The sequence below is a fragment of the Heterodontus francisci genome, chromosome 1, assembly GCF_036365525.1.
Source record: "Heterodontus francisci isolate sHetFra1 chromosome 1, sHetFra1.hap1, whole genome shotgun sequence".
Classification (NCBI taxonomy): domain Eukaryota; kingdom Metazoa; phylum Chordata; class Chondrichthyes; order Heterodontiformes; family Heterodontidae; genus Heterodontus; species Heterodontus francisci.
The window spans coordinates 42,956,320-43,100,498 of record NC_090371.1 but is presented as its reverse complement, the minus strand read 5'-3'; the positions used below and the strand labels follow the sequence as shown (position 1 = coordinate 43,100,498).

The 144,179-nt window shown below is 45.4% G+C and overlaps 1 protein-coding gene across 1 annotated transcript; it reads left to right on the top strand.

Moving 5' to 3' along the window:
* Nucleotides 1-88,138: 88,138 nt before the first annotated feature.
* On the top strand, nucleotides 88,139-88,750 carry LOC137379242 (uncharacterized). Its single transcript, XM_068050328.1, has one exon. The coding sequence runs from the start codon at nucleotides 88,139-88,141 to the stop codon at nucleotides 88,748-88,750; it is 612 nt and encodes a 203-aa protein (XP_067906429.1).
* Nucleotides 88,751-144,179: the final 55,429 nt, after the last annotated feature.

Here is a 144,179-nt window from a genome sequence, read left to right as displayed (position 1 = left end):
ACAAGCCCCAGCCACCCAGTGCTGGGCTCTTTCTGGTATGTGCAGCCAATGATTAGCACAGTTAGTGCTGCCTGCATGCAGAAATCATTTTAGTGGACAGGTAGTACCAAGTTGGCATGGTGCCTGCATTACATTGAATGGGTGTGGGGTAATTGTCCTTTGCAATCCGCTTGCCTGTTTTCACAGGCCATCCAATTTAGCCTCAGTTCTCTTCCAAGCCCTATGATCTTAATGGTTTCTAAAGCATCCCTCCGAAACAAACCAACTTTGCACTTCCTGCGCCCACCGACGTTCATCCCGATATCAGCGATCGGATGGCATCAGTCACCTGAAACCCCCTCTTGTTCCCCCTTTCTTGCAGATTAGAAAGGACACCCGGATGATACTTGCAATTTCAATGCGGAATTGGGGCCAAATGGCAGTTTTCTAATGTCAACACTACAAGTACAGTTCCCCTCTTTTTTTAACAAAATTTCTATTCTTCCAGCCTGTTCCTCCCCTACCCTCTCAACCAGCCCCACAACAGAGTAGCAAGGAGCTACTTCAAAGTTCCTAGTGTTCCATGGGGAGTATCCCCAGGGAGTGCTACAAACGTTGCAGGAATCTTAACCGCTTTATGTAAATGACCCTGGGTTTTAGAATGGAGCTAATGCAGGACAGCTCAGCCAGGAGTCTTACATTTCCAGCTGTGCAGCAAGGTTCAAGGAATTTCAGGGCCTAGATTTCCAAGCTAATTTTAAAGTACAGGTACAATATAACTTTAAACCTCTTTCTACCACTTTCAACATATCAAGGTTTTCAGGCCACAATCCTAAATGTCAATTTATGTCAAGACTCCCCTGCATGGGTAGGCGGTGGCGTAGTGGTATTATCACTGGACTAGTAACCCAGAGACATGGGTTCGAATCCCACCACAGCAGAAGGTGGAATCTGAATTTAATAAAAATCTGGAATTAAAACTGGTCTAATGATGGCCATGAAACCATTGTCAATTGTTCTAAAAACCAATCTGGTTCACTAATGTCCTTTAGGAGAGGAAATCTGCTGTCCTTACCTGGTCTGGCCTACATGTGACTCCAGAGCCACAGCAAGGTGGTTAACTCTTACATGCCCTTTGAAATGGCCTAGCAAGCCACTCAGTTGTAACTAAACGCTACAAAGTCTATAAAAAGGAATGAAACCGGACGGACCACCCGGCATCGACCTAGGCACCGGAAACGACTACGGCAAACCCAGCCCTGTCGACCCTGCAAAGTCCTCCTTACTAACATCTGGGGGCTTGTGCCAAAGTTGGGAGAGCTTTCCCACAGATTAGTCAAGCCTGACATAGTCATACTCACAGAATCATACCTTAGAGACAATGTCCCAGACACTGCCATCACCATCCCCGGGTACGTCCTGACCCACCGGCAGGATAGACCCAGCAGAGGTGGTGGCACAGTGGTATACAGTAGGGAGGGAGTTGCCCTGGGAGCCCTCAACATCGACTCCGGACCTCATGAAGTCTCATGGCATCAGGTCAAATATGGGCAAGGTAACCTCCTGCTGATTACCACCTACCACCCTCCCTCAGCTGATGACTCAGTACTCCATGTTGAACAGCACTTGGAGGAAGCACTGAGGGTGGCAAGGGCACAAAATGTACTCTGGGTGGGGGACTTCAATGTCCATCACCATGAGTGGCTCGGTAGCACCACTACTGACCGAGCCCTAAAGGACATGGCTGCTACACTGGGTCTGTGCCGAGTGGTGGGGCAACCAACACGAGGGAACAACATACTCGACCTTGTCCTCACCAATCTGCCTGCCGCAGATGCATCTGTCCATAACAGTATTGATAGGAGTGACCACTGTACAGTCCTTGTGAAGACGAAGACCCGCCTTCACATTGAGGATACCGCCCATCGTGTTGTGTAGCACTATCACCGTGCTGAATGGGATAGATTTCGAACAGATCTAGCAATGCAAAACTGGGCATCCATGAGGCGCTGTGGGCCATCAGCAGCATCAGAATTGTACTCAACCACAATCTGTAACCTCATGGCCCGGCATATCCCCCACTCTACCATTACCATCAAGCCAGGAGACCAACCCTGGTTCAAAGAAGAGTGCAGGAGGGCATGCCAGGAGCAGCACCAGGCACACCTCAAGATGAGGTGTCAACCTGGTGAAGCTACAACCCAGGACTACTTGCATGCCAAACTGCATAAGCAGCATGCGACAGACAGAGCTAAGCAATCCCATAACCAACGGATCAGATCTAAGCTCTGCAGTCCTGCCACATCCAGCCATGAATGGTGGTGGACAATTAAACAACTAACTGGAGGAGGTGGCTCCACAAATATCCCCATCCTCAATGATGGAGGAGCCCAGCACATCAGTGCGAAAGATAAGGCTGAAGCATTTGTAACAATCTTCAGCCAGAAGTGCCGGGTTGATGATCCATCTCGGCCTCCTCCTGAAGTCCCCAGCATCACAGATGCCAAACTTCAGCCAATTCGATTCACTCCACGTGATATCAAGAAACGACTGAAGGCACTGGATACCGTAAAAGCTATGGGGCCTGACAACATTCCGTCAATAGTACTGAAGACCTGTGCTCCAGAACTTGCCACGCCCCTAGCCAAGCTGTTCCAGTACAGCTACAGCACTGGCATCTACCCGGCAATGTGGAAAATTGCCCAGGTATGTCCTGTACACAAAAAGCAGGACAAATCCAACCCGGCCAACTACCGCCCCATTAGCCTACTCTCAATCAGTAGTAAAGTGATGGAGGGTGTCATCAACAGTGCCATCAAGCAGCACTTGCTTAGCAACAACCTGCTCAGTGATGCTCAGTTTGGGTTCCGCCATGCCACTCAGCTCCTGACCTCATTACAGCCTTGGTTCAAACATGGAGAAAAGAGCTGAACTCAAGAGGTGAGGTGAGAGTGACTGCCCTTGACATCAAGCAGCATTTGATCGAGTATGGCATCAAGGAGCCCCAGCAAAACTGAGGTCAATGGGAATCAGGGGGAAAACCCTCGACTGGCTGGAGTCATACCTAGCGCAAAGGAAGATAGTTGTGGTCGTTGGAGGTCAATCATCTGAGCTCCAGGACATCACTGCAGGAGTACCTCAGGGTAGTGTCCTAGGCCCAACCATCTTCAGCTGCTTCATCAATGACCTTCCTTCAATCATAAGGTCAGAAGTGGGGATGTTCGCTGATGATTGCACAATGTTCAGCACCATTCGCGACTGCTCAGATACTGAAGCAGTCTGTGTAGAAATGCAGCAAGACCTGGACAATATCCAGGCTTGGGCTGATAAGTGGCAAGGAACATTCGCGCCACACAAGTGCCAGGCAATGACCATCTCCAACAAGAGAGAATTTAACCATCTCCCCTTGACATTCAACGGCATTACCATCGCTGAATCCCCCACCATCAACATCCTAGGGGCTACCATTGACCGAAAACTGAACTGGAGTAGCCATATAAATACTGTGGCTACAAGAGCAGGTCAGAGGCTAGGAATCCTGAGGCGAGTAACTCACCTCCTGACTCCCCAAAGCCTGTCCACCATCTACAAGGCACAAGTCAGGAGTGTGATGGAATACTCTCCACTTGCCTGGATGGGTGCAGCTCCAACACTACTCAAGGTCGACACCATCCAGGACAAAGCAGCCCGCTTGATTGGCACCCCATCTACAAACATTCACTCCCTCCACCACCGACGCACAGTGGCAGCAGTATGTACCATCTACAAGATGTATTGCAGCAATGCACCAAGGCTCCTTCGACAGCAACTTCCAAACCTGCGACCTCTACCAACTACAAGGACAAGGGCAGCAAATACATGGGACCACCACCATCTGCAAGTTCCCCTCCAAGTCACACACCATCCTGACTTGGAACTATATTGCCATTCCTTCACTGTCACTGGGTCAAAATCCTAGAACTCCCTTCCTAACAGCACTGTGGGTGTACCTACCCCACATGGACTGCAGTGGTTCAAGAAGGCAGCTCACCAACACCTTCTCATGGGCAATTAGGGATGGGCAATAAATGCTGGCCTGGCCAGTGATGCCCACATCCCGTGAATGAATAATAAAAAAAGTATAATTTACAGCTACAGTTCTCCCTCAGCTCCTGCACTGCTCCCTCTCCCCAGTGTTCTGGCTGATATTTATTCCTTAACTAAAAACAGAGTATCTGGTCATTAGCACATTGTTGTTTGTGGGACCTTGCAATGCACGAATTGGCCGCCATGTTTCCGGCATTGCAATAGTGACTACACTTCAAAACGTGCTTCACTGTCTCGAAAGGACTTTGGGACATCCTAAAGTCATGAAAGGTGCTATATAAATGCAAATCTTTCTTTTAATAGGACAATTTACATCTTACCTCTGACGAGCATGAACTTTCCTCCAGACTTCTTGCCAGGTCTCCCAAGCGACAAAGACATCATCAATGCTGAAGTGTATTGCAATGATTTTCACCTTCCCTGTCTACTGAGGTTTGACCACCCTAACCAAGAATGTGCAGCGTTGCTCCAACTGTGCCCATGAGCACTTGTAGGGTTCCAGAACTCAATCTGCCTTTCTGGTTGCTACAGAAGGATGTGCACTTCCCAGCGAGATGTCTGGACCATTTCGAACTTTATAGGGTTCAAGGGCCCAGGTGCCTCCTTCAGACGGGTGAAAAGACCATTGTTGCAGGTGGGTTGCCTGGTATTCTTGCCTTGCCACAAATAAAATCCCATTTTCACATTCAGCGCTCCAGAACGCCATGCGCTCTACCAATTTCATTAGTCTTTTCTTAAAATATGTTCTTGCCCTTTTTTTCCCAGACAGAGGAATGCCGGCCCCTGTAGAAGGTTAAAATTTGCCAGTTTTACAATAAAAAAATCCATCTTAAATTACACTTGAAAGACATGTGTTACTTGTTTAGTGTGTAATCCTAAACTCACAGTCAATAATCTTTCCATAAAAGGGCTTTAACTTTTTAATTAAGATAATAGATATTGTCTGAAAAGCTGGTGTTAACATAAAATCACTTTCATATGCTGGGGACTAATGACTTCCTTAAGATCTTGCCAGCCAGTTATTATTCCTGTTACATATTCTGCTATAATATTTGTATTAACCTTAATCTTCCTTTCGTCATATGTTTTGTTCCTTCTTTCACTTTCACTGTTCACTTCAGTTTCGATAATGATTTTGTTGTTTTATACTTACAATGGAGGAAATTAAAAAATGTTCATGAGAAAATGTTGCATTCACTTGAACTCTACCTCTGTGCAGTGCAGTAACACAGAACACTAAGGACCTGATATTTACAGGGAGGATGTGGGTGAGAGTGAAGACAGCTAAACGACCAGGTCAGGCTGGGGGCGCAGAGATCCTGTTGATCTTCATGGAAGGAGCACATTAACATTTTGTATGGCCGTCTCCTGCTCGGCAACTGACCAAAATGGACAGCCTGCCTGCAGGGCAGGAGAGAACACCAGCAGCAGCAGCAGGAGACCACAGCCGGGGGTGGGGTTGGCCCTTGGGGATGGTGAATGGCAATCAGGAGGAGGGAGAGGTCCAGGATTGGGAGCGCTGGGGGATGGTCAGACATCAGGGCTGTGGGGTGGGTGGGGGTCAGACTGGTGATTGGGTCTGGGGGAGCTTGGAGACTTTATTGAGAGATCTGAGGAAAACACCCCTTGTGATAATCATGGGTGATTTTTATCTACCTATAAACTGGAAAAATCAGATTGGCAATAGTAGCCTGGATGGAGGAGTTCATAGAATGCTTTCAAGATAGTTTCTTAGAGCAGCACGTTCTGGAACCAACCAGACAGCAGGTTATATTAAACTTGGTATTGTGTAATGTGACAAGATTAATTAATGGCCTCAGAGTAAAGGCACCTCTAGGTCGCAGTGACCACAATATGATTGAATTTTACATCCAGTTTGAAAGAGAGAAGAGTGGATCTAAGACTAATGTTTTAAAAACTTAAATAAGGGCAACTATGTGGGCATGAAAGCTGAGCTAGCTGAAGTGAATTGGGTTACTGGGCTAGGAGATAGATCAATAAAGAAGAAGTGGCAGACATTTAATAGGACATTTCAGAACACTCAGGATATGTATATACCTCCTATAAAGAAAAACTCTAAGGGGAGTTCCCACCATCCATGACTAATTAAGGAAGTTAAGGAAAGCATCAAACTTAAGGAAAAAGCATATAAATGTGCAAAGATGAGTGGCAGGTCAGAATATAAAGAACGGTAGAAAATGACTAGAAAGTTAATCAGGAGAAAGAAATTAGAGTATTAGAGGAAGCTAGCTAGAAAGGTAAAAACAGATAGCAAGAGTTTCTACAGGTATTTAAAAAGGAAAAGAGTAAGTAAAGTGAGTGTTGGTCCTCTAGAGAGTGAAAGTGGGGAGTTAATAGCAGATAGGGAAATGGCAGATGAAATGTACAAATATTTTGCTTCTGTCTTTACTATAGAGGATACAAAAAACATTCCAGTAATAGCTGTAAATCAGGAGGTGGAAAGAAGAGAGGAACTTGCTGAAATTACAATCACTGGGGAAGTGGTCCTGACCAAACTGATGGAGCTGCGGGCTGACAAGTTCCCGGGTCATAGAGTCAGAGTTGTACAGCATAGAAACAGGCCCTTTGGCCCACCGCATCCATGCCGACCATAATGCTTATCTATACTAATCCCACCTGCCTGCATTAATTCCATATCCCTCTATGCCTTGCTCATTCAAGTACCTGTCCAGATGCCTCTTAAATGTTGCTACTGTTCCTGCCTCCACTACCTCCTCAGGCAGCTCAGTCCAGATATCCACTATTCTTTGTGTGAAAAGTTTACCCCTTTGATCCCCTTTAAACCTCCTCCCTCTCACCTTAAATCTATGCCCTCTAGTTTTAGTCACCCCTGCCATGGGAAACAGACTCTGGCTATCTACCCTATCTATGCCTCATAATTTTATATACCTCTATCATGTCCCCTCTCAGCCTCCTTCGCTCCAGGGAAAACAGACCCAGCCTATCCAATCTCTCTTTATAACTCAAGCCCTCCAAACCAGGCAACATCCTTGTCAAGCTTTTCTGCACTCTCTCTAGCTTAATCACATCTTTCCTGTAGTGCGGCGACCAAAACTGCACACAGTACTCCAAGTGCGGCCTAACCAACGTTATGTACTAATGGGCTTCATTCTAGGGTCTTAAAAGAGGTGGATAATGAAGTATTAGGTGTGTTGGTGTCAATTTTTCAAAATTCGCTAAATTCTGGAAAGGTTCCATCAGACTGGAAAGTAGCAAATATAACCCCTCTATTCAAGAAGTTGGGGGGGTGCGGGGGAGGGGGGAAGACAGAAAACAGGTACCTATAGGCCAGTTAGCTGGAGGGCTGTTGTGGGGAAGATGTTAGAATCGATCATTAAGGAGGCTCCAACCAACATGCACTGTGGATAAAGGAGAGCCCATTGACGTACTTTTCTTTTATTCGTTTGTGGGATGTGGGCATCGCTAGCTAGGCCAGCATTTATTGCCTATCACTAATTGCCCTTGAACTGAGTAGCTTGCTAGGCCATTTCAGAGGGCAGTTAAAAGTCAACCACATTGCTGTGGGTCTGGAATCACATGTATGCCAAACCAGGTAAGGACAGCAGGTTTCCTTCCCTAAAGGACATTAGTGAACGAGATGGATTTTTACAATAATCGAAAATGGTTTCGTGGCCACCATTGGATTAGCTTTTTAATTCCATATTTTATTAATTGAATTCAAATTTCACCATCTGCTGTGGTGAGATTCAAACCCATGTCCCCAGAACATTACATTTTTTACAATCTTTTTTTGCATTTATTTCATTTCATCTTGGTTTGTTCAGTTTGCTTACCCACTGTTTTTTTCAGGTTGTTTTTCTTCAGGTTTGCACTTGCTGCTGTTCAATATTCAGTATATTCACACCTAATCTGTACTAATGCTTTGTCTTTCAACACACCATTAACATATTGTTTGCCTTTTCTCCGTGACCTTTTGGTCAGCTATGTGGCCTGGTCCAATCTGCACCTTCTCCTTTGTTATCTCTTGCCCAACCCCCACCTCACTTGTTTATAATCTGTGACTTTTCTAATATTTGTCAGTTCCGAAGAAGGGTCACTGACCCGAAACGTTAACTCTGCTTCTCTTTCCACAGATGCTGCCAGACCTGCTGAGTGATTCCAGCATTTCTTGTTTTTGTCCCCAGAACATTAGCCTGGGCTCTATTACTAGTCCAGTGACATAGTCCAGTACTGTACTTGGATTTTCAGAAGGCATTTGACAAGGTGCCACATAAAAGGTTATTGCGCAAAGTAGGAGCTCATGGTGTAGGAGGTAACATATTAGCATGGATAGATGATTGGCTGGCTGGCAGAAAACAGAGTATTGCATAAATTGGATCCTTTTCGGATTGGCAGGATGTGACGAGTGGAGTCCCACAGGGGTCTATGCTGGGGCCTCAACTTTTTACAATTTATATCAATAACCTAGATGAGGGAAGCAATGGCATGGTAGCTAAATTTGCAGATGACACAAAGATAAGTAGGAAAGTACGTTGTGAAGAGGACATAAGGAGGTTGCAGACTGATATAGATAAGTTAAGTGAGTGGGCAAAAATCTGGCAGATGGAGTATAATGTGGGAAAATGTGAAGTTGTTCACTTTGGCAGGAAGAATAAAAAAGCAGAGTATTTCTTAAACGGAGAACGACTACAGAATTCCGAGGTACAGAGGGATCTAGGTGTTCTAGTGCAGGATTCACAAAAAGTCAGTATGCAGTGCAGCAAGTAATAAAGAAAGCTAATGGAATGCTATCCTTTATTACAAGAGGAATTGAAAATAAATGCAAGGATGTTATGCTTCAGTTATACAGGGCATTGGTGAGACCACATCTCGAATAGTGTGCAGTTTTGGTCTCCTTATTTAGGGAAGCATGTAAATGTGTTGGAAGCAATTCACAGGAGGTTTACTAGATTGAAACCAGGAATGAGTGGGTTGACTTATGAGGAAAGGTTGGACAAACTGGGCTTGTTTTCACTGGAGTTTAGAAGAGTGAGGGGAGACGTGATTGAAGTTTATAAGATCCTGAATGGTCTTGACAAGGTGGATGTGGAAAGGATGTTTCCTCTTGTGGGTGAGTCCAGAACTAGGGGGCACTGTTTTAAAATTAGGGGTCGCCACTTTAGGACAGAGATGAGGAGAAATTTTTTCTCACTGGGTTGTGCGACTTTGGAATTCTCTGCCTCAGAAGGTGGTGGAGGCGGGGCCAATGAATATTTTTAAGGTGGAGGTAGATAGATTCTTGTTAGGCAAGGGAATCACAGATTATCAGGGGTAGATGGGAGTGTGGAAATTGAGACACAAACAGATCAGCCATGATCTATTGAATGGCAGAGCAGGCTAGAGGGCCGAATGGCCTACTTTTGCTCCTAATCGGTATGTTCGTATAAACCAATGTAGGTCAGTGAACACAGGGGTGCTTGGTGAATGGGACTTGGTGCAATTAAGGACACAGGCAGCAAAGTTTTGGATGAACTTAACTTTATCAAGGCTGCAAGATGGGAGGCTAGCCAGGAGTGCTTTGGAATAGTCAAGTCTAGAGCCAACAAAAGCATGAATATGAGTTTCAAAAGCAGATGAGCTGAGGCAAGGCCAGAGTCAGGCAATGTTACAGTGGTGGAAATAGGCGGTCTTGGTGCTGGCGCTAATATCTGCTCGGAAACGTATATCGCGGACAAACATAACACCAAGGTTGCGAGTGGTCTGGTTCAGCCTCAGACAGTTGCCAGGGGGAGGGATGGGGTCATAAAGTCAGAGAGTCATAGGTGGGAATTTTATGCTGTCCACCGCAGCAGGTTTGGAGGCAGGGAGAGCGTAAAATCTTGTGGGATGGTGACGGGTGGGGGGTTCCCACCACCATCCCTCCTCCGCCAAAATTTTGTCCAGCGTGGGAAGGCCTGTGAACAGTCTTCCCATACCTCCACCAATTGAGGCCCTTAACCAGACAATTAACCCCCAATTAAGGGCCTCTTCTTGCCTCTGCCGCAATTAGCCATGCTGCAGACGGTCCTGTCGCCGCACAGGATACACGGCACGATAAACTGTGCTGGCAGCTTCTTGGCTCTTGGGGGGTCGGGGGAGGTGGGGAGATGGGGTCCCTCATGAAAAGCCACATATTACCTGAAGGAGACACCTGGCATCGGAAAGGGAGGGGTCCTGCTGAGAGCCACTCCTCTGCCCTAGCTGCCAACCCTCCACCCCCCATGACCCCACCCCGCAAGACCCCTCCTGCCCTGGCCTACCTATGGCCTGGGTTCTGCAACGCTCGTCAGCTTCTGGTAGGTGCTCCTCCAGCAGCTGCCACCGCCTCCGCAGTGGGCTGCTGCTGCCGGCCTCTGATTGGCTGGCAGCTCTCCAAGGGCGGGACTTCTGGTAAAGGGGTCCTTAATCCTGTGGAAGGCCCACTGCTGTCCATTAAGTGTTTGATTGGCAAGTAGGTACAATGGGCCTTACGGAGAAGAGGCGACGCGAGGATCACAGCATTGCTTTTTCTGAATATTGAGATGCCTGCTGCCAGAATAAAATCCCGTCCATAGAGTCACTTATGGCACAGAAGGAGGCCATTTGGCCCATCAAGTCCATGCCGGTTCTCTACATAGCTATGCAATCAGTCCCACTCCCTGGATCTATCCCTTAAGTTCTGCAAGTCTATTTCTCTCAGGTAGCCATCCAACTTCCTCGAAGTCATTGATTGTCTCCACTTCCACCGCCCTTGAGAGCAGTGAGTTCCAGGTCATTACCACCTGCTGTGTAAAAAAAATGCACCCTCATTCTCCTTGCACCTTTTGCCCAAAACATTCAATCTTTGTCCCCTATTCTTTATACCATTTGTTAATGGGAACAGTCTTTTCCTTGTCTAATTTATCTAAGCCGGTCATAATCTTGTGCACTTCTATTAAATCTCCCCTCAATCTCCTTTATTCTAAGGAGAACAAACCCAACTTTCCAACCTAATCTTGTAACTAAAATCCTCCATTCTGGCAAATCTCCTCTGAACTCTCTCAAGAGCCTTCACATCCTTCCTAAAGTGTGGTGACCAGAACTGGATGCAATACTCCAGTTGGGGCCTAACCAGAGCTTTATAAAGGCTCAACATAACTTCCCTACTTCTGTACTCAATACCTCTATTTATGAAGCCCAAGATCCCATATGCTTTACTAACCACCCTCAATATGTCCTGCCACCTTCAAAGATTGACACACATGCACCCCCAGGTCCCTCTGTTCCTGCACACTCTTTAGAACTGTGCCATTGTATATACATTGCCTCTCCCTATTCTTTTTGCCAAAATGCATCACCTCACTTGTCAGTATTAAATTCCTTCTGCCACCTATCTGCCCATCCTGCTAACCTATCTATGTCCTGTTGCAGGTAGTTCATATCATCCTCATTGTTCGCCACACCTCCAAATTTGGTGTCATGAACTAATTTTTACATTCTACTCTGTATTCCAAGATCCAAGTTATTTATATATAGCAAAAAAAGCAGCACTGACCCTTGGGGAATACCACTGTCTACCATCCTCCAGTTTGAAAAGCAACCATTTACTACAACTTGCTGTTTTCTGTCCTTAAGCCAATTTTTAATCCAATTGGACACTAACCCTCCTGTTCCATGAGCCTCAATTTTGTTAACCAGCCTTTTATGTGGTATCTTATCAAATGCTTTCCTAAAATCCATATAAATATCATCCACTGCATTCCCTTCATCAACATTCTCTATTACTTCACCAAAATATTCAATTAGATTAGTCAAGCATGATCTGCCTTTTACAAATCCATGCGGCTATCCTTAATTAACTCAAACCTCATTATGTGTCCATTGTAATTTTCCGTGATTATGGTTTCTGGAAACAATAATCACGGAAAATATCCATGGAGTCAGTAACTAGCTGATAAAGTTTGTGGTGGGGACCAAAGACAGTTGCTTTGGTCTTCCTAATATTTAGTTGGAGAAAGTTTCTGCTTATCCAGTACCGGATGTTGGACAAGCAATCTAGCAATTTAGAGACAGTGGAAGGATTGAGAGAGGTGGAGGAGAGGTAGAGCTGGGTGTCGTCAGCATATGTATGGAAACGGACATGTTTTTGGATAATGTTGCCAGCATGTAGAGGAAAAATAAGGAGGGCAGGCCAAGGATCCTTGCGGAACTCCAGAGATCAGGGTGTGGGAGTAGAAAGAGAAGCCATTGCAAGTAATTCTGCAGCTATGGCTGGATAGGTAAGAATGGAATCAGGTGAATGCAATTCCACCCAGCTGGACAACAAAGGAGAGGCGTTCGAGGAGGTGGTCAACAGTGTCAGAGATTTACGAACTTGGAAATCAGATGGGGAGGTCAATATGCCTCACACAATTTTCTATTCATTACAGTTAGTGGACAGACATCGCCCAAGACCTGCTAATTAATAAAAACTGTGCTGCTACGTCATTCTGAACTAAAAGTGTGCTCTGGATATGCCACCATCCCCACTCCCCACCCCACCACACCTGCTATGTTCTCGGAAATAAAACTTGATTTGTGTCATTTTGTACAAAAACACTGAAGCACGGCAAATGCAAAAGAAGCTGACGGATGTTATATAATTGCCTTTAAGAATGATGTCCCTTTAAGATCTTAGTATGCTCATGAGCTAAGTACCAGCATGGAGTCATGTGACTCGAAGCCAGATTCACTCTGCAACTATAACACCTAGAGTAAGGATCTGTAAATAGTTAGCTCTGTACTGTATAATAGTTTAGCTGTAATAAACCTGTTAGAGATCTTCAACCAACTGGACCCCACACATCTACATTGTCTGATGCAACATAAATGAAAGAACTCATTATATGGTGGCAGCGGTGCTCATTACATGGTGGCAGCTGTGGTGAGAAGACAAAGTCTGAGGTTAAAGACCATGGTTAAAATAGCTTTGAAAACAACCTTTCCTACAATCAGTAGCAAGAAAGTTCAAGAAAAATACTGGCTTAAACAGTCAAAAAAGAACTTACCTCAGCTGTAGAAGACAGAGCACAGAACGACAGGCTGCAAGTAAATCAGGTGAGTCGGTGTTGACAAGCGAGGGATACTGCTTTAAAAAAAATTTTCAAGTCCTTCAAAAGATTGTATTTTTTCAAAAGCTCCATGTAGAAAAAAAATGGAGAAGACCCGACTCTTTTCCCGAGCTGATCAAGGTCGATGCTATTACAGGAGGTGTCCATTAGAAAAAAAGTGTGGGAAAACCCAGATCACTGCAGAGCCTTCATCCACACAGCCAAAATTTAAAAAAAATATTGAACTACTCGAGCATGAATAAGAGCTTCCATTCACAAAGCCCACAGTAAAAAAACATTAAAACCACTCAAGCATGAGGAACATAAACAAACTCTAGCAGCTAGTGAGCAGTTGTGTAAACAGAACAGGCTTAAGTGCTGGAAACAAGATAAACACATAGCACTAGCAAACACCTGCTCCTATCAATCAAAGCAGCTAGCCTAAATGACACACTGTTTCTTAAAATAGAAACAGCACGGAGTCATATAACAAGTTTTAAAGCAGGTTTTAAAGCAAAAGAACAGAAGGAAAATGGATGCCAAATTTCCCAGCATAAACTGGAAGGCCATGGATATCCTATACTTTTCAAACAAAGAATGCAATTATGCTTTACAGACCAAGTAATTGTAGAACCAGAAAAATAGGTTGTAAAAATACTAATAGCAGTTGAAAATGAGGGATTACACAGAATCAATACCTCAGGCTTATCTAATGAGGACCAGAAAGATCCCGCAAAGATATGGGAAGTGCTAGAAGATCAGCTCTGACTACGAGTGAATTTTAGAATTCACCACCTGGAACTGATGTCCTATAGGCAACAGCCACAGGAATCAATAGACCAGTTCATCAGTAGATGCTGTAGTAAGAGCAATGAATGCGACTTCTCCGAAACTTAGCTGTCGGACCAAGTAATGAAGCTAGTGATTGTATCGACACCAATTGAAGCGTTTCAGAAAGACCTCTTGAGGAAAAAGAAAGGTCACAGCATTGATGCACTGCTGGAAGATGGCATGAAATACAAAGCCATTGTAGCTGGACAACAGTTTGTGCAAGCACTAGGTACAGCCAACAGTATCGACACCATAACCAGGTTGAAAAGAGCAAGCAAGCTGCTTGGTAAGTGCAATCTGTCCCACTCACGATGAAATTGCCCTGCATTTCGTGACCTGTGCAAGTCATGTGGTGCAAAAGAACACTGAGCCCGCCTATGCAAGAAATCTGGCTCCAAAGATGCAGCCAGAAGTTGCAGCAGGACACAGACAAACAGAAGACAGGCGTAGCAACAGGACAACAGCAGCAAGGAGAGTGCCAGAGACCTGCATAAATGCAAGCTGATACACAAAGTCCACAGAGAAACAGACTTGAGACAAGACTCAACGAGAAATAATTCTCAGCCAGAAGATGAACAGAACATTGCGAACCTGACACATCATGTTGATGAAGTCAAACAATTGGAAACTTTTGCTACCATTAAAATCACGTGCCCAAAGAAAGCTGGCAAACATACAATAAGGGTCAAGATTGACTAGTGCAAATATCCTACCAGTCCGTATCCTCAAATATGTACCAGAGTTGTTGGAAATCAATGATACAATCGAGAACTGCCAAGTTATCTGCATAAAATGGGTCACCCATCCCTTGCATACTAACAATGCATTGCAGCGATGGCAAATCAGCATGGAAACCACAAGTATTCTACGTAGTAGACACGAGCGGACCAGCAATGGCAGGACTACCAGCGTGTAAGGATCACAACATCATAACTATCCACAAGAGCATTGCCAAGGGAAAATCTCCAAGGACTGGAACCCCTGCTCGCAGACTCTGACCAGCATCAAACAGTGTATTCTGAAAACCCAGCAACAGCACAACAATGGCACGCCTTAACTTCTGCTATCCAGAGAACCAGCACCACACAACACAAGAAATAGGAGCAGAAGTCGACTATATAGCCCATCGAGCCTGCTCTGCCATTCAATACGATCATGGCTGATTTGACCTTCAATTTCACTTTCCTGCCTGCTCCCCATATCCCTTGTTTCCCTGCGAGACCAAAAATCTATCTATCCCAGCCTTAAATGGATTCAATGAGGCAGAACAAACAGTTACCTCCATGAGACAAAATGCTCTTTTCCCAAACAAGTCCTCAACCTTGAGCCCAAGATCTTCAGACATGGAGGCTGAGGAGAGGCGAAGGACACTCATTGTCCTGATGAGGCAGAGGAGGAATGAGTTGAAGCATTGTCGATTGGTTCTTCGAGATGAGGTGCTGGAACTCTGCAAGAATGACAAGGCCTCAAAAGTGGTCATCTTGAGAAAAGCAACAGAATATGTTAGCAGGCTAAAAGGCAGAGAAACAGAAACTAAAATGCAGAGAGGGAGAAACCTCAGAAAGAACAGCAACAGATGAGACTCTAATTCCCCAAACAAGAGTTGTCAAACCACCAAGATGACATATGGGATTTTGAACCTCTATCCACGTGTATATAATTTTGATGCTATCTAATTTTATGTGTTTTACTGTTACGTCCGAGGTTAGCATCACAGATGCCAGTCTTCAGCCAATCCGATTCACCCCACATGATATCAAGAAAAGGCTGAAGGCGCTGGATACTGCAAAGGCTATGGGTCCTGACACCATTCTGGCAATAGTACTGAAGACTCATGCGCCAGCACTAGCTGCGCCCCTAGTCAAACTGTTCCAGTAGAGCTACAACACTGGCATCTACCCTGCAATGTGGAAAATTGCCCAGGTATGTCCTTTACACAAAAATCAGGACAAATCCAACCTGGCCAGTTACCGCCCTGTCTACTCCTAATCATCAGCAAAGTGATGGAAGGCGTCATCGACAGGGCAATCAAGCAGCACTTGCTCAGCAATAACCTGCTCACTGATGCTCAGTTTGGGTTCCGCCAGGGCCACTCAGCTCCTGACCTCATTACAGCCTTGGTCTAAACATTGACAAAAGAGCTGAACACGAGATGAGGTAAGAGTGACTGCCCTTGACATCAAGACAGCATTTGACAGAGTATGGCATCAGGGAGCCCTAGCAAAACTGGAGTCAAAGGGCATCAGGGAAAACTCACTGTTGGTTGGAGTGATACCTAGCACAAAGGAAGATGGTTGTGGTTGTTGGAGGTCAATCATCTCAGTCCCAGGACATCACTGCACAAGTTCCTCAGGGTAGTGTCCTAGGCCCAACCATCTTCAGCTGCTTCACCAATTACATTTCCACCATCAAAAGGTCAGAAGTGGGGATGTTCGCTGATGATTGCACAATGTTCAGCACCATTCATGACTCCACAGATACTGAAGTAGCCGATGTCCATAGACAACAACCAGGCTTGGGCTGATATGTGGCAAGTAACATTTGTGCAACACAAGTGTCAGGCAACGACCATCTCAAACAAGAGAGAATCTAACCATCTCCCTTGACGTTCAATGGCATTACCATCACTGAATCCCCCACTATCAGCATTCTGGGGGTCACCATTGACCAGAAGCTGAACTGGACCAGCCATATAAATGCTGTGGCTACAAGAGCAGGTCAGAGGCTGGGAATTTTGTGGCGAGTAACTCACCTCCTGCCTCCTCAATGCCTGTCCAACATCTACATGGCACATGTCAGGAGTGTGATGGAAGACTCCACTTGCCTAGATGAGAGCAACTCCAACAGTCAAGAAGCTCGACACCATGCAGACAAAGCAGACAGCTTGATTGGCACCCCATCCACCACCTTCAACATTCACTGCCTTCACCACCAACACAGTGGCAGCAGTGTGTATCATCGTCAAGATGCACTGCAGTAAGTCACCAAGGTTCTTTCCACAGCACCTTCCAAACCCACGACCTTTGCCATCTAGAAGGACAAGGGCAGCAGATGCACGGGAACACCACCACCCGCAAGGTCCCCTCCAAGCCTCACACCATCCTCATTTGGAACTATACCGCCGTTCCTTCACTGTCGCGGGGTTAAAATCCTGGAACTCCCTTCCTAACAGCACTGTGGGTGTACCTACACCCCAAGGACTGCAGCGGTTCAAGAAGGGAGCTCACCACTACCTTCTCAAGGGCAACTAGGCATGGGCAATAAATGCAGGCCTAGCCAGTGACGCTCACATCCCATTAACAGATAAAATTTTTAATTGTCTACCCAGTTACCGATACGATCAATCATAGACTCTACTCTTTATTCCAGAATAAAATACACCAACCAGGTTTTTTTAATAAGCAACAGAATTATCAGTTTATTATGAAACAATACTTAACCAGTAACAAAGCAAAGCATTATGATAGATTAAAATATGAAAGCTCCCTTTTACCTGAGCCCCTCACACACATACACACGGGTTAACCGAAAAAAGAGATTTTCTCTACAGAGCTCTGTTACAAAAAAAAAGACAAAGAAGAATATCTTGGCCAAATACTTGCTAATTCTTGAATAAGAAAGAGAAGATATGGAAAGATTTTCATTGTCCCTTTTTGGTTTGGCATCCCAAATATGCAGAGATGGCTGTCACTGGGATCTCTCTAGAACAGTTCTTTTCAGGCAACGTTGAGGATCAGTTTGGCAGGCTTTCCAGGAGAAATGCAACAACGGGTGTTTCTGGCAGGCTTTTCAGGAGAAATGCAACATCAGTTTCTCCATTTCTTACATTTGATTCTCAGGAAGTTCTCAAAGAGATGGAGGAGGGTGAGCTGATGGTGACTGCTCTCTGCTGGTTTCCTCCAAATGCATTCAAAACAGTTCACACCCAAACACACTTTCCAAAATGAAACCAAGAACAATATCTCAAGAGTTAAGCCTCCTGATCCCTATAAATATTGACCTGTCACTTCTCTGTAAACAACTCGCGCAAGTCAAAAAGCCCCGAGTGGGTATTTATCTGAAGACAAGTGATTTCCAGTAAATGTTGTTTCCAAACAAGACCTCTCCGTGTTCCTTCAAAGACCCCAGTGAAAAAAATTTGTGCACTCCTTTTCACTTTTCCCAAATAAAACAATGTCCATAATTCTAAAATACATGAGTCCTCAAAAAAAAACAAATATAGAAGCACCGTCATAACACTACTTTCAGCATACAAGACTTATCTTTGGAAAGAAGGGTATGATTGCCTTTAAGAGTGATATCCCTTTAAGATCTTAGTATGCTCATGAGTATTACTATTAGGGTTAGTTATTACGTGACTTAGTATGCTCATGAGCATACTAAGTCATGTAATAACTAACCCTAATAATAATACTATCCCTCCTCCAGTCTCATTAAGTGTCTGCCTAGAAATGCTCAAGTAAGACCCCAATTAACAACCTCCACCTGCATATAATCAAACAAGTGATACACAATTAATAGATTAACAGATTCCCTTCTTTCTTTTTGAGTCATGTGACTCAAAACCAAATTCACTCTGCAACTATAACACCTAGAGGAAGGTTCTGTAAATAGTTAGCTCTGCACTGCATAATAGTTTAACTGTAATAAACTTGTTAGAGATATTCAACCACTGGACCCCACCCATCTCATTTATGTTGCATCAGACAACATAAAGAACTCATTACAGCAGATAACTGTATAGGCAGATCATCACACGGCTCCAGGATCACAAGAAAATTTGAGGATATGTGTCAGCAGGAGGGAAGTGCTCCTACCCAAATTTCCACTTCACAATGTTAAACTTCAGAAAGCTTGTTATTGAAGGATAATACTGGAGCCTATCTTTACCCAGTTTCAGATTTATTGTATAGAGTAAAAGGATTACAAACATGTAGCCCCTCAATCAAACCCTCCACCAGTCTCATTAAGTGTCTGCTTAGAAGTGCTCAAGTAAGACCCCAATTAACAACCGCCACCTGCATATAATCAAACAATTGATACACAGTTAACAGATTAACAGATTCCCTTCTTTCTTTTATAATACAACATGGATTACAATGCTCAAACATTTCATAATAATTTGTACATAATTTGGAATTTATTAACATGCTCAAAGAACATTTGAAAATAAATCAAAATAAATTCCATATTAGGTAGAATGTATTACACTGTGAGATGCCCCTCCTCTAGCATCCCTTACAATTTCTTTGTACTAGCATTTCTTTTTGTGAAACAATCGAAAAGCTGATGACTTGCACCTACCCATTTAAGTTTGGAGATTTCCTTTCTCTCCAGCATTTGTTTCAATCCAGCAAGGTCAATATGTAGTCTTTTCTCACTCACACTTTTTGTAGAGTGTACATTACTCCACAAAGAATAATTATCCATATATCATTCAATGGGTATCCTATCTTCAGTATGTCCCTTGTTCAGAATTTCACCCAAAATGTTTGACAAATAGAATCCCATATCCACTGTCTCCACAAGACCCAGTGTTTACACAGCTAAAGTGCTTTTAACGACCCATTTATTTTCTTAGCTTCCCAAGCTAAAAGGATAACATTTCCCATTTTCACCTATCAGAAATGTTATGAAACCAGCGGCACTTGAATACCCATCAGCAAGATTAGCATGTGAAGCATCACTAAAAATTATTAGCTTCATGTTCTTTGGGTCACCTAAGGGTGAGAACTTCAGTACGCATTGAGATTTTGTTTTTTTAATGTTTTATTTGCCCTTAAACTTGCTCAACTTCCGGATGTTTCACAATCGTGCTCAACTCCAGAACATCAAAACTATCAGCAGGCCTAGTCTGAGAGCACAAGCAGTTTACTTGACCAACCAAGCTTTGTAATTGCTCAGTCTCTGCTTCAGATATATCATCGTCTTTCTGTGATGACCTAACACGATTAACCGGGATGGGAGTAACACTCTGTAAATAGGATTGTTGATTTCATCTTATTCCAGACTTAGTCTGCTTAATATCTGAACCAATATATTTAAAGGCCCCACAAGCCTGACTCTCAATCTTAAATTTTGCCCGAATTTTATACATAACATAGTTCTCAAAATCCACAGTACCACCCCAAAAGAAATCAACATGGATCATGAAGATGCCTGAAAGTTTCCCTTTATGATAGCAATAAAACATTGCAGGATCTGTTTTCCGTTGAACACAACCAATTTTCAACAAAACAGATCTCACTGAGAAATACCACATCCTTGGAAGCATCATTAAGGCCGTAGATGTATTTGTTCAGTTTCCATAATTTTCCTTCTGTGACAAGGCTGGCTGTCCCCTATCTGGTACCTCAGAATAAACTCCAAACTCTCTCCAACTGTCTAATTACTTGTGTTTTTCTCCTTTTATTAATTTATCATCAGGTTTATTGGTGGACACTAAAACTTCATGGTTGAGGACTTCTGCTTCTAGTTCTATTCTGAGACTGCTCTCTAGTCTTCATTTCATTGTAGAATCTGCTCAAACTATGGCCTCTGTTAGCACTTTGATGTCTTTCATGAGTACTGCTAGAAGATCTCCCGCGCAATTGTTGGAGGCTCTTTCTCCAGTACATGATTGTTTTCTTATGCAAGAGTAACTTCCAGACCCACTCTTAGAACTTGCATTGCGCTTTCTGACCCTCCACTCTTTCACCCCATTCTGCCAGTCCATGGACCTTGCTTCTTGGCTATCATCTTGAACATTTAACCAATATTTAAACTTGCCTGTAGATTTTCCTGCACAGCCCACAATTGTTGCATCCCTCCAGTTATTAGATCCCTCTGGAATATATGTTACTCGAGTACCTACTCGGACCAATTGGCCTTTGGATGCGATAACTCTTGAGCATCATAATCATCCCTCACATTACTATCCAACCCATGATCTGCCTCATTCTGTTCCTCAGGTGCATTGTTTCCCTCTATCAACTGCTCAGATTCTGAGATTTTGTAATCAGCCCTGATCAATCATGAGGAATGAACCTTAACAGCTTGATTTCCATGCTTGATAACTCATGTCTTATCACCACAACCAATTACCATACCAGGGCCCTTCTATTTCTTCTGACCCTCTCTTTTATAACACACCAAATCTCCTGAATTATATTCCACCTCAGATGGCCTTATACGATGTTGCAGAGATCTCCGAATTTTCTCAGAGACCACAGCCAAGATGAAAGCCCATCTCTGCATGTAAAGCATTCAAATTGTGCAGAAAAATGGAAATAGTTGTAGTATCTTCTTAAGCAGGAGGACTGTCGCACAGTACAGAAGGCAATTTGGGATTCCGGCCATAGACCAATTGATAGGGACTATATCCTCCAATCATCTGGAGTGAATTCTTCGTATGAACCGCCCATGTCAGAGCAGTTGTCAACTTGTGGTTTGGCTGGTCGGCTAACATTTTATGCAATATTTCATTAATCACTGTGTAATTCCTTTCACAGAGCCCATTGCTGAAAGGACTATCAGCTGCAGTATCCATAACCATAATGTTCATGTTTTCACACATGTCTGAAATCGTCATTGGCAAATTCCCCTCCATTATCAGTCAGAAACTTAGCTGGTGCCCCAAGTCCAGTCTCTATCCATTTCTCTATAATCTTGTCTATAATCATCCTTTTGTCCTTGCTATTTATTATTGTAGAAAGACTCAGGGCTAGATTTTAACAAGCCCTTGACATCAGGATCCGTGGTGGGGTGGGGAGGGGCATGAAGGTGGCCCCAGATGTGGCCCACCATGGACCTCATCGCCAACAGGGCCCGGCCCAATCCTCCTGGCGGCGGTGTGGCACCATGGTGGCCCACCCCCCCCCCCACCCCCACCCCCAGCTCAGTGCCAGGACCACAAACACCATATGCAAAATAATAAAATTAATAGATTTGCATGTACTTACCCTTAATCTTGATGGCCCGCCATGATCTTCGGCCTAGCGGCCAGCACGCCCCTACCTTCGAATCCCCATCCGGTGGGGGGGGGGGGGGGGGGGGTGGGGGAGGAAGGTAAGTTTATCAGTGCAGTTGCGGGGGAATGGAATCAAATAAATATCATGGATGTAGGGGATGGTGGGAAGGGTTGTACTTTAAACTTTATGCAGTCTTTGGGGCGAGGGGGAAGGTCAGATGTTTTGTGGGGGAAGGGCAAATAATTAATTTAATTGTTATTGGGGGAATGGGAGAGGGGCAAAAGAAATGTATTTATTTAATTTTATTCAATTTTTTAAAAATATTTAAATAAGACGGTAGGGCTGACAGCCCTTTAAAAATGGCATCAGCGCCTGCACACATGCAGCTGACGCCATTGCTGGGGACAGGCAGCCTGCCCCCTCCACGCGACTAGGGGTGGCCCACCCTGGCTAGTTAAATATGCCGCCGCGCTCTAGATTGCTGCAGCCCTTTGGCTTGCGATTCGCCGCCGAGATCGGGGGCGAGCTCATAAAATCCAGCCCTAAATCTAGTTGCTAGGTCTATAAAATGTAGAATGAAAATATTCTTGTCTTTGTCCCACACCTTTAACTCCACGGCAATTACGTTGTTAAAGTCACATGTCAATGGAAGGCTGACAATAGGACGTGATGGTGTCCTCCGATACTTTTACAGATTTCACATATTTCACTAATCTCTTATCTTCATATACCCTTCACCAATTATACATGCATCCTTTAGAAGGGTTTTTAATTTCTGACAAGGGTGAGCAAATTGTCTGTGTAACTTTAAGACAATTTGCTTTTTATCTGATTCTTAACACATGATGTCATTAATACTTCCCTAACACTGACTAGAAATATCAGGTTTTGTTAAGGGTATACAATAATGCCCTGACAGGGTAAACTGTAAATTCACTGATTTTCCAAAAACAATTGCCTTATCATGCTCCATATCTTGTTTAATTTGTGCCTTTTTCATTGAAGGTTTACTCAATAGTAAAGGTATCTCACTAGAGACTACATCAGTGCTGATAAAGTGCTTATTCCAGCTCTTTTACATGGAATTACTACTCTCTTCAGTGACGTCGATGTGTTGTCATCACCAAACCTAAAGCTGATAGTACTTTTACACTCCTTAACCTTGCATCGATCCTCCCTAAGTGAATCCAGATAACATTGTAACCAATCAGTTCCACATACTGTCAATGTGCAAGCACTATCCAATACAGCACAGTTGAATAAATTCGCAACTAACACATTCATCACAGGACTAAAATTCCTTGTGACTAGTATAATTCTTTCAGATTCATTAGTATCTTCCTTTTATGCCACAGAATTCTCTGCATCGTGTGTTATTTTGAAGACTCTGCCTCTCCTCTTAGGGCAGTTCATTGCATAATGATATTTGAGTCACACCTGAAGCACCTCTTAACTGCTCCTTGGGCATTCCTGGGATTCATTCACCTATGATTGCTATTCCAATTCTGTCTTCCAATTTAATAGTCAGACCTGCTAATGATGCTTTCATCCTCATTCCTCCTGTCTTTAACTCTTCCTTTGTACTTATGCCTGCTTCCAGTATCTGGACCATTTTGAAATCTAGTAAACATTGAGTCCGCCATTTTTTGTGTCATCGCAGAATGCCCTGTTTGTTCTACCAGGGCTGCATAAAATGACTGTTTCCCAGGAATTTCTTTAAGGCAGCAGACATTTGATCCAACAGGAAGTCTTTCTCCAAGAACCGAACCCCAGTTACAAACAGGAGCCTCTCCATATGTGACACCCTAGCACAATCTAGCAATTTAAATGTTAGTACTGAACCAGAGATCTACAAATTGAATTTCCTCAATCTTATATACAGTCTGTTAAAGTTCATGATATATTCCTCCACGAAATAACCATCTGTTTTCTGATATCTATCAAAGTCTGACCATGCCTCATACGCATTTAATAGGCCATCTTTTTGTAAATTTCATCCAAGAATTCTAACAGAAGAGCCAAATCTTAACCAGTATCCAACTGACAAGCATCCAGTTCACAAAACACTTTACTTTTGGTTGGAAGTGACAAAGCCAAGGCCATACCTTGTTTTCTCTTTGGTAGAGATGTAACCTGTGTCCATACATCCACTTCATTCTTCCACTGGTCATATGGTTCAAACTCAGGGAACAGTGGAGGGTAATCATACCTGAAAATTTACACTTGCTTTTCACCATATCTTCCACAATAGCCCTTGAGATTTTAGATTTCTATGTAAAAAAAATCCTAGTTTCCAACCTTCAGCTTTAGGCAACCATCCTCTGCTACCATGTTAAATTCCAGCAAACTTGTTACAGAAACATAATACTGGAGCCCATATTTACTCAGTTTCACATTTATTGTGCAGAGTAAAAGGATTACAAACATGTAGCTGCTCACTCAAATCCTCCACTAATCTCAGTAAGTGTCTGCTTATAAGTACTCAAATAAATTAACACCCTCCACCTGCATATAATCAAACAATCGATATACAATTAACAGATTAACACACAACCCCTAGTAATATCATTCCAATGCTGCTAAAGGGCTGGAAACAATTAGGAAATTCCCCCTATGTGTCATACTGTGTCTAATCCTTCAAATTCGAGTTCCAATATGTGTTTTCAATTGACTCAGTGAGCTGTATTTCAGAAAAAAATCCCAGTGCATATTCAGTGTTCTGCTTTTTAAGTCGGGCTCCCATACAGCTATTATATAACTATGTTGATAATATATCTCATAAGTACAGAAACCACAATCTAAGATATAAATATATACATATGCAAGTGGAGCCCAGTGGGACTCACAGGATGCTCGTGATCCTCGGTGCACAGATTGCCAGATCCTCATAACACGTACAGTACTAACTCCACGAGCTCATACAAAATGCCCCAGGCTTTTATTGAATTACCAGATTTACAATCAGAGGTGCTCCATCAATGCCTTTGATCAGCAACCATCACTTGAGGTATACTTAAAATAAAAACAAGCTCAAACTACATATTTGTGACACTATTAAACATGGGTGTCACTTAATATTAGTGGTTCTTCTCAGCAATGGATAAATATTGGCGGCACAGTGGCACAGTGGTTAGCACCGCAACCTCACAGCTCCAGCGACCCGGCTTCGATTCTGGGTACTGCCTGTGCGGACTTTGCAAGTTCTCCTTGTGACCGCGTTGGTTTTCGCTGGGTGCTCCGGTTTCCTCCCACAGCCAAAGACTGGCAGGTTGATATGTAAATTGGCCATTGTAAATTGCCCCCAGTATAGGTAGGTGGTAGGGAAATTGAGGGAAGGTGGGGATGTGAGAGGATTAATGTCGGATTAGTATAAATGGGTGGTTGATGGTCGGCACAGACTCGGTGGGCCGAAGGGCCTGTTTCAGTGCTGTATCTCTAAATAAAATAAAAATTAGAAATCATAAAAATTACCTGACAGGATTCTTCTTTGGCCTCCTTATCTCGAGAGACAATGGGTAAGCGCCTGGAGGTGGTCAGTGGTGTGTGGAGCAGCGCCTGGAGTGGCTATAAAGGCCAATTCTAGAGTGACAGGCTCTTCCACAGGTGCTGCAGAAAAATTTGTTTGTCGGGGCTGTTACACAGTTGGCTCTCCCCTTGCGCTTCTGTCTTTTTTCCTGCCAACTGCTAAGTCTCTTCGACTTGCCACACTTTAGTCCTGATAGGATTATTACCCTTATAATTGTGGAAACTGGATGCATTGAAGATTAATGTTAAATAATATACTTAAATTTTTTTTCAGTAACTGACTAATTGTATAATTTTCACATGTTTACTACTATGTGACATGCCCTTTTGAAGCAGCTTTTAGCAAATCAATTGGATTTGAGTCAGCTCTCAAATGATGTACGTGCGCTCTATCGTGTTGGAGAATCAGAAAGCGTGTAGAAGGTTTTTGAATGCTAAGGCATTTTCTGGTAGGTGCCTAAACAGCTCTACAGTGTTCAAAAGGCTCAAGGAAAACCCATCTGCAACCTCTTTTATTTTCTGTGCAACGAGCCTGACAGTTGTTTTCTTTTAAATTATGCTGTCACTAATAGTTTTTTTTTACGACTTCTTTTCAGTTCTTTGTCCAAAAAAAATAATGTGAGTAGTTGAATGGTTGTTATCAAAGAGCTCGGTTCTACTGCATGATATTGCAACTTTAATGCCTGTGCAATAATACGCTTAAAACAGAGTCTCATTGTTGTGTGCCTGTCTAAACGCAAGACAAACTGCGCATTAGAAATGAAAAGCAATTAATCGCAACTGACTGCTGTACAGTAATTTCCCTCCCTCTGATAAGTCGCACTCTGCCATGCTGACAGGCCACTATGAAGCCATTCAGACTGACAGCAAAGGCCTAGTGCCTTGTGGCAATTCATGGCCTCCTCGAATAATAGCTGTTTGGTATCAGAACCACAGGAGCCAACTGGTGTTTACATTTTTTGTTTTATGGGAAGAATGGAGCCCATAGAGATATGATCTTTCATTTCACCACCCTCCCCCCATCCACCCCCCGAGGTTGAAATTACAGCACAGGAGCTGCAGCTGTCAGTCTTGGCAAACTGATGACCCAGCTTTTGACTCTGACAGCCAGAGGGGCCTGTCAAATCAAGCCAGTTACAACCCTGGACCACATCCAAACCCTGAATTTCTTGGCTCGGCCATGTAGCTTACAGCTAGATACGCTCTCCAGAGCACATGTCCAAATAACAATCAGGCACATTATTGTGCATTGAAAATAAAACCAATCTTTTAATTGACAACAGAAATTGCAGACACCTTCTAGATAACAGCTTCCTTAAAATTGGTAGGTAAAGATTATTGTAATGCATATCAATCTTTAGTATGCTGTGCATGGATCAAAAGCCTCATAAACACTGGCAGGAATTCATTTTCTTACCATAACAACTGATCAAATCATAAGTGGGAGCTTCTTTTCTCAAAACGGTCGTACCATTTTTGTTAGCTCACTCAATTAACATTTTATTATAAAAGTCAAATGAAGAACTGGCTGAAGAATAATTACAGCTCTGGAAAATGATGGTATTCCTAATCCTTTAAAATAATCTTCATGAAAATAGGAAAGTACAAATAGCCATGTGGGAATATGATATACTGACATGGATTGAGAATTGGTTGACAGACAGGAAACAGAAAGTAGGAATAAACGGTTTTTTTTCCGGGTGGCAGGCAGTAACCAGTGGGGTACCGCAGGTATCAGTGCTTGGGCCCCAGCTATTCGCAATATATATTAATGACTTGGGTGAGGGAACTAAATGTAACATTTCCAAGTTTGCAGACGATACAAAGCTGGGGGGAATGTGAGCTGTGAGGAGGATGCAAAGAGGCTCCAATGTGATTTGGACAAGTTGGGTGAGTGGGCAAATGCATGGCAGATGCAGTATAACATGGATAAATGTGAGGTTATTGACGTATGAGGAGAGATTGGATCGACTAGGCATATATTCACTAGAGTTTAGAAGAATGAAAGGGGATCTCATAGAAACCTACAAAATTCTAAAGGACGAGACAGGCTAGATGCAGGGAGGATGTTCCCGATGGCTGGAGAGTCCAGAACCAGGAGTCACAGTCTCAGGATACAGGGTATGCCGTTTAGAACCGAGATGAGGAGAAATTTCTTCACTCAGAGGGTGGTGAACCTGTGGAATTCTCTCCCGCAGAAGGCAGTGGAGGCCAAGTCATTAAATATATTCAAGGAGATAGACATATTTCTTAATGCCAAAGGGATCAAGGAATATGGGGAGAAAGCGGGAACAGGGTACTGAATTAGATGATCAGCCATGATCTTTTTTGAATGGTGGAGCAGGCCCAAAGGGCCGAGTGGCCTACTCCTGCTCCTATTTTCTATGTTTCTATGATGTAGTGGCAATAAAGGACTCATGGATTAAAAATGGCGAGGAATGGGTGCTTAATGTTCAAAGATGCAAAGTGGTCAGAAAAGATAGGGAAGGAAAAAAGGGAGATGGGGTGGCAGAACTGATTAGGGAAGACATTGCCATGTTGGAAAAGGAGGATGTCCTTAAAGGGACAAAGACAGAATCCATTTGGTTAGAGTTCAGAAGCTCAGAAGCACAAAGGGGATGATCATGTTCCTGGGGGTATTTTATAGGCTTCAAAATAGTGAGAGAGAGATAGAGGAGTCAGTCTGCAGGGAAATCACGGAAATGTCTAAGAACTATAGATGGTGATATTGGGGGACTTTAATTACCCAAATATCGATTGGGATAATGTTAGAGTAAAGGGTAAGGAGGGGGAGGAACTTCTAAAATGTGTTCAGGACAACTTCCTTGACCAGTATGTTCTTGGTCCAACTAGGAAACCAGCATTGCTAGATCTGGTGCTGGGGAATGAAGTGGGCTAAGTGGACAAAGTGGGGGAACACTGGTGTAAGAATGATCATCATATCATAAAGTTTAGATTAACAATAGAGAACAGCAAAGAACAATCTAAAGTCGAACTTCGAATTTGGAAGAGGGCTAACTTCAATGGGATGAGAGAGGATCCAGCCAGGGTAAAATGGAACAAAAGATTGACAGGAAAAACTGTAATGGAACAATGGGTGATCTTTGAGGAGGAGATGTTTCAAGTACAGGCCAGGTACATTCCAACAAGAGGAAAGGGCAGGGGAACCAAAGCTAGGGCTCCTTGGATGACAAGAGAGATAGAGAATATGATGAAACAAAAAAGAGGGTGTGTGATGTGAGGTCAATTCTTCAAGTCGATAATTGACAAAGTCAATAAAAAGGAATGAAACCAGACAGACCAAGGCATCGACCTAGGCACCGGAAACGACAACGGCAAGCCCAGCCCTGTCGACCCTGCAAAGTCCTCCTTACTAACATCTGGGGGCTTGTGCCAAAGTTGGGAGAGCTGTCCCACAGACTAGTCAAGTAACAGCCGGACATAGACATACTCACGGAATCATACCTGACAGACAATGTCCCAGATGCTGCCATCACCATCCCCGGGTATGTCCTGTCCCTCTGGCAGGACAGACCCAGCAGAGGTGGCTGCACAGTGGTATACAGTAGGGAGGAAGTTGCCCTGGGAGTCCTCAACATCGACTCTGGACCCCATGAAGTCTCATGGCATCAGGTCAAACATAGCAAGGAAACCTCCTGCTGATTACCACCTACAGCCCTCCCTCAGCTGATGAGTCAATACTGCTCCATGTTGAACAGCACTTAGAGGCAGCACTGAGGGTGGCAAGGGCACAGAATGTACTCTGGGTGGGGGACTTCAATGTCCATCACCAAGAGTGGCTCGATAGCACCACTACTGACCGAGCTGGCCGAGTCCTTAAGGACATATCTGCTAGACTGGGTATGCGGCAGGTGGTGAGGGAACCAACAAGAAGGGAAAACATACTTGATCTCGTCCTCACCAATCTGCCGGCCGCAGATGCTTCTGTCCATGACAGTATTGGTAGGAGTGACCACCGCACAGTCGTTGTGGAGACGAAGTCCCGCCTTCACTTGAGGATACCCTCCTTTGTGCTGTGTGGCACTACCACCGTGCTAAATGGGATAGATTTTGAACAGATCTAGCAATGCAAAACTGGGCATCCATGAAGCGCTGTGGGCCATTAGCAGCAGCAGAATTGTACTCAACCACAATCTGTAACCTCATGGCCCAGCATATCCCCCACTCTACCATTACCATCAAGGCAGGAGACCAACCCTGGTTCAATGAAGAGTGCAGGAGGGCATGCCTGGAGCAGCACCAGGCATACCTCAAAATGAGGTGTCAACCTGGTGAAGCTACAACACAGGACTATCTGCATGCCAAAATGTGTAAGCAGCATGCGATAGACAGAGCTAAGCGATCCCATAACCAACAGATCAGATGTAAGCTCTGCAGTCCTGCCACATCCAGCCGTGAATGGTGGTGGACAATTAAACAACTAACTGGAGGAGGTGGCTCACAAATATCCCCATCCTCAATGATGGGGGAACCTAGCACATCAGTGCGAAAGATAAGGCTGAAGCATTGGCAACAGTCTTCAGCCAGAAGTGCCAAGTTGATGATTCATCTCGGCCCCCTCCTGAAGTCCCCAGCATCACAGATTCCAGACTTCAGCCAATTCGATTCACTCCGCGTGATATTAAGAAATGACTGAAGGCACTGGATACTGCAAAAGCTATGGGCCCTGACAATATTCCGGCAATAGTACTGAAGACCTGTGCTCCAGAACTTGCCGCGCCCCTAGCCAAGCTGTTCCAGTACAGCTACAGCACTGGCATCTACCCGGCAATGTGGAAAATTGCCCAGGTATGTCCTGTACAGAAAAAGCAGGACAAATCCAACCCGGCCAATTACCGCCCCATCAGCCTACTCTCAATCATCAGTAAAGTGATGGAAGGTGTCATCAACAGTGCCATCAAGCGGCACTTGCTCAGCAATAACCTGCTCAGCGCCGCTCAGTTTGGGTTCCGTCAGGGCCACTCAGCTCCTTACCTCATTACAGCCTTGGTTCAAACATGGAGAAAAGAGCTGAACTCAAGAGGTGAGGTGAGAGTGACTGCCCTTGACATCAAGGCAGCATTTGACCGAGTATGGCATCAAGGAGCCCTAGCAAAACTGAGGTCAATGGGAATCAGGGGGAAAACCCTCTGCTGGCTGGAGTCATACCTAGCACAAAGGAAGATGGTTGTGGTTGTTGGAGGTCAATCATCTGAGCTCCAGGACATCACTGCAGGAGTTCCTCAGGGTAGTGTCCTAGGTCCAACCATCTTCAGCTGCTTCATCAATGACCTTCCTTCAATCATAAGGTCAGAAGTGGGGACGTTCGCTGATGAATGCACAATGTTCAGCACCATTCGTGAGTCCTCAGATACTGAAGCAGTCTGTGTAGGCAAGACCTGGACAATATCCAGGCTTGGGCTGATAAGTGGCAAGTAACATTCGCACCACACAAGTGACAGGCAATGACCACCTCAAATAAGAGAGAAAGTCTAACTATTTCCCCTTGACATTCAATGGCACTACCATCGCTGACTTCCCTACCATCAACATCCTGGGGTTACCATTGACCAGAAACTGAACTGGAGTAGCCATATAGATACCGTGGCTACAAAAGCAGGTCAGAGGCTGGAATCCTGCGGCGAGTAACTCACCTCCTGACTCCCCAAAGCCTGTCCACCATCTACAAGGCACAAGTCAGGAGTGTGATAGAATACTTTCCACTTGCCTGGATGGGTGCAGCTCCAACACCATCCAGGACAAAGCAGCCCACTTGATTATCACCCCATCCACAAACATTCACTCCCTCCACCACCAACGCACAGTGGCAGCAGTGTGCACCATCGACAAGATGCACTGCAGCAACGCACCAAAGCTCCTTCGACAGCACTTTCCAAACCCGCGACCTCTACCAACTAGAAGGACAAGGGCAGAAAATGCATGGGAACACCACCACCTGCAAGTTCCCCTCCAAGTCACACACCATGCTGATTTGGAACTATATCGCCGTTCCTTCACTCTCGCTTGGTCAAAATCCTGGAACACCCTTCCTAACAGCACTGTGGGTATACCTACCCCAAATGGACTGCAGCAGTTCAAGAAGGCAGCTCACCACCACCTTCTCAAGGGCAATTAGGGATGGGCAATAAATGCTGGCCTGGCCAGCAATGCCCACATCCCATGAATGAATAAAAAAAAAGTGAGAATCAGACCAAATGCAATAGGTTGAGAGGGAAAGTGAACAGGAAAATATGACTGGCAAAGAGAGAATATGAGAATAGACTGACAATTAACATAAAAGGGAGACCAAAAATCATTCTCCAGCATGTAAATAGTAAGCGGGTTGTAATAGGTGGGTGGGGCCTATTAGGGACAAAGAGGGTGTCATTTGCTTTGAGCCACAGGGCATGGCTAGAATATTTAATGAGTATTTTGTATCGGTGTTTACTAAGGAAGAGGATGCTGACAAAATATTTGTAGAAGCGGAGATGGTAGAGGTAATGAATGGGGTGAAAATTGATAGGAAGGATGTACCGGAAATGCAGACTCTGCTCACAGTGTGTAAGTCTCCTGGTCTGGATAGCTTGCATCCCAAATTACTCAGGGAAGTCAGGGTGGAGATAGCGGAAGGCCTTGCCATAATCTTCCAATCTTCCCTGGATACAGGGGAGTTACCAGAGGATTGGAGAGTGGCAAATGCAACACCCTTGTTCAAGAAAGGGTGTAAGGACATTCTTGGTAACTACAGGCCAGTCAGTTATCATCAGTGGTGGGTAAGGTTTTAGAAACTATAATCAGGGAAAAACGTAGCAGGGACTTGGAGAGGTTTGAGTTAATTAAGGACAGTCAGCATGGATTTGTAAAAGGCAGATCATGTTTGACTAATTTAATTGAGTTATTTGATGAAGTAACAGAAAAGGTTGATGAAGGGCATGAAGTGGATATTGGTTTAAGAAAGCGTCTGACAAAATACCACATAAAAGGCTGATTAACAAAACTGAGGCTCATGGAATAGGGAAGTTAGTGTCAGCTTGGATAAAAAAATGGCTTAAGGACAGAAAACAGCAAGTCGTGGTAAATGGTTGTTTTCCAGATTGAGGATGAGAGACAGTGGTGTTCCCCAAAGGTCAGTGCTAGGACCACTGCTTTTTTAATATATGGAGTAAAATTAAAAAATTTGCCAATCCAACCAAACTTCGAGGTGTAGCAAACAGTGAGGATGATCCAATTGACTGCAAAAGGACATAGATGGGTTAGCAGAAAGTACAGACAAGTGGCAGATGGAATTTAACGCAGAGAAGTGTGAGCTATTACATTTTTGCAGAAGGGATAGGGAGAGGAAATATAGACTTAATGGTGCAGTTCTAAAGAGTGTACAGGGACAGAGGGACCTTGGGATTCATATACATAGAGCGTTGAAGATAGCAAGCCATATTGAGAGAGTAGTTAGATCTTGAGGATCTTGAGCTTCATAAATGGAGGGATTGAGTCCAAAAGCAGGGATGTTTGCTGAACCTTTATGTCACTTGTTAGGCCACAACTAGAGTATTGCATCCAGTTCTGCTCACCACACCTTAGGAATGATGTGAGGGTGCTTGTGAAGTTGAAGAGAAGATTTACCAGAATGGTTCCAGGAATGAGGGATTTTGGCTACAAGGTTAGGTTGGAGAAGCTGAGGTTGTTCTCCTTGGAGCAAAGGAGATTGAGGGGAGATTTGATACAGGTCTACAAGATATGACAGGTTTAAATAAGCAGGACAAATAAAAGCTGCTCCCGTTAGCTGATGCTACAAGGACTAGGGGACACAGATTTAACGTTTTGGCAGGAGATACAGGCGGGCTTGTGAGGAATAGCATCCAAACATATAATTTAGAAGCAGGAGTAGGCCACTCGGCCCCCCGAGTCTGATCCGCCATTCAAAAAGATCATGGCTGATCTGATTGTCACCTCAACTCTGCATTCCTGCTTATCCCCAATAACCTTTCATCCCCTTGCTTATCAAGAATCTATCTACTTTTGCCTTAAAAATATTCAAAGACTCTGCTTCCACCACCTTTTGAGGAAGAGAGTTCCAAAGACTCACGACCCTCTGACAGAAAAAAATTCTCCTCATCTCTGACTTAAATGGGCACTCCCTTATTTTTAAACAGTGACCCCTAGTTCTATATTCTCCCACAAGAGGAAACATCTTTTCCACATCCAACCTGTCAAGATCCCTTAGAATCTTATATGTTTCAATCAAGTCACCTCTTACTCTTCTAAACTCCAGTGGACACAAGCCTAGCCTGTCCAACCTTTCCTCATAAGACAACCCGCCCATTCCAGGTAGTAGTCTAGTAAACCTTCTCTGAACTGCTTCCAAAGCATTTACATCCTTCCTTAAATAAGGCGACCAATACTGTACACAGTACTCCAGATGTGGTCCCACCAATGCCTTGAATAACTGAAGCATAACTTCCCTACTTTTGTATTCAATTCCCCTCGCGATAAATGATAACATTCTATTAGCTTTCCTAATTACTTGCTGTACCTGCATACTAATCTTTAGTGATTCATGCACTAGGACACCAAGATCCTTCTGCATCTCAGAGTGCTGCAATCTCTCACCATTTAGATAATATACTTCTTTTTTATTCTTCCTGTCAAAATGGATAATTTCACATTTTTCCACATTATACTCCATTTGCCACATCTTTGCCACTCACTTAACCTATCTATATCCCTTTGTAGCCTCCTTATGTCCTCTTCATGACTTACATTTCTACCTATCTTTGTATCATCAGCAAATTTAGCAACCATACCTTCAGTCCTTTCATACAAGACATTTATATAAATTGTAAAAAGTTGAGGCCCCAACACAAATCCCTGTGGTACACCACTTGTTACATCTTACCAACCAGAAAATAACCCATTTTTGCCCACTCTCTATTTCCTGTTAGCTAGCCAATCTTCCATCCATGCCAAAATGTTACCCCTTACACCATGAGCTTTTATTTCTGCAATTACCTGTGATGTGACACCTTATCAAATGCCTTCTCTCGAGACATTTCTTCCTCTACATAAAATGCTGGGATTCAAATAACAATCATACAAAATGATGGACAGGAAATGACCAGCTGATCCATCATGTACTTCCCACTCTGATGATAGCTGGAGCATCATGACTAATGACAAAACACTTCCTACCCCTGCCTTCCAACACAGCTCCAGCTGGAGCAGCAAAGGAACAGATGAAAACCCAGGACAAATAAAGGAAAAATCCTCTGGAATATTACTCTCCGACCCTGCTTAGGCAAACAAAACTAGTCCAAGAGATCATATGGACCATCTGTAAAGCCATACCTGATGCGATCTCTGCCCAGTCAAAAACTGGTCCAGCTCACGTTTGAAGTCTTGCGAAGAGTCAGCTCTCACTGCACCAGCTGGCATTGCATTCCCAAAAGCTCACTATTCTCCGGGAAAAGATGAACCACCTCACATGCTGTCCATTCCTACACTTGCGTAGTTTAAATGCATGTACCCTGGTTTCCCCCAATCAGTTAAACTGGAATAAATTACCATTGGGCATGCTATCCTGCCCTTTAATTATTTTATAGACCTCAATCAGGTTGCCTCTAAGTCTACGCTGCTCTAATGTGAATAGACCCAGTTCCTTAATCCTATCTGAGTAATTAAGGTTCTTTAAGCTGGGAATCATTCTTGTAGCATTCCTCTGAATCTTTTCCAAGGCCACTAATTTACATACCATGTGCGGGGACCAAAACTGGGTGTAGTATTCCAGATGGTCTAACCAGCAACATGACAGAATGATGGCTTTGATTTATACTGAATGGTTCTATTTATACAACCAACACCCCATTAGCTTTAGTTGCAGTAGCTATACATTGGTCATGAGTCTTCAGTGATCTGTTCATAATAACATCTAGATCTTTTTCTCTCTCGACCTCTTTAGTAATGTTCCCTGTCAATGATAAGTGTGAAAACTGCATTGGTCCTACTAACACGCATGGCACTGCAGTTACATCGGTTAAATGTCATTTGCAATTGTGTGGTCCATTTCCTGAGCTCATCTAAATCTCTCTGCATTTGATTGAAGTGCTCTACTGTCTTAACTCTTGCACAGATTTTCGTGTCGTCTGTAAATTTATACTCCTGACAACTATTCAGGCCATTAATAAAGACAGTGATAAGCAGTTAGCAGAGGGCTGATCCCTGAGAGTCAGCATTAGTAATGTGCCTCCCTACTGATCCAGATCCATTAATTACAACTTTTTGACTGTGGGATTGGACCCAATTCCTAAACCAGTGCTTCAAATTCCTACTGATGCAACAAAATCAACCTTGAGTAAGGTAAGTGGAGAGGAAAAAATGTTGTGTTTAATAACAATCCAGCATTCGTATTTTGCTGCATTTCTTTCAGAGGCCTGATATTAAATGTCAGAAAATGTTTCTTCTTTAACTACACAAATGCAAATCACATCCAGAGTCAGTCTTCAAACTTTAATATAAATGATAAATGTATATTAGCATGATGTTCTTGGGGTTTGAGTGAGGTTTAGCTGGGTTTGGTGTAAGATATGAGGCAAAGACAGAGACAAAGACTGCAGTAGCTGAACATAAAGGCTTCTACTTTTATTCTATCATAGTTTTGCTTTCATTTTGCTAACATGTGTGTTCTACAGCAGCCTCCAGAACATATGAACATACGAATTAGGAGCAGGAGTAGGCCATTCAGCCCCTCGAGCCTGCTCCGCCATTCAATACGTTCATGACTGAAGTTATTACTCCACATTTCCACCTACCCCCGATAACCTTTCACCTTTTGCTTATCAAGAATCTATCTACCTCTGCCTTAAAAATATTCAAAGACTCTGCTTCCATCGCCTTTTGAGGAAGAGAATGCCAAAGACTCATGACTCTCTGAGAGAAAAAATTTCTCCTCATCTCAGTCACAAATGGGCGACCCCTTATTTTTAAACTGTGACCCCGAGTTCTATATTCTGCCACAAGGGGAAACATCCTTTCCACATCCACCCTGTCAAGGCCCCTCAGGATCTTATGTTTCAATCAAGTCACCTCTTACTCTTCTAAATTCCAGCAGATACAAGCCTAGCCTGTCCAACCTTTCCTCAAAAGACAGCCCGCCCATTCCAGATATTAGTCTAGTAAACCTTCTCTGTACTGCCTCCAACGCATTTAGAGCCTTCCTCAATTAAGGAGACCAATACTGTACACAGTACTCCAGATGTGGTCCCACCAATGCCCTGTATAGCTGAAACATAGCTTCCCTACTTTTGTATTTAATTCCCCTCGCATTAAACGATAACATTCTATTAACTTTCCTAATTACATGCTGTATCTGCAAACTAACCTTTTGCGATTCATACACTAGGACACCCAGATCCCTCTGCACCTCAGAGCGCTGCAATCTCTCACCATTTAGATAATATGCTTCTTTTTTATTCTTCCTGCCAAAGTGGACAATTTCACACTTTCCACATTATATTCCATTTGCCAGGTCTTTGCCCACTCACTTAACCTATCTATATCCCTTTGTAGCCTCCTTTATGTCCTCTTTACAAGTTACTTTCCTACCTATCTTTGTGTCATCAGCAAATTTAGCAACCATTCCTTCGGACCCTTCATCTAAGTCATTTATATAAATTGTAAAAAGTTGAGGCCCCAGCACAGATCCCTGTGGCACATCACTCGTTACATCTTACCAACCAGAAAATGACCCATTTATGCCTTCATCTCTGTTTCCTGTTAGCTAACCAATCTTCTATCCATGCCAATATGTTACACCCTACACCATGAGCTTTTATTTTCTGCAATAACCTTTGAGGTGGCACCTTATCAAATGCCCTCCCCTGCTTTCAAGCCCTGGCAACATTCTTGTAAATCTTCTCTGCACTCTCTCCAGACTAATTATGTCCTTTCTGTAACATGGTGACCAGAACTGTACGCAATGCTCCAACTGTGGCCTGACCAGCGTTTTATACAGTTCCAGCATTACATCCTTGCTTTTGAATTCTATACCTCAGCCAATAAAGGAAAGCATTCCATATGCCTTCTTCACCACTCTATCTACCTGTCCTGCCACCTTCAGGGACCTGTGGACATGCACTCCAAGGTCTCTCACTTCTTCGACCGCTCTCAATATCCTCCCATTTATTGTCTATTTCCTCGCTTTATTTGCCCTCCTCAAATGCATTACCTCACACTTATCTGGATTGAATTCCATTTGCCATTTTTCACCCACTCAAACAAATGATTGATATCATTCTGGAGTCTACAGCGATCCTCTTCACCATCAACTACACAACCAATTTTTGTATCATCAGCAAATTTCTCAATCATGCCTCCCACATTTAAGTCCAAATCTTTAATATATACCACAAACAGCAAGGGACCTAACACTGAGCCCTGTGGAATGTCACTGGAAACAACTTTCCATTCACAAAAACATCCGTTGACTACTACCCTTTGTTTCCTGTCACTGAGCCAATTCTGGATCCAACCTGAACATTGCCCTGTATCCCATGAGCTTTCAGTTTACTGACCAGTCTGCCATGTGGGACCTTGTGAAATGTCTTACTAAAGTCCACCTTAAACTCACATATTGGGCTGAATTTTACCAGCCCCTCGACATCGGGACTCATGGTGGCGGGGGGCTCATAAAATGCTTGTGGGGCCGGCTCACCACGACCCCTGACGCCGAGAAGGCCCTGCTGCGTTTTACCGGTGGCATCAGGCTTCGGTGCAGCCCCCCCGCCGCTTGGCGGTAGGGCCTTCATTTACATATTTAAATTAATGAACGCAAAATGCTAATGAACTTACCTGGTCCCGGAGGCCGTCCCACACCGATTTTATAGCCGCCAGACGCAGCGCGCGCTCCTTTGGAACGCCGTTCGGAGTTTCGAAGCGAGACACTGCTGGGGAGAATGGAGGACTGAAATTATCAGGGCAGGACGGGGTGAGTGGGAAAAACAATTCCTATTGGCTGTGGGGATGGTGGGAAGGGGTTGAAGGGCAAAAGTGAAGAGATTGTGGGGGAAAGTTTGGGTTGGGACTGAACTAGATTTTATTCATATTGGTCAAGAAAAAAACTATTGTGGGGGTTGAGAAAGAGCCTCCAGCTTTTATATTTTTAAGTAAAATGAACAATGTTAAACCTTTAAAATTTCGAATCTACGCTAAGGGCTAGAAGCCCTTGAGAAATGGCACCGGCACCTGCGCAGTGGTGCCAGATGCCATTGCTGGGGAAGAAGCGACCGCACCCTCTACGTCATCGGGGGTGGCTGCTCTGACCCTCCATTTAAATGAGCCCCCTGCACGAAATATCTTCTGTGTCTGAAGGCCACCGACTTCAAAGCGTGCCGCCACAATGTGCGGCGCGCCAATAAAATTCAGTCCATTGTCCTTGTAGAAATTATTGCTGCTCTTTTTTGCCTAAGGTATACTACAGAACATAAACTTATATTACCATATGAACATACAAACATACAAATTAGGAGCAGGAGTAGGCCATTCGGCCCCTCGAGCCTGCTTCGCCATTCAACAAGATCATGGCTGATCTGATTTTAACATCAACTCCACATTTCCACCTAACTCCCCGATAGCCTTTCACCCCCTTGCTTATCAAGAATCTATCTACCTCTGCCTTAAAAATATTCAAAGACTCTGCTTCCACCGCCTTTTGAAGAAGAGTTTCAAAGACTCACAACCCTCTGAGAGAAAAAAATTTCTCCTCTTTTCTGTCTGAAATGGGCAACCCCTTATTTTTAAACAGTGACCCCTAGTTCTAGATTTTCCCACAAGGGGAAATATCCTTTCCACATCCAAGTGAAGAGAAAACTTTTCCCTATTACTGAGAATTCATAACATTGTTCTAATATTACCCATCCTCAGCAAGATTGTGTTGCTGTCAGCATAAGAAGGCATACATAAGCATATATTTAGTCTGTAGAAAATGAAGGGAAGCTTCCTTATACTGAAGTTTTTGCCTGTTGCAAAGAATTCTCTGTAGCTCTGCAACAGTATTCTTAAGAGTTATTAAGCAATTATTAAGAAAGAAGAAATGATTTGCATTTATACAGCGCCTTTCATGAGCTCAGGACGTCCCCAAATGTTTTTGTGCGCAAGCTGGCTCTGTTGGCAGACTCCTGCTCCCACACCCTTGGTCAATGTCAGGCAGAGAGAGCTGTCTTTTCAGCTGGTCTTTAAACTGTTTGCGAGGGGCATCTCGATCTCGCTTACTGGAGTATAGTTCACCATAAAACACTGCTTTTGGAATACTGGATGCCAAAGTGGATTACCGTCACTTCAAGCGACCTTCAAAACTTGAAAAAAAATGCTTGAATTCCGACTCTTTCCTTAATTTTTTCTCATTGTCTTTAAATCTCTGGTTCCAAAGCTGGCATCTTGCAAAGTACATCACAGAATGTTGGCTGAAAAATATGGCCCACTTCAAAGTGCTACACTGAGCAGTAAGGACAATTCTGTACGTTTGTGAAGGAGATCAAACCTAGGGGCCATAAGTATACAACAGGCAATAATAAAGAATTTTGGTAAAAACCTCATTACCCAGAGAATGGTTAGAAAATGGAACTATCACAAGGCGTGGTTGAGTTGAATAGCATAGATGAAAGGAATAGAAGGTTATGTTGATAGGGTTAGATAAAATCCTAGAATCATAGAATGGTTACACCACAGAAGGAGACCATTCGGTCCATTACATCTGTGCTGGCTCTCTGCAAGAGCAACTCTGCTACTGCCACAACCCCGGCTTTTCCCCGTAGCCCTGCAAATTTCTTCTCTTCAGGTAATTATCCAATTCCCTATGAAAGCCATGATTGAATCTTCCTCCATCACACTCACAGGCAGTGCATTTCAGATCCTAACCACTTACTGCATAAAAGAGTTTTTCTCATGTCGTCTCTGGTTCTTAAGCCAATCCCCTTAAATCCATGTCCTCGTGATCTCGACCTTTCCACCAATGGGAACAATTTCTCTCTATCTGCTCTGTCCAAACCCCTCATGATTTTGAACACCTTTGTCAAATCTCCTCTCAGCCTTCTCTTCTCTAAGAAGAACAGACACAGCTTCTCCAATCTATCCATGTAATTAAGGACTCTCATCCCTGGAACCATTCTCATAAATCTTTTCTGTACCCTCTTTAATGCCTTCACATCCTTCCTAAAGTACAGTGCCCAGAGTAGTGTCAGAGGTCCAAACATTTTCAGCTGCTTCATCAATGACCTTGCCTCCATCATGCGGTCAGAAGTGGGGATGTTTGCTGATAATTGCACAATATTCAGCACCATTCGCAACTCCTCAGCTAATGAAGAAGTCCATGTCCATATGCAGCATGACCTGGACAACATCCAGGCTTGGGCTCATAAGTGGCAAGTAACATTCACGCCACACAAGTACCAGGCAATGACCATCTCAAACAAGAGAGAATCTAACCATCTCCCCTTGATGTTCAATGGCATTATCATTGATGAATCCTCCACTATCAACATCCTGGGGTTACCATTGACCAGAAATTGAACTGGACCAGCCACACAAATACTATGGCTACAAGTGCAGGTCAGAGGCTGGGAATTCTGCGGCGAGTAACTCACCTCCTGACTCCCCATTGCCTGTCCATCATCTACAAGGCACAAGTCAGGAGTGTGATGGAATATTCTCCACTTGCCTGGATCAGTGCAGCTCCAACAACACTCGAGAAGCTCGACACCAGATAAAATGTATCCTAGGCTGTTAAAAGAAGCAAGAGAGGAAATAGCAGAAGGTCTGACCATCATTTTCCAGTCCTCACTGGATACAGGTGTAGTGCCGGAAAATTGGAGAACTGCTAACGTTGTACCTCTGTTTACAATGGGAGCAAGGGATAGACCAAATAATTACAGGCTAGTCAGTCTAACCCTAGTAGTGGGCAAATTATTGGAATCTATTCTGAGAGACAGGATAAACTGTCACTTAGAAAGGCACAGGTTAATCAAGGATAGTCAGCATGGATTTGTTAAGGGAAGATCTTGTTTGACCAATATGATCGAATTTTTTGAAGAAGTAACAAGGAAGATAGATGAGGGTAGTGCAGTTGATGTGGTGTTCATGAATTTTAGCAAGGCTTTTGACAAGGTCCCACATGGCAGACTGGTTAAAAAAATAAAATCCCATGGGATCCAGGGAAATGCAGCAAGGTGGATACAAAATTGGCTCAGTGGCAGGAAACAAAGGGTAATTGTTGACAGGTGTTTTTGCGACTGGAGGGCTGTTTCCAGTGGCATTCCACTGGGCTCAGTATTGGATCCCCTGCTTTTTGTGGTATATAGTAATGATTTGGATGTAAATGTAGGGGGAATAATCAAGAAGTTTGCAGCTAACACAAAGATTGGCCGTGTGGTAGATAACGAGAAGGATAGCTGTAGGCTGCAGGAAGATATTGATGGTCTGGTCAGATGGGCAGAAAAGTGGCAAATGAAATTCAACTTGAAGTGTGAGGTGATGCATTTGGGGAGGTTAAACAAGGCAAAGGAATACATGATTAATGGGAAAATACTGAGAAGTGTAGAGGAAGTGAGGGACCTTGGAATGAATGCCCACAGATCCCTGAAGATAGCAGGACAGGTCGATAAGATGGTTAAGAAGGCATATGGAATCCTTTCCTTTATTAGCCAAGGTATAGAATATAAGAGCATGGAGGTTGTGCTGGAACTGTATAACTCATTGGTTAGGCCACAACTTGAGTACTATGTAAAGTTCTGGTCACCTCATTACAGACAGGATTTAATTGCACTAGAGAAGGTACAGAGGAGATTTAAGAGGATGGTGCCAGGACTGGAAAAATGCAGCTGTGAGGAAAGATTGGATAGGCTGTGGTTGTTCTCCTTGGAACAGAGAAGGCTGAGGGGAGATCTGATTGAAATGTACAAAATTTTGAGGGACCTGGATAGAGTGGAGGTGAAGGGTCTATTCACCATAGCAGAGAGGTCAGTGACGAGGGGACATAGATTTAAAGTGATTGCTAGAAAAATTAGAGGGGAGATGAGAAATAACTTTTTCACCCAGAGGGTGGTGGGGGTTTGGAACTCACTGCCTGAAAGGGTAATTGAGGCAGAAACCCTCAACTCATTCAGAAGGAGTTTGGATATGCACCTCAACTGCTATAATCTGCAGGGCTACGGACCAAAGGCTGGTAGGTGGGATTAAAGTACAGAAGACAGAGGGTAGCCGTGGAAGGGTGCTTTTCTGAGTGGAGGGATGTGACTAGTGGTGTTCCGCAGGGATCAGTGCTGGGACCTTTGCTGTTTGTAGTATATATAAATGATTTGGAGAAAAATGTAGCTGGTCTGATTAGTAAGTTTGCGGACGACACAAAGGTTGGTGGAGTTGCGGATAATGATGAGGATTGTCAGAGGATACAGCAGGATATAGATCGGTTGGAGACTTGGGCGGAGAAATGGTAGATGGAGTTTAATTCGGACAAATGTGAGATAATGCATTTTGGAAGGTCTACTGCAGGTGGGAAGTATACAGTAAAGGGCAGAGCCCTTAGGAGTATTGACAGGCAGAGAGATCTGGGCGTACTGGTCCACAGGTCACTGAAAGTGGCAGCGCAGGTGGATAAGGTAGTCAAGAAGGCATACGGCATGCTTGCCTTCATCAGTCGGGGCATAGAGTATAAAAATAGGCAAGTCATGCTGCAACTGTACAGAACTTTAGTTAGGCCACACTTAGAATATTGCGTGCAATTCTGGTCGCCACACTACCAGAAGGACGTGGAGGCTTTGGAGAGGGTACAGAAGAGGTTTACCAGGATGTTGCCTGGTCTGGAGGGCATTAGCTATGAGGAGAGGTTGGAAAAACTCGGATTGTTTTCACTGGAACGACGGAGGTGGAGGGGCGACATGATAGAGGTTTACAAAGTTATGAGCGGCATGGACAGAGTGGATAGTCAGAAGCTTTTTCCCAGGGTGGAAGAGTCAGTTACTAGGGGATATAGGTTTAAGGTGACAGGGGCAAAGCTTAGAGGGGATGTGCGAGGCAAGTTCTTTACACAGAGGGTGGTGAGTGCCTGGAACTTGCTGCCGGGGTAGGTGGTGGAAGTAGGTACCATATAGACGTTTAAGAGGCATCTTGACAAATACATGAATAGGATGGGAATAGAGGGATATGGAACCCGGAAGTGCAGAAGGTTTTAGTTTAGGCAGGCCTCAAGATCGGTGCAGGCTTGGAGCGCCGAATGGCCTGTTCCTGTGCTGTACTGTTCTTTGTTCTTTGTAAAGTAGGTGGATTGCTTTTCGACTGGCACAGACATGATAGGCCAAGTGGCCTCTTTCTGTGCCTTAATCTTTCTATGATTCTATGATTCTACCATAAGAACAAAGCAGCCCGCTTGATTGGCGCCCCCATCCACCACCTTCAACATTCACTCCCTCCACCACCAGTGCACAGCAGCAACAGTATGTACCATCTACAAGACGCACTGCAGCAACTCACCAAGACTCCTTCGACAGCACCTTCCAAACTTTGGTCCGTAGCCCTCTACCACCTAGGAAGGACAAGGGCTGCAGATGCATGGGAACACCACCACCTGCAAGTTCCCCTCCAAGCCTCACACCATCCTGACTTGGAACTATATCGCCGTTCCTTCACTGTCACTGGGTTAAAATCCTGGAACTCTCTTCCTAACAGCACTGTGTGTGTACCTACCCTACATGGACTGCAGTGGTTCAAGAAGGCAGCTCACCACAACCTTCTCAAGGACAATTAGGGACTGGACAATAATGCTGGCCTCACCAACGATGCCCACTTCCCATGAACGAACAGAGAAAAAGAACTGGACACAATACTCCAGTTCAGGCCAAGCCAGCGTTTTATAAAGGTTCACCATAAATTCCCGGCTTTTGTACTCTGTGCCTCTATTTATAAACCTCTGGATGCCATATGCCTTATTAAATGCTTTCTCAACCTGCCCTGCCACCTTCAACGATTTGTGCACATATACCCCTATGTCAGAAGAAAACTGAGGCTCTGACAGCACCAATACTCACTCAACCTTTCCAGAAACACCATGTTATTGAAACCCAACCACACCTTGGGCTGAATTTTACCGGCCCCCCGACGCCATGAGTCACAGGGCGGGGGCTGGTAAAATGCTGCGGAGAGAGGCCCGCTTCGACCCGCAATTTTGAGAAGGGCCCGCTGCATATTACCACAGGCGGCGGGACCTCGGTGCAGCGCCCCCACTGCACAGTGGGGCATCACAATTAATATCTGGTAATGATTACTTACCTTTGCTGATTATGCAGCCCGCCGCCTCTCCATTGACACTTCCAGATTTTTTGTTGAATGGGCGGCTGTCACCTGCCGTCCCGCTCACAATTTGAAAAGCCGGTGGGTCCTCTGAAGCAGAGGTTGTCGCCAGCGAAAGTAAGTGCTGTTATTCAGGGGTCTCACTCTGCATTCTTAAAGGGAGGCAGGAGGGGGGATATTCAGGGGTCTCACTCTGCATTACTGAAGGAAGCCACTGCGATTCCACCCTCCATAATGGTTGGCAGCTCTGTGCCATTGACTGCCTCTGTCACTGACGGAGCAATGACACTTGAGTCACCCTGTATGTGGGGAGAGTGCCAGAGACGGTAGGCGTATGAAGCTTGTATGTCTTGTGGGTCAATTTATGCAGCGTGTTCAATCTTTATGTGGTCATGCGGTGCCACTCTTAGTGGGAGCTAAGACGGGCAATGTTATGCCATATCACACAGCTGCTGCATGAAAGCACCTGATGTGCCACTCAGCATCAATCTCTGCCCTATCAGGAACGTTCAAAGCATTAAAGGAACCAAGTTGAATTGCAACTTGAAGATGGGGATGGTTCACCCTATATGCATTGATGCGCTTCTTGAGAGGATCCATATGCACCACAGGCAAAACCAACAGGCAGATGCAGCACACATAGAGGCCCCTGGTCATGAGCAGCAGCAACCAAGGAGAGCTCGCTACTACAGATGGTCGCGCATCTACAGGTCCCACATGACATACCGGCAGATGTCAGAGTGCCAGTGTCAGAGGTGACTGCAGATGTCGAGAGAGGTGGTGACACATTTCTGTGCCCTGCTGAATGATGACCTGCAGCCCAGGGGCTTCGGGGGATATCCTATGCCTGTGGCTCTGAAAGTGACAGCAGCTCTCAATTTTTACGCCACTGAAATGGCTCAGATGGAGGGGTGGCTTCTTGGAGACAAGGGCTACCCCTTGCAGACATGGCTGCTGACACCGGTGAGGCACCCCACCACTGCTGCAGAAGAGAGATACAACGCCAGCTACTGAGCTACAAGAGCCACCATTGAGCAGGTGATTGCATGCTTAAAATTCAATTCCTCTGCCTGGATAGATTGAGTGGTGCCCTGCAGTACAGGCCGGAAAGGGTAACTCGCATCGTTGCTGTTTGCTATGCTCTGCACAACTACACAGTCAATAGCAGGGAGGCCTTGCAGGATGAGGAGAGACATGAGCAGGACTCATCCTCAGATGATGATGACACTGAGATCTTACAGCAGGAAAGGCACATGGGAGGACAGAGAGCATCCAGGCACCGCATGCAGGGCGAACAGCGAGCTAGGGATGCACGGCAACGCTTCATTGCTCAAAGGTTTTCCACGACATAGGAACCACCGTGGGCTCTGCAAGCTACACAGCACCCTCATTCACCTGTTGTGCAGCAGTCCGCATCTGCAACATCTTTGCGTGCGCCATTACTGTCAGCAGAATACTGAACCATTGTCCATGTTACTGCATCCGTGGAGATGCACATGAGTGATACTGGCATGGCAATGATGTTATTCCATACACTGGCAATTCTGGAAGGCCAATGATGTAATGGGAGCAGCCACGATCGGTACATGCTGGCACACTTCATTCACATAGTAAAAGCAACGCACATGTTAGTGAAGACGAATTTGTTTCCGGCCTTTCTAGGGTGTTGTGTCACGCACCATCTGTGTCAGGATGCTTGTTGGAAATGCTTGCGGATTCTCCTACGTGATGCCACTTCTGCACTAGCAGCCTGGCTGTAAGAAGGCTGCTGCTATGATAGCCCTTTGGCTGTGAATGACTTTGGTGGTCGTACCTTGTGCGCATGAAGCCTAGAGGGCCCCTGCTGACTGGGAGAATGATCGTTCATCCCCTTCTGGCATTGGACCCTTTGATGCCGGATTGCCCCATGGCTACTCACCTTCTCTGCCACCTCCAGTCGGACTGCCTTGTTCAGGCGGGAGAGCCTCTTCTTGCCATCGCTGGTGTAAAGGACCTCCTGCTTTGCCTACACAGCTTTGAGGAGAGTGAGCAGGGAGGCTTCACTGCACTCTGGGGCCACCCTAGAGCACCCCTCTGCCATCCTCGGCTTTTGCTGTGGTCCTTTAAATGCAAAGGTGACTCCACCGTGTAACAACTCTAATGTCTGGCTGCAAGGTTTATCTTGCACATGTTTGAAAACCAATAGATGACTGGGGGGGTAATCTGTGCTGCTGTCATGGTTTTTCAACAATTACACACCGATGCATGTTCACGAACACTTTGTTTCTGCAGCAGCTGATCATATTTGATGGTGTAATACTTGTGGTTGGCAATGCAGCTGGAATATGAACACATTTCCCTGTTTTTTTGACAAAGATAGTATAATTACAGCTACGTGTATTTTCACATAACAGTTAGCAGAGAAATGAATACAGATTCCAAATGCATATTAGTCTGTAGCTTTTCACAGTCAGATGATTAGATGCTCACAGTAAGTAATTATTCTTCAATTATGGTTTTATTTCTGTTGTGTATTTGCCTTTTATGGTATATTTAAGTCTCATGTCATGGAATGTGCAAAATTAAGATTATTCACCCAAATGCAGCAGGTCTACAAGAAGGAATGTTACACTTGAGGGGAAGAAGAAGATCGCAACTTCATAGGACACTGGGACACAGCAGGGTAAGTATGTGACAGCAAAGCAGAAAGTGCTGGGGAAACTCAGCAGGTCAGGCAGCATCTGTGGAGAGAGAAGCAGAGTTAACTTTCAGGTCTATGAACTTGGACAAGTTAACTCTGCTTCTGTTTCCACAGATTCTGCCTGACCTGCTGGGTTTCTGCAGCACTTTCTGCCTTGCTGCCAGATTGACAGCAGCCCCACTCTTTAGCAGTCAGGTAAGTATTTCTTTGACGGCTGTCAGGAAACAGGTGCTGGGGTGCTTAAAAGAGGGCCCCAGCACCTGCTGCACAACTGTCAAAAACTCTCTCGCTGCTCCAAATGTCCCGCCTCTCCCCACATAATATGGAGAGGGCGGCACGCAGCCTCGGCGGCTGGCGAATGCGGGCGTGCCGCTGAGTTCAAAGGGTGCCACCGTGGAGTGCGGCGCCCCAATAAAGTTCAGCCCCTTGTGCCCAAAGAACCTCCCTAGCCACTCTCTCAACTTGACCTTAAGTCTAACAATAGATAGATCTATTCAAAGGTGCACAATCATTTAAGTATCTCAATATATGTATTTCTGAGCTTTGGCATGTGTTGTGACTTTCAAGTAAACAGGCAAGCTTGACACAACTCATTGAAACCTTATTATATACAGAAAGAGAGGGAGAAAGGTCTTTATCCCATCTGGACATGATTTAAACTCAAGTCCTAAAAGGCAGCAAACAAGAACAATTTAAAGATACCACTGCTAGGCTCCTAATGGAAATCAAGCACCCTAATAGATGTCTCAAAGTAAATGAGGAATTGGAAAAGGAGAAAACGAGGAATGCATTTAATTTTCCAAATCATTTGTTTACTTCAAACTGATTGTTTCAAAATATCAAGTTAACGATGTGATGGAATATTGTTCATCTGGATCCAACTACAAAACAAAGAAAACATTAACATGGCTGGATGCAATTTAGAGAAATCAACATTTCCAAGTTGAAATCATTTACAGGAATAATGCAATCAACTTGATTTTGAAATGCAAATGAAGACCAAGCCATGGCCAATGGCTTGTCTAAACCCAGATGGGGAACAGGGGATGAGTGATGATACTTGTGTCATTTTCCAGCATGGGTTACAGCAGAGCTCAGAAATGCAGGGCTTGAGTTAGCTATGAACGCGGACAGACAGCTGTGGTTGTGACTAAAGAAAAAAGTTGCCATCATAAAAAGTGATTACAACGGACTCGATTATAGCAGTACTGGCTCTCTAGTGCTGAAAGTCTCCAGAGCCTTGATTATTGTGAGCCAAGTCCAAGCAGCAGATCAAGAGCAATCACGCATCATAGCCAGCTTGAGAACAGGAGAAAGAGCAAAGCAGGGGAAAAAAATGAGCAGAAGCTTCAGCCATCACAGATTTTTTTTTCCTCCACTAATAAGGCTCAAAGTTGTACATCTATCTGTTATGAATATACTTAAATGTCAATATTGCTTATATGCCAAGCTACTTTATCATTTTATGCAATTACGTTCTTTCTATTCTAACTCTTCATTTCTTTGTATAATTGACTGCTGCCATGTATCATGTCTTTGGCTGCAACAAAGAAGCAGGTAACTTCTGCCTGATAGCTGAAGTGGTTCAGTAGTGTATCCAGTAAGGAGAAGTCGCTGAGCACTTGTTTCCTACCTGGTGAGCTATGGTGTGATATTGGCAGTGTCTGTAGAAGGATATGAGATCTTCCCATTTGCCCAAGTAGAAACTGGTGAATGGTGGCAAGACGCCCATCGTAAGATTTTTTCAAAACGGAAATTTTTTTACAGGACAATGAAATTACACTGCAGAATGTACATGCTTTTCATCTTCAATGAGTTTAATAAATAGTGTCCACCTAACCCTGGAGTGTTCTTTCACAGAAAGTAAAGGTGCAGGGATAGGGGTTGAAAGTCACTGCTTTTTGGACCTGTTAAAAAATGATGAGTGAGTGGAGTTAGGGTTTCCAGGGCCATTCAGAGAGGCCCTGGTGACGGAGACGGGGTGAGGGGGCATTGGTGAGAGTAGAGTTTCCTTCCTGAGGTTGGGGGGGGTGGGGGGCAGTGTGGCGATTGCCCCCAAAGGAGGGACCCTCCCCCCAAATCCCGCCAGGAGGCCACCAGGCTTTACCTGGCGACATCTCTCCCCGGCGGTGGGCCCCTCCGCCTCCCGCAGAATTGAGTTGGAGGCGGGAAGAGGCCCTTAAGTGTCCATTAGTTGGCCACTTAAGGGCCTCAATTGGCCTGAGGTGGGAAGGCTGTCCTCGGCCTTCCCCATCCCGGACAAAATGGCAAGGGGCCCAGGCAACGTCAGGAATGGCCTCCCTTGCCATCTTGTTCCCCCCAACCTCCATGACCACATCTAGGGCAGAACAAAATTCTGCCCCATGATCTGATTGGCCTCCTGCACTGTATCCTTCTGTGATTCTATGAATAACATGTTCATTTTCTAGACATCTTTCTTCAACTGCAAGTTAAACAAATTCCCTAGTTCAGAATTTACATGTCTGCATGAATATTTATATGACAACAAAAGTAGGAATGTTAAAGTGTTGTAACCATGAAGTATCCAGTATACGTCGAAAACTACCTGAGCAAACCCGGCAAACATTACATTTTTCCAAGCGGCTGCATTTTAATGAATCTAAGTTGATGCCCAACGTATAAAGATTGTGAAATAATAAATATCATCTTGTGCTTAGCCTAATAGATGAAACCAACACCTGTGACATCGCATTCAGGTAGAGCAGCTTTGAAGGCTATTAAGGATCAGAAACATAGCGTCGACAGTTGGAATCAAATTCTCTTGGCTATGTGTTAACAGTGCATTAAGTTAAACCTCAAAACACCAGATATATGGTACTGTTTCCTCAGGGGAGTGCATAATTGAACACAACTTGTGGACCTCCCATGATGGGGAGGGGTTTACTAGCTTTGATTTTGTAAATTGTTTAACAGATAAGGTTGCTGGATAATTGTCCAACAAGCTTTAGCGCAGTCTCATTCTCACATTGCAGCCTCTAAACGGGAAAGTATGCTTCTGCTTTTGGTGCGGTTTGAGCTGGTATTGAGTTATCCTGCAGACAGTTTGAAAAATAATTTCTTAGTTATCTTCCAAAAATAAAGGCTCATAGAACTTTCCAACACAGAAGGAGGCCTAAAATGGCAGTTTGGGCTCTTTAATTGACAATTCATATCGTAAGCTGAACAGAGACAGTGCAAGTAAGAATTTTATAGTTAATATGAAACTTATGCAGTCCACTAAAGCTTGCATGAATCAAGATGAATAGTCTTTTTATATGACTGGTATAGATTATATGGCCAGCAGCATAAGGAAGACATTTGGAGTGCACAAGGGTGCTAGGCAAATTACAAAATGAATGTTGTCTGAGCGTTAACAGTCAGATAATCTGCCACAGCTGTGTTCAATAAAGTATACAGCTGAAACGCAATGCAATTTTACATGGCTTAGAACTTCCACAAACATCCGAGCATAAAAAGAAGGATTGTAATCCTCTGGAATTGATTGAATACTTCCTGTTTTCCCATATTTTCCCAAGTATTGCAGATCCGTTGTGATTATAGTTCTCTTATACGCTGTATCCCACTGATGTACATAATAATGATAAATGGGGAGCAGTCCACACCTATGATAAATAATATTCTTAAAATGACTGATGAGTTTTGATGAGGCCAACATAAAAGAAAAAATCTTGTGTGATTTAACATTATCAACACCTAAAGGACCATATTTTATCTCTCAGGGCTGACTCCAGCTTACGGCAGGTTGTATTGACCACAGGTATTACACCTCCTGCGATTGCAGGGGAAGGTGCCGTGGGAAGGGGACGAGGTGGTGGAGGTAATGGAGGAGTGGACAAGGGTGTCGCGGAGGGAACGATCCCTTCGGAATGCTGACAGGGGAAGGGAGGGGAGGATGTGATCCCTTCCTCGACTTCTCTGTCTCCAACTCTGGGGATAGGCTGTCTACAAATATTCATTATAAGCCCACCGACTCCCACAGCTACCTCGACTACACTTCTTCACACCCTGCCTCCTGTAAGGACTCCATTCCATTCTCCCAGTTTGTCCATCTCTGATGCATCTGCTCTGATGATGCTGCCTTCCACGACAGTGCTTCTGTTATGTCTTCCTTTTTCCTCAACCGAGGATTCCCCCCCCACTGTGGTTGACGGGGCCCTCAACCATTTCCGGCCCATTTCCCGCACCTCTACCCTCACCCCTTCCCCTCCCTCCCAGAACTGTGACAGGGTTCCCCTTGTCCTCACTTTACACCCCAGCAGGCTCCAGATCCAAAGGATCATCCTCTGCCACTTCCACCACATCCAGCGTGATGCCACTACCAAACGCATTTTCCCCTCCCTTCCCCTGTCAGCATTCCGATGGGATCATTCCCTCCGCGACACCCTCGTCCACTCCTCCATTACCCCCACCACCTCGTCCCCTTCCCACGGCACCTTCACCTGCAATCGCAGGAGGTGTAATACCTGCCCATTTACCTCCTCTCTCCTCACTATCCCAGGCCCCAAACACTCCTTTCAGGTGAAGCAGCGATTTACTTGTACTTCTTTCAATGTAGTATGCTGTATTCACTGCTCACAATGTGGTCTCCTCTACACTGGGGAGACCAAACGCAGATTGGGTGAACGCTTTGTGGAACACCTCCGCTCAGTCATTAAGCATGACCCTGAGCTTCCGGTTGCTCACCATTTCAACACACCCTCCTGCTGTCATGCTCACATCTCTGTCCTGGGATTGCTGCAGTGTTCCAATGAACAGCAACGCAAGCTCGAGGAACAGCATCTCATTTACCGATGAGGCACATTACAGCCTGCCGGACTGAAGATTGAGTTCAATAATTTCAGAGCATGACAAGCCCCCCTTTTTATACTCAGTTATTTTTTTTTTTTCATTTTCCTTTTTTATTTGGTTATTTTATTTTAGGTTTTTCAGTTTGTTTAGTTTGTTTCCACTGTGCTTACCCACTGTTTTGGTTTTTTTAATGTGTTTTTTTATGCTTGTGCTTGGAGTGCTCTGTGCTTTACAGTCATTTACACCCTCTCTGTACTAACACTTTGTCTTTCAGCACACCATTAACATACCGTTTGCCTTTGTTCCATGACCTTCTGGTCAGTTATTCTCTGTGACCTTGTCCTATCAGCACCTTCTCCTTTGTTATTTCTTGCCCCGCCCCCACTTTACTTGCTTAAAACCTTTTACATTTCTAATATTTGCCAGTTCTGAAGCAGGGTCTCTGACCTGAAACATTAACTCTGTTTCGCTCTGCACAGATGCTGCCAGACCTGCTGAGTATTTCCAGCATTTCTTGTTTTTATTTCAGATTTCCAGCATCTGCAGCATTTTGCTTTTACTTCTAAATACTCATTACTCTATGCATAGTTACAATTGAGTCCTACCTTCCAGATTAAGTGTACAGCCAGCAAATGTTTTAACGTGGCGTGCAGTTGAATCGCAGGTCTGCACTCTTCTCTCTTTAGCTCATCTGCTAAACTAACACCAGCATTGCAATGGATGTTTACCTCCACATCAGGGTTGGAATGGATGTTTGCCTCCAGGCTTGGCACCAACAAAGGTGAATCACCTCAGGCGATGGCAGCGACGGCATGGGTGGAGGTTACATGGAGGAGGAGGAGAGGATAGTCAGGGAGGGCAGGTGGGGCGATCAGGTGTATGGAGAAGTGAAGGGTAATCGGGAAGGGAAGGGTGGGGTTGATCGGGTTCATGGAGGAGCAGGGGAGGGTGGAGTAGAGCGTCCAGGTCGTTGAATGGCTGATGTCTGTGGTGAAGATGCATTTTGCCGGCTGTGGGGGTGGTGGGTGGTTTACATCAGTACTGTGTGAAGATACTTGACAAGGGCCTAAAGAGAGGATAAGTGTTGCGAACGTTGGGTATCTGTGGGACAAATTGAGGGTACTGGCTAGCAGAGGGAATGGTCACAGTCAATGGGGGCAAATGGATTCTGTAGGGGGGAAGGTCAAGACGAATGGGTGGGTATTCGACAGCTTCATATGGAGGGGAACGGGACTCGGCAACAATAGACAGGTTGATGTGAGGAAGATCAAGGGTAAGAGTCGGCATGTCAATAGCACAGAGAAGGAACGGGGAGGGATGGCATGAATACATTGATGATTACATTGTGCATGATAATGGGGGGAGGCTCAATGGTAATGGAGGGAAGGGTAACTGTAACATTGGGTGGGTCAAGGGTGGTGGGTTCAAGCTGGAAGGTTGCAGGAAGATGTTGGAAGGTGGAGAGACTGAATTACACGCTCACCATTTTCTCCAATGATAATGGAAACCACGTGGACTCTCAAGGATTGCAAGGAGGAGGCAAACAACAATGGGTCTGTCTTCTACCTGGCTGCAATTTGAAGGCCGATATAAATGGCAGGTTTGCGGCGTTCCGGGGTTTCTCTGGAGCGGTGGCAGATTGCAGCTTTGCATTCATTTGAATAACATGAATACTTATAAATATTCATTACTCTACGCATAGTTACAAATGAGTCCTACCTTCCAGGTTAAGTGAACGGCGAGCGATATTTCCATGCCACCCAGTTCACGAATGTTTTAACGTGGCGTGCAATTGAGTCTCAGGTCTGAGCCATTGCCTCGATGTTTCAGCTCACTAGCAACAGAGGGCTGAATCGCCACGCTCTGCTTATTTATTGTTCAGAAAAGCCCCAGCAACATGGGTCTCATACACCCAATTTGTCTAGTACCCTGGGAAGAAGAACAAAGAGAGAGACTAAGGAGGGCTCTTTTCCTCAACTCATGATGCCTGAGTGCCAGCAACAGGCAGAACAGGAAGGTGAGGATGCTCTGAATGATAGCATCCAGGAACGGCCTTATTGAAGACGAACACTGGTACATCATCACATTCTCAGGACATGCACAAATTACTTACAAATGTCAGCGAAGCAATGCCAGAGATAGAAACATGGAAACATAAGAACAGGAGTAGGCCATTTGGCCCTTCGAGCCTGCTCTGCCACTCAATACGATCAGGGCTGATCATCCAAACTCAGTACCCTGTTCCCACTTTCTCCCCGTATCCCTTGATCCCTTTAGCCCGAAGAACTATATCTAATTCTTTCTTGAATATATTTAATGATTTGGCCTCAACTGCTTTCCGTGTTAGAGAATTCCACAGGTTTACCACTCTCTGGGTGAAGAAATCTCTCCTCATCTCAGTCCTAAATGGCTTACCCCTTATCCTAAAGATACCTAAAGATGCCACGTGACATGGTCATGGAAATTTGTAGGATCCTATAGCATGTCCTGCAGCCACTCGGCTTTCGTGCGAATCACATGCCAATTGCCCTCAAGGCGAGTAACTCACCTCCTGACTTCCCAGTGCCTGTCCACCATCTACAAGGCACAAGTCAGGAGTATGGTGGAATACTCTCCACTTGCCTGGATGAGTGCAGCTCCAACAACACTCAAGAAGCTTGACACCATCCAGGACAAAGCAGCCTGCTTAACTGGCACCCCATCCACCACCTTCAATATTCACTCCCTCACCACCGACACACAGTGGCAGCAGTGTGTGCCATCTGTAAGATGCACTGCAGCAACTCGTCAAGGCTCCTTCAACAGCACCTTCCAAACCCGCAACCTCTACCACCCAGAAGGACAAGAGCAGCAGATGTGTGAGAACACCACCACCTGCAAGTTCCCCTCCAAGCCACACACCATCCTGACTTAGAACTATATCGCTGTTCCTTCACTGTCACCGGGTCAAAATCCTGGAACTCCCTAACTGTGGGTGTACCTACACCCATGGACTGCAGCAGTTCAAGAAGGCAGCTCACCATCACCTTCTCAAGGGCAATTAGGGATGGGCAATAAATGCTGGCCAAACCTGCAAGGCCCACATCCCATGAACGAACAGAAACAAAACTAAATTTTTTTCTCCAGCGACTGCTTCCAGGGATCCACAGGCGACAAATGTGGCATCTCGCGGTCTGTGACCCACTGGTACATCAAAGAGATGACCAATGCCGTTTTTCGATGTGCCAATGATTTCATCTATTTACCTGTAGACGATGACAGTCAGGCGCCATCGCTGGCTTCTCGAGAGTGCAAGGCTGATCGACAGCACTCTTGTGGCCATTAAAGCTCCCTGGGACCAGTCTGCTGTATTTGTAAATCACAAAGACTTCCACTCTTTAAACGTACAGCTGGTTTGCGACCACAGCAGAAGAGTCATGCAAGTTTGTGCACGTTTCCCAGGGAGCTGTCATGACTCATACATTTTGAGAAACACACAGCTGCTGGCAGTTTTCCAGGAACCAACCGAAGTTGACGGCTGGATCCTGGGTGACAAGAGTTATCCCCTTTGTGCATGGTTGATGACACCAGGGCGGCACAGTGGCGCAGTGGTTAGCACCGCAGCCTCACAGCTCCAGCGACCCGGGTTCAATTCTGGGTACTGCCTGTGTGGAGTTTGCAAGTTGTGTCTGCGTGGGTTTCCTCCGGGTGCTCCGGTTTCCTCCCACATGCCAAAGGCTTGCTGGTTGATAGGTTAATTGGACATTATAAATTGCCCCTAGTATAGGTAGGTGGTAGGGAAATATAGGGACAGGTGGGGATGTGGTAGGAATATGGAATTAGTGTAGGATTAGTATAAATGGGTGGTTGATGGTCGGCACAGACTCGGTGGGCCGAAGGGTCTGTTTCAGTGCTGTATCTCTAAACTAAACTAAACTAAACCAGTGCATCATCCCCAAAGCCCTGCTGAAAAGAGGTACAATGCTGCTCACGCATCCACCATAGTCATCAATGAACACACCATCGGCATGCTGAAAATGTGCTTCCGTTGCCTTGAGCAGTCTGGAGGGGCTCTTCAGTACGCGTCACAGAGAGTGACACGAATAATCATTGTCTGCTGTGCCTTGCACAACTTTGCAACATTCTGCAGGTGTAGTAACAGGAGGAGCACCAGTCCTCCTCAGATGAAGATGACTGTGAAGAGGGTGAGGAGGAGGACAACGATGCTGTCATCAATATGAGGGCCATGGAGACACATGCAAGGGACATCAGGGAGAACCTCATTTATGTACGTTTCAGCCAACAATAAGCCACATCATCAAAGAATGTTGGGAGGAGAAACAACAATTCACCACAGAAATTCACTTTTCCCTGAGGTCTTATTCATCTCTGCAATCTTAGCGAAACATTGCTGCACTTTCCTGTGATTGTCATTTGAAATCATCTATGGGCTACGATGAATGTGACTACACACACTGCAAGCAGTGTTGTTATAACTGTAGAAAACAAAAGTAAGGCATGTTAGTATTAGAAAACGTTATTAATCCTCAATAGGAAAACAGATATCATTGAAGAGTGAAGGCTCAAATTCCAATGAGTTACGGACACTGGACATTTCCTGAGATGCTTTGCAAACATCATTGTATTCCTGCCATAGGGCTCCAAAAAACTTCTTTGTATCCATCTGTAATCAAGCAAAACGTTACTGAGAGTGGATCAAATTTTGCATGAAATATAAATGTATTAATAAATCTTTTCAATGTGACAATTTTTACATCACCCGTGCCACCTTTGTGCTCAAAACTGTTTCAATTTTCTTTTACTCCCACTATGTCTAGGTGTTACCCTGACATTAGCAGCTGAGGTGGAGACAGTCTGCTCGGTGCAATGCCCCATTGCTATGGATGACCCTGGCGGGTGTCCTCTGGAGGAATGGGCCTTGATGGCTCCATCCTACTGGGGGTCTGTAGCAATGGTGCTTGAGTATCCCCCATGTGCTCGCCTGCTGGAGGTAAAGGGGTTAATGTCGGGGGCAGGGAGGGGGACGAGACGCTTGGGGTGTCCTGAGAGGAAGGCCCCAGGTCAGCTGGCACGTTTTCCTCCTCCATCGGTGTGCAAAATGGCACCTGCCTGTCTCCCTGAGGGAAAGAAGCATCTGGAGGGAGGTCCAGGTTCCTAGACCCCCTCTCGCTTAGACTCTGTTGCATGGATCCCACGGCAAAAGCGATGGAGTGCAGGTCAGATTGCATATGGCTCGAGTGCTCAACCTGACTCACCACAGAGCTTGCCAGACTCTCGACTGAGGAAGCCATATGCTCAAATGCCTGGGACATGCCAGATGTCATGGCCTACATGGACTTCTCCATGACACGCACAAAACCACGCATGACCTCAGGCACTTCCGACATATTTTTCACATGGCTTTGCTGCACATCCAGCAGACCTCTCGTAGCAACAAACAGAGGCTCATCTTGAGTGTGAGGTTGAGCAGGGGCCTGGTCCTCAGCAGTCCTCCGAATATCAGGGGACCCAGCTGGCACATGCTCCCTCAGCTGATGGGACGTGTCTCTGTCATACACACCAGCTTGTGACCCAGATTCTAATCTTAAACCCCCAGTGGACCATGTGGGTGCATCTGCACTGACAGGGTTGGAAGAAGAGGCAGGTGATGGTGTACCCTCTGGGGCTTTGGCTTTTGCTTCCTCCCCAGAGGAGGATTCTTGGGCTGTGCGGCGTTCTGCGACCCGAGTGCGGGCACCTGCAAGCAGACACAAACGGAGGCACTTTAAGTATGTAGTTCACACAATTTCCTTCAGTTTACATATATGGCTGCAAGAGTGGAGATGATACTTCATCCTTACACCTTGTGGCTCCTGCCTCCCTATCTCCGCTCTCCCTGCCTCCCTCCACTCTTGCGATCTCAGCCGCCTCCCCCTCAGCCATGGTCAGCGGCCTGAGGTCAGGGACCCCTCCACCCATCTTAGCATGCTCATGCTAGTTATACGGGATAGAGATTATAAAATTTACAGGTATAAGGATAGGGATTGTGAAATTTACGCGTGCAGAAGCTTAAGAGTACAAATATCATTTCGGTGGTTTGACAACACTTCCAGATTTTGTTATGGTATAATTTTCTGGGGATGTGGATTTCACGCTTGGCTGTTTTTAGTTTGCAGACATGTTGTCACTGTTTTGATTGCTGTCCTGTTGTTCCAACACACCCTCATCATCGGAATGTGTTCTTTTGAGTCCACTGTGTGCAATTGGAGTATTGCACACTTCTCTTGGCTTCGGTTCCTCCTCAACACTGCTCCATTAGTTGTTGTACCCTCATAAGACCTAGGCTCACTGCATACTTTGGATACCTCTGCAGGTAACCATGTTCTCATTGAGGGCTGTATGACCCTGACCTTTTGTCCTACATGTAGCTGAGATGGTTCCGCCCTGCGTGTTGGTCATGCACCAACTTCATTCTCCCCTCTTTATCGAGCAGTGTCTCCTGCATCTCGGAGAATTTGGACAGATGATAGTTTGGCAGAATCATTCGCACTTGTCTGCGTGATCTCTGCTGGTGACGGTAAGCCCATATCCATAGGTGTAGCTCTGAGGTGTAACAAGGCAACACGAAAATCTTGTTTCGTTGCCCCACACTTCAGGATAAGTGATTTAACTGTGTGAACCATTCGTTTGGCAAGAGCGTTAGATCCAGGGCAATGTGGTGAGGACATAACATGGTTTACGCCACATTTGACACACATATCCCTGAAAGGTTTGCCTGAATACTGTGGCCTATTGTCAGAAATAATTTCTTCAGGTGCACTGAATAGACTGAATATGGCGCTCAATGTGTTTGTGACGACCGTGCTTGAAGTTTTTTTTTATTCATTCATAGGATGTGGGCATCACTGGCCAGGCCAGCATTTATTGCCCATCCCTAATTGCAGTTGAGAAGTTGGTGGTGAGCTGCCTTCTTGAACCGCTGCAGTCCATTTGGGGTAGGTATACCCACAGTGCTGTTAGGAAGGGAGTTCCAGGATTTTGACCCAGCGACAGTGAAGAAACGGCGATATAGTTCCAAGTCAGGATGGTGTGTGACTTGGACGGGAAACTCGAAGGTGGTGGTTTTCCCCCTTGCATCTGCTGCCCTTGTCCTTCTAGTTGGTAGAGGTCGCGGTTTGGAAGGTGCTGCCTAAGGAGCCTTGGTGCATTGCTGCAGTGCATCTTGTAGATGGTACACACTGCTGCCACTATGCGTCGGTGGTAGAGGGAGTGAATGTTTGTAGATGGGGTGCCAATCAAGCAGGCTGCTTTGTCCTGGATGGTGTCGAGCTTCTTGAGTGTTGTTGGAGCTGCACCCATCCAGGCAAGTGGAGAGTATTCCATCACACTCCTGACTTGTGCCTTGTAGATGGTGGACAGGCTTTGGCGAGTCAGGAGGTGAGTTACTCGCCGCAGGATTCCTAGCCTCTGACCTGCTCTTGTAGCCACGGTATTTATATGGCTACTCCAGTTCAGTTTCTGGTCAATGGTAACCCCCAGGATGGTATTAGTGGGGGATTCAGCGATGGTAATGCCGTTGAATGTCAAGGGGAGATGGTTAGATTTTCTCTTGTTGGAGATGGTCATTGCCTGGCACTTGTGTGGCGCAAATGTTACTTGCCACTTATCAGCCCAAGCCTGGATATTGTCCAGGTTTTGCTGCATTTCTACATGGACTGCTTCAATATCTGAGGAGTCACGAATGGTGCTGCACATTGTGCAATCATCAGCGAACATCCCCACTTCTGACCTTATGATTGAAGGAAGGTCATTGATGAAGCAGCTGAAGATGGTTGGGCCTAGGACACCACAAGTGTCTTTTACCTGTTTGACAATTGGAAATTGGAGAAATAATCAGTGACTAAGATAAAGTCGTCTCCACAGAAAATAGATTAGTGGCGATTTTGGACCCAGGGACTGATGAAATCTCATGTGGGTGTAGAGGTTCTTTACGTTGTAGTGGCTGGTGGCCCTGGTATTCCTTGCACAGCCTCACTAACCTGGATCGGCGCAGGCTTGGAGGGCCGAAGGACCTGTTCCTGTTCTGTAATTTTCTTTGTTCTTTTCTTTGTTCTTTGTTGTCACCGTTGATCCCTGGCCAATAAACAGTGTCATGGTCCTGTAGTTTTCTTTTTCAGAATATGTGGTTTGCCTTTAAGGTACCTTGGTAACTTTATGGATAGTCACAATGTTGAGGTCCTTACACACTGGTAGTCCTGCCAATGCTGCTCCGCTCGTGTCTACCAGGTAAAATATTTGTGGTTTCCATGCCGACATGCCATAGCTGCATTATATTGTTACTGTGCCACTGCAAGGGATGGGTGACCCATTGTATGCAGTTAACTTTGCAGTTCTCGGTTGTATCATTAATTTCCAATGGCCCCAGTACATATCCTTTAGGATTCTGACTGGTAGGATAGTTGCACTAGCTCCTGTGTCAATCTTAATCCTGAGTATGTGTTTGTCAACTTTCTTTGGGTACATGATGTTAATGGTAGCAAAAGCTTCCAGTTGTTTGACTTCATCAACATGATGTGTCAGGTTCACAATGTGAAATGCCTGCTCGTCTTCTGGCTGAGAATCGCTCCACTCTGAGCCTTGTCTCAGGTCTATTTCACTGTGGATTTTGTGTATCAGCTTGCATTTACGTAGGTCTCTATCACTCTCCTTGCTGCTGTTGCCTTGTTGCTACATCTGTCTTCTGTTTGTTTGGGTCCGATTGTGTCTTCTGGCTGCGTCTTTGGAGCCAGATTTCTTGCATAGGCAGCCCCAGTGTCCTTTTACACCACATGCCTTGCACACATCTTGAAATGCAGGACAACTTCACGGTGAGTGGGGCAAACCACACTTACCACACAGCCTGCTTGCTTTTTGTGACCTGGTTATTGTGCCAATACTGTCAGCTGCACCTAATGCTTGCAGATCCTGTTGTCCAGCTACAATGGCTTCATATTTCCTGCCATCTTCTAACAGCACATCAATGTTGTGGCCTTTCTTCTTTGCCAAGAGGTCTTTTTGAAATGCTTCAATGGGTGTTAAGACAATCACCATCTCCATTATTCACTCCGACAGCTCAGTTTCTGAAAAATCACATTTGTTGGCCTCACTACGGCATCTACTGACAAACTGATCTATTGATTCCTGTGGCTGCTGCCTATAGGACATCAGTTCCAGGTGCTGAATGCTAAAATTCACTCTTACCCAGAACTGATCTTCTAGCACTTTCCAAATCTTTGTGGGATCTCTCTGGTCCGCTTCGGATAAGCCAGAGGTATTGATCCTGTGTAACTCCCAATTCCCAACTGCTCTCAGTATTTTCACAGCTTTGTTGGTTCTACAACAGTTTGGTCTGTGAAGCATAACTCCATTCTTTGTTTAAAATATTTGAACTCGGGTAGAATATCAATGGCCTTCTAGTTCAAGCTGGGAAATTTGATATCAATCTTTCTGCTGTTCTTTTGCTTTCTGCTCGATATTTAACTTTGTTCAGCTCTGTCTGTGTCTTCAGCACTGTACTTACTATGAATTTTCTATTTGTGGTTTGAAACTGGTTTTAAAGCTTGTTCTATTAACTCTGCACTGTACCCCTTTTACAAAATTCTCTTTTATTTAGACTAGCTGCTTTGACGGAGAGTAACAGGTGCTTTACAGCATTCTCTGTTTATTTTATTTCAGTACTTCAGCTTGTATATTTACGCAGATGTTTGATAGGCAGTTCAAGTGTTTTCCCCTTTGCTCTTTTTACTAGAGTTTATTTATGTTCTTCACGCTTGACTGATTGAATTATTTTTTTCAGCTTTGGCTGCGTGAATGGACACTCTGTTGTGTTCAGGGTTTTCCAGCAATTTTTTTTCAGATGCCTCCTGTAATGGCACCGACTTTGACCAACCTGAGAGAGGAATTGGGTTTTCCCCATTTTTTTTCTCTCTCCCATGGAGCCTTTAAAAATATCAATTTTTTAAACACTTCAAAGCTTTTCTTTAAACCGGGATTCATCAACCGTTGGCGCAATGACTCACCCTGTAAGGGAATTGATTTGCAGCCTGTCATTCAGTGCTCTGTCACCCACAGCTGGAGATAAGTTTATTCTTCCTTCCACTGTTTGGGCTTTTATTTCATTTGAACTTTCTCTCTTTTCGCTGTAGGAAGGGTCGTTTTCACAGTTGTTTTACCCATGGTCTTCAAGCTCAGATCTTGACTTTTCACCACCTCTGCCACCATGTAATAGAATCATAGAAAGTTTAAGGCACAGAAAGAGGCCACTTGGCCCATAGTGTCTGTGCCGGCTGGAAACAATCCACCTATTCTAATCCCACCTTCCAGCATCTGAGTTTCTTTGTGTTATCTTAAGCAACATAGTTCATTGAAGAACTCTAGAAGGCTTATTAACAACTTATTTTTTATATTCATTCATGGGATGTGGGCGTCACTGGCCAAGCCAGCATTTATTGCCCATCCCTAATTGCCCTTGAGAAGGTGGTGGTGAGCTGCCTTCTTGAACCGCTGCAGTCCATTTGGGGTAGGTACACCCACAGTGCTGGTCGGAAGGAAGTTCCAGGATTTTGACCCAGGGACAGTGAAGGAACGGCGATATAGTTCCAAGTCAGGATGCTGGCTGACTTGGAGGGGAACTGGCCGGTGGTGGTGTTCCCATGTATTTCCTGCCCTTGTCCTTCTAGTTGATAGAGGGTGTGGAAGATGCTGTCTAAGGAGCCTTGGTGCATTGCTGCAGTGCATCTTGTAGATGGTACACACTGCTGCCACTGTGCATCGGTGGTGGAGGGAGTGAATGTTTGTAGATGGGGTGCCAATCAAGCGGGCTGCTTTGTCCTGGATGGTGTCGAGCTTCTTGAATGTTGTTGGAGCTGCACCCATCCAGGCAAGTGGAGAGTATTCCATCACACTCCTGACTTGTGCCTTGTAGATGGTGGACAGGCTTTGGGGAGTCAGGAGGTGAGTTACTCGCCTCAGGATTCCTAGCCTCTGACCTGCTCTTGTAGCCACGGTATTTATATAGCTACTCCAGTTCAGTTTCTGGTCAATGGTAGCCCCGAGGATGTTGATAGTGGGGGATTCAGCGATGGTAATGCTGTTGAATGTCAAGGGGAGATGGTTAGATTCTCTCTTGTTGGAGGTGGTCATTGCCTGGCACTTGTGTGGCACGAATGTTACTTGCTACTTATCAGCCCAAGCCTGGATATTGTCCAGGTTTTGCTGCATTTCTACACGGACTGCTTCAGTATCTGAGGAGTCACAAATGGTGCTGAACATTGTGCATTCATCAGCGAACATCCCCACTTCTGACCTCCTGATTGAAGGAAGGTCATTGATGAAGCAGCTGAAGATGGTTGGGCCGAGGACACTAACCTGAGGAACTCCTGCACTGATGTCATGGGGCTCAGATGATTAACCTCCAACAACCACAACCATCTTCCTTTGAGCTAGATATGATTCCAGCCAGCGAAGGGTTTTACCCCTGATTCCCATTGACCTCAGTTGTTCTAGGGCTCCTCGATGCCATACTCGGTCAAATGCTGCCTTGATGTCAAGGGCAGTCACTCTCACCTCACCTCTTGAGTTCAGCTTTTTTGTCCATGTTTGAGCCAAGGCTATAATGAGGTCAGGAGCTGAGTGGTCCTGGCGGAACCCAAACTGAGCGTCACGGAGCAGGTTATTGCTAAGCAAGTGCCGCTTGATGGCACTGTTGATGACACCTTCCATCACTTTACTGATGATTGAGAGTAGGCTGATGGGGCGGTAATTGGCCGGGTTGGACTTGTCCTGCTTTTTGTGTACAGGACATACCTGGGCAATTTTCCACATTGTAGGGTCGATGCCAATGTTGTAACTTTACTGGAACAGCTTGGCGAGGGGCGCGGCAAGTTCCGGAGCACAGGTCTTCAGTACTACTGCCGGAATATTGTCAGCTTTTGCAGTATCCAGTGCCTTCAGTCATTTCTGGTAATCACGTGGAGTGAATCTAATTGGTTGAAGTTTGGCATCTGTGATGCTGGGGACTTGAGGAGGTGGCCGAGATGGATCATCAACTTGGCACTTCTGGCTGAGATTGTTACAAATGCTTCAGCCTTATCTTTCGCACTGACGTGCTGCGCTCCCCCATCATTGGGGATGGGGATATTTGTGGAGCCACCTCCTCCAGTTAGTTGTTTAATTGTTCTCCACCATTCATAGCTGGATGTGGCAGGACTGCAGAGCTTAGATCTGATCCGTTGGTTATGGGATTGCTTAGCTCTGTCTATCGCATGCTGCTTACGCAGTTTGGCATGCAAGTAGTCCTGTGTTGTAGCTTCACCAGGTTGCCACCTCATTTTGAGGTATGCTTGGTGCTGCTCCTGGCATGCCCTCCTGCACTCTTCATTGAACCAGGGTTGATCTCCTGGCTCGATGGTAATGGTAGAGTGGGGGATATGCCGGGCCATGAGTTTACAGATTGTGGTTGAGTACAATTCTGCTGCTGCTGATGGCCCACAGCGCCTCATGGATGCCCAGTTTTGCATTGCTAAATCTGTTCGAAATCTATCCCATTTAGCACGGTGATAGTGCCACACAACACGATGGACGGTATCCTCTATGTGAAGGAGGGACTTTGTCTCCACAAGGACTGTGCGGTGGTCACTCCTACCAATACTGTCATGGACAGAAGCATCTGCGGCAAGCAGATTGGTGAGGACGAGGTCAAGTATGTTTTTCCCTCGTGTTGGTTCCCCCACCACTCGGCACAGACCCAGTCGAGCAGCTATGTCCTTTAGGACTCAGCCAGCTCGGTCAGTAGTGGTGCTGCCCAGCCACTCTTGGTGATGGACATTGAAGTCCCCCACCCAGAGTACATTGTGTGCCCTTGCCACCCTCAGTGCTTCCTGCAAGTGGTGTTCCACATGGTGGAGTACTGAGTCATCAGCTGAGGAAGGGCAGCATGTGGTATCAGTAGGAGGTTACCTTGCCCATGTTTGACCTGATGCCATGAGACTTCATGGTGTCCAGAATCGATGTTGAGGACTCCCAGGGCAATTCCCTCCCTACTGTATACAACTCTGTCACCACCTCTGCTGGGTCTGTCCTACCAGTGGGACAGGACATACCCGGGGATGGTGATGGCTGTGTCTGGGACATTGTCTGTAAGGTATGATTCCGTGAGTATGACTATGTCAGGCTGTTGCTTGACTAGTCTGTGAGACAGCTCTCCCAACTTTGGCACAAACCCTCAGATGTTAGTAAGGAGGACTTTGCAAGGTTGACAGGGCTGGGTTTGCCGTTGTCGTTTCCGGTGCCTAGGTCGATGCCAGGTGGTCCGTCCGGTTTCATTCCTTTTTATTGACTTCGTCGCGGTTAGGTACAACTGAGTGGCTTGCGAGGCCATTTCAGAGGGCATGTAAGGGTTAACCACATTGCTGTGGGTCTGGAGTCACATGTCGGCCAGACCAGGTAAGGACAGCAGATTTCCTTCCCTAAAGGACATTAGTGTGATTGCTAAACATTAGCTAAACTAGTAAATGCAATGCAGAGCAAACTATTTACAGAACCTTTGTCTGGATATTACAGTTGCAGAGTGACTATGGCTTCTCGTCACTTGACTACATCCTGGTACTTAGCTCATTCGCATACTAAGTTCTTAAAGGGACATCACTCTTAAGGCAATCATACAACAAGGGTTGGCGTTGGAGTGGGCATGATGCTGCCCCTTAGGCACTGATGATACTTCAATAGTGTCTGAGTGGAGGGGGATGGAAAAAAAAAAGTCATTTACATTCATATCATACATTATCATGTCTGCAGAACTTTCCAAAATATTTCACAACCAATGGATTATTTTTAAAGTGCAGTCACGCATGATGGCAATTTGCATGCGACAAGTTTCCACAAACAGCAAATGAATGAATGACTGTTTTTGTTAGCTCAGGAAGGCATGTTGAGCCACACACCTGGAGAAATCTCTGCTCTTGGAGCAATGCCATGAAATGCATACATTAATTTGAGAGGGCAGGTGGTGTCTTGGTTTAAGGTCCCATCCTAAAGGATGTCTCTGAACGGACAGAGGGCATTCTGAAGGGGGAGGGGTGAACAGCCAGAGGTTGTGGTACACATCGGTACCAACGTCATAGGCAGGAAGAGTGATGAGGTCCTGCAGGGGGAGTTTAGGGAGTTAGGTAGTAAGTTAAAGAACAGGACCTCTCGGGTTGTAGTCTCGGGATTACTCCCTGTGCCATGTGCCAGTGAGGCTAGAAATAGGAAGATAGTGCAGCTAAACACGTGGCTGAGCAGCTGGTGTAGAAGGGAAGGATTCAGAAATCCGGACCATTGGGCTCTCTTCAGGGACAGATGGGACCTGTACAAGAAGGACGGGTTGCATCTAAACTGGAAGGGCACTAATATCCTGGCTGCAAGGTTTGCTAGCGTCACTCGGGAGGGTTTAAACTAGTGTGGCAGGGGGGTGGGAACCAGAGCAGTAGGACAGCTAGTGAAGGAAATGAGGAGGACATAGTAAATAAGGCCAGTAGGACTAAGAGGAAGAGCAGGCAGGGAGATGTTGCTGAGCACAGCGGGACTGGTGGTCTGAAGTGCATTTGTTTCAATGCAAGAAGTAGAACAGGTAACGCAGATGAACTTAGAGCTTGGATTAGTACTTGGAAATATGATGTTGTTGCTATTACAGAGACTTGGTTGAGGGAAGCGCAGGATTGGCAGCTAAATGTTCCAGGCTTTAAAAGCTTCAGGCGGGATAGAGGGGAATGTAAAAGGGGTGGGTGAGTTGCATTACTTGTTAAGGAGAATATCACAGCTGTACTGCGGCAGGACACCTCAGAGAGGTCATGCAGCGAGGCAATATGGGTGGAGCTCAGGAATAGGAAGGGTGCAGTCACGATGTTGGGGATTTACTACAGGCCTCCCAACAGCCAGCAGGAGGTAGAGGAGCAGATATGTAGACAGATTTTGGAAAGATGTAAAGGTAGCAGGGTTGTAGTGGTGGGTGATTTTAACTTCCCCAATATTGACTGGGACTCACTTAGTGCTAGGGGCTTGGATGGGGCAGAATTTGTGAGGAGCATCCAGGAGGGCTTCTTGAAACAGTATGTAGATAGTCCAACTAGGGATGGGGCCATTCTGGACCTGGTATTGGGGAATGAGCCCGGCCAGGTGGTCGAAGTTTCAGTTGGGGACCATTTCGGGGGCAGTGACCATAATTCCATAAGTTTTAAGGTACTTGTGGATAAAGATAAGAGTTGTCCTCGGGTGAAGGTGCTAAATTGGGGGAAGGCTAATTATAACAATATTAGGCAGGAACTGAAGAATTTAGATTGGGGGCGGCTGTTTGAGGGTAAATCAACATCTGACATGTGGGAGTCTTTCAAACGTCAGCTGATTAGAATCCAGGACCAGCATGTTCCTGTGAGGAAGAAAGACAAGTTTGGCAAGTTTCGGGAAGCTTGGATAACACGGGATATTGTGAGCCTAGTCAAAAAGAAAAAGGAAGCATTTGTAAGGGCTGAAAGGCTAGGAACAGATGAAGCACTTGAGGAATATAAAGACAGTCGGAAGGAACTTAAGCAAGGAGTCAGGAGGGCTTAAAGGGGTCATGACAAGTCATATGCAAACAGGATTAAGGAAAATCCCAAGGCTTTTTATACATATTTCAAGAGCAAGAGGGTAACCAGGGAAAGGGTTGGCCCACTCAAGGACAGAGATGGGAATCTATGCGTGGAGCCAGAGGAAATGGGTGAGGTGCTAAATGAATACTTTGCATCAGTATTCACCAAAGAGAAGGACTTGGTGGATGATGAGCCTAGGGAAGGGAGTGCAGATAGTCTCAGTCATCTCATTATCAAAAAGGAGGTGGTGTTGGGTGTCTTGCAAAGCATTAAGGTAGATAAGTCCCCAGGGCCTGATGGGATCTACCCTGGAATACTGAGGGAGGCAAGGGAAGAAATTGCTGGAGCCTTGACAGAAATCTTTGCATCCTCATTGGCTACAGGTGAGGTCCCAGAGGACTGGAGAATAGCCAATGTTGTTCCTTTGTTTAAGAAGGGTGGGAAGGATAATCCAGGAAATTATAGGCCGGTGAGCCTTACGTCAGTGGTAGGGAAACTATTAGAGAGGGTTCTTCGGGACAGGATTTACTCCCATTTGGAAACAAATGAACTTATTAGCGAGAGACAGCATGGTTCTGTGAAGGGGAGGTCGTGTCTTACTAATTTGATTGAGTTTTTTGAGAAAGTGACGAAGATGATTGATGAGGGAAGGGCAGTGGATGTTGTCTATATGGACTTTAGTAAAGCCTTTGACAAGGTCCCGCATGGCAGACTGGTGCAAAAGGTGAAGTCACACGGGATCAGAGGTGAGCTGGCAAGATGGATACAGAACTGGCTCAGTCACAGAAGACAGAGGGTAACAGTGGATGGGTGTTTTTCTGAATGGAGGGATGTGACTCGTGGTGTTCCGCAGGGATCAGTGCTGGGACCTTTGCTCTTTGTAGTATATATAAATGATTTGGAGGAAAATGTAGCTGGTCTGATTAGTAAGTTTGCGGACGACACAAAGGTTGGTGGAGTTGCGGATAATGATGAGGATTGTCAGAGGATACAGCAGGATATAGATCGGTTGGAGACTTGGGCGGAGAAATGGCAGATGGAGTTTAATCCGGACAAATGTGAGGTAATGCATTTTGGAAGGTCTAATGCAGGTGAGAGGTATACACCAAATGCAGAACCCTTCGGAGTATTGACAGGCAGAGGGATCTAGGCGTACAGGTTCACAGGTCACTGAAAGTGGCAACGCAGGTGGATAAGGTAGTCAAGAATGCATATGGCATACTTGCCTTCATTGGTCGGGGCATTGAGTATAAAAATTGGCAAGTCATGTTGCAGCTGTACAGAACCTTAGTTAGGCCACACTTAGAATATTGCGTGCAATTCTGGTCGCCACACTACCAGAAGGACGTGGAGGCTTTGGAGAGGGTACAGAGGAGGTTTACCAGGATGTTGCCTGGTCTGGAGGGCATTAGCTATGAGGAGAGGTTGGAAAAACTCGGATTATTTTCACTGGAACGATGGAGGTGGAGGGGCGACATGATAGAAGTTTACAAAGTTATGAGCGGCATGGACTGAGTGGATAGTCAGAAGCTTTTTCCCAGGGTGGAAGAGTCAGTTACTAGGGGATATCGGTTTAAGGTGCGAGGGGCAAAGTTTAGAGGGGATGTGCAAGGCAAGTTCTTTACACAGAGGGTGGTGAGTGCCTGGAACTTGCTCCCAGGGGAGTGGTGGAAGCAGATACGATAGCGACGTTTAAGAGACAAATATATGAATAGGAAGGGAATAGAGGGATATGGGCCCCGGAAGTGCAGAAGGTGTTAGTTTAGGCAGGCATCAAGATCGGTGCAAGCTTGGAGGGCCGAAAGGCCTGTTCCTGTGCTGTACTATTCTTTGTTCTTTGTTCGTTGTCCTAAAGACATGGATAAGTCTGATACGGTTAATTCAGGAGTTTCTGGTTCTTCTTACTTTGCCTTCTCTGATAAGGTTGCTAAGGTTCTGGTGGCACTGAGGGTCTGTGCATGCAGTAGTCATATTGGGACTCACTGCCCTCACCACCTGTTAGGGTGCTGCTCCTCTTAATAATATCGCAATATTGATTAAAGAAACAAGTATAGCTGTGAGGAGTTGAACTGAAGAACAAAAAAGGGGCAACCGCACTACTGGGAGTGTACTATAACCCCCCAAATGGTCAGAGGGAGATAGAAGAGCAAATCTGTTGGCAAACCTCTGAGAAGTGCTGAAGCAGTAGGGCAACAAAAATTGGGGACTTCAGCTACTCGGATATTAACTGTGATAGAATTAATGTGAAAGGCACAAATGGAGCAGAATTCTTAAAATGCATTCAAGAGAACTTTTGTAGTTGGTACATAGCAAGCCCAACAAGAGAGGGGGCAGTTCCAGACTTAGGGCTGAATTTTAACGGCCCCTCAATGCCATGGGTTGCAGTGCGGGGGCCGGTAAAATGCTGCTGGGGGAGGCCCGCCTCAACCCACGACGTCGAGAAGGGCGCCCCCGCCGCCCCCAGGTGGGGGCCCCTTCACCTCCATATTAAAATAAGGCCTAATGAAATGCAGGCGGCGGCCGTCCCACTCCGATATTACGGCCGCCGTTTGTGCTCCGCACACCTTTGGAACTCCGTATGGAGTTCCGGGCAAGAATCTGGCGGAGAGGGGGGAGTAATTAAATTATCAGGGTGGGAGGGGTGGAGGAGCGGAGAAAACACTTTTTATTGGATGTGGGGATGTTGGGAAGGGGTTAGAGGCCAAATGCTCAAAGGCTCTCGGGGAAAGATCAGGATGTGAACAAATTATTTTATGAGAATAAATGCCACTTAAATGACCATTAGAGGGGTTGGGGAGGGACCTCAACATCTTTATTCATTGCTAATAAAGCTTCCCAATGACTGTACCTTTAAAAATGAAAGTTATATTGTAAGGGCTTAAAGCTCTTTAATAATGGTGCCGGCGCCGGCGCGGTGGCGCCAGATGCCATTGCCGCGGACGCAGAGGCTGCCCCCTTACATCATCGTGAGTGCGTGCTCTGCCCCCACTGTTGAAGTGAGCCCCAACGCGAAATATCGTGGGGGCTCCTTGGAGGCCGCTGCATGCACTAAGTTTAAAGGGCACCGATGTGGAGCGCGGCGCCCGAATAAAATTCAGCCCTTCGTTTTAGTGAATGAAGTTGGGCAGGTGCAAGGGAGTTGGGGAGCACTTTGGTGGAAGTGATTAAAATTCAGTCAGATTTAAGGTAGTTATGGAAAAGGGCAAAGATACTGACTACCTGCATTACGGAGCTGGAGCTGCGGGTGCATTCACAGTGGAGCATCTGTGATACTGAGGATGTCGTGGATAGCATGTTTAGCAAGGTGGTCACACCGCAGGTAATGGCTGCACAAGCAGAAAAGGGATGGGTGACCACCAGGCAGTGTAGTAGGCGCAGGCAGGTAGTGCAGGAGTCCCCTGTGGCCATCCCCCTCTCAAACAGATATACCGCTTTGGATACTGTTGTGGGGGTTGACCTCCCAGGGGAAAGCAGCAACAGCCAAGTTCGTGGCACCATGGATGGCTCTGCTGCACAGCACGGGGGGTGGGGGGGGGGGGGGGGGGAAGGACTGGGATATGAGATTCAACTGTAAGGGGACAGACAGGCGTTTCTGTGGCCGCAAATGAAACTCCAGGATGGTATGTTGCCTCCCTAGTGCTAGGGTCAAGGATGTCGTGGAGCTGCTGCAGCACATTCTGAAGGGGGAGGGTGAACAGCCACTGGTCATGGTACATGTCGGTACCAACAATATAGGTAGAAAAAAGGATGAGGCACTGCAAGGTGAATTTAAGAAGTTAGGAGCTAAATTAAAAAGCAGAACCTCAAAGGTAGTAATCTCAGGATTACTTCCTGTGCCACGTGTTAGAACATAGAACATAGAACAGTACAGCACAGTATAGGCCCTTCAGCCCACGATGTTGTGCCGAACCTTTAACCTACTCTAAGATCAAACTAACTACCTACCCTTCAGTCTACTATCATCCATGTACCTATCCAAGAGTCGCTTAAATGTCCCTAATGTATCTGCTTCTACTACCACCGCTGGCAGCGCATTCCACGCACCCACCACTCTCTGTGTAAAGAACCTACCTCTGACATCTCCCCGAAACCTTCCTCCAATCACCTTAAAATTATGCCCCCTGGTGATAGCCCTTTCCGCCCTGGGAAAAAGTCTCTGGCTATCCACTCTATCTATGCCTCTCATCATCTTGTACCCCTCTATCAAGTCACCTCTCATCCTTCTTCGCTCCAATGAGAAAAGCCCCAGCTCCCTCAATCTTTCTTCGTAGGACATGCCCTCCAATCCAGGCAGCATCCTGGTAAATCTCCTCTGCACCCTCTCTAAAGCTTCCACATCCTTCCTATAATGAGGCGACCAGAACTGAACACAATATTCCAAGTGTGATCGAACCAGGGCCTTATAGAGCTGCAGCATAACCTCGCGGCTCTTAAACTCAATCCCCCTGTTAATGAAAGCCAACACACCATACGCTTTCTTAACAACCCTATCAACTTGGGTGGCAACTTTGAGCGATCTATGGACATGGACCCCAAGATCCCTCTGTTCCTCCACACTACCAGGAATCCTGTCTTTAAGCCTGTAATCTAAGATACAGTTATAGATACAGGATAATCTGCATTCTAAGATACAGTTGCCTGGAGGAGACAATGGAACTGCTCCCTGATCCAATTAACCTAAATGGATTTTGATCACCAGACGTTGAATGTGTAACAAGCCAGCATTCCATCCCCCATTCCCCCTGCCCCCCACTGAGGGTGTCTGCTAGGATGGAGAATCCACAAAAAATACAGCAGAGTTTATTGACAAAACCTAGTCAAATTACCAACCTGCTGGCCCGGGGTTTTTGAATTGTGTTCACAGAACAGTTTGAAGGCAGAGACTGCAATTTGAAGACAAAATTGAAGGAAGGTCTCTCCCTGGCTCTCTCTCTCTCTCTCTCTCTCTCACGAATTTCCATATCCAATGAAGCCACTTAAACCTCAAGAGAGAAGACTCCTACATCAAAACAAGCTTGAAAGCATGCACTGGGCCCCAATTAAATGGCAAGATTTAACTGCAATCAAAGACTCAACATCAAACTCAAAAGACAGTAAATGAACTCCAGCTATTGCTTCAAACTTTTCCCCTTTATTCTTTCTCCTTTTCTGTCTCTATCTGCATATGTGTTCATCGCATATACATGCTAGCATGGTCGCATCACCTATTTTTAGTTGTTTTAACTGAATTAGAGTTTTAAGGTTAATAAACTTACACCTTTCTTGTTGAAGTCTAAGAAAACCTGTTTGGTTGATTTCTTTGGAACTACAATTGGACAGCAGTGAACAAGGATTCACTGAGGTGAATCTAAAAATTAAACCCTGTTACGGTCAAACCAGGAAAAGACTGAAAGGGAACAACCAGACCCCTTTCTCACCTGGTCGTAACATTGATAATGAAGAAGAAAGCTGTAGACTGCAAGAAGGTATCAATGGACTAGTCAGGTGGGCGGAACAGTGGCAAATGGAGTTCAATTCGGAGAAGTGTGAGGTAATGCATTTGGGGAAGGCTAACAAGGCAAGGGAATACACAATAAATAGTAAGATACTGAGAAGTGTAGAGGAACAGAGGGACCTTGGAGGACATGTCCACAGATTCCTAAAGGTGGCTGGACAGGTAGATAATGTGGTCAAGAAGGCATATGCAATACTTGCCTTTATTAGCCAAGGCATAGAATATAAGAGCTGGGAGGATATGCCGGGGCTATATAAAACACTAGTTAGGCCATGGCTAGAGTACTGTGTGCAGCTTTTGTTATCACACTATAGGAAAGATGTGATTGCACAAGTAAAGGTACAGAGGAGATTTCTGAGGATGTTGCCTGGCCTGGAGAATTTTAGTTATGAGGAAAGATTGGATGGGCTAGGGATGTTTTCTTTGGAACAGAGGAGGCTGAAGGGAGACCTAACTGAAGTGTATAAAAATAGGAGGGATCTAGATGGAGTGGCTAGGAATACCCTATTCTCCTTAGTTTAGGAGTCCATAACCAGGGAGCATAGATTTAGGGGTAAGAGGTCAGAGGTTTAGCGGAACCAAAGGGAATTTTTTTCAGCTGGAGTGGTGGAGATCTGGAACTTACTTCCTGAAAGGGTGGCAGAGGCAGAAACCCTCCTAACATTTAAAAATGGATATGCATTTGAACCTGCAAGGCTACGGGCAAAAAGCTGGAAAGTGAGATTAGGCTTGATGGCTCCTTGTAGGGCATCATGGAGATGATGGGCCGAATGGCCTTCTTCCATGCTGTAGATTTCTATGGTTCTATGATTCTTGGTGGTTCAGTGCCAAACAGAGCATCCCTCCTCTGCTTAGCTTCGTGCAGAAGCACTTCTGCAGCTTTTTTTGTAAAATCTTGAGACTCTCTGCACTCCAGAAGATATCGCAGACCTGACAAACATTCTTTAAGCCGTGACCTCTACCACCTAGAAGGTCAAGGGCAGCAGATGCATGGGAACACCACCACCTGCAAGTTCCCCTCCAAACCACACACCATCTTGACTTGGAACTATATTGCTGTTCCTTCACTGTCACTGGGTCAAAATCCTGGAACTCCCTTCTTAACACCACTGTGGGTGTGTCTACCTCACATGGACTGCAGCAGTTCAAGAAGGCAGCAACTCACCACCACCTTCTCAAGGGCAATTAGGGATGGACAATAAATGCTGGCCTAGCCAGCAACGCCCACATCCCATGAATGAATTTTAAAAAAGCTCTGCTTCCAAAACTATTTTGGTGTGCTGTGGGATTTAAAGGCAGCAGCATGCAAGCTCCTAAAAATAAAAAGTGTGGATAAGTCCATAAGTCCTCACCATCAATATTAAACTTAGAGCTGCCCCTTCAAATCATCTGACTTTCTGTTGGGCAGGCATGAATGCCAATCCCCAATACTTGTGCTCAGAGTTATAGCCAAGCAGAAAAATGTAGGCTATTGCCTGTAAGACCTGGAGATGGTATAATCACAGGCAGGCTAGGATCTATCATAGGTGTTCTGGAAGCTTCTGTTCCTCTTCCCAAGTAGATTGCATTGCTTCTCTTTGCATGATTTTTAATAAGACACTCAATATGTAGATTCAGAATGCATGAGCGAAAATTTGTACCAGACCTGAATTTACAATGTAGTACAATGGAATGATAAAGCAGCTGTCATATTCCAATTTAGCTGCTGTGCCTGCAGTGAGTCCAACATGTCCATGTTTGCTGGCAAAAAACAATGGCTGGAGGTCTCTCCTCCCACTAATCCTGCTCCTATTCCACCGGACAAAGTTATTTCAGTACCACACACACTACTAATGGCACAGATTGTGGCCTCAGTGTGCTAGGTTGCAACACTTGCGAAAACAGGAGCTTCTATCTACGGTCTATTAGCACAAACAACACATAGAGAGGAGAGATATACCTGGTCTGGTGATAAGCAGATGGACTCACACAGGAGTGGGTGGAGTCAGGGAAAGTGGATGGCAATTAAAGGGGGAAATGGGTGGCAATGAGGGGGAAAAGAATGGATGGCAATGAAAGGAAAGGAAATAGATGGCAATGGAGAGGTGATAAAATGGGAAATATGTAGAGGAGAGGAGAGAGATGAGGCTGATGATAAGGAAAGAGAGGAGGGAGGATGGAAACTCCACGTGTGGGCCCAGTAACATGCTACTGGGGTGCCCCGTACATTTCTGAGGCAGCGTAGTGGGGTGAAGATCTGACATTTCAGGTCTCCACCTCTTTTTCACTTCATTGTGTCTGAATAATGGAAACTGAAACTGCTTAAAATTAGCCAGAATGCTTTTATTGTAATAATCCAAAATGTTCCACAGCAGTATGCTCTAGAAATTTACTACCAATTCTGAAAGAACACAAGAATACAGGAAATAGGATCAGAAGTAGACCACCGAGCCTGCTCCGCCATTCAATATGATCATGACAGATCTTAGGATTCAACTCCACTTTCCCACCCGCTCCCCATATCCCTTGATTCCCTGAGAGACCAAAAATCTATCTATCCCAGCCTTAAGTGAATTCAATGACTGAGCATCCACTACTGTCTGGGGTAGAGAATTCCAAAGATTCACAACCCTTTAAGTGAAGGAATTTCTCCTCATCTCAGTCCTAAATGATCAGCCCCTTAACCTGAGACTGTGTCCCCATGTTTTAGATTCCCTGATCAGCGGAAATAATCTCTCAGTGTCTACCCTATCCAGCCCCTTTAGAATCTTATATGTTTCAATGAGATCCCACTTATTCTTCAGGTCACAGACCTGAAACGTTGGGCTGGACTTTTGGCGGCAACCTCAAAAAATGGCTGCCCACACGCCAAAAATCCGCTGCAATCTCAAGCGTGGCGGCTCATTTAACTAGCTGAGATGGCATGCCCCCCGTCCCCCCAATCTCGTGGAGGGGGCAGGCTGTTATTCCACGGCAATGGTGTCAGCTGCCTGTGCACAGGCGCTGGGGCCATTTTTAAAGGGCAACCAGCCCTGTTGCCCAATTAAAATTTTTAAAGTCTTGCCGCCCAAAATTAAATAAACAAATTTCTAATGCCCCTTTCCCATCCCCCCATAACAATTACAATAACTATTTGCCCTTTCCCCTGCCAAAACACTTACCTTCTACATCTGACCTTCGCCACGCACGCTCCCGCCCCCCCCCCACCCCTCAAATACTGTACAAGGTTTAAAGTTCAACCCTTCCCACAATCCACTACATCCAGTATGTATATTTGACCCCGTCCCACCTCCCCCCTCCCCACCAGTGTGGCGGTGTGCTTCCCCGGACGGTGATCTGAAGGTGCGTGAGTGCTGACCACTGTGCCGGAGATCACAGTGGGCCCTCAAGATTGCAGGTAAGTCTATTTAAATTTAATAATTTTATTCATTTGTATATGTTAATCGTGGCCCCGTCATTCAGCAGGGGGTGGGGGCGGGCGGACGGCCACGGAGCCTCACTGCCATCAGGAGGATCGGGCCGGGCCCTCTCAGTGTTGAGGTCCGTGGCAGAACCTGACGCCTGGGGGAGAGCAAAATCCAGCCCGTTAACTCTGATTCTCTCTCCACAGACCTGCCAGACCTGCTGAGTATTTCCAGCATCCACAGTATTTTGCTTTTCTTTAATTCTGTACTTTCAACACTTGGATTTCCCCTTTAGTCTTCACGTTCTGATGTTTCTTTTCTTCCTTTATAAGTGAAAGAATGTTAACAGCTAAAGTTACAAAGCCTGTGGATGTAATAATTGTATTATGAATGGGGTAAAGCTGGGTGATGTAGAATAACAGAGGGATCAAGGGGTTCAGGTTCACAACATTTTAAAAGTAGCACCTCAGGTGGATAAGACCATAAGAGGTTATTTGGTCGAGGCATTTAAATTATGAAGGGAAGGAACAGATATTTTCCAATGATTGTGCCAACTAGGACTAGAGAACATAAATGTAAGCTTAAGATGTAAGACATTTAGGACAGATGTGATGTTCACGGGACTAGAATGTGGTTTAGTCCAATTTAGTAAGAAACATGAGGCAAAGACTGAGACAGCATGATTTTGGAGCTGTTACAGCCAGGTGAGGAGGGGGTCTCAGGTTCCCCTCTTGCCTTTCTTCTTGTTTGACCGTGATAGGGTTTATTCCTTTTAAACAGTGGTTGTGTTTACCACCTCTGCGAGTGTTTTACCTTTTACCTCTACTGTGAACATGAAAGAACCAATCAGACAGGTTTTCTTGAGTTTAAAAAAGAAAGAAGTAAGTTTATTATACTTAACACTCGATAACCCCGATTTAAAAAATACTGGAAAAAAACGCTACACATTCACATGAGAATCATCGACACGCAAATAGATTACAGAGGGAAAAATAGACTTGGTGGTTGGATTAATGTCCAGAATCAATGGAACTTAAATACACAGTTTGTGAAGTGGATGATATGGCAGTCCTCAGCTGAATCTGTATTCTTGAAGTCCTCACTGGTCTAAGTACACTTTGTGGTTGGCCTACTTTGCTCAGGGTTTTCTTGAAGGCAGAATTATAGTTGGCTATCTTCCCCAGTCGCTGGCTGTAGCAGTTTGTAAGCTTGGAGGGTCCCCAGTAACAGACGGTTTTCAAACTTGATGTTTTATGGGGAGAGAGAAAGAGAGACGGAGAGAGAACGGGAAGCCCACAGCTTTCTATGCTTGTCTCTTTGTCTAAAGAAAACAAAACCACTTCCCCCGAGATGGACAGACGGTCACATGGCTGCTTCCGGTTTTCTGGAACCTTCTAATGAAATTCAAGGTCAGGAATTGGCTCCACATGCCCCAGGATACACTTGGAGGTGGTTTGATCTTTCAAAGCCAATATGTCAGGATTGCTTTGACTGCCATGCTAATGAAGCCATTCTAGATAATTCAATCACTTAGAGCAAGCCATTGTCCTCGCTGGTCTTCTTGTTAGCCTTTTGTCTCCAATTCAATCTCCTGGATGCAAATTGCAGTGGCCCATCTTGGTTGCTGGTTTAAAAAAGTTACTGCAGGATTTTTTTCCATCAAAATTCGAATGTAAGTTTCCAACTGATGAAATTAAAATTTCTCATTTGGCATGTGTGGTTTTCTTGACAGAGTCTTCTTTATTCTGTTTTACTTTCACTTTCTCTTTCAGCTCCCTCTGCTGCCTCATGTGTGTATGGTAGCCTCAAGTAAACAATATGTACAATGCAATTCTCAAAACACTACAACAGGAGGAACTTTTTCTTTGTGTTGCCAATCTCCACTCCTTCCTGATTGCCGGTGTTCACCCCTCTCCCGCTTGTGGGTGACCATCCCTGAGGGTCCCGAGCTGTTAGTGTATCCTCCCAACCACTGGCCCTGCTGTCAATGTGTCATAGAGAGATACAGCACTGAAAGAGGCCCTTCGGCCAACCGAATATGTGCCGACCAACAACCACCCCTTTATATAAAAGCAAAATACTGTGGATGCTGGAAATCTGAAATAAAAACAAGAAATGCTGGAACCACTCAGCAGGTCTGGCAGCATCTGTGGAAAGAGAAGCAGAGTTAACATTTCGGGTCAGTGACCCTTCTTCGGAACTGACAAATATTAAAAATTTCACAGGTTATAAGCAAGTGAGGTGGGGGTGGGGCAAGAGATAACAAAGGAGAAGGTGCAGATTGGACAAAGCCACATAGCTGACCAAAACCACCCATTTATACTAATCCTACCTTAACCCCAGATTCCCTACCACATCCCCACCATTCTCCTACCACCTACCTACACTAGGGGCAATTTTACAATGGCCAATTTACCTATCAACCTGCAAGTCTTTGGCTGTGGGAGGAAACCGGAGCACCTGGCGGAAACCCACACAGTCACAAGGAGAACTTGCAAACTCCACACAGGCCGTACCCAGAACCGAACCCAGGTCCCTGGAGCTGTGAGGCTGCAGTGCTAACCACTACCGCACTGTGCTGGGCAGGAGATGGAGCTACAAGATGCTCATGAGCTTCTGCTCCTGAGATTGGGAGGACCTCCACCTTTGATCGTCTCTGGCCTCAATAGTATTCTCCCCTCCTCGTCATAAATATCGGAGCCCACGTCAACATTAGGTTGGGTAGGTGTCAAGGAAATTGTAATGAAGGAATATGAAAGTAGGGAAGGCAAATGGAACTAAGATGATTGTTCGTGTGGAGGATAAACACCAGCGCAGACCTGTTTGGCAAAAATGTCTGGTTTTGTATTGTAATTTCTATGGAACTACTGGTTTGCATATGCCAGGTCCCTTCTTGAGTTGTCAGCGTTTTTGAAGCTGTTAGTCATCTGTTACTAGTTTTCTAGATTGGCACATTTGTGTGATCTCTGTGAGCAGTGGTCTGATGTTGGAATTGTGTTGTACTATCTGTCATCCAACAACTAGAATTGGTACAATGCCCAGAAACAAAGGAGCTAACCTCAAAGTGTAACTGCTGCCCCAGTCTGAATTGACTATTTTTGGTCTGGTTCAAACTTGCCGGCTTGTACTCATTTGTCATCCAGGCTGCCCATCAGTAAATGGCTTTCTGGAGAATGGAAAACCCAAATGCTCAACCTAAGTCTCTGCAAAAGACAAGTAGGCTGTCATGCAGTAAGTTTTGTCCATGTGCCAACAAGGCAAAGGTAACTTTGAATAGGCTCATTGCTGCTGAATGGAAGAGTCCGACAACAGCAGATATGGTGAGACCAACCGTCAGGAGTTTTTAAAATTTATTCTTGGGATGTGGGTAAGCCAGCAAGGCCAGCTTTTATTGCCCTTGAGAAGACAGTGCTGAGCCTTCTTCTTGAACTGCTGCAGTCCATGTGGTGATGGTATTCCACAATAGATAGGGAGTTCCAGAATTTTGATATAGTCACAATGAAGAAAGGGTGATATTTGTCCAAATCGGGGTGTGTAATTTGGCAGGGAACTTGGAGGTAACAGCATTCCAATGCACCTGCTGCCCTTGTCCTTCTCTTCTGTAAGAGTGATTGCTATTGGGTTCATATTGCATCAGACGCCAGCAAAGAAGTCAGGAACCCATTTTCTGTCTCTCTTGCTAAAGGAGGTTGAATGGCGCCCAGGTGAGCTGGAAGAAAGTTAAATATAAAAAGATCATCCTTCCAGTACCCATGACGCATTCAAACATAAATTGTAACAGTATTGTTAATGACCAGGTGAGAAAAAGGTCTAGGGTTCCCTTTCAGCCTTCACCTAGTCTTACAGTAACAGGGTTTAAATTTTAAACACACCGTGCTTTTAGCTTTCCAATTATAAGGCAAAGAAACGAGCACAACAGGCTTTCTCAGGTTTAAAGAAGAAAAGTGAAATTTTATTTAACTTAAACTCTAATTCGGTTGACACCTACAGATACACGACACGCCCACGCTAGCATGCACACGCGATACACACATGCAGATAGAGACAGAAAGAAAACAGAAGAAATAAAGTGGAAAAGTTTGAGGCAATATCTGAAGAGTTGTTGTTACGGTTCTTCGAGCTCACTGAAGAGTCCTTGATTGAAGGTAGATCTTGCTTTTTGTTGGGGCCCAGTATTTTTTTGAAACCTTGTTCACTGCAGGAGACTTTTCTCTCTTGGGGTCCATGTGTCGTCAGTGGATTCAGAGGCTTGTGAGAAAAAGGTGGGAGCAGACAGGAGAGAGATCTTCTCAGTCCAGGAGCAAATGGATACTCTGCCCAAACTGTTTGTACAAATTCAACAAAAACTCAAGTTGCCCAGCAGGTTAATCATGTGACTAGCTGGTTTGACTATGTCCATTTGTGTATTTGGCCATCTTAGCAGTCAACCTGGAATACGAGCTCCCCCACCTTCAATGTCTGGTGATCGAAAGTCCATTGTAGATTGAATGTCAGGTAATGGCTGCTTTGTCCTTCCAAACACTCTCAATATGCAAATATCTTTTCCAGCCATGATCTGTTTAACAAGCCCTTTCTTAACTTCAGTAACAGTTTAAAATCAATGTTCATGACAAAATTAATGTGCCTCACTCTTGGCAGGTGGGTGCCTGCATAACACCTCCACACCCAACGGATTTGAGAAAAGAGCATTTCATTAAAAGGGTTGAGATAAAAATGTAAGATACAGAAAAAACCCATGCATTTCTCTCATTCATTCCCATTCATCTTAAAACTCTTAAAAATCTTACAACTTATTACATTCTGACTTCTTTTGGTGCCAGTGCTACTTTAATTGCCTCTTTTTGGCATCCCAATAAACATGTGGTTCTTTTTTTTTGGAAAGTTCCTCTTCCATTTGCCCATTTCCATGGCTGCCTAGGCTCTTTGTTCCTGCTGAGGTCATTTGTTTTTTTAAAAAAGAGTCAATAGTGGGATGTTCTATCCTGAAATCTCTTTCAGTGCTTTGCTGAGTCATGCAAAAGCTTTTGACTTCAGGGGATAGATGGTTCGCTTTCAGACTGTGGGGAGGATTATTTGCTAATCTCCCCTTTGTCCCACACTCCTGCCTGCTGGTATTTGTACAGAATCCACTGCACTCTCCTGTGGCACTTCGACTAGGTGAGGCATCACCCTCATGGTTTCTCAGCCCCCTAGAGGTCTTTCTTTGTCTATGCACATTCCTGTAAATGCTGCTAGTAACTGTGGTGGGGAGCTTCTAGTGTCTGCATTTATGTAGGAGGATGTGGGGTTTAACTTACCACATTTTTCGGGGTTGGCTGACTGGACAGTAGGGGTTTTCATCCAGGACTTCCTTTAAAATGCCCTCTTGGTCATTTTTTCCCCTTGTCTGTCTAACCTTTTGCCAGCCTTGTGCTTGCCTGTCCCTTTTTGTTCTCAGTGGGAGTCCCTTACAGTTCACCATCCCTCTGTTGGAGGGGGTCCTTCACTGGTGTTTCCCCTCAATCTTGCACATATGGCAACTCCAGCAGTACTCCACCACATCTTTGTGGAGTTTTGGCCGGTCAAACTGCTGTCTTACGGGGCTTTGATCTTTAAAATACCAGCATGTACAGCCACTGTAGTCTCATGGGCCCTTCTTAATATTTCTCTCCAGTACCTCTGTGGCACCACTAACTGGTGAACTACTGTCCACTCCTTGCTCTCAGGTCTGTGAGGAGAGCTCCATTTCCTCATCAGAACCTCATTCTTTAAATTGTGACAATCAGGGACTCCCTCTGCTTCACTTTCAGACTAGGCAGCCTGTGCTAACTCTCGCAATACTGGGTCGGCTCGTTGAGCCTCACCTAGGAAAAATCCATTTAATTCATTACCTGGGTCTCCTAACTTTCCAAAGAAAGTCTGACAAGCAGACCTCATAGTCATCTGCCTGCAATGTCAATGCAGTCTCCTCTGGGGGAGCTGGTTTGATCATGGCCTGATCCACTACACATTCAGGGAAACTGCAGGGGTCTGTCTCCCGCCACTGTCCTGTCTCTCTGACCTCCTGCGGTCTTTCTTTCACTACTGGGGGGGAGCTACCACCTTCACCCCCGCCAAATCATTATCTAGGAGCAGGTCAAGCCCGTCCTCTGTGTCCCTGTGAATCACTATGGGCTTGCTTGTCCCACTCAAGGGATATGGGGTTACTTTCTGTTCAGACACAAAACCCTGATAAACCTTCAGGAATCCTATAAAATTTTCCTGCCCTTGCAGCCGTAAGCTTCCTGGGTCTCACTCTTACTGCAGTTAAAGCCACAGCATGTTCTGCTGTGCTTTCCATCAGGGTCCCGTCTTCACTGAACAGGTGTGCCCTGATTAACCCTACCAGTTTTCCCTTTAGTTTCCAGCAGTCAGCTTTTAAATGCCCTGCTTTATTACAATGGATGCACACAGGTCTCCAGGTCTCACTCTTGCTCGTGGAACCTTCCTTTTTGGCTAGAGGAGGGTCCCCTGCGTCTCCTGCTTTCCTTTCTCTCTCAGGACTGCTTAGGCTCCTATCACCTTCCCTTTAGGAAAGGTTCTCCCCTGGGAAACCGACTTATAAATTAAAGCAAACTCATCAACCAGGACGGCTGCTTGCCGGGCTCTCTGGACCTGCTGCTCCTCTACATGGATCTTTATGGAGAGTGGGAGAGAGTGTTTAAATTCCTCTAACAGAATTACTTCTCTGAGTTTCTCATAGCTGAGCTGTACTTTAACAGCCATCAGCTACCGGTCAAAAGCCAGCTGCTTACTTCTTTCAAACTCCAGATAAGTTTGATTAGCTTGCTTCTTGAAGGTTTTAAACTTTTGGCGATAGGTTTTGGATACCAATTCATAAGCCCCGAGGATAGCATTTTTGGTCAGTTCATAATTTGATGAACTCTCATCTGGCAATAGGCATTTAGGACTGAGATAAGGAGAGATTTCTTCACCCAGAGAGTGGTGAGCCTGTGGAATTCTCTACCACGGAAAGCAGTTGAGGCAAAATCATTAAATATATTCAAGAAACAGTTAGATATAGTTCTTAGGGCTAAAGGGATCAAGGGGTATGGGGAGAAAGCATGAACAGGGTACTGAGTTTGGATGATTAGCCATGATTGTATTGAACGGCAGAGCAAGCTCGTAGGGCCGAATGGCCTACTCCTGCTCCTATTTTTCTATGTTTCTATGATGCACACATGCAGATAGAGACAGAAAGAAAACAGAAGAAATAAAGTGGAAAAGTTTGAGGCAATATCTGAAGAGTTGTTGTTATGGTTCTTCAAGCTCACTCTAGAGTCCTTGATTGTAGGTAGATCTTGCATTTCGTTGGGGCCCAGTATTCTTCTTAAACCTTGTTCGCTGTAGGAAACTTTTCTCTCTTGGGGTTCACGTGTCTTCAGTGGATTCAGAGGCTTGTGAGGAAGAGATGGGAGCAGACAGGAGAGAGATCTTCTCAGTCCAGGAGCAAACAGACACTCTGCCCAAACTGTTGGCACAAATTCAAAAAACTCAGATTGCCCAGCAGATTAATCATGTGACTAGCTGGTTTGACCATGTCCATTTGTGTATTCAGCCATCTTAGCAGTCAACCTGGAATGTGAGCTCCCCCACCTTCAACGTCTGGTAATCAAAAGTCCATTGTGGGTTGAGTGTCAGGGAATGGCTGCTTTGTCCTTCCAAACACCTTCGGTTAATATGCAAATGTCTTTTCCGGCCACAGCTGATCTGATTAACAAATCCTTTCTTAACTCCAGTAACAGTTTAAAATCAATGTTCATGACAAAATTAATGTACCTTGTTCTTGGCAGGTGGGTGCCTAGCATGACAATATCTTGTAACATAAAATTCCATCTGTTCAAGTTGTTGTCACATGATGATGCACCAGCTAGGGCTGAAAAGTACAGCATAGATTCAATCAGCATTAATATTTCCTACTAATCCAAATTACACATTACGTCGATTCATGAACTGCACTGTAAATGTCCAAACAACTAAGGTTAATAATGTATTTCAATAATAATACTAATTTGACATTGGATCCACACCAAATGATCTGCATTGCACAGTTTTTTTTTGATGTTTTCACGGAATGTGGGCTTTGCTGGCTAGGCCAGCATTTATTGCCCATTCCTAATTTCCCTTGAGAAGGTGGTGGTGAGCCTCCTTCTTGAACCATTGCAACTATGTGGTGTAGGAACACCCACAGTGCTGTTAGGAAGGGAGTTCCAGGATTTTGGCCCAGCAACAGTGAAGGAACAGCTATTTGTTCCAAGTCAGGATGGTGTGTGGCTTGGAGGGAAACTTGCAGGTGGTGGTGTTCCCCCTTGTATCTGCTGCCCTTGTCCTTCTAGGTGGTAGAGGTCACAGGTTTGGAAGGTGCTGTCAAAGGAGCCTCGGTGAGTTGCCCAGTGCATCTTGTAGATGGTACACACTACTGCCACTTTGTGTCAGTGGTGGAGGGAGTGAATGTTGAAAGTGGTGGATGGGGTGCCAATCAAGCAGGCTGCTTTGTCCTGGATGGTGTCGAGCTTCTTGAGTGTTGTTGGAGTATTCCATCACACTCCTGACTTGTGCATTGTAGATGGTGGACAGGCTCTGGGATGTCAGGAGGTGAATTACTCACCACAGAATTCCCAGCCTCTGACCTACTCTTATAGCCACAGTATTTTTACGGCTGGTCCAGTTCTGTTTCTAGTCAGTGATAACCCCCCGGGTGTTGATCCCCCAGGAATGGAGGATTCAGCGATGGTAATGCCATTGAATACCAAGGGGAGATGGTTAGATTCTCTCTTGTTGGAGATGGTCATTGCCTGGCACTTGTGTGGCCTGAATATAATTTGCCACTTACCAGCCCAAGCCTGAATGTTCTTCAGGTCTTGCTGCATCTGGACATGGGCTGCTTCAGTATCTGAGGAGTCGCAAATGGTGCTGAACATTGTGCAATCATCAGTGAGCATTCCTTCTTCTGACCTTATGATGGAGGGAAGGTGTTGAAGATGGTTGGGCCTAGGACACTACCCTGAGGAACTCATGCAGTAATGTCCTAGCACGAAGATGATTGACCTCCAACAACCACAACCATCTTCCTTTGTTCTAGGTATGACTCCAATCAGCGGAGAGTTTTCCCTCTGATTTCCATTGACTCCAGTTTTGCTGCCTTGATGCTTGATGTCACCTCTTGAGTTCAGCTCTTTTGTCTACATCTGTTATAATGGGGTCAGGAGATGAGTAGCCCTGGCAGAATCCAAATTGAGTGCCAGTGTGCAGATTATTGCTAAGCAAGTGCCGTTTCATAGCACTGTCGATGACCCGTTCCATCAGTTTGCGGATGATCGAGAATAGACTGATGGGACAGTACTTGGCCGGGTTAGATTTGTCCTGCTTTTTGTGGGCAGGGCATACCTGGGCAAGTTTCCGCATTGTCGAACTGATGCCAGTGTTGTAGCTGTACTGGAACAACTTGGCTAGGGACGCAGCTAGTTCTGGAGTTATGGTTATTGTATTGTGTTCAGGTTTACCCAACCACAATATTATCTTTCAGGAATTGTCTATAAGTGAGCTGTGGGATTTATTATGGGATTTTGATAAATTTCCATTTTACATGTCAGGTGATATTAATTTCAAACCATTGTTATGATCCTGTAGTTTTTTTTCCAGGAAGAATGCGGTGTGCCTTTAAGGCTGGATAAAGAGCCATACTGCTTTAAGACAGCAAGCTCTAAAGACTGAATCAAAGAATGCATTCTTGTTACCTTGGATGCAGCCATTCGGAGACTGCGATTCAAAAGGTCCATTCTCGTTGCCTTGGATACAGCCATTTGGACTGAGCATCGAGAGATACATTTGTTACAATTAAATTTTGAACTGGCTTATAGTGCAAACAGACTATTCTAAGAGAGGACACAGACAGACAGCTGTGTGTTAGCACCAGAAAGAGAGCTCTCTGCCCATTTAAACTGAAGGAAGAGAATTTAGTCTGTTTATTTATTATTCACTCTCAAAATTCTAAAAAGTCAAGCCAAAACAGAGATCTCTGATAATTTAAACTGAAGGAAGGGAAGTTAGACTGTGACAATCTTTTATGCCTCAAAAATTCTAAAGCCAGATTGATTCTATTGAAAGCGGTTGCGAGTTGTTGATCTATTGTGTTCATCGCTGGAGAAGGAAAGCATCACTTACTGCTGGAATTAGACTGCGGACTGTTCTACTGTTGAAAAACCTTTTCTCTCCCCATCAGACGACTCTGAGGACTTCAAGCAACCTTGGACTTTTTTCACCTCCGGCAGGAGCATAAATTTGCAAGGACTCTAACTTTTTCTATTTTAAATGTTGTTTATATTTTCATAGCGTTTAAGAATTTAGTTTTTATAATTAAACAGTTAATTTGTTGATTTAAAGACACCTAGTTTGGTTAGCCTCATTCGAGGGTTAATAGATGGTACAATTTGGCTGGGTCTTTCTTTAATTTGGAAAGTTTAAGATGATACGTTAGGCGATCTGAGGAGGGACGGGATTGAATTAACAGTGCGTTTCTCCCACCACAATCAGAATCAGATATTTTGATTGGGGGCTTTGACTGGAGCAGTCGGTCGTAATACCATTAACCCTGATTCGGAAAGGGCAGCTATGAACCAAATTTGTAATCTTAAATTCCCCAGTTAAGAATATAGGAATTGCTAGACGAACAAAGACCAACATCCATAATCATCGCAATCAATCTCTATCAATTAGTCTCTGATAGACCCAGACATGACATGAGGAATACCCCAGTAGTGGAGAGTTTTGGGAACCATAGGTCCAAAGTCACCAGTTCCTCCACAGCATGCTACACTTAGCGTATGTTATGTCTCAAATTACTTATATAGTGTATCACACTATATCATTTTCTGAAAGAAATCTAATTTGCAGTTGAATGAATCAACAATACCTGCTTCCACTGTCTCCTTAAATTTACCCGAGGTGTTCATTTATGTTTCATAGATTTAACCATCACTCACTGAAATAATGGGGGAATTTTAACCTGGAGGAGCACATGTATTTGAATGCAGGTGGTGGGGTTAAAACTGGCAAAAACGCAAGCACATTGGGAAGCTGGCCTCAACCTGCCAATTTCTGTGTTTAACTCAAGCACATTAGGCTGTTGGGCACAGCCCACTCGGAAGAAGCAGGTTGTCTTTTAACATATGGGCAATCGCTGCATTGGAGCAATATTTTAACACAATTTAAAGTTTAACATCACAGCCTTGGGTTTCCCAATCTTCCTGGAACTGGTTAGTGAAAGTCAGGCAAGAAGTCGATGGCAATTGAGGGGTGGGTCATTAAAGCTGATGGGAATACTGCAATAAATATCCAGTACTCACAGCTTCTTTATTACCTACTAGTGGGAAAGGGCTTGTTCACAGTATGTTTAGTGAGAGTTTACTTTCTATACTTTGGAGGATATCTGAATCATATCAGAATGGGCCTTGGCAGTGTCAGATTGGACCTCGAACGAGGAGAAATACGACCATCAATAGCACCAGCACCAGCAGCAGCAGCAACAACAGCCTGCTGTTCAGAGACCTGCAGCTAGACAGCAAAGAGGACAGCAGCAGAGAGGACAGCAGTAGAGAGGACAGTAGCAGGGAGGACAGCAGCAGAGAGGACAGCAGTAGAGAGGACAGTAACAGAGAGGGCAACAGCAGAGAGGACAGCAGCAGAGAGGGCAGCAGCGGGGAGGGGAGCAGCAGAGAGGACAGCAGCAGGGAGGGCAGCAGCGGGGAGGGGAGCAGCAGAGAGGACAGCAGCAGGGAGGGCAGCAGCAGGGAGGGCAGCAGCAGGGAGGGGAGCAGCAGAGAGGACAGCAGCAGGGAGGGGAGCAGCAGAGAGGACAACATTAGAGAGGGCAGCAGCAGAGAGGACAGCAGCAGAGACGACAGCAGCAGACAGGACAACAGCAGGGAGGGGAGCAGCAGAGAGGACAGCAGCAGAGAGAATAGAAGCAGAGAGAGCAGCAGCAGAGAAGGGAACAGCTGAGAAGGGAACAGCAGAGAGGACAGCAGCAGAGAGGACAGCAACAGAGATGGCAGCACCAAAGAGTACAGCAGCAGAGAGGGAAGCAGCAGAGAGGGCAACAGCAGAGAGAATAGCAGCAGAGAGAGCAGCAGCAGAGAAGGGAACAGCAGAGAAGGGAACAGCAGAGAGAACAGCAGAGAGGGAAGCAGCAGAGACAGCAACAGCAGGCAAGACAGCAGCAGAGAGGAAAGCAGCAGAGAGGACAGCAACAGAGATGGCAGCACCAGTGAGTACAGCAGCAGAGAGGGCAGCAGCAGGGAGGACAGCAGCAGAGAGGACAGCAACAGAGATGGCAGCACCAGAGAGTACAGCAGCAGAGAGGGCAGCAGCAGGGAGGACAGCAGCAGAGAGGACAGCAACAGAGAGGGCAGCACCAGAGAGTACAGCAGCAGAGAGGACAGCAGCAGAGAGGACAGCAACAGAGACGGCAGCACCAAAGAGTACAGCAGCAGAGAGGACAGCAGCAGAGAGGGCAGCAGCAGGGAGGGGAGCAGTACAGAGTGGAACAGCAGCAGAGAGGACAGTAGCAGGGAGGACAGCAGCAGAGAGGACAGCAATAGAGAGGACAGTAACAGAGAGGGCAACAGCAGAGAGGACAGCAGCAGAGAGGGCAGCAGCAGGGAGGGGAGCAGCAGAGAGGACAGCAGCAGGGAGGACAGCAGCAGACAGGGCAGCAGCAGGGAGGGCAGCAGCAGGGAGGGGAGCAGCAGAGAGGACAGCAGCAGAGAGAATAGCAGCAGAGCGAGCAGCAGCAGTGAAGGGAACAGCTGAGAAGGGAACAGCAGAGAGGACAGCAGCAGAGAGGACAGCAACAGAGATGGCAGCACCAAAGAGTAAGAACAAAGAACAAAGAACAAAGAAAATTACAGCACAGGAACAGGCCCTTCGGCCCTCCAAGCCTGCGCCGATCCAGATCCTCTATCTAAACCTGTCGCCTATTTTCTAAGGGTCTGTATCTCTTTTCTTCCTGCCCATTCATGTATCTGTCTAGATACATCTTAAAAGACGCCATCGTGCCCGCATCTACCACCTCCGCTGGCAACGCATTCCAGGCACCCACCACCCTCTGCGTAAAGAACTTTCCACGCATATCCCCCCTAAACTTTTCCCCTTTCACTTTGAACTCATGTCCTCTAGTAATTGAATCCCCCACTCAGGGAAAAAGCCCCTTGCTATCCACCCTGTCTATACCTTTCATGATTTTGTACACCTCAATCAGGTCCCCCCTCAACCTCCGTCTTTCTAATGAAAATAATCCTAATCTACTCAACCTCTCTTCATAGCTAGCGCCCTCCATACCAAGCAACATCCTGGTGAACCTCCTCTGCACCCTCTCCAAAGCCATCCACATCCTTTTGGTAATGTGGCGACCAGAACTGCACGCAGTATTCCAAATGTGGCCGAACCAAAGTCCTATACAACTGTAACATGACCTGCCAACTCTTGTACTCAATACCCCGTCCGATGAAGGAAAGCATGCCGTATGCCTTCTTGACCACAGAGCAGCAGAGCACAGAGCAGCAGCAGAGAGGGAAGCAGCATGGAGGACAGCAGCAGAGAGGACAGCAACAGAGACGGCAGCACCAGAGAGTACAGCAGCAGAGAGGGCAGCAGCAGGGAGGACAGCAGCAGAGAGGACAGCAACAGAGACGGCAGCACCAAAGAGTACAGCAGCAGAGAGGGCAGCAGCAGGGAGGACAGCAGCAGAGAGAGCAGCAACAGAGAGGGCAACAACAGAGAGGACAGCAGTAGGGAGGACAGCAGCAGAGGGCAGCAGCAGGGAGGGGAGCAGCACAGAGTGGAACAGCAGCAGAGAGGACAGTAGCAGAGAGGGCAGCAGCAGAGAGTGGAACAGCAGAAGGGGAGCCGCAGAGACAGCAGCAGCAGGGAGGACAGCAGCAGAGAGGACAGCAACAGAGACGGCAGCACCAGAAAGTACAGCAGCAGAGAGGGCAGCAGCAGGGAGGACAGCAGCAGAGAGGACAGCAGCAGAGAGTGGAATAGCAGAAGGGGAGCCGCAGAGACAGCAGCAGCAGGGAGGACAGTAGCAGAGAGGGCAGCAGCAGAGAGTGGAACAGCAGAAGGGGAGCCACAGAGACAGCAGCAGCAGACAGGACAGCAGCAGACGGCAGCAGCAGAGAGGACAGCAGTAGGGAGGACAGCAGATAAGAGGGCAGCAGCAGGGAGGGCAACAGCAGAGAGAGCAGCAACAGAGAGGGCAACAGCAGAGAGGACAGCAGTAGGGAGGTCAGCAGCAGAGAGGGCAGCAGCAGGGAGGGGAGCAGCACAGAGTGGAACAGCAGCAGAGAGGACAGTAGCAGGGAGGACAGCAGCAGAGAGAACAGCAACAGAGAGGACAGCAACAGAGACGGCAGCACCAGAGAGTACAGCAGCAGAGAGGGCAGCAGCAGGGAGGACAGCAGCAGAGAGGACAGCAACAGAGACGGCAGCACCAGAGAGTACAGCAGCAGAGAGGGCAGCAGCAGGGAGGACAGCAGCAGAGAGGACAGCAGCAGAGAGAGCAGCAACAGAGAGGGCAACAGCAGAGAGGACTGCAGCAGGGAGGGGAGCAGCAGAGGGGACAACATTAGAGAGGGCAGCAGCAGAGACGACAGCAGCAGACAGGACAACAGCAGAGAGGGCAGCAGCAGGGAGAGGAGCAGCAGAGAGGACAGCAGCAGAGAGGACAGCAGCAGAGAGGACAGCAGCAGAGAGAGCAGCAGCAGTGAAGGGAACAGCTGAGAAGGGCAGCAGCAGGGAGGACAGCAGCAGAGAGGACAGCAACAGAGACGGCAGCACCAAAGAGGACAGCACCAGGGAGGACAGCAGTAGAGAGGACAGCAGCAGAGAAAGCAGCAACAGAGAGGGCAGCAACAGAGAGGGCAACAGCAGAGAGGACAGCAGTAGGGAGGACAGCAGCAGAGAGGGCAGCAGCAGGGAGGACAGCAGCAGAGAGGGCAGCAGCAAAGAGTGGAACAGCAGCAGAGTGGACAGCAGTAGGGAGGACAGCACCTGAGAGGGCAGCAGCAGAGACAGCAGCACCAGAGAGTACAGCAGCAGAGAGGGCAGCAGCAGGGAGGACAGCAGTAGAGAGGACAGCAGCAGAGAGAGCAGCAACAGAGAGGGCAACAGCAGAGAGGACAGCAGTAGGGAGGACAGCAGCAGAGAGGGCAGCAGCAGGGAGGGGAGCAGCACAGAGTGGAACAGCAACAGAGAGGGCAGCAGTAGGGAGGACAGCAGCAGAGAGGACAGCAACAGAGACGGCAGCACCAGAGAGTACAGCAGCAGAGAGGGCAGCAGCAGGGAGGACAGCAGCAGAGAGGACAGCAGCAGAGAGAGCAGCAGCAGAGAGGACAGCAGCAGAGAGGACAGCAACAGAGACGGCAGCACCAGAGAGTACAGCAGCAGAGAGGGCAGCAGCAGGGAGGGCAGCAGCAGAGAGGACAGCAGCAGAGAGAGCAGCAACAGAGAGGACAGTAGCAGAGAGGGCAGCAGCAGGGAGGACAGCAGCAGAGAGGACAGCAGCAGAGAGAGCAGCAACAGAGAGAGCAACAGCAGAGAGGACAGCAGTAGGGAGGACAGCAGCAGAGGGCAGCAGCAGGGAGGGGAGCAGCAACAGAGTGGAACAGCAGCAGAGAGGACAGTAGCAGAGAGGGCAGCAGCAGAGAGTGGAACAGCAGAAGGGGAGCCGCAGAGACAGCAGCAGCAGGGAGGACAGCAGCAGACAGCAGCAGCAGAGAGGACAGCAGTAGGGAGGGCAGCAGCAGGGAGGGCAACAGCAGAGAGGACAGCAGTCGGGAGGACAGCAGCAGAGAGGGCAGCAGCAGGGAGGGGTGCAGCACAGAGTGGAACAGCAGCAGAGAGGACAGTAGCAGGGAGGACAGCAGCAGAGAGGACAGCAACAAAGAGGACAGCAACAGAGACGGCAGCACCAGAGAGTACAGCAGCAGAGAGGGCAGCAGCAGGGAGGACAGCAGCAGAGAGGACAGCAACAGAGACGGCAGCACCAAAGAGTACAACAGCAGAGAGGGCAGCAGCAGTGAGGGCAGCAGTAGAGAGGACAGCACCAAAGAGTACAGCAACAGAGAGGGCAACAGCAGAGAGGACAGCAGTAGGGAGGACAGCAGCAGAGAGGGCAGCAGCAGGGAGGGGAACAGCACAGAGTGGAACAGCAGCAGAGAGGACAGTAGCAGGGAGGACAGCAGCAGAGAGGACAGCAACAGAGAGGACAGCAACAGAGACGGCAGCACTAGAGTACAGCAGCAGAGAGGGCAGCAGCAGGGAGGACAGCAGCAGAGAGGACAGCAACAGAGACGGCAGCACCAAAGAGTACAACAGCAGAGAGGGCAGCAGCAGGGAGGGCAGCAGTAGAGAGGACAGCACCAAAGAGTACAGCAACAGAGAGGGCAACAACAGAGAGGACAGCAGTAGGGAGGACAGCAGCAGAGAGGGCAGCAGTAGGGAGGGGAACAGCACAGAGTGGAACAGCAGCAGAGAGGACAGCAACAGAGAGGACAGCAACAGAGACGGCAGCACTAGAGTACAGCAGCAGAGAGGGCAGCAGCAGGGAGGACAGCAACAGAGACGGCAGCACCCGAGAGTACAACAGCAGAGAGGGCTGCAGCAGGGAGGACAGCAGCAGAGAGGACAGCAGCAGAGAGAGCAGCAACAGAGAGAGCAACAGCAGAGAGGACAGCAGCAGAGAGGACAATAGCAGAGAGGGCAGCAGCAGAGAGTGGAACAGCAGAAGGGGAGCCCCAGAGACAGCAGCAGCAGGGAGGACAGCAGCAGAGAGGACAGCAGCAGACGGCAGCAGCAGAGAGGACAGCAGTAGGGAGGTCAACAACAGAGAGAGCAGCAACAGAGAGGGCAACAGCAGAGAGGACAGCAGTAGGGAGGACAGCAGCAGGGAGGGCAGCAGCAGGGAGGGGAGCAGCACAGAGTGGAACAGCAGCAGAGAGGACAGTAGCAGAGAGGGCAGCAGCACAGGGTGGAACAGCAGAAGGGGAGCCGCAGAGAGAACAACAGCAGAGAGGGGAGCAGCACAGAGTGGAACAGCAGAGAGGGGAGCAGCAGAGAGGGGAGCAGCAGAGGGGAGCAGAAGGAGGAGGCACTACACACAACACAGTGTGTACAGGCAGAGGCTGAATTCCTTTGACCTGTCTAAACAACAGTGTTTCAGGATGCTCGGATTGTCATGTCAGGTGGTGGCAGACGCCTGCAGCCTCCTAGAAAAAGAGCCTGGACCTGTAGGAGGAACATAGCGAGGAGCTCAGATCCTCCTTGGGTTATGTGGAGAGGGAGGAGGAAGAAGAAGATGAGGAGGAATGTGATGAGTGAAATGTACCCCCAGCTGCTCACATTGCTGCCCGGGATGCCAGAGCTGCCCTTATTAATACAAGGTTCACTTCAATAACACCAATGACCGATATGCAGTATCACATGCAACTGCCACTCTTCCCACCCCCTCCTAATACCACTGACACAAAGCAGTCCTGCAAGCAATCAAGAGCCCCTTGCACATCTCCCCATTGTGCCCTATCAATTCCTCTCTTTCCATCCATTATCAAGCAAGTCAAAAGGTAACATTCCAGCCAGCACCAAATATAGACAACACGTGAAAGTGGTGCAAAATAATAATATCTATGTGACTCTACTGAAGAACAGAAACTTCACAATGTAACTTTTACTCAGACACTCATGTTCATACACTTGTGCAACTACAAATCTTTTCTCTTTCTTTTCCTACCGCTCCTACATAGTGCAACCCCTGTGACTAGAGCAGAGGTAGAGGCAGGCAACACAGATCCCTGCTCTGACTACTGAGATGCTCTAGACCGATGTCCTCTGGGTTTTGGAGCCCAGGAGTACCTGCCAAAGACTGCTGCTCCTGTGCAGGGGTGAACTTGGCCACATGTTGGCTGCTGACGGAGGTCAGGGGCAGAGGCACAACAAGTGAGAAGAGAGTGGAGTCCACAGTTCCATGTCACCTTTCGTCTTCATTGCCCTCGTGGGACAACCACACTTCACTGCTATCACTGTGCTGGAGCGCACTTTGGTGCGGATCAGTTTAGCACTGTAAAGGTGGCAGACATGTTGTTATCCAGAATCTGCATGGCCATGGGCAAGGCATGCATGGACTCATTTGATCAGAATGGTTCATGTTCCACAGAGTTGTCCGCTCTATTCATGCAAGAAGATATCATCCCACTACTGCTCATGATGGACTCATCCATTCTGTCTGCAATCTTGGTCATTGTGTTTGGAAGGCCTGTCAGTGCATCACACATTCTCGACTGCTGCTCAATGATTCTTCTTTTCGGTGACAGTCCCCGGGATACAGCATTTGTGTCCAGCTGAGCAGAGCCTGAAGAGGGCTGTGCACTCTGACGCGGACTCTCCACTGTTATCCCTGCCACCACCATTTCCTCTTGCTCCTTGTGAACGGTGAGTAACCAGGTGTCAACCTAACTATCTGTCTAACTGTTCCCACTGAAGTGTGAGTATCTGAGGTGGTGCATGGTAATTACAAGTCCTGTGACTTGTGTCCTCAGTGCAAATCAACCCGTGAGGTCCATGGACTCCTGCTGCACATCTGAAGGCTCTGATGGAGAGAGGATTGGTACAGGCAAGGTAAGAATGTTGTAATTTTTCATTAAGATTGTGATCATGTTTCACTTGCTGTTGAAATCAAGTCAACATGACTGAGTGTTGTATGATATATGGGTGCTGATATTTAATTGAGTCACTAGGTAGCTGTGAGTTCCCAATTTCCGATCCCCAATGGTCAGGGATGCCGAAATGCCTCTAATCTACAGTGCTTCCTCCTCTGCAGTTGTTAGCTGTAAAGGCTGTGGAGGATCACCTCCAGAACAGTGGTAGAATCGGACATAGTCAGCATGGGTTTACGAAAGGGAAATCATGCTTGACAAATCTACTAGAATTCTTCGAGGATGTAACTAATAGAGTTGATGAGGGGGAGCTAGTGGATATGGTTTATTTGGACTTTCAGAAGGCTTTCGACAAAGTCCCACATAGGAGATTAACATGTAAAATTAAAGCACATGGGATTGAGGGTAGTGTATTGCGATGGATAGAAAATTGGTTGGCAGACAGGAAACAAAGAGTAAGGAAAAATGGGTATTTTTCCGAATGGCAGGCAGTGACTAGTGGGGTACCACAGGGATTGGTGCTAGGACCCCAGCTATTCACAATATATATTAATGATTTAGATGAGGGAACTAAATGTAATATCTCCAAATTTGCAGATGACACAAAACTGGGTGGGAGGGTGAGTTGTGAGGAGAATGCGGCACAGTGGCGCAGTGGTTAGCACCGCAGCCTCACAGCTCCAGGGACCCGGGTTCGATTCCGGGTACTGCCTGTGTGGAGTTTGCAAGTTCTCCCTGTATCTGTGTGGGTTTTCTCCGGGTGCTCCGGTTTCCTCCCACAAGTCAAAAGACTTGCAAGTTGATAGGTAAATTGGCCATTATAAATTGTCAATAGTATAGGTAGGTGGTAGGGAAATATAGGGACAGGTGGGGATGTTTGGTAGGAATATGGGATTAGTGTAGGATTAGTATAAATGGGTGGTTGATGTTTGGCACAGACTCGGTGGGCCGAAGGGCCTGTTTCAGTGCTGTATCTCTAATCTAATGCAGAGAGGCTTCAGGGTGATTTGGACAAGTTGAGTGAGTGGGCTAATGCATGGCAGATGCAGTATAATGTGGATAAATATGAGGTTATCCACTTTGCTGGAAAAAACAGGAAGGCAATGAGAGAGGGGAATATGCAGTGAGACCTGGGTGTTCTCGTTCACCAGTCGCTAAGGTTTTGGTCTCCTTATCTGAGGAAGGATGTTCTTGCTATAGAGGGAGTGCAGCAAAGGTTTACCAGACTGATTCCTGGGATGGCAGGACTGAGGTATGAGGAGAGATTGAATCGATTAGGATTATATTCGCTGGAGTTCAGAAGAGTGAGGGGGAATCTCATAGAAACCTATAAAATTCTAACAGGACTTGACAGGGTAGATGCAGGAAGGATGTTCCCGATGGTGGGGGAGTCCAGAACCAGGGGTCATAGTGTAAGGATACGGGGTAAACCTTTCCGGACTGAGATGAGGAGAAATTTCTTCACTCAGAGAGTGGTGAGCCTGTGGAATTCGCTGCCACAGAAAGCAGTTGAGGCCAAAACATTGTATGTTTTCAAGAAAGAGTTAGATATAGCTCTTGGGTCTAAAGGGATCAAAGGGTATGGGGAGAAAGTGGGAACAGGTTACTTGTTGGATGATTAGCCATGATCATAATGAATGGCGGAGCAAGCTCGAAGGGTCAAATGGCCTACTCCTGCTCCTATTTTCTATGTTTCTATGTTCTCTCCTTCTCCCTTGAGTCTGTAATCTCTTCAACTGCAATGGGGAAAACAACAGACCTATGAGTGATTGTAATGGCACCAGATGGGTGCAGTGCATTTGGTGAGGGTGACTATCAAGGAGAGGGATGATATTGTAGAGGGATGAGGGTGAGTTTTTTTTATTTATTCATCGGATGTGGGCATCACTGGCTAGGCGAGGATTTATTGATCATCTTTAATTGCCCTTAAGAAGGTGGTTGTGAGCTGCCTTCTTGAACTGCTACAGTCCATGTAGGGTATGTCCACCCACAGTGCTGTTAGGAAGTGAGTTCCAGAATTTTGACCCTGCGACAGTGAAGGAACGGCGATATAGTTCCAAGTCAGGATGGTGTATGGCTTGGAGGGAAACTTGCAGCTTGTGGTGTTCCCATACACCTGCTGCCCTTGTCTTTCTAGGTGGTAGATGTCTATGGCTTGGAAGGTGCTGTCTAAGGAGCCTTGGTGCGTTGCTGCAGTACATCTTGTATATGGTACTCACTACTGCCACTGTGCGTCGGTGGTGGAGGGTGTGAATGTTTGTGGATGAGGTGCCAATCAAGCAGGCTACATCGTCCTGGATGGTGTTGAGCTTCTTGAGTGTTGTTGGAGCTGCACGCATCCAGGGAAATGGAGAGTATTCCATCACACTCCTGACTTGTGCCTTGTAGCTAGTGGACAGGCTTTGGGGCGTCAGGAGGTGAGTTACTCACTGCAGGATTCCTAGCCTCTGACCTGCTCTTGCAGCCATAGTATTTATCTGGCTACTCCAGTTCAGTTTCTGGTCAATGGTAGCCCCCAGGATGTTGATAGTGGGGGATTCAATGATCGTAATGCCATTGAATGTCAAGGGGAGATGTTTAGATTCACTCTTCTTGGAGATGTTCATTGCCTGGCACTGTGTGGCGTGAATGTTACTTGCCACTTATCAGCCCAAGCCTGGATATTGTCCAAGTCTTGCTGCATTTTTACATCGACTGCTTCAGTATTTGAGGAGTTGCGAATGGTGCTGAACATTGTGCAATCAGCAGTGAACATCCCCACTTCTGACCTAATGATTGAAGGCAGGTCATTGATGAACCAGCTGAAGATGGTTGGGCCTAGGACACTACCCTGAGGAACTCCAGCAGTGATGTCCTGGAGCTGAGATGATTGACCTCCAACAATCACAACCATCTTCCTTTGTGCTAGGTATGACTCCAACCAGCAGAGGGTTTTCCCCCTGATTCTCATTGACTCCAGTTTTGCTAGGGCTCCTTGATGCCATACTTGGTCAAATGCTGCCTTGATGTCAAGGGCAGTCACTCTCAACTCACCTCTTGAGTTCAGCTCTTTTGTCCATGTTTGAACCAAAGCTGCAATGAGGTCAGGAGCTGAGTGGCCCTGGCGGAACCCAAACTGAGCATCACTGAGCAGGTTATTGCTAAGCAAGTGCCACTTGATAGCACTGTCGATGACACCTTCCATCATTTTAATGGCAGTAGTGGGTGGATTGATGGGGATGTGGGGAAGTGCATAGAGAGAGAAGGATGGATGCATGCACAAGGGAAGTGGGTGTGAGGAGTGATATGATACAGTGGGTTTGGAGTGTAGAGTGAGGAGGTGGGAGTGATGTACATAGCAGGATGTAGGTGAATGTGCAACTGTACACATCTTTCCTGATCTGGTTAGGTCATTAACGTGATTCTTGCATTGAAACCAGGAGCATAATGCAATGCTGCTACTGCTCACCTCCCAGGTCACCTCCAGTCATGTCTTCTTTGCAGCAGCAGCAGGCTTCTTCCTCCCATTGTTGGGGATGAGTCTCTCTCTCCAGCTTCTCACTACCCCTAGCAGTACATTAAGGGATGGGTCATTGAAGTGAGGTGTAGCCTTTGAGCATCCAGATGCGATTGTCACTCCTTGTTTTCTCATATTTCCAAATCCAACTCCTCCAAATTCCATCTTTGCATTGGCCTTTTAAATACTGGAGTTGGTATTCATCATATGGGTTCTCTTCACACCCACCTTTGCACAATTGATGCCAAACTCAGAAGTTAAATTCTAACAAACCGGCTGCCTTAAAATGCCACTGACGGATGTGCTGAACCTACTTCCGGGTTTCTCTTGTAATATTGAGCCCAATCCCACTCTGCTCACAACACACCGCTGAGTTAATGCTCAACGCCATCATTTCCGCAGATTAGGTTTGAGTTTACCCTTCATGTGCAAGCCATGACCTTTGGTTCAATTGTTCTGGGCAAGGTGCTTCTCATGATCTACATTATCTAATTGCTGTAGGATCCTAATAATACCAATCCTAACACATCTTAACCTTCTCATTTCCAGCAAGAACATGCCAAATTTACATAATTGCTGTCATGATCAAATCCCTCCATCTCTTCAATTATTCTGGTTGCTTACTTCTGTATCCTCTCAATCACCGCCATATCTTTATTGTACCAAAACTTTACACAATATGCTAATGCAGTTGTGGCAATTATTTACAAAGTGGCAGGATTACCTCACTCCTAAAGGAGGAGTGGAGCCGATTAGGGACCAAAAAGGGGATGTTACACATGGAGGCAGAGGGCATGGTTGAGATACTAAATGAGTACTTTGCATCTGTCTTCACCAAGGAAGAAGATGCTGCCAAAGTTGTAGTGAAAGAGGAGGTAGTTGAGACACTGGATCGGCTAAAAATTGATAGAGAGGACATAGTAGAAAGGCTGGCTGTACTTAAAGTTACTAAGTCACCAGGACTGGACCAGATGCATCCGAGGATGCTGAGGTACTGAAGGAAGTAAGGTTAGAAATTGTGGAAGCACTGACCGTAATCTTCCAAACTCCTCAGATACAGGGTGGTGCCAGAGGACTGGAGAATTACTGATGTTACACCTTTGTTCCAAAAAGGGTGTAAGGATAAGCCCAGCAACTACAGGCCAGTCAGTTTAACTTTGGTGGTGGAAAAGCTTTTAGAAACAATAATCTGGGACAAAATTAATAGTCACTTGGACAAATTTGAATTAATTAAGGAATTAATAGATTTGGTAAGGGCAAATAATGTTTAACTAATTTGATTGAGTTTTTTGCAGAGGTAACAGCGAGGGTTGATGAAGGTAATGCGGTTGATATGGTGTACATGGACTTCCAAATGGCATTTGATAAAGTGACATGTAACAGGCTTTTCAGCAAAGTTAAAGCCTGTCGAATAAAAGGGACTGTGGCAGCATGGATACAGAGTTGGCTGAGTGACAGGAAGAAGAGAGTGGTGGTGATTGTTTTGTGCACTGGAGGACGGTATGTAGTGGGGTTCCCCAGGAGTTAGTACTAGGACCACTGCTTTTCTATACCTATATTAATGACCTGAGTGTGCAGGGCACAATTTCAAAATTTGCAGATGTCACAAAACTTGGAAATGTCATGAACTGTGAGGAGGATAGCAATAGACTTCAAGAGGACATAGACGGGCTGGTGGAATGGGTGGACAGGTGGCAGATGAAATTTAATGCAGAGAAATGTGAAGTGATACATTTTTGAAGGAAGAACGAGGAAAGACAATATTAAATTAAGGGTGCAATTCTTAAGGGGATGCAGGAGCAGAAAGACCTGGAGCTATATCTGTACAAATCATTGAAGGTTGCAGGGCAGGTTGAAAAAGCGATTTAAAAAAGCCTACGGGATCCTGAGCTTTATAAATAAAGGCTTAGAGTACAAAAGCAAGGAAGTTATGGTGAACTTGTATAAAACACTGGTTCGGCTCAACTGGAGTATTGCGTCCACTTCTGGGCACCGCACTTTAGGAAGGAAGTGAAGGCATTGGAGACCATGCAGAAAAGATCTCTGAGAATGGTTCCAGGCATGAGAGACTTCAGTTACATGGCTAGATTGGCAAAGCTGAGGGACTGCTTTCCTTGGAGAAGAGAAGGTTGAGAGATTTGATAGAGGTGGTCAAAATCATGAGGGTGTGGAGAGAGTCGATAGGTAGAAACAGTTCCCGTTGGTGGAAAGGTCAAGAACCAGAACCATTTTAAGATGATTGGCAAAAGAACCAGAGACCATATGAGGAGAAAACTTTTTACACAGTGAGTGGTTAGGATCTAGAATGCAATGCCTGAGAGTGTGGTGGAGGCAGATTCAATGGAGGCCTTAAAAAGAGAATGGATTATTATCTAAAGAGAAAACAATTACACAGCTGCGGGAAAAAGGTAAGGATCAGTTGCTCTTGCAGAGAGCCTACATAGACACAACAGGCTGAATGGCCTCTTTCTGTGCTGTAACCAGTCAATGATTCTAGGATTTTGCCTCTATATTAAACTTTTAATACATCCCACATCTGATTTGCTTCACTCACTGCTACGAGTTCTGGTAAATTCATTAAGAATCCAAATTCAGCCAGGGATACAGTGGCATAGTGACTATGTGATGGGGCAAGTAATTCAGAGGCCTAGTCTGATGATCTGGAGACATGAGTTCATAATGCTTCCAGTTAATCCCATCAATTAATTAAATAAATCTAGAATGAAACAATACTATCAATAATGATGTAATTTTTAAATTTTATTTAGAGATACAGCACTGAAGCTGGCCCTTCGGCCCACCGAGTCTGTGCCGACCATCAACCACCCATTTATACTAACCCTACAGTAATCCCATATTCCCTACCACCTACCTATGACTGCAGGAGTTCCTCAGGGTAGTATCATAGTCCCAACCATCTTCAGCTGCTTCATCAATGACCTTCCCTCCATCATAAGGTCAGAAGTAGGGATGTTTGCTGATGATTGCACAACGTACGGCACCATTCGTGATTCCTCAGATACTGAAGCAGCCCATGTCCACATGCAACAAGACCTGGACAATATCCAGGCTTGGGCTGATAAGTGGCAGGTAACAAGTGCCAGGCAACGACCATCTTAAACAAGAGAAAATCTAATTATCTCTGCTTGATGTTCAACGGCATTACCATACCTGAAACCCCCACATACTGTGCGTCAGACTAGAAACTGAACTGGACCAGCCACATAAATACAGTGGCTACAAGAGCAGGTCAGAGGCTGGGAATTCTGTGGTGAGTAACTCACCTCCTGACTGCCCAATGCCCGTCCACCATCTACAAGGCACAAGTCAGGAGTGTGATGGAATACTCTCCACTTGCTTGGATGGGTGCAGCTCCAACAACACTCAAGAAGTTTGACACCATCCAGGACAATGCAGCCCACTTGATTGGCACCCCATCCACCACCTTTAACATTCAACCCTCCACCACCGACACACAGTGGTAGTAGTGTGTGCCATCTACAAGATGCACTGCAGCAACTCATCGACAGCACCTTCCAAACCCGTAACCTCTATCACTTAGAAGGACAAGGACACCATCTACAAGTTCCCCTCCAAGCCACATACCATCCTGACTTGGAATTATATCACCATTCCTTCACTGTCGCTGGGTCAAAATCCTGGAACTCCCTTCCTAACAGCACTGTTGGTGTACCTACACCCCAAGGACTGCAGCGATTCATGAAGGCAGCTCACCACCACCTTCTCAAGGACAATTAGGGATGGGCAATAAATGTTGGCCTAGCCAGCAAAGCCCACATCCCCCAAACAAAAAAAAAATTAATGATGACCATGAAGCTACCAGATTGTTGCAAAAACCCATCTGGTTCACTAATGCTCTTTGGGGCAGGAAACCTGCAGTCCTTACCTGGTTTGCCTTTACGTAACTCCAGACCTACAGCAATGTGGTTGACTCTTGTTTACTCTCTGAAATGGCCTAGCAAGCTCATACAAGTCAATTGTATTCACCACCACCTTCTTAAGGGTAATTAGAGATGGGTAATAAATGCTGGCTTTACCAGTGACACCCATATCCTGTGAATGAATTTTTTAAAAATTGAGCATTGATATGGATGTGTGTCCATTTGATTAATATTCTGATACTCGTGCAGAGGAACATTTTGTCTTGCTGTACACCTGTATTTCTTTTTTATCTATTCTCCCACACCGCTGAGAGGAGAGCAGGAACCAGCTGTCCACTGGGCATTGCACTGACAAAGGCAAGTTTATTTTTCATACTCTTTTTCAAGTACTGCAGTGAGAAGTTGTCTACATGGCCTGTGATAGTATGACCTGTATCTCTTATCCCAGCTGCCTTCGGTGATAGTGAGAATCTGAGCTGGGGAGGGTGATTAACTCCAGGCCGATCAAGACCTTTAGGTCAGTTATTAATTTCCATTAATGATTCTATTCCACTAACATACCAAAATGTGCTTGATGTCTGCGTGAGGTGCAAAAGCGGAAAAATGACCTATTCGCAGTGCTGAAAAAATACAAATCTCATTCCAAGTCCCAGGTGCATTGTTTCCCTGCTATTGAGGACACAATTCCAAATTTGAAATCTGGATTTGAAAGAGACGACATTCACGCCTTCAGATCTAACTTGAAAGTTGGTATTTACTGGAGTCCTTGCCCTTGATGTGCATTAACTCAGTCTGTTTTTGTTTGAGCTGAATCATTTACAACTCCAACCCAACCTCCAGAATGTTTTCCTGTGCTGAAGGAAATAATGAGTGAAAGCTCTGTAAAAGTTTGGACAGGGAGAGAGAGGAGGCATAACAAAAACAATAAAAAAAAATCATTTACTTTGATTTTCCATTTCCAGTTGAAATGTGTAGGAGATTTGTTTTGAGAGTGTGTACCAGTCTGACATCAGTCTCCTGCATCGCAGCTCCAGACAAAACAGCAAGTCTGTAGTTATGGACAAAATCTTGTGTTTCATCAGAACTGTTTAGCTCTGTAATTCGGATCCATAACAGCTGCAAATCTGCTTCTTATACAGACCTCCTAGTGGAGGAACTAGGGACGTTCTCCTTAGTGCAGAGAAGATGAACAAGAGGTTCAAAGTCATGAGCGGTTTCTGTAGAGTAAATAAGGAGAAACTGTGGTAGAAGGGCAGGAACTAGAGGACACAAATTTAAGGTGATTAGCAAGGGAACCGGAGATGACATGAGCAGCGAGTTGTTGTGATCTGGAATGCGCTGCCTGAAAGGGTGGTGGAAACAGATTCAAAAGTGACTTTCAGAAGAGAATTGGATAAATACTTGAAGGGAAAAAATTACAGGGCTATGGAGAAAGTACAGGCGACTGGAAGTAATTGGATAGTTCTATCAAAGAGCCGACACAGGCATGATCAGCTGAATGGCATCCTTCTGTGCTGTATCATACTATGATTCAGGTTGCAGCTAAAACAATTGCAAAAGTAACCACAAGTTATTTCTGTTATGAGTCACTTAACAAAACTTCGCCTCTGGTCTGTTCACAAATGGTAAGAATCTGTTGCTAAACTGTATGTACTTTAAGCATGGTAACATCATGGTAAATGCAGCCTGTAATAATGCAAGTCAGATTCACTGCGGCAATAATGTTCTAGCTGTGTAGTGCTAGAATAGCTTCTAATTCAGTGATAAAACTGGAGTTACATCCACCCTACTGAGCTCCTAGACCATGTGGCACATACAAATAAATACCACTCTTTGGTAGGATGTTCCTGTTGCTGTGCAGATCAAAATGTAACCACAAGACATATTGGGTTCCAGATTATAATGAGGCACTGAGGTCAATGTGATGTGTAAAACACTCAAGACCATTTTTGAAACTGCCCAGGGGTACAGAAACAGGTCATTCAACCCAAAGTGTCCATGCTGGCATTTGTGCTTTCCATGAGCCTCTTCTCACCCCTTTTCATCTAACCCTATCAGCATGTCATCTAGTCCTTTCTCCCTCATGTGTTTATCCAGCTTCTCCTGTTTCCACCAGTAGGAGGGTTGGTAACCAGAGGACACTGATTTAAGATAATTGGCAAAAGAACCAGGAGGAGGATGAAGAGAATGAGTAGACTGCCTAGTTTCTGAGAGCCAGAATCAGATTTAACCATCAATCTAACTGTATAACTAATGATCTAACTATCAATTACATTGCTTAGTGGATATTATACAGCTAAGGAATTGCAGTAATGTGTGACAGATACGGATGAAAGAGAGCTTGGAGCACATGATGAAAGAAAGGCAAGACATGGGAACTAACAAGCAAAGAAGAAATCGATGGAGACAAAAGGGAAAAAGATGCAAGTGCATAAATAAAACAGAGATAACAAAGAGAAACTGGGCACCTGACAATTAGTTTGGTTTAGAGATACAGCACTGAAACAGGCCCTTCAGCCCACCAAGTCTGTGCCGACCATCAACCACCCATTTATACTAATCCTACACGAATCCCATATTCCTACCACATCCCCATCTGTCCCTATATTTCCCTACCACCTACCTATACCAGGGGCAATTTACAATGGCCAATTTACCTACCAACCTGCAAGTTTTTTGGCTTGTGGGAGGAAACCGGAGCACCCGGAGAAAACCCACACAGATACAGGGAGAACTTGCAAACTCCACACAGGCAGTACCCAGAATTGAACCCGGGTCGCTGGAGCTGTGAGGCTGCGGTGCTAACCACTGCGCCACTGTGCCACCCACAGTCATTGACCGCCCACGGTCAATTAGTGCAAGGGCTGTGAGGAAATAAATGAACAAGCCACAAGAAAAGTAAAAGACAAAAAGGAGATAAGAAAGTGGAGATATGAGAAATGAGGCAAATGAGGAAAAGGGAAAAGAGACAATGAAAAGAGTGAAAATTTGGAAACAAGTGATCAGTTTTATCAATAAATGAACATGCAACTGAAACTTTTTTCTGTACAAATTGAAATACAGCTATAATCTGACCCTGATTTAGAACTCCATTTGGATTTGGCTTTATGGTGGCCGAGACCTGAGTCCAGCAGCAAAATATTTGGGGTTGGAAGAAAATGACCCCAAACAAAAAGAGACGCGCTGTGCAAATTTGCACTTACGATGACTGTAGAATTAAAAAATTAGTTTTAGTTATTTTTCCCTATTAGGTATGTGTGGAACACACTGCACCTCATTTTTTCGACTTGGCTTGTTTCTTTCCAGTTACTGCCTCAGCAGCTCTGCTTTCTTCCTCGGAATCATCCTATTCTAGTTGATGAATGGAATGTGAGTGATTTTTTTGCTTTTTCCGTACCCAAGGTCACTCCTGTGAAGCGCTTTGGGACCGTTTACTACGTATAGATGCAAATTGCTGTTGTATGTTTGTAATAGCCTTTTTCCATGCTTCATTTTCTATGTGACTGCCGATAGCTTCTCAGTGAGCCCTGCCAGAAGTGTGTGGGTGTGTGGACCTGGCATGAGGAGAGGATCAGCTCCACCTGTGATACACTCCCACGGTCAAATAGTCTGCTGACGCCTGTTGCCTAATCTCATATAAGAACAGTCCCTTGGCGGCAGACTGGATGCCTCTGTAAAACTGCAGCCCAGCATGATTAGCATCTTCTTCTGAGGAGGAAAAAGATCAGAGGGACCGAAAATATTTTAAAAATTGCAAAAATATGTGATGTGAATATAAGGGGAGAGCATCCCATGCAAAAGACTGCCAAGTTGCTATAGAAACGAGGAACCCAAACAAAGGTTATTGGCTTTTTTAAAAAAAGACCACATCTCACAATAAAACACAGGCTGCGAAAAATATGGATGTTTTGTTTGCTCACATGGGACCCGAAGGTATGTTGCCAGGGGAATGTTGATGTACTGTATATATTTCCGGGTCCAAGACCTGATAACTTTCCCCAGATGTGTATCATGATGTTCTGCCACATCTGTGACACATAAGTAAATGCCTGCAGTGTTCAGTTGGAGCTGATTTAACTTTTTGCACCAAATGAGGGGGCAGTGATGACAGCCTAATACTGCTTCTCATGCATTAAATTGAACTATTAAAAAAATGTTCTAAATTAATCAGAGGTCCAGCAAGAACTGTGGAGCATGATCACTGGTAACTGCTTAAGCCATTGTGATACAAAACTCCGCAAAACAATGCGATAGTTTACTCCTGTGGATCTAGCTGAGGTAAAACTGTAGATCAGTTTGGGTTCAATAAAGTACGTCCTATTATGTATGGTGCCTTGCGTGAAGTATTGTGGGATTACACACTCATATAGCCTGGAACCTTGTTGGAAATGCAATGGGCCATGTTATAACTGTCCTGAAGTGGACTCTCTTTCTGAGAGACATAATCAAATATCATTTCCCCTCCTTGCCTAGTGTCATAACAGGTGCCAGATATCTCCTGGATAACATGAGTAGCCACTGTCCATTTGCGGCAGTTTATTACTAAACTAGCATTGCTTTTTATATCCAAAACCATGTGACAAATGGGGACGGGACTTTCCTTCCAGGGGCGGGAACAGATGTTGGGACCGTTTCCAGGTCCCGAACCTACCCGCAAGGGGAAAAAGTTACCAGCCCCAATTTTCACAGAGGTGCTCTCCTAATTGGCTTGGAGACGGGTTTGGCAGCCAGTTGGCAGCTTCGGGGGCAGGAACGGAGGCGGGACTGTGCAGACCATGGCAGCCATAGTAATTCATTTCATTGCTTTACCTGCTGGTGGGAAGATGTCTCAGGAAAGGCAGAGGCCTGGAACCCAGGGGAGGGCAGCCCCTCAATCGAGGGCCGTGAAGGACAGGATCATAGGACCATAGGAAATAGGAGCAGGAATAGGCCATTTGGCCTGTTGAGCCTGCTCTGCCATTCAAACAGACCATGGCTGATCATCTACCTCTACACCATTTTCCCCCACTATCCCCATATCCCTTGACGTCATTAGTATTCAGAAATCTATCAATTTCTGTCTTGAACATGCTCAAAGATTGAGCTTCCACAGCCCTCTCGGGTGGAGAATTCCAAAGATTCACCACCCTCTGAGTAAAGAAATTCCTGCTCATTTCAGTCTTAAATGGCCTGCCCCTTATTCTGAGACTGAGTCCCCTGGTTCTAGACTCACCAGCCAGAGGAAACATCCTATCCATATCTACCCTGTCACGCCTTGTCAGAATTTTGTAAGTTTCAATAAGATCACCTCTCATTCTTCAAAACTCTAGAGAATACAGGCCCAGTTTTTGCAATCTCTCCTCATAAGACAATCTCACCATCCCAGGAATTAGTCTGGTGAACCATTGTTGCACTCTCTCTGTGGCAAGTATATCCTTACTTAGATAAGGAGACCAAAACTGTACACAATACTCCAGCTGCGGTCTCACCAAAACTTTGTAAAATTGCAGCAAGACAATTTTACTCCTGTACTCAAATCCCCTTGTAATGAAAGCCAACATACTATTTGCCTTCTTAATTGCTTGCTGCACCTGCGTACTAGCTTTTAATGACTCATGAACAAGGACACCCAGGTCCCTTTGGACATCAACACTTCCCAACCTCTCACCATTTAAGAAATACTCTGTCTTTCTGTTTTTTTCTACCAAAGTGGATCACTTCACACTAATTCACATTATATTCCATCTGCCATGTTCTTGCCCATTCACTTAGCCTGTCCAAATCCCCTTGAAGCCTCCTTGCATCCTCCTCACAACTGACATTCCCATCTAGTTTTGTGTCATCAGCAAATTTGGAAATATTACATTTGGTTCCCACATCCAAATCATTTATATAGATTGTGAATAGCTGTGGCCCAAGCACTGATCCTTGCGGTACCCCACTAGTAACAGCCTGGTATCCTGAGAATGACCCATTTGTTCTTACTCTCTGCTTTCTGTCTGTTAGCCAATTCTCAAATCATACCAGTATTTTACCCTCAATCCCTTGTGCTCTAATTTTGTTTACTAACCTCCTGTGTGGGACCTTATCAAAAGCTTTTTGCAAATCCAAATACACCACATCCACTGGTTCTCCTTTATCTATGCTACAAGTAACATCCTCAAAAATCTCCAACAGGTTTGTCAAATATGACTTCCCTTTCATAAATCCGTATTGACTCTGCCCAATTTTATCACTATTTTCCAAGTGCCCAGTTATCTCATCCTTTATAATAGATTCTAACATTTTGTGTTTTCTCTCTTGCTCCCTTCTTAAATGGTGGGGTTTCATTTTCTACGTTCCAGCCTGCAGGAACTCTTCCAGAATCTATGGAATTTTGAAAGATAACCGGCAATGCATCCACTACCTCTATAGCCACTTCCTTCAATACTCTGGGATGTAGTTCATCTGGTCCATGGAATTTATCAACTTTCAATCCAATTAATTTTTCGAGTATGACCTCTTTATTGAAACTAATTTCTTTCAGTTCCTAATTTTTACAAGTCCTTTGGTTCCCTACTATTTCTGGGAGATTTTCTGATCAAGGAAGTTTTCTCTAAAATTATCCCAATCGATATTTAGGTAATTAAAGTCTCCCAATACCACCACTCTATAGTTCTTGCAGAACTCTGTGATTTCCCTGAAGATTTTCTCCTCTATCTCTCTCTCTCACTATTTGGAGCATGCTACCTAGTAGCATGATCATACCCTTCCTCCATGAAGACAGACACAAAGTAATTATTTAGTCTCTCCGCCATTTCCTCATTCCCCACCACAAACTCTCCTGTCTCCGCCTTCAATGGAACCACATTCATCCTTGCTAATCTTTTCCTTTTCTCATACCTAAAGAAGCTTTTACAGACCGCCTTTATGTTTCCAGCTAGAAACATAGAAACATAGAAAATAGGAGCAGCAGTAGGCCATTCGGCCCTTTGAGCCTGCTCCGCCATTCATTATGATCATGGCTGATCATCCAACTCAGTAACCTGTTCCCGCTTTCTCCCCATATCCTTTGATCCCTTTAGACCCAAGAGCTATATCTAACTCCTTCGTGAAAACATACAATGTTTTGGCCTCAACTCCTTTCTGTGGTAGCAAATTCCACAGGTTCACCACTCTCTGGGTGAAGAAATTTCTCCTCATCTCAGTCCTGAATGGTTTACCCTGTATCATTAAACTATGACCCCTGGTTCTGGTCTCCCCCACCATCAGGAACATCCTTCCTGCATCTACCCTGTCAAGTCCTGTTACACTTTTATAGGTTTCTATGAGATCCCCCCTCATTCTTCTGAACACCAGCGAATATAATCCTAACCAACTCAATCTTTCTTCATACCTCAGTCCTGCCATCCCAGGAATCAGTCTGGTAAACCTTTGCTGCACTCCCTCTATAGCAAGAACATCCTTCCTCAGATAAGGAGACCAAAACTGCACATAATATTCCAGGTGTGGCCTCATCAATGCCCTGTATAATTGCAGCAAGACATCCCTGCTCCTGTACTCGAATCCTCTCGCTATGAAGACCAACATACCATTTGCCTTTTTTACTGCCTGTTGGACCTGCATGCTTACCTTCAGCGACTGGTGTACGAGAACACCCAGGTCTCGTTGCATATTCCCCTCTCTCAGTTTATAGCCTTTCAGATAATAATCTGCCTTCCTGTCTTTGCTACCAAAGTGGATAAACTCGCATTTATCCACATTATACTGCATCTGCCATGCATTTGCCCACTCACTCAACTTGTCCAAATCACCCTGAAGCCTCTCTGCATCCTCCTCACAACTCACCCTTCCACCCAGTTTTGTGTCATCTGCAAATTTGGAGATATTACATTTAGTTCTCTCATCTAAATCATTAATATACATTGGGGTCCGAGCACCAATCCCTGCAGTACCCACTAGTCACTGCCTGCCATTCGGAAAAAGGCCCATGTATCCCTATGCTTTGTTTCCTGTCTGCCAAATAATTTTCTATCCATCGCAATATACTACCCCCAATCCCATGCGCTTTAATTTTACACGCTAATCTCTTATGTGGGACTTTGTCGAAAGCCTTCTGAAAGTCCAAATAAACCACATCCACTGGCGCCCCCTCATCAACTCTACTAGTTACATCCTTGAAGAATTCTAGTAGATTTGTCAAGCATGATTTCCCTTTCGTAAATCCATGCTGACTGTCCGATTCTGCCACTGTTCTCTAAGTACTCTGCTATAAAATCTTCGATAATGGACTCTAGAATTTTCCCCACTACCGACGTCAGGCTGACTGGTCTATAACTCCCTGCTTTCTCTCTACCTCCCTTTTTAAATAGTGGGGTTACATTAGCTATCCGCCAATCTGTAGGAACTGTTCCAGAGTCTATAGAATCTTGGAAGATGACCACCACTGCATCCACTATTTCTAGGTCCACTTCCTTAAGTACTCTAGGATGCAGACCATCAGGCCCTGGGGATTTATCGGCCTTCAATCCCATCAATTTCCCCAACACCATTTCTCTACACATACTGATTTCTTTCAGTTCCTCTCTCTCACTAAACCCTGTTTTCCCCAATATTTCTGGTATGATATTCGTGTCTTCCTTTGTGAAGGCAGAACCAAAGTATGCATTTAGTTGGTCAGCCATTTCTTTGTTCCCCATAATAAATTCCCCTGTTTCTGACTGTAAGGGACCGACATTTGACTTCACTAATATTTTTCTCTTCACATACCTATAGAAATGTTTACAGTCAGTTTTTATGTTCCCCACAAGCTTGCTCTCGTACTCTATTTTCCCCTTCTTAATCAATCCCTTGGTCCTCCTTTGCTGAGTTCTAAACTGCTCCCAATCCTCAGGTCTGTTGTTTTATCTGGCAAATTTATATGCCTCTTCCTTGGATCTAATGCTATCTCTAATTTCCCTTGTAATCCATGGTTTGGCTACCTTTCCCGATTTACTTTTGCGCCAGACAGGAATAAACAATTGTCGCAGTTCATCCATGCGCTCTTTGAATGTTTGCCATTGCCTTTCCATCATCATCCCTTTAGGTAACGTTTCCCAATCCATCATAGCCAACTCGTACCTCATACCTTCGTAGTTTCCTTTACTGAGATTCAGGACCCTAGTCTCAGAATCAACTATGTCACTCTCCATCTTGATGAAGAATTCTGTCATATTATGGTTGCTTATCCCCAAGGTGTCTCGAACTACTTGCACAATTATTCCTCTCTCATTATACAATACCCAGTCTAGGATGGCCTGTTCTCTAGTCGGTTCCTCAATGTATTGGTCCAGAAAACCAACCCGTATACACTCCAAGAATTCCTCCTCTACGGTATTGTGATTAATTTGATTTGCCCAATCTATATGCAGATTTACGTCACCCATAATTACAGATGTTCCTTTATCGCATGTGTCTCTAATTTCCTGTTTAATGCCATTCCCAACATCACCACTACAGTTTGGGGGTCTATATACAACCCCCACTAATGTTTTTTGCCCCATAGTGTTTCTCAGCTCTACCCATACAGATTCCACATCGTCAGAGCTGATATCTTTCCTCACTATTGTATTAATTTCCTCTTTAACCAGCAATGCAACTCCACCGCCTTTTGCTTTTTTTCTGGCCTTCCTAAATACTGAATACCCCTGGATTTTAATTTCCCATCCCTGGTCACCTTGCAGCCATGTCTCTGTAATCCCGACTATATCAAACCCGTTTACATCTATTTGCGCAATTAATTCATCCAGTTTATTGTGAATGCTCCATGCGTTAAGGCACAAAGCCTTAAGGCTTGTCTTTTTAACATTACTTGGCACCTTCCCACTATTTTTCACTGTGGCCCTGTTTGATTCTGGCCTTTGATTTCTCTGCCTATCAATTTTCTTATTCCCCTGACTGTCTTTTGTTCTTGTCTTTGATTCCCCCCTCCTCTGACTCCTTGAAAAGGTTCCCATCCCCCTGCCATTTTAGTTTAAACTTCCCCACTCTAGCAAATACTCCCCCTAGGACATCAGTCCCGGTCCTGCCCAGGTGTAACCCGTCCAGTTTGTACTGGTCCCACCTCCCCCAGAACCGGTCCCAATGTCCCAGGAATCTAAAACCCTCTCCCTCACACCATCTCTTCAGCCACGTATTCATCCGATATATCCTGCTATTTCTGCTCTGAGTAACATGTAACACTGGTTGTAATCCTGAGGTCACTACCTTTGAGGTCCTACTTTTCAACTTACTTCCTAACTCCCTATATTCTGCTTTTAGGACCTCATCCTTTTTTTTACCTATGTCGTTTGTACCAATGTGTACAATGACCAATAGCTGTTCACCCACCCCTTTAGAATGTCCTGTAACCGCTCTGAGGCATCCTTGACCCTAGCACCAGGGAGGCAACATACCATGCTGGAGTTTCTTTTGCGGACGCAGAAATTCCCCTATAACTATTGCATTCCCACACTTTTTACTCCTCCTCTGTGCAGCAGAGCCAACCGTAGTGCGACAAATTGGGCTGTTGCTAATTTCCCCTGAGAGGCCATTCCCCCCAACAGTATCCAAAGAAGTATATCTGTTTTACAGGGCAATAGCCACAGGAGATTCCTGAACTGCCTGCCTAGTCCTTTTGCTCTGCCTGGTGGTCACCCATTCCCTTCCTGCCTATGGAATTTGAGCCTGCAGTGTGACCACCTCTCTATACATGCTATCCCCATGCTGGTCCCAGGCACTGGAATTGTTCCCGGCTTCCCACATAGAGCACGAGGAGCATACCATGGCTTTGAGCTCTCCTGCCATGACTTAACCCTTTAAATTAAACCTTTTGGAAGACCTTAATATCAAATAATATCAATTACTCTCGGGCCCTTCTTCCCTGGTCCTTGTTACCATAGAACTCCCTAAAAAACGCTACTTACTATATATGAAAAAACATTGTAGACCTTTCTTACCTTAGTTACTAAGCCAGCTATTTAGAGCTATTCCCTAACAGCAGTGAATCATCAACCAATCACCTTGCAGCTTTGCTGTGATGTCACTGTTGGCTTTTTTTTTCAAAACTCCAGCGCGCTTGAAGAGGTCTGACTGCTCTCCGCTCCTGAAGGTAAGTGAAGGCCCCGAGGCCCCCGCTGGATTTATCCATTCCTGATTCTGGTTGTTTCCACACAGGTCCAACTGCTCTCCACTCCCGGAGGTAAGTGAAGGTCCCGAGCCTCGCACTGGATTTATCTGCTCCCGGTTCTGGTTGTTTCCACACAGATCCAATTGCTCTCTGCTCCTGAAGTTAGCTTTCATTCGTAACCTCTTTTCCCTTTTTTAAATCAGTTTCTTGGTCCTCCTTTGTTAAATTATAAATTCTTCCTAATCCTGGGCTTACCACTTTATCTGGCAACCTTATAAGCCACTTCCTTTTGACCTCATGCAATCTTTAACTTCTTTTGTTAGTCGAGGTTGATTCACCTTTCCTTTTGGGTTTTTCTGACTTAGAGGAATGTATATTTTGTTGTAAATGGTGTAATACTTCTTTAAATACTAGCCATTGCCTGTTTACTGTCAAATCTTTTAATGTATCTACCCTAAGCATAGCCAGCCTTTCTAGTACCTCCTGCCTCTCAATTTTTACCCTATCCATTGCCTCTACTCTCTCTGCATCTACTGATATTTTGTCAGATTTCTCTTCACTAGGAAAACCGATTCAAAGTACTCATTAAGTATTCTGGCCTTGTCCTGTGCCTCTAGCATATATTACCCTCTTTGTCCCTAATAGGCCCCATTCCACCTTTTACCACCTACTTCCTATTTACATAATGGTAGAAGATTTTTGGGTTTCCTTTTATGTTGACTCCCATTCTAGTCTCTTTGCCAGTCTTATATTCTTCTTCACCTCCCCTCTCAACTTACTGCATTTGGTCAGGTTCTCACTTGAAGAATATAACTCACATGCATCATACACCCTCTTTTGCTGTTTCATCATAATTTCTATCTCCCTCATCATCCAAGGAGTCCTGTTTTTGGTTCCCCTTTCTTTTGCCCTTGATGGAATGTACCTAGCCTGTATATGAAGCATCTCTTCCATAAAGATTATCCATTGTTCTGTTACAATTTTTCCTGTCAAGCTTTGGTTCCATTTTATCCTGGCTAGATTGCATTAAAATTAGCCCACTTCCAATCTAGATGTTCTACCTTATATCTTTCCTTGCTTTTCTGCATTATTAATCTTACCTTATGATACAATGACCCAAGTGCTCCCCCATAGACACTTGATCCACCTCATTTCCCAGCACCAGATCCAGCAATGCCTCCTTTCTAGTTGAGCTGAGAACATACCGATCAAGGAACATTTCTCTAAAATTATCCCAATCGATATTTGGGTAATTAAAGTCTCCCAATATCATCACTCTAAAGTTCTTGCGCATCTCTGTGATTTCCCCACAGATTTGCTCCTCTATCTCTCTCTCACTATTCGGAGGCATATAGAATACCCATAGTAGTGTGATCATACCCTTTTTACTTCTCAACTCTAACCAAATGGATTCTCTCCTTGCCTCCTCAAGGACATTCCCTCTTTCCAACACTACAATGTCTTCCCTAATCAGTACTGCCACCCCACAATCCTTGTTTCCTTCTTTATCTTTCCTGAACACTTTGTATCCAAGTATATTAAGCGCCCAGTCCTCACCATTTTTAAGCCATATTTCCAATATCGCCACTATATCATATTCCGCAATTTGTGCTTGTAGCTTACCAGCCTTATTCACCACACTTTGTGTATTTATATACATGTATTGTAATCCTGTCTTTGTATTCCTTGTAGCCCTTCGCAGTCTGCTGCTATATAATATGGAACTACTCGCTTCTCTAGGACTGTCCAACACTCTCATATAATGCACCTTATTCCTTTTTTCTACTTCGATATGCTGGTGCCCATCCTCCTGCCAACTTAGTTTAAACCCTCCCCAACCACACCAGTAAACCTTTCCACGAGGACATTGGTCCCAGTCCTGTTGAAGTGCAACCTGTCCCTTCTGCCCCAGAACTGGTCCCAATGCCCCAAGAATCTGAAGCCTTCCCTCCTGCAGCGTGTTCAAGCCACACATTGATCCTCCCTATCTTCCTATTCTCTTGCTAGCGCCTGGCACTGGGACTAATCCAGAGATGATAACCTTCAAGGTCCTACTTTTTAACTACCTCCCTAGGTCCTGAAAATCTGACTGTAGGGCTTCAATACCTGCCCTTGCTATGTCGTTGGTATCAAAGTATACCACTTTGGGATCTTTACACCTTTGTTTCTTTTATATTCTTTCTTTAATTTATAAATTATGTGAGTCACTTAACAATAAAACAAAAAATCATATATATTATTCAAGGCTTGGTGATAGTTGGACACTCAACTGAGTTAAGTGCAACAACATTTTCAAATAGTGGAAAAATCCCACGTCATCGAATGTCATGTAATTAAGCCTGAGTGGTGTCACACGATTGAATGCCAAGTGATAAAATGGCACATGATCAAATCTCCAGAAAAATATCACCCTAGAGTTGGCAACACTAACTGTAAGTAGCCTAACATCAGTCGTTGGGAAAATGCTGGAATCTATTGTTAAGGAAGTCTTAACAATGCACTGAGGAAAGCACAATATGATTAGAACAAGTCAACATGGTTTTACTAAAGGGAAATTCTGTTTAACAAATTTATTAGAGTTTTTTTAAGGGGCGGCACAGTGGCGCAGTGGTTAGCACTGCAGCCTCACAGCTCCAGCGACCCGGGTTCAATTCTGGGTACTGCCTGTGCGGAGTTTGCAAGTTCTCCCTGTGAACCGCGTAAGTGTTCGTCGGGTGCTCTGGTTTCCTCCCACAGCCAAAGACTTGCAGGTTGATAGGTAAATTGGCCATTATAAATTGCCCCTAGTATAGGTGGAAGGTGGGGATGTGGTAGGAATATGGGATTAATGTAGGGTTAGTATAATTGAGTGGTTGATGGTCGGCACAGACTTGGTGGGCCGAAGGGCCTGTTTCAGTGCTGTATCTCTAAATAAATAAAGATATAACTAGTATGGTAGATAGAGGGGAACCAGTAGATGTAGTATACCTGGATTTCCAAATGGCATTCAATAAGGCGCCACACAAAAGGTTAATGAGCAAGATAAGGGCTCATGGTGTTGGGGGTAATATATTAGCATGGATAGAGGATTGGTTATTGGACAAGAAGCTAAGAGTAGACAAAAACGGGCCATTTTCTAGTTGGCAGGTTGTAAATAGTGGAGTGCCGCAAAGATCAGTGCTGGGACTTAACTATTTACAATCTATATTAATGACTTAAATGAAGAGACAGAGAGTAATGTATCTAAGTTTGCTGATGATACAAAGGTAGTTGAAAGGAAGCTGTGGGGAGGACACGGAGAGACTGCAAAGAGATATAGACAGATTAAGTGAGTGAGCAACAAAGATGGCAGATGGAGTATAATGTGTGAAGTTATTCACTTTGGTCATCAGAATAGAAAAGCAGAATTTTTTTAAAGGGTGTGAAACTTATAAGTATTGATGTTCAAAGAGACTTAGGTATGCTTGTACAAGGAATGCAGAAAGTTAGCATGCAGATACAGCCAGCAATTAGGAAGGGAAATGGCAATTTGGCCTTTATTGCAAGGGGATTAGAGTACAGGAATAAAGAAGTCTAGCTACAATTGTACAGGATTTTGGTGAGACCACACCTGGAATACTGTGTGCAGTTTTGGTCTGCACATTTCAGACAGGATATACTTGCATTGGAGTCAATACAGCGAAGCTTCGCTAATTTGGACCCTGGGATGAGGGGGTTGTCCTATGATGACAGGCTGAGTAAATTGGGCCTATATTCTCTGGAGTTCAGAAGAATGAGAGGCAATCTCATTAAAACATACAAGATTCAGAAGGTGCTGGATAGAGTAGGTAAACACTGAGAAATTGTTTCCACTGGTTGAGGAATCTAAAACACAGGGGCACAGTCTCAGGATAAGGGGCTGCTCTTTTAGGACTGAGATGAGGAGAAATTAATTCACTCAAAAGGCTGTGAATCTTTGGAATTCTCTACCCTAGATGGTTGTGAATGCTCCATCACTGAATACATTTAAGGCTGAGATAGACAGATTTTTGGTCTCTCAGGGAATCAAGGGATTTGGCGAGTGGGCGGGAAAGTGGAGTTGAATCCTAAGATGAGCCATGATCATATTGAATGGCGGCACAGTCTCGATGGACCACATGGTCTACTCCTACTCCTATTTCTTGTGTTCTTGTGTTCCAGGGTACCCCATTCTCATTATATCAAAAGGTAGCAATCCCTAACTTGCACTGTTGATTCCATGATCCATAATGGTACTTAAAACAATTCATTCAATAGATTCTCATTGCTGCTTTAGTTTCATCCATTACTCTCGACCACTGCTCAGTGCAACATTTAGCTATTTTTATGATGGTGTTTTGGTTTTGGATTGTGAGAGAGCAGTATCTGGGAGCTGGCTTCTAATGCTGATTGAATGAGCCTCTTTTATCTGGAGCAGGCTCGTAGACCAATGGATGTACATGTCTGCTGCTGGGATAAGAGAGTCTAGTTTAGTAAATGCTCACAGACACTGAATTTCCAGGATCCAAACTAAAACACATCGCTATAAGAGCAGCTATTGAATCATCCTCAGGGTCTTTGACAGTTAAACCGTTAGGGGCATTTAGCAATCCCCATAACGTCATTACCTATTTTTATGCTGCGTAAGGCAAATTAACATGTTACAACTGAAACAATTGTCTTTTAATAATGGAAAAGTGCCAATAACTTAGTGATTGCAACCAAACTACACTCATGACTATAAATGGGGGGGGGGGGGGGGGGCAAATTTCATGTTCTGTCAGTGTAAGTTGCAAGAATGAGACCCATCATAGGCTATGTCCTTAATGAGGATATGGAAGCAGAATCAATGCAGAAAAGAGAAATTTTCACAAGAAACAGTCCTATGCAAATTCAAAACAAACACAACACTCAAAGGTACCTATGATCTGAGTGCTTGCAGGAGAGTTCCTGGCTTTTCAGAAACAAATTTCTCTAGGTTTTACTCAGCAGGTTTGTCCCTGGACAGTACCTCAGCTTTTGCATGGTAAAATCAAATTGGGGTCCTAATGACATCATTGGACATGTATACATGAGGCCGCTACCTGCTTCCAGCGGGCATCTCGGATGCCTAAAAGAACTGCATGGTTAATATGGTTGCGGGTGGGAATCAAGTGAGAACAGGGCTGTTATTCCCCCAGTGCAGTTTAAACTGCACTATATGCTGGGTGGGTAGGGTTAAAATCACCCCTTAATTATTTGATATTGAATAGAAAATCCGAGAAGCTGAGTGAGGTAATATTTTGTATTACAGGTTTTGTATTAACCTGATTACAATTCAAAATGGTCAGTGAAGGAAAGTAGAATGTGTACCTCTGGGGAATGACATTGCATTGCTTATCTGACAAGCTAAGTTCCCAGTAGTTTGATTCTGAGATTATTGATCGCAGCAAATAATTTCCACACATATCGAGATAATTAGTTGACAACAAAAAAAAAAGAGGGCAACCAGTCAAAGGAGAATATTGCAGATTGTAGTTAACATAAATATTCTGTAGTTTGGGGGTAATCAACAGGGTCCCTCTTCTGATTGTTAGCATATTATAAAAATATTGGGGATGGGAATAAAAGGCTATTTGCCTAACAATTGCAAATCATCCGATCAGTTAATGAAGAGTCTTCTCACTTTCCAATCGGCTTGGGGAGGCAGACACCATATTGGGTGGCCAATGGGGGGAGCTTGGGGGCAGGGTAGTTGGAGTCCGGAGGTCATGTGATGAAATCTTCAGGGGTGCATTCAGCCAGAATTGGCAATCCTACTCCCCCGGAACATGTTGGGGATTGTTGCATATTCAGAAATTCCCTCACCTACCTCCATTCCAGCATCCAATTAGCCCAATCTGACTAGATTCATACATGGCAGTGGACAGGTGTGCAGGAGGCTGCATGTGGAACCATATCCAATCTTTAGTCAAAAGCAGAGTTAATGTTACAGGTCAATGACCTTCCATCAGGTCTCATTCCTGCAACTAACATGAAATGTTAATCCTGTTTCTCTCTCCGCAGATGCTGCCTGACCCGCAGAGTGTTTCCAGTATTTTATGTTTTTATTTCCAATCTTGACTCTACCCTTTCAGCAGAGGAGTGATAAGGGAACAAAATGGGATTTGTAGGTACCTCTTTGGAAATTCAAATAGCTGGGTTATGCGAGAGTAAGGTGACTTGATAATACACATATCTAAATTATTGGAATCGTACAATTGCTGTACACTTACAACAACATTCATTTTAAAAGCTAGACCAGTAACACTAGTAAAAGGAATATTTATATGGAACCATAGAAATTTACAGCACAAAAGAAGAGCATTGTGTCTGAGATGGCTCTTTTCTTCAATGTTGAAAAGTTTTCAACAGGCTGAAGCTGATCCCTAACTTGTGAACTCCAACAGATGGGCGCAGGGTTAATAGAAAACAAGTTGGAGTTCAGTTAGTCAGCTGCGTCTATCACAACGAATCACTGGCGAAGTCTAACTGCAGATCACATCCCTGTCCTGTTCAGTCACATAGCGTTGAATGAATGGACCTGGGCTGCAAGCACAAAGGCACAAAGCCACGATTGTGCCAGCAGCTGCACCTGCTCCTGCAGACACCCTTGCGTTGTTTACCGTGAAGGATAGCAACATCATTTCCTGCTGCCACAATGACAGAAACAAAACAAAACAAAAAATGACACGGGAGCCCGGCTGTTTCTGAGGAAGCAAGTACAAGGAATGGACAATGGCTGACATAGGAACCTTTTTTCAACAGTGTCCTACAGGGTCTTAACTTGGAAATGGGTGGAAGAGTTGTACAAAGAGCAAATAAAGAAATGGAGCATTTTTCTAAACTGTCAGCTCCACGCGCTGTGTGTGGCAGGATGAACCCAAGCAATTTGCTCATGGATTTGCCCCTAGAAAATGGGGAATTGTTTTAAAACGAACACTTCCTCAGACTTTACTGACCTTCCATTTCAAGTCATAATAGAACAACTAATGTGATGTTTCAATCACTCAGGAGACAAACTGACACCAAATCGCACAATACATAACAAGAAATACAACTAATAGATAACACAATAGAGTGTTGAAAAGAGTCCCTTTAACCAGGGGGTTTGTTTAACTCTGCTTTCTGTCACTTAAGACTGATTAATTAAATGCCAAGTACGATCTTCCCTTGCTCTGGGTGAATTAAATCCATTTTGAAATTCACTGAAAAATAAAGATTTTTAAAAAATGATTATTTTCAGACTTTGGTCTAGACAGTGGTTGAGATGAGTAAAAATTTCTTCCTGCAATTTTCATTACGAATTATTCAAATGTTGTTCAAATATTTGTAAAGCAAAGTTGTGTTCACCATAATTTAATGTAATTTTCTTTGTGTTACGACTGTTTGAAAAAAAGGTTATCATCCACCTTCAGGGTCTAAGTGGCAGCTTCCCTGGCAGTCCTTGTATATCTGTACTGCAGTCTGTGCCCAGAAGCAAATCCTCGCTACTTTGAATGGCAGCTTTTTGTGTGAGTGTTAGATGCCAGCTGCTAGAGCCCAACGGCTGGAACACTCTCTCCGTGTATCTGTGTCCATTTTGTTTTGTTTGCATCGTAGTAAGTTTGCAGCTCAAGACAAGCAATTTTACACATCTTCCTTTTAGTCATCATCCTCCTCCTGTACTCCCAGGCCATTGGACATTCTCTCACCTATCGATTTATCCCTCTGCACCCTCCAATTTTTGGGACTATTGCTGCTAATTTTCGAAGCTTTCTGAGAGACAATAGGGCAGCAATTCCTCTCCTTTGTACCCAGGGAACCCTTAGCCCTTATGAATACAGATACTCAGAGGATGATAAAGCACAGAAAGAGACCATTTGGCCCATCATGCCTGTGGCCAGATCTTTGAAACAGCTATCCAATTAATTCTGGAGCCACACGTGTTGCCCTCTCTCAGGATGTCAACACATCTGCTTCCTCAACACCGACTCAATCAATACCCAATATGGTGCCAGAAATCTAGCTGGCCCAGACTGCCCTGACAGCAACTACAATGCTGCAGTGTCAGAGGCCCCTGGCAGTCACCAGCCACCAGCAACTCAAGATCCCCACATGAATAACAGTAACCTTCCTCAAGCTATGCTGAAACAACTGGGAGGGCATCTCATAGACATGGTAAAGTTAGCAAACTTTCTTTTAAGATAGGTTCATTTCTGGGGTGACAAAATAAGTCACTATCATATTGTGTAAGCGATTAAAGCCAACATTTGGTCTTTAGTTTCTTCTCCTTGCAGCTTCTTAATTTGCATTGTCAGATGAGAACAAGGACTGCAGGGTGGATGGGCAAACTGTCCATAGCATTGCGGTGCAGGAGGCCATTCAAGTTGGGGAAGTGAAAAGGAATGTGGTAGTGATAGGGATCAGCATAGTCAGGGGAATTAATACTGTTCTCCATAGCAGAAACTGGGAGTTCCGAAAGTTATGTTACCTGCCCAGTGCCAGGGTTGAAGTCACCTCTTTGCGGCTGGAGAAGAACTTACAGTGGCAGGGGGAAGGATCCCGTTGTCATGGGCCACATAGGATCCAAAGAGATAAGTAAAACTAGGAATGATGTTCTGCTGAGAGAGTTTGAGGAGAAGAAAAGAACTTCACAGGTAATAACCTCTGATTTATGACCTGAGCCATGTGCCAATTGGATAGGGATAAACAGATTAGAAGGTTAAATGGCTGAAGAGGTGGTGTGAGAGGCAGGTGTTTTGCTCCATGGGTCACTGGCACCAGTACTGGGGAAAGAGGGAGCTGTTCAATTGGAATGGGCTCCACTTAAAACTGGCTGGGACCAATGTCCTGGCAAATCAAATAACCCAGGCAGTAGATGGGTTTTAACTAATAACGGAGGGATGGGAGGATTCAGGAAAGGATAAATTCAAAAGCAGCAAGGGAAATGTCAGGCTTCCAGAGTAAAGCAACGTTTTGGGTAAAAATAAGCAGAATGGGTCAGGAAGGGACAGTGAGTGTAATAAAGGTAATAAGGTGTTAGTGACTAAGTTGACGTCAGGAAAAATTAGAAAAATCTCAAAGCTAAAGGCACCATATCTGAATGGACAAAGCATTCACAACAAATTAGTTGAACTAATAGCACAGATAAAAATTAATAGGTTTGATCGAATACCCATTATGGAGTTGGGGGCTGAATTTTGTGCAAATCTTGGGGACAGGAACAGAGGTAGGGGGTACATGAAATCAGGACAGGAGACATCGGACAGGAAGCTCAACGTCATGATGTCCCATGCTGATTGTGTCCATGGCGGCAAACATGGAGGACGGAGATCAGTTGTCGACGTGGCAGGCAGGCAATTATGGTACTTAAGAGGCCTATTGACTGGTTTTAAATTTTACTAACAGTGCACAGGATTCACAAGACTTCAGAGCCCCACCTGGTTGCCAGAGGCAACATAGAGGCAGGAGCTCATAGCTGGCTGCAAAGGGAGGCCATTGGGAGAGATATCATTGACTGCCAGGAAGGGTAGAGAAGGAAGGGCATTGGGCATCATCTGAGGAGTTAGGGCAAAGGTCCCTGAACTGTGGGGTGCCATTCCAAGGGTGGGGGGGGTGTGGCGATGGGTAGGTGCCACCTCATCAGAGATGACAAGTGGGAGACTGCTAGCAATGAAGGACTTGTACTTAGGGAGAGGCCAGCTATCATGGGCTTCATTCATCCTGGATTTGTGGGACCTGCTGAAGTGGAGGTGCAGCAGAGCAGAAGGGAGGTCCAGGCACCTGCAGCGGCACCACAATGACCTGTGAAGCCACAGGAGGATCGGCGGCAGTCTCCAGATGGTCGAGAAGGTGCAGAAGGGAAGGACAGGTGACTCCCCCCATGCAGAAGGAGTTACCCTCTAGAGAGGGTATACCAATCAAGGCTCAACTACCTGCAGATGTGCAAGAAGTAGTGCCAACGAAGTCTCCGCCTCTCCAGGGAGGCCATCACTAACCTATGTGCTACGATGCAGGATGAGCTGTGTCCCAGGGCACGGTGGAATTCCAATGTAAGTGACACTGAAGGTCACCATGGTACTAAATTGCTATGCCTCTGGATCATTCCAGGGATCCACTAGGAACATGTGTGGGATCTCACAGTCAGCTGCATATTGGTATATCAAGGAGGCTACCAATGCCCTTTTCAGGAGGTCCGGCAAATATGTGCATTTCTGCACAGATCCGAAGTCTCAAGCTGAGAGGTCTATCGGGTTCAGGGATATCACTGGATTCCCCCAGGTGCAGGGTGTTATTTATTTATTTTTATTTAGAGATGCAGCACTGAAACAGGCCCTTCGGCCCACCGAGTCTGTGCCGACCAGGAACCACCCATTTGTACTAATCCTACAGTAATCCCATATTCCCTACCACCTACCTACACTAGGGGCAATTTACAATGGCCAATTTACCTATCACCTGCAAATCTTTGGCGCTGGGAGGAAACCGGAGCACTTGGCGAAAACCCACGGGGAGAGCTCGCAAACTCCGCACAGGCAGTACCCAGAATTGAACCCGGGTCCCTGGAGCTGTGAGGCTGTGGTGCTAATTACTGCGCCACTGTGCCGCCCATGTGGCCATCAAGGCTCTCGCAGACCAGCCAGTGACCTTCATCAACAGGAAGGGCTTCTACTCCATCAAAGTACAACTGGTCTGCGACCACTGTAAATGGATCCTGCAGGTCTGTGCACACTTCCCAGGACTTGTTACGATGCCTAGATTATGAGGCTGTCCCAGGCGCCAGAACTTTTCCAGCCTCCTGCATGCCTTCAGGGATGGATTATTGGAGACAAGGGCTACCCACTAAGGACATAGCTACTGACGCCTGTGAGAAACCCACACACAGATGCAGAGGAGAGATACAACTCCTGCCCTGGGACAATGCGTGCGACCATAGAACAGGCCATTAGTTTGCTGAAGATGAGATTCAGGTGCCTAGATCAGTGCAGTGAAGCCCTTCAGTATGCCTCGATGAAGGTCTCCCTTATTGTAGTGGTCTGCTGTGCACTGCTGAACCAGGTGCTACAGAGGGGGAAGGCAGTGAACAATGAGGAATGCAAGGAGCTTGATATGCCTCCTTGGCGATGAGGATGCAGAAGAGAAAGCTGGCCAGGCATTGCCAGATGAAGGATCCCAGGGACAACAGGATATACACCATGAGATATGTGCAGGGGAGATGGGCAATGCCCCTATACATTCATGTTTTCTTTGATCCTTACTCCCAGTTGTATGTCGACCAATAAAGACTCACCTTTATGCAGCCCTATTATCGCCTTCTTTGCTTCAGAAAACAAACCCTCATTGATCAGTTGTGCAGTGCTCAGCTGGCAAGACTCCAAACTGGATCCCTCGTAGCATATTCCCTCACCTCGAGCCTCTTCACAGAGGCTGGGTTGATAGAAAATGCCAAAGGCCTCACAGAAGAGGAAGGAGATCTTGTTTTTTAGAAAAAAATTCTTTAATGACCATGACAGCAAACGCTACCCTTTCCATCCCCAACACACATTCAACTGTGAAGCATTCGATAATGTGGCACAGGCAGTTGTTACATCAATTACAACAACAAAAACTTATATTTATATAGCACCTTCAACATAATAAAATGTCCCAAGACACTTCACAGGAGCATAATAAAACAAAGTATGACAGTGAGCCACAAAAAGAGATATTAGGTCAGATGACTAAAAGCTTGGTCAAAGAGGTAGGTTTCAAGCAGTGTCTTGAAGGAGTAAAGTGAGGTGGAGAGGCAGAGAGGTGTAGGGAGGGTATTCCACAGCTTGCGGCCTAGGCAACTGAAAGCGCGGCCATTAATGGTGGAGCAATTAAATCAGGAATGCTTAAGAGGCCAGAATTAGAGGAACACAGATACCTTGGAGGGTTGAGGGGCTGAGGGAGATTACAGAAATAGGGAGGGGCAAGGCCATGGAGGTATTTGAAAACAAGGATGAGAATTTTAATATCAAGACATTGCTTGACTGGGAGTCAATGTAAATCAGCAAGCACAGGGGTAATAGGTGAATGGGACTTGGTGCGAGTTGAGACATGGACAGCAGAGTTTTGAATGACCTCAAGTTTACAAAGGGTAGAATGTGGGTGACCAACCAGGAGTGCGTTGGAATAGTCAAGTCTAGAGGTAACAAAGGCATGAATGAGGGTTTCAGCAGCAGATGAGCTGAGAGGGGGCAAAGACAGGCAATGTTATGGAGGTAGAAATAAGTGGTCTTAATCGTTAGAACACATGGGATCGGGGTATATATTAGCATGGATTGAGGATTTGTTAATGGACAGAAAAGAGAGATTAAGAATAAGTGAGACATTTTTGGTTTGCAAGCTGTAACTAGTGGTGTACTGCAATAGCCTCAGCTATTTGTAATCTATATTAATGATTTAGATGAGGGACTGAGTGTAATATATCCAAGTTTGCTGACGGTAGGTGGAAAAGTAAACAGTGAAGAGGCTAAAGAGGGATAAAGACAGGTTGGGTGAGTGGGCAAGAACGTGGCCGATGAAATTTAAATTTGAAGTTTTCAACTTTTATAGGTAAAATAAAACAGCGGAACATTTTTGAATGGTGAGAGACTGGGAAATGTGTGCATTCAGCGTGACTTGGGTGTCCTTGTACATGAATCATAGAAAGTTAGCATTCAAGCACAGCAAGCAAATGGAAGGTAAATGGAATGTCAGCTCTTGTTAAAAGGGCATGAAGTATAAGAGTAAAGAAGTCTTACTACAGTTATACAGGACATTGGTGAGGCCACACTTGGAGTACTGTGTGCAGTGTTAGTCTCCTTACCTACTTGCCCAAGAGGGAGTGCAACAAAGGTTCACTAGACTGGTTCCTGGGATGAAGGAATTTCCTATGAGGAGAGATTGAGTAGACAAGGCCTATATTCCCTGGAGTCCAGAAGAATGAGAGGTGATCTAATTGAAACATATAAAATTCCTAGGGGGCTTGGCAGAGCCAAGAGAAAATGTTTCCTCTGGCTGGGAAATCTAGAACACAGGGTCAAAGTCTCAGAATAAGAGCTTGGCCATTTAGGACTGAGATGAGGACAAATTTCTTTACTCAAAGGCTTGTGAATCTTGGAATTCTCGACCCCAGAGAGCTGTGGATGCTCAATCGTTGAGTATATTCAAGACTGAGGTTGATAGATTTTTGGGTACTATGGGAATCTAAGGGATACGGGGATAGTGCAGGAATGTGAAGTTGAGGTAGAAGATCAGCCATAGTCTTGTTGAATTGTAGAGCAGGCTTGAAGGGTCAAATGGCCTACTCCAGCTGCTATTTCTTATGTTCTTAGGTCAGAATTTCATTGATAAAGAGGTTGGCTGAATAGTTTCATGCCAACTCCAGGGAATGCTGAGGGGATAACAAGGATTATTAATGCTGAAGGGCTTTTTCTGATTTCAGGTAAGGGGATTGAGGAGGACACTGAAATATTGCTCTTTCAATTACTCCCTGGTCTGTCTAGCTGCAATGCATTGTACTGCTCCTGATTCTTGAACTTGTCCCTCTGCCCTGTAGCCAATTCTTCCTCACCAGATGATACTTCTCCTTGGTGTTGTGCCTCCTCCCATTTAATTGGTTTTTTATTTCTGGGTTATATAGAATGCAGCAAACTATAATAGTGCACCCACTTTGTCTGGCCACATCGCAAGCAGCCCCAGAGTGCTCAGAGCACCTGAATCCTTGTTTCAAAATACCAGTAGTATGCTCTAGAATGTTCCTGGTGGTTCCATTGCTGTCAATGTACCTGCATTGCTCAGGGTGGTGGTGTTGTGAAGGGGTGTCATAAGTCAAGTGTGGAGGGAGTATCCCTTGTCATCTAAGAGCCATCCTCTAGCGTGCCTGGATAGGTGGATTAAACTGGTGTAAATTTGCATTAATCTTCTCCGGTGATCACACACCAGAAGCCCATCCTGCTGATAAAAGCTGTTGTCCACTTATGGTGCCCTGATAGCTACATGAATGTGGTCAGTTGTGCCCTGGACACCAGAGAAGCTGGCAACTGCTTCAAGTTGAAGATCTTTCTCATTCTGGCTGTTGACTTTCCTCACAAAGTTAATGTCCTGGCTTGGTCTGGCAAGGAGTGCATTGGTGACCTATTTGATCTAGTTGTGCACTGCAGACTGGGCAATGCAGGTGATGTCTCCTATAGCAGCCTGAAAAGAGCTTATGGTGAAAATGTTAATGTCAGTAGTGACCTTGGCAGCCATTGGCAAAACATGACCCGCTGGTCCAACAGGCACCAAATTCTGCTGCAAGATGCTGCATAGGCCAGGAGCAGACTGCCTGGTGAAAGGCAGCCTCCTCATGCACTGCTCCTCAGAAATATCCATGAATGTATGCCTCAGTCATCCAGTTCCAGTGAGCTGGATAAGCACTTGTACTAAAATAAAAGCAAAATACTGCGGATGCTGGAAATCTGAAACAAAAACAAGAAATGCTGGATTCACTCAGCAGGTCTGGCAGCATCTGTGGAAAGAGAAGCAGAGTTAACGTTTCGGGTCAGTGACCCTTCTTCGGAACCGAAGCACTTGTACTAGTCGTCCCATCACCTGCTGTCTTGTAACAAGCCCAGCGGGTGTTTTTTTTGACTGTTCAGGGACTGATGCTGTTCCTCTTCCTCCAACTGTCCATCTAGCTGAAGAGTAAAGCAAAAACAATAGCCATGATGAGCAGTGAATGTTCATGAGAGTAGGTAAAGGGTTGGAGGGGACTTAGAAAGAAGCAACCTGGAACCTCAGAACTGGTTAAACTTGCATCAAGGTCCATACAACGTCATTGGATTTCTATTTGAATTTATGCAAGGCACTCACCACCTCAGTCATCAGCAGAATAAAAATGGTGGTTGGCCAGTTTCCAGCAGGAAGGGAATGATAATTTGAATCTCCCAATTTGCAGCAATTACTCAGTCTGGTCTCACTAGGCAGGTTGGGTTAAGATTGGGGCCCTAATGTGAAAGCTTAATTGCTTTATGTTTTAGTGGCTAAATAGCAACTACAGCTCCATAATTAAATGTTTCTGTAAACAATAGATTTTTGAAATTCTAATTATAAGCAATTCAATCAACATGTATAATCATGTTATCTCTCTCTGTTTCAGCCTTTATTTGTTTCTGTCTGGAGTACTTTCCCTCTCTGAACATAATTGTGATACCAGAGATGAGATATTTCACTTCTGTAGACCGATTAGAGAAGCTAGGATTGTCCTTAGAGCAGAGAATATTAAGGGATCATTTAACAAAGGTTTTCAAAATTATGAATGGTTTTGATAGACTAAATAAAGAGAAACGGTTTCCACTGGCAGGAGGATCAGTGAAGAAAAACAACATTTATATTTATATCACCTTTCACAATCACAGGACATCCCTTTAAAGCCAATGAAGTACATTTGAAGTGTAGTCACTATTGGAATATAAGAAATGCAGCAGCCAATTTGCGCATAGCAAGCTCCCACAAACAACAATGTGGTACTGATCAGATCATTTTTGTTGGTATTTTTAGGTGTTAGCCAGAGGAGACAGACTTAAGGCAACTGGCAAAAGAACAGAGGGGAGATGAGGAGAAATTATTTTACGCAGCAAGTTGTTATGATCTGGTATGTATTAGCTGAAAAGGAGATGAAAGCAGATTCAATAGTAACTTTCACAAAGAAATCGATTAAGTACTTGAAAAGGAATAAAAACATTCAGGGTTCTGGGGAAAGAGCGGGGAGTGGGATTAATTGGTGAGTTCTTTCAAAGTGCTGATATAGGCATGAAGGGCCCAATTGTCTTCTTCTGTGCTTATGAAAAAGCTTCTATAAAAGAATTCCACATTTCATTTTTAACTTTGAATATAAAGAAAGGGAAGCACATATGTGCAATCAATATTATGAGAGGAGCTTTATGATGATGCTGCCAGGACCTGAACGAGGAAAGATTGGATAGGCTGGGGTTATTTTCTTTGAAACAGAAGAGGCTGAGGGGAGATTTAATTGAGGTGTACAAAGTTATGGTGGGCCTAGATAGACTGGATACGAAGGACCTATTTGCCTTAGTAGAACGGTCAATAGCCAAGAGACATAGATTTAAAGTAATTGGTGGAAGGATTAGAGGGGAGTTGAAGAGAAATCTTTCCACCCGGAGGGTGGTGAGGATGTGGAACTCGCTGACTGAAAAGGTGGTAGAGGCAGAAACCCTCATCATATTTAAAAAGCTCTTGGATATGCATTAGATGTACCGTAACCTACACGGCTATGGACCAAGAGCTGGAAAATGGGATTAGGCTAGATAGGTCTTTCTTGGCTAGTACTGACACGATGGTCCAATAACCTCCTTATGAATGTAATCTTCTATGATTCTATATTTCTATGTGTTTTTCATTCTCTCTCATTGATAGCTTTTTTGCTTAAAGTAAAAATTAACATTAGTCTGGTGAAATTGCTACCAGTAAAAAAGATTTTGAAATTTATCTTTCAATTTTTCTTCAAATTGGTTGCAAGACAGATACATGTGATGACAAGCTGAGGAGGGGAAAGATCAGTGCAGATGTATTGACAGAATCTTCTTGATGCATTGCGAGGAATTCAATGCTTGTTTGGACTGTGACATCCTCAAACTGAAGGTAGTTGGTAACCCTTCAGCAAACCATGCAATATATCAGTGGTAAAATAAAAGTTTAATCTTATTCGTTTTCCTAAGTATCTGAAAATTCTGTGATTAAAATAAGGTGTGTATAAAATATACGGTCCAAAGATGTTTCAATGTTCAAATGGACTCTGGCTGTTACCTTGCTGGGAGTCTACCAGCATGATCGCAAACTCTGCCAGGACCCGATGTAGCAGGTCCGGCATGAAGGGAATAGTTCCCAGGATGGGCTTGTGGAAAAAGCCTCCGCACCCCCAACAAGTCCATGAACATAAGGAGCGGGGCACCCCTGAATTGGGAGTCCCTGTGCCCTGGCTCTCCTTCGTGATTCGGTAATGGGTTGGTGCAGGTAAATCTGATCTTACGATATATTTCTCTCCAACAGGGGTGAATGTAGACACTGACAGGTCAAAGTTGGCATTTGAGCCTGGATTCCACAGATGAACAGTACCAACTTAAAAATGCTATAAGCAATTTTATAGGTAGGGAAGAGTCTGCCCTCAAGGAGCACTCTCTCTTGGAGTGGTGGGGTGCTGGGGGGGTGGTGAATTTGGGGTGCTGGTCTGGTGAATCCGTCACCCCCTAAAACCCCAGTAAGCTTTATCTGGTGTTCCCCCAAACTGCCAACAGACTGTACCTCATGGGCCTCCTCTGACCTCACGGACTCGACGGGGGTGAGTACCCCCAGTAAATTATCTTGGTCTTAAAAATTCACAATAACATAATTAAACTTATCTATAAGACTGTTTTTTGTTTCATATGTGGGCTGATTGCTGAGTTCTGATTCTTTGCTGTTTTATGAGTATGAAATTTAAGAAAATCAAGAAGTGTGATGGTAAAGCTTGGCTATAGTGGAAAAGTACACTCCTGACAGGCCAGGATTACCAGTGAGCCAAGCAAACAGGTTTTTGTCTAACTGGCAGAAAAGCGTAAATTGCCTGAATAACTGAGACTATAATAAGTATTAGACTTCCTCCGCAGGAGCCGCAGACCTAGCTCAACTTGCCAGAATGCCCCATTAGTAGGAGCGACGCATGAAAATTTAGTATATCCTATTACATTTTTAACAAGCTATTGAATTCATGCTGTGTCATAGTCTTAGCCAGTCTATTACTTGCTTCAATTTTACAAGGACGTCTGCAAAAAAGAACTATGTCTGGGCTGCAGCGCTTCATAAAGATACAGTAACTTTATTGTCGAAATGCCAGGTCTTATCTGGTGTAACATTAGTCTTAAGAATCTTAGTAGCTATATTCATTAGGGTGATTGCATCAAACTTCCTATACACAGGAGCAAGGAACATAGGAACAGGAGCCACTCAAGCCCTCTGAGCTACCATAGAACATAGAACATAGAACATACAGCACAGAACAGGCCCTTCGGCCCACAATGTTGTGCCGATCCTTTGTCCTCTGTCAAGGACAATTTAATCTATACCCCATCATTCTCCTTTATCCATATACCTATCCAAAAGCCTTTTGAAAGTCCCTAAAGTTTCTGACTCAACAACTTCCCCGGGCAAGGCATTCCATGCCTCGACCACTCTCTGGGTAAAGAACCTTCCCCTGACATCCCCCTTATATCTCCCACCCTTCACCTTAAATTTATGACCCCTTGTAACGCTTTGCTCCACCCGGGGAAAAAGTTTCTGACTGTCTACCCTATCCATTCCCCTGATCATCTTATAAACCTCTATCATGTCACCCCTCATCCTTCTCCTTTCTAATGAGAAGAGGCCTAGAATGTTCAGCCTTTCCTCGTAAGACTTATTCTCCATTCCAGGCAACATCCTGGTAAATCTCCTCTGCACCCTCTCCAAGGCTTCCACATCCTTCCTAAAATGAGGCGACCAGAACTGCACACAGTACTCCAAATGAGGCCTTACCAAGGTCCTGTACAGCTGCATCATCACCTCACGGCTCTTAAATTCAATCCCTCTGCTAATGAACGCTAACACCCCATATGCCTTCTTCACAGCCCTATCCACTTGAGTTGCAACTTTCAATGATCTATGCACATAGACCCCAAGGTCTCTCTGCTCCTCCACATGCCCAAGAACCCTACCGTTAACCCAGTATTTTGCATTCATGTTTGTCCTTCCAAAATGGACGACCTCACACTTTTCAGGGTTAAACTCCATCTGCCACTTTTCAGCCCAGCACTGCAACCTATCCAAGTCCCTTTGCAGACGACAATAGCCCTCCTCGGTATCCACAACTCCACCAACTTTTGTATCATCTGCAAATTTACTGACCCACCCTTCGACTTCCTCATCCAAGTCGTTAATAAAAATCACAAACAGGAGAGGACCCAGAACTGATCCCTGCGGCACGCCACTGGTAACTGGGCTCCAGGCTGAGTATTTACCATCTAAGACCACTCTCTGCCTTCTATCAGTTAGCCAATTCTTAATCCAACTGGCCACATTCCCCACTATCCCATGCCTCCTGACTTTCTCCATAAGTCTACCATGGGGGACCTTATCAAATGCCTTACTAAAATCCATGTACACCACATCCACTGGTTTACCCTCATCCACTTGCTTGGTCACCTGCTCAAAGAATTCAATCAGGCTTGTGAGGCAAGACCTACCCCTCACAAAACCGTGCTGACTGTCCCGAATCAAGCAGTGTCTTTCCAGATGCTCAGAAATCCTATCCCTCAGCACCTTTTCCATCAACTTGCCTACCACCGAAGTAAGACTAACTGGCCTGTAATTCCCAGGGTTGTTCCTATTCCCTTTCTTGAACAGGGGCACAACATTTGCCACCCTCCAATCACCTGGTACCACCCCCGTCAGCAGAGAAGATGAAAAGATCATTGCCAGCGGCTCTGCAATTTCATCCCTTGCTTCCCATAACATCCTTGGATATACCCCGTCAGGCCCGGGAGACTTGTCTATCTTCAAGTTATTCAAAAACCCCAACACATCTTCCCTCCTAACGAGCACTTCCTCGAGCTTACCAGTCTGTTTCACACCGTCCTCTTCAGTAATACACCCCTTCTCATTCGTAAATACCGAAGAGAAGTACTCATTCAAAACCTCACTTATCTCTTCCGGCTCAACACACAGTCTCCCGCTATTGTCCTTGACCGGACCTATGGTCCCCCTAGTCATCCTCATATTTCTGACATACGCGTAAAAGGCCTTGGGGTTTTCTTTTATCCTACCCGCCAAGCATTTTTCATGCCCTCTCTTAGCTCTCCTAATCCCTTTCTTCAGATCCTTCCTGGCCATCTTGTATCCCTCCAGAGCTATGCCTGTGCCCTTTTTCCTCAACTTTATATACGCATCCTTCTTCTTCCTAACAAGACTCTCAACCTCTCTTGTCAACCACGGTTCCCTCACATGACCATCCCTTCCCTGTCTGACAGGGACATGCTTATCAATGGCCCCTACTATCTGCTCCTTGAAAAAGTTCCACATTTCGACCGTGCCCTTCCCTGCCAGCATATGCTCCCAACTTATGCTCCTCAGTTCCTGCCTGACAGCATCATATCTACCCTTCCCCCAATTGTAAACCTTGCCCTGTTGCACATACCTATCCCTCTCCATTACCACAGTGAATGCTACAGAATTGTGATCACTATCTCCAAAGTGCTCGCCCACCAACAGCTCCATCACTTGCCCTGGTTCATTACCTAGTACCAAATCCAATATTGCCTCCCCTCTGGTCGGGCAGTCTACATACTGAGTCAGAAAAGCTTCCTGGACATACTGCACAAACACTACCCCATCCAAACTATTCGATCTAAAGAGTTGCCAATCAATATTTGGGAAGTTGAAATCCCCCATAATTACTACCCTGTGACTTCTGCTCCTTTCCAAAATCTGTTTCCCAATCTGCTCTTCCACCTCCCTGCTGCTATTGGGGGGCCTATAGAAAACTCCCATCAAGGTGACTGCTCCTTTCCTGTTCCTGACCTCAACCCACAGTGCCTCAGTCGGCAGATCCTCCTCGAAAATTCTTTCAGCAGTTGTTACACTATTTCTAACTAACAATGCCACCCCCCCACCTCTTTTACCACCATTCCTAATCTTATGAAAACATCTATAACCAGGTACCTCCAAAAACCATTCCTCCCCCTCACCTATCCACGTTTCAGTGATGGCCACAACATCGTAGTCCCAAGTGCCCATCCACGCCTTCAATTCACTCACCTTATTCCTGATGCTTCTTGCGTTGAAGTATACGCACTTTAACCCTTCTCCGTGCCCATCTGTCCTCTGTGACAGTGCTACCTTCCCCAATACCTCACTACACTCTTTGTCTTTCTGAGTGGACCCACTGGTCCCTGGATTACAAGTCCGGTTCCCATCCCCCTCCCAAACTAGTTTAAACCCTCCCGAACAGTACTAGCAAACCTCCCTCCCAGGATATTGGTGCCCCTCTGGTTCAGATGCAGCCCGTCCTGTTTGAACAGGTCCCATCTTCCCCAGAATGCAGTCCAATTATCCAAGAACTGGAAGCCCTCCCTCCTACACCATTCCTGCAGCCACGTGTTCAGCTGTGCTCTCTCCCTATTCCTAGCCTCACTATCACGTGGCGCCGGCAACAAACCAGAGATAACAACTCTGTCCGTCCGAGCTTTCAGCTTCCAGCCTAACTCCCTAAACTCACTTCTAACATCTGTGCCACCCTTCCTTCCTACGTCGTTGGTGCCAATGTGCACCACGACCTCTGGCTGCTCCCCCTCCCCTTTAAGGATCCTGAAGACGCGATCACAAACATCACGGACCCTGGCACCAGGGAGGCAACAAACCATCCGTGCGTCTCGCCTGCGCCCACAGAACCGCCTGTCCGTACTCCTCACCATCGAGTCCCCGATGACTAGTGCTCTCCCATTCTCCCTCCTTCCCTTCTGAGCCACAGTGCAGGACCCCGTGCCAGAGGCCCGGTCACTGCAGCCTGCCCCCGATAGGCCGTCCCCCCCATTCAGTTAGATCATGTACCTCAACTTCATTTGCCCATCCATTGATGCCTGAACAAAAATCTAGCAATTTCAGACTTGAAACTTGTTGCAGTGTCCACAGCCTTTTGGGGGCAAGAGCTCTAGAGTTCCACTACTCTTTATGTGAAAAAATATTTTCTGATTTAATTCCTAAATAAAATTAGAGTGAGGCTGTTACAATTATGCCCTCTTGTTCCGGATTACCCCACCAGAGAAAATAGTTTGGCTGCATCTACCCTATTGAATCTCCTAATCATTTTAAGTACCTCAATTGAATAATTCCTCAAACATTTTTTTTATTATTCATTTGTGGTATGTTGCCACATCTCGCTCGGCCAGCATTTATTGCCCATCCCTAATTGCCCTTGAGAAGGTTGTGGTAAGCTACAGTCCTTGGGGTGTAAGTACACCAACAGTGCTGTTAGGAAGGGAGAACTCAAGGGAATACAAGCCAAGTTTATCCAATCTGTCATCATAATTTAACCCTTCAAGTCCTGGTATCATTCTGTGCTGTACTCCTTCCAAAGCCAATATATCTTTCCTGAGGTTAGGTGCTCAAAATTGAACGCAGTGTCCAGATGGAGTCCAACTATGGCTCTGTACAACTAAGTCATCACTTCCTCACTTTTAAATTCCAATCCCCTTGAGATAAAGTTTCGGGACATAATTACGTTCAAGAAATCATTAAGGTTTACCTGGATGATTAGAATTTGAGACCATAATTGGACTATTTTGCAATCAAAAACATAACTAATCTGTTTACGGAACAACTTTGAATGTTTTTCTAATCCGAAGCAAAAACAATCTCTGAGGACTCGGTTCATTACAGAATGTAGGATTGAGAACACAGATGTAATACTACATTGACGTGGGGACAGAACAGTGTGCCATTGTGTGTCTCCACACATTGTGGGTATTATTAATATTGATTTACTTTAGAAATACTGAACAAAATGCTTAAAAAGGACGTACAGGGGTGTATTCACTGATTCTCCATTCACAGCGAAGAATCAAATTGAAGGGAATGCAGACAATAGTAAAATTGAAGTCAATGGTATTCAGGGGGTAAACTTTCCACTGGTTGAAGTCATGCCGAGCATAAAGGAAAATTGTTGTGGTTGTTGGAGGCCAATCATCTCAGCCCCAGGACAATACTGCAAGAGTTCTTCAGGGTAGTGTCCTAGATCCAACCATCTTCAGTTGCTTCATCAATAGCCTTTCCTCCAACATAAGGTCAGATGTTGGGATGTTGCTGATGAATGCACAGTGTTCAGTTCATTTGCAACTCCGCATAGTCTGAAGCAGTCTGTGCCTGTATGTAGCAAGACATGGACAACATTCAGCCTTGGGCTTATAAGTGGCACATAACATTAGTGCCACACATGTGCCAGGCAATGACCATCTCCAATACAAGAGAATCATCTAACCACCTCCCCCTGACATTCAATTGCATTACCATCACAAATTTCCCCCACCATTAACATCCAGGGAGTCACCATAAACCAGAAAGTTAACTGGACCAGTCACATAAATATTGTGGCTACAAGAACAAGTCAGAGGTTGGGAATTCTGCAGTGAATAACTCACCTCCTAACTCCCCAAAACCTGTCCATCATTTACAAGGCACAAGCCAGGAGTGTGATGGAATACTCTCCACTTGCCTGAAGGAGTGCAGCGCTACAATAATACTCAAGAAGCTCAACATCTTCCAGGACAAAGCATCATGCTTGATTGGCACTCCATCCAACACCTTAAACATTCACTCCCTCTACCACTGGTGCACCATGGCTATAGTGTGTATTATCAACAAGATGCTTTGCAGCAACTCACCAAGGCTTCTTTGACAGCACCTTCCAAACCTGCAATCTCTACTGCTTAGCAGAACAAATAGATGCGTGGGAACACCATCGCCTGCAAGTTCCCCTTCAAGTCACACGTCATCCTGACTCAGAAATATATCGCTGTTCCTTCACTGTCACTGCATCAAAATCCTAGAGCTCCCTCCCTAACAGCACTGTGCCACATGGACTGCAGCGGTTCAAGAAGGCGGCTCACCACCACCTTCTCAAAGGCAATTACGGATGGGAATAAATGCCAGCCTTTTCAGTGACATCCACATCCCATGCATGAATTAAAACAAAAAGATCCAAGATAGGGCTATAGCAGTGAGGCCTTAATTCTCTTAACTTTGCTCCCTTCAAACAACTCTCCCTGTTGGGAACCATAGGATAAGTGAGTTATCAATCCAGTGTTTGTCTTAAAGAAAGGAGGTCAAGGGTTAAAAAACGAAAGGAAGAAAGACAGACTTCCATTTATGTAGCATGTGTGCAGAAATTTTGATGTCATTTACTATAGTTCTGAATGTTCCAGATTCATTCTTCAGTCTATGTTGAGTTGGTGAAGTGGTTGATGTGCTACAACTGGCTGCAATGTACCTGAGCTATGGAGGGTTGGGAACATGGATAGGCACCAACATGTTGCACCATGGACATCTGACAAAATTATTGACTCAGCCACGGACGTGGGGGCAATTGATCTATATATAAAGTATTCTTTTGGGCCTCCTTATCTCGAGAGACAATGGATACGCGCCTGGAGGTGGTCAGTGGTTTGTGAAGCAGCGCCTGGAGTGGCTATAAAGGCCAATTCTGGAGTGACAGGCTCTTCCACAGGTGCTGCAGAGAAATTTGTTTGTTGGGGCTGTTGCACAGTTGGCTCTCCCCTTGCGCCTCTGTCTTTTTTCCTGCCAACTACTAAGTCTCTTCGACTCGCCACAATTTAGCCCTGTCTTTATGGCTGCCCGCCAGCTCTGGCGAATGCTGGCAACTGACTCCCACGACTTGTGATCAATGTCACACGATTTCATGTCGCGTTTGCAGACGTCTTTATAACGGAGACATGGACGGCCGGTGGGTCTGATACCAGTGGCGAGCTCGCTGTACAATGTGTCTTTGGGGATCCTGCCATCTTCCATGCGGCTCACATGGCCAAGCCATCTCAAGCGCCGCTGACTCAGTAGTGTGTATAAGCTGGGGATGTTGGCCGCTTCAAGGACTTCTGTGTTGGAGATATAGTCCTGCCACCTGATGCCAAGTATTCTCCGAAGGCAGCGAAGATGGAATGAATTGAGACGTCGCTCTTGGCTGGCATACGTTGTCCAGGCCTCGCTGCCGTAGAGCAAGGTACTGAGGACACAGGCCTGATACACTCGGACTTTTGTGTTCCGTGTCAGTGCGCCATTTTCCCACACTCTCTTGGCCAGTCTGAACATAGCAGTGGAAGCCTTACCCATGCGCTTGTTGATTTCTGCATCTAGAGACAGGTTACTGGTGATAGTTGAGCCTAGGTAGGTGAACTCTTGAACCACTTCCAGAGCGTGGTCGCCAATATTGATGGATGGAGCATTTCTGACATCCTGCCCCATGATGTTCGTTTTCTTGAGGCTGATGGTTAGGCCAAATTCATTGCAGGCAGACGCAAACCTGTCGATGAGACTCTGCAGGCATTCTTCAGTGTGAGATGTTAAAGCAGCATCGTCAGCAAAGAGGAGTTCTCTGATGAGGACTTTCCGTACTTTGGACTTCGCTCTTAGACGGGCAAGGTTGAACAACCTGCCCCCTGATCTTGTGTGGAGGAAAATTCCTTCTTCAGAGGATTTGAACGCATGTGAAAGCAGCAGGGAGAAGAAAATCCCAAAAAGTGTGGGTGCGAGAACACAGCCCTGTTTCACACCACTCAGGATAGGAAAGGGCTCTGATGAGGAGCCACCATGTTGAATTGTGCCTTTCATATTGTCATGGAATGAGGTGATGATACTTAGTAGCTTTGGTGGACATCCGATCTTTTCTAGTAGTCTGAAGAGACCACGTCTGCTGACGAGGTCAAAGGCTTTGGTGAGATCAATGAAAGCAATGTAGAGGGGCATCTGTTGTTCACGGCATTTCTCCTGTATCTGACGAAGGGAGAACAGCATGTCAATAGTCGATCTCTCTGCACGAAAGCCACACTGTGCCTCAGGGTAGACGCGCTCGGCCAGCTTCTGGAGCCTGTTCAGAGCGACTCGAGCAAAGACTTTCCCCACTATGCTGAGCAGGGAGATTCCACGGTAGTTGTTGCAGTCACCGCGGTCACCTTTGTTTTTATAGAGGGTGATGATGTTGGCATCGCGCATGTCCTGGGGTACTGCTCCCTCGTCCCAGCACAGGCATAGCAGTTCATGTAGTGCTGAGAGTATAGCAGGCTTGGCACTCTTGATTATTTCAGGGGTAATGCTGTCCTTTCCAGGGGCTTTTCCGCTGGCTAGGGAATCAATGGCATCACTGAGTTCCGATTTGGTTGGCTGTATGTCCAGCTCATCCATGACTGGTAGAGGCTGGGCTGCATTGAGGGCAGTCTCAGTGACAGCATTCTCCCTGGAGTACAGTTCTAGGTAGTGCTCAACCCAGCGGTCCATCTGTTTGCGTTGGTCAGTGATTATGTCCCCCGATTTAGATTTGAGGGGGGTGATCTTCTTGATGGTTGGCCCAAGAGCTCTCTTCATGCCATCATACATTCCTCTGATGTTTCCGGTGTCTGAGGCCAGCTGAATATGACTGCATAGGTGTTGCCAGTAGTCGTTTGCGCAACGCCTAGCTGTTCTTTGTGCAGTACTTCTGGCTGCTTTAAGTGCTGCGGATGTTAAATCGCTGGGGGCTTTCTTGTAGTTCAAAAGTAAGTTATAAAGTATATAGCCAATCTAATGGCATCAAAACACAGTCCAATTTAAAATACATTTCTCCCTATAAATAAAGCAACTGTATTAGCTAGCTAGCAAGCAAAATAATTTGCAATGCCAATGCAAATTACTTTTGCAATACTTTTGCTGCTAGGTTATTTTAAAACACAAGATTAAAGGCTTGAAGCGGGGGTGTCCAACATTTTCATGTTGAGGGCCACATTACAATTTTTGTCTTAATATAGGGGGCTGGTGAGACAATTTGGGAAAAATAAAGGAATTAAAAATGTATCTTACTATTAATCAAAACAACAACAAAGGTGCATTTTTGTGAAGAAACTTTAAATGAGAAGACTAATTTATTGACTTACTTTCTGGTCACTATGTTGGACACTGATTTAGTGAGATACCTGGCATTTCTTTGCTTGCACAAGTAGTCAATGCTTGCCTGCACACTTATTGTAGTGATTCAGAGTATTTCGGATGGGCATCCATCTGTCAGGACTGGTCTTGATCGCTCGCTCTCCCACTTCTCTCTCTCTCTGTCTGTCTCTGTCTCTTTCTCCCCCTCCCTCTCTGGGTCCCCCTATCTGTGTTCCCCCCTCTCTGTATCATCCCCCTCACTCTCTGCTCTCCTTTCTCTCTCTCTCTGCCCCCCTCCTCTCTCTCTGCCCCCTCTATTGCTCTCTGCCTCTCTCTCTCTCTCTCTCTCTCTGACAGTTGCAGACAGCAGGAACTCTCAGCTTTGTGGTTGGTTCTTTTTTTTTTAAATCACAGCCGTCAGATTCAAAGATGACAGGTGCTTAGAGTGGAAACAATGCTTTCGAACCTCGGGCTAGTTCATGCTTTTCCTGCAGGGCTTTTTTAAAACAAATCGGAACCCGTCGGACTGGTCTAGAAGAAGCCAATGGGAAATTTCTCATACCTGAAATTGCCGGACACAGACCCCAAAATTTTTTCCACAGACACTGGTGTCCGTGTACGGACACGTTGCCGGCCCCTGGTTGGGAATTATCCAGGATACCTGCTCCTGATTTCTATACAATGACTCTAAGTGGAAATTACACATGTGAATGCAGAATGAAAAGAGGAATGTGATTGATTTTCATGTTCTGCACAGTTGAATAGCCTGGCAGCACTCATTATTTTTTAATTAATTTTTTAAACACAGTTCAGTTCACCCACTTAACAGTAAGTGTACAATAGCATAGTGGTTATATTACTGATAATCCAGAGGCCTGGACTAATAACCCAAAGATTAAAAATTCAAATCCCACCATGGCAGTTTGAGAACTTGAATTCACTTTGAAACAAAAATTTAGAAATAAAAAGCTGGTATCAGTAACATGAAGCTGATTGTTGTGAAAACCTCACTGGTTCATTAATGTCCTTTTAAGGATGAAAACCTCCCAACCTTACCAAATGTGGTTGACTCTTATCTGCCCTTTGAAGTGGCCTAGCAAGCCATTCCATTGTTAGAGAAGGGCAATAAATTCTGGGCTTGCTAGTCTGGCCATATGAGTGAATATTAAGGATTTATGAGGATGTCAACATCTTTGGAATTAGCACCCAGCAAGAATTCGTGTTTTTGGGAGAAGAAGAAAGAAAAAAGAAAGGAAAAAAGAGAAAACACAATAAAGGGGGAAGGGCTCCATAAGGAAACTTTTGTTTATTTGGCATCTTATTACATCTCTCAGGACTTCCCAAAGCAACCCATTCAATTTGAACACTGATCAGTTCACACACATAATGCTGGTGATACTTCAATAAATACAGCAGTCAAAATTTCCCACAAAGAACAAATCAAATAAATTAAAAGCAAAATACTGCAGATGCTGGAAATCTGAAATAAAAGCAAGAAATTCTGTAAATACTCAGCAGGTCTGGCAGCATCTGTGGAGAGAGAAACAGAGTTAACATTTCAGGTCAGTGACTCTTCATCAGAACTGGCAGATATTAGAAATGTAATAGGTTTTAAGCAAGTAAAGCGGGAGGTGGGGCAAGAGATAACAAAAGAGATGGTGTTGATAGGACAGAGGGTCACAGGGAATAACTGACCAGAAGGTCATGGAACAAAGGCAAATGGTATGTTAATGGTGTGCTAAAAGACAAAGCGTTAGTACAGAGAGGGTGTGAATAGACTGTAAAGCACAAAGCACTCCAAGCACAAACATTTAAAAAAATGGACCTGCCCACCGCTCCCCCCCCCCCCCACTGAACTTGCCGCACTCGGTTCTCTCAGGTCTAACCCCCACATTGTCATCAAACCTGCAGATAAGGGTGGTGCTTTTGTTGTCTGGCGTACCGACCTCTACCTCACAGAGGCTTAGCCCCAATTCTCAGACACTTCTTCCTACTTCCCGCCGACCATGACCCCACCACCGAACATCAAGCTACTGTCCACAGAACTGTCGCTGATCTCACCTCCTCTGGAGATCTTCCGTCTACAGCTTCCAACCTCAGAGTCCCGCAACCTGCTTCTACCTCCTTCCCAAAATCCACAAACAGGACTGTCTCAGCAGACCAATTGTTTCAGCCTGTTCCTGCCCCACTGAACTTATTTCTTCCTATCTTGACTTTATCTTTTCTCCCCTGGTCCAGTCTCTTCCCACCTACATCCGTGACTCCTCTGACGCCCTACATCATTTTGACAATTTCCAATTTCCTGGCCCTAACAGCCTCCTCTTCACTATGGACGTCCAATCTCTCTACACCTCCATCCCCCACCAGGACGGTTTGAGGGCTCTCTGCTTCTTCCTTGAACTGAGGCCCAACCAGTCTCCATCCACCTCCTGGCTGAACCTGTTCTCACATTGAACAACTTCTCTTTCAACTCTACTCACTTCCTTCAAGTAAAAGGTGTCACTATGGGTACCCGTATGGGTCCTAGTTATGCCAGTCTTTTTATGGGAGATGTCAAAATTTCCTTGTTCCGGTCCTACTCAGGCCCCCTCACACAACTCTTTTTCCGGTACATTGATGACTGTATCGGTGCTGTTTCCTGCTCCTGCCCGAAACTAGAAAACATTATCAACTTTGCTTCTAATCTCCACCCTTCTCTCACCTTCACATGGTCCATCTCCGACACTTCCCTTCCCTTCCTCGACTTCTCTGTCTCCATCTCTGAGGATAGGCTGTCTACTAATATTCATTATAAGCCCACTGACTCCCACAGCTACCTCGACTACACTTCTTCACACCCTGCCTCCTGTAAGGACTCCATTCTATTCTCCCAGTTTCTCCGTCTCCGACGCATCTGCTCTGATGATGCTACCTTCCACGACAGTGCTTCTGATATGTCTTCCTTTTTCCTCAACTGAGGATTCCCCCCCACTGTGGTTGACAGGGCCCTCAACCATGCCCGCAGCTCTACCCTCACCCCTTCCCCTCTCTCCCAGAACTGTGACAGGGTTCCCCTTGTCCTCACTTTCCACCCCACCAGCCTCCAGATCCAAAGGATCATCCTCTGCCACTTCCGCCACATCCAGCGTGATGCCACTACCAAATGCATCTTCCTCTCCCTTCCCCTGTCAGCATTCCAAAGGGATCATTCCTTCCGCGACACCCTCGTCCACTCCTCTCCTCCATTACCCCCACCACCTCGTCCCCTTTCCATGGCACCTTCCCCTGCAATCGCAGGAGGTGTAATACCTGCCCATTTACCTCCTCTCTCCTTGCTATCCAAGGCCCCAAACATTCTTTTCAGGTGAAGCAGCGATTTACTTGTACTTCTTTCAATGTAGTACACTGTATTCGCTGCTCACAATGTGGTCTCCTCTACACTGGGGAGACCAAATGCAGATTGGGTGACCGCTTTGCGGAACACCTCCGCTCAGTCCTTAAGCATGACCCCGAGCTTCCGGTTGCTCACCATTTCAACACACACCCCCTGCTCTTATGCTCA

Coding starts and splice junctions, on each gene's coding strand:
- LOC137379242 (XM_068050328.1), top strand. CDS start 88,139: ATGTTTAGTGAGAGTTTACTTTCTATACTTTGGAGGATATCTGAATCA.